The 144,179-nt window shown below is 43.4% G+C and overlaps 2 protein-coding genes across 3 annotated transcripts; one reads left to right on the top strand and one right to left on the bottom strand.

Moving 5' to 3' along the window:
• Positions 1 to 27,826: 27,826 nt before the first annotated feature.
• Positions 27,827 to 36,099, bottom strand: PEX12 (peroxisomal biogenesis factor 12). Its single transcript, XM_066575189.1, has 4 exons — positions 35,828 to 36,099; positions 33,555 to 33,751; positions 31,960 to 32,489; positions 27,827 to 28,595 (listed from the first exon to the last, which is right to left on the bottom strand). The coding sequence occupies exons 2-4, from the start codon at positions 33,678 to 33,680 to the stop codon at positions 28,208 to 28,210; spliced, it is 1,044 nt and encodes a 347-aa protein (XP_066431286.1). The 5' UTR covers positions 33,681 to 33,751; positions 35,828 to 36,099; the 3' UTR covers positions 27,827 to 28,207.
• Positions 36,100 to 36,157: 58 nt separating this feature from the next.
• On the top strand, positions 36,158 to 130,020 carry AP2B1 (adaptor related protein complex 2 subunit beta 1). 2 transcript variants are annotated; one of them, XM_066575167.1, is made up of 23 exons: positions 36,158 to 36,297; positions 49,670 to 49,729; positions 50,561 to 50,666; positions 56,547 to 56,682; positions 59,869 to 60,114; positions 80,802 to 80,992; positions 82,152 to 82,373; positions 84,501 to 84,621; positions 85,514 to 85,609; positions 85,803 to 85,918; positions 86,026 to 86,191; positions 87,526 to 87,624; positions 99,096 to 99,355; positions 101,752 to 101,944; positions 102,437 to 102,457; positions 106,825 to 106,866; positions 108,920 to 109,066; positions 111,269 to 111,414; positions 113,286 to 113,415; positions 116,259 to 116,343; positions 117,743 to 117,829; positions 125,222 to 125,376; positions 129,120 to 130,020. In XM_066575167.1, exons 2-23 carry the CDS (start codon positions 49,693 to 49,695, stop codon positions 129,192 to 129,194), a joined length of 2,877 nt encoding a protein of 958 aa, XP_066431264.1. In that variant the 5' UTR covers positions 36,158 to 36,297; positions 49,670 to 49,692; the 3' UTR covers positions 129,195 to 130,020. The 2 variants fall into 2 exon arrangements, with proteins under 2 accessions (XP_066431264.1, XP_066431273.1); XM_066575176.1 differs by lacking the exon at positions 102,437 to 102,457.
• Positions 130,021 to 144,179: the final 14,159 nt, after the last annotated feature.

Genomic DNA, 144,179 nt, shown 5'->3' with positions numbered 1-144,179 from the left:
CTTCATTAAGGGTGTCGAGTTGTGCAGTGGCTTCATCAAATGCAGCCATTGCCAGTTGACAGGCCTTTTCTGGACTATTAGGAATTGCAGAGTAGAATACAGAGAAGTTCAGTGCCAAGCCCAAGCACATGGGATCTGTTGGTTGCATCTTCTGTTTGCTGATATCAAATGCTTCTTGGTAAGCTTCTTGGGAGTCTTGTACTGTACAGGCTCTGTCTTCTGCAGCTTCTTGGGGAAGATAGACGAGGACCTGTCTGCCCACTTCTAGCTCTAGTAGAGATTGACTAAAAATGGCCACCGAGCCTTAGTAGTCCTGGTTCCGTGCTGCGCGTGTCACAATAGAACCTTGATGACAACACAAAGCAATCTCAACTGCCAGACTAGTAGTCCTGGTTCTGGGCTGCGCGTGTCACAATAGAACCTTGATGACATCACAAAGCAGCCTCCACTGCCAGACTGGTAGTCCTGGTTCTGTGCTGCGCGTGTCACAATAGAACCTTGATGACATCACAAAGCAGCTTCAACTGCCAGACTGGTAGTCCTGGTTCTGTGCTGCGCGTGTCACAATAGAACCTTGATGACATCACAAAACAGCCTCAACTGCCAGGCTGGTAGTCCTGGTTTCAGGCTGTGTGTGTTACAATAGAACTGGGATGACATCACAAGGCAGCCTCAACTGCAGACTGGTAGTCCTGGTTCTGGGCTCATGTGTCACAATAGAAATTTGATGACATCACAAAGCAGCCTCAACTGCCAGACAGCCAAGCTTATTGTAGGCTGTCTGTGTATATGCATGTGTGTGTATATATGTATCTATATAATCTATAAGCCCTCACTAACTGACTGACGTAATTCGTCACAACCTTTGTTTAGGTCCTAAATAGAAAAAGTAAAGCCATCACAACTTGATTATTCACTTCTAAGCACAAAAGTAACTAATAACACACATCTATACCGCACAAATGTGAAATTTGGCACGACTATTCTTTAGGTCCTAAATTGAAAAAGTAAAGGAGTCTCAAATTCAATATTCATTTCTAAGTGTGAAAAACTGTGCGAAAATCAGCTATACATGAGATGGTTTCTTTCTTAGAAACCATAAAGCCTAGGGAAATGATTTGTATACTGAGGAGAATCTACCTCACCTCTATGTGTATATACTGAGGAGAATCTACCTCACCTCTATGTGTATATACTGAGGAGAATCTACCTCACCTCTATGTGTATATACTGAGGAGAATCTACCTCACCTCTATGTGTATATACTGAGGAGAATCTACCTCACCTCTATGTGTATATACTGAGGAGAATCTACCTCACCTCTATGTGTATATACTGAGGAAAATCTACCACACCTCTATGTGTATATACTGAGGAGAATCTACCTCACCTCTATGTGTATATACTGAGGAGAATCTACCTCACCTCTATGTGTATGTACTGAGGAGAATCTACCTCACCTCTATGTGTATGTACTGAGGAGAATCTACCTCACCTCTATGTGTATATACTGAGGAGAATATAGCCGACCTCTATGTGTATATACTGAGGAGACTCTAAATAACCTCTATGTGCATATACTGAGGAGAATCTACCTCACCTCTATGTGTATATACTGAGGAGACTCTAAATAACCTCTGTGTGCATATACTGAGGAGAATCTATCTCACCTCTATGTGTATATACTCAGGAGAATCTACCTCACCTCTATGTGTATATACTCAGGAGAATCTACCTCACCTCTATGTGTATATACTGAGGAGAATCTAAATAACCTCTGTGTGCATATACTGAGGAGAATCTACCTCACCTTCATGTGTATATACTGAGGAGAATATAGATGACCTCTATGTCTATATAGTGAGGAGAATCTAACTGACCTCTGCATATACTGAAAGGCTGTAAAGTATATAAGGAAGCAGCCCTGGACTGCAGGAATTAAGCATGTCTTTAAGGCTAACAGGGGGCTGCAACCTCCAGTCTGGGGGTAAATTTGAATAAAAGAGGGCATCACCTTTAAGGGTAAAAAGTGAGGAGAGTGGGAGGGGTGGCACATTCTGCAGAGGGACATGGATAAATGCAGTCTAAGGTCAATCTAACGCTCCTCTATGTATATACATATTTTATTCCTCGGTTCCTCTAAAGTAACCACAACTTCATAAAATTTTACATGCAAACAGGTAAACACCTGTACCAAATTAACTCAAGTGAAGCCTGATATATCATCTAGTATAGCTATTGTTAGTGAAATGAAAAGTCAAAAGTATTGAAGAATAAAAAGGGACCTCAATGATTAGAACATTCCAAGGCTCTAGATTGAATGTCTCAGGTCATTGCACTCTGTTCTCCAATTGCTCTCTAAACAGTTTATTGTTTATACTTATTGTACTTTTGTATTCTAAGACGTTAATCACATATGGTTTACTGCGCTTCTGTGTGTCTGTGCCAAACAGATAACTTTGGATCACATCCCTAGCTGTGTGGTTTGCTGTTAATCTCCTGAGCTCAGCTTATCTGAACTAAGAATTTGGACCCCAAAAGCATATCGTATAGCAAATATAATTGTTTGCACTTACACTATATAGATATCTGAGACTGAAAAAAGACCTACTGTACGTTTAACTTCCTAGCCTATGTTAATGATGATTATCATCATTATTCTTATTATTGCTATTAATGTTAACCCAGGGAAGGCAATAAACCCCAAGACGTTGAAGCCAATTTACCTTATTTTAGTGGAAACGTTCCTTCCCAACTCCAAGTGCAGCAATTAAAATAAATCCCTTGACCGAGGAACATTGAGAGACAAGCTAGTGATTACAATGTAATCATTTGTTGAACCATCCTTCGTATGGAGGTGACGGGTGCTGCACACACAGCAAGTCTAGAATGCATGGGCATGGCAAGAGGAGCAATAGGGCGTTGTTACGTGTGCTGCTGGGATCTGTAGTTCTAAGCTTCCTGTAAGGGCTCTGCTGCTAGGAAGCTTAGAACTACAGATCCCAGCAGCACACGTAACAGGCGTATTTCACAAGGCGGTGCTATGCAGATTTTAAAGCTGCAGCACGGCATTGTAAGCGACCGCAAAAGCCTTGAAGGGCTTATCGCTTATCAGTGAAAAGTTATGATACTGAAAGACAATTTCAAGTCACAAAGCCATAGAAGAATGTGGGAATATAAATTTGTAACAACTTTTGAGACTTTCAATAGAAGGCTAAATTCTTCACGAGGATTTATGCGTGAATGGGAAGTATGAGAAATCTATAGCGCAGATAAGTCTCAAATGAAAATGCTCACCTCCATGCCAGGTTAATGCTTCCTTTTCCTTCTCCTTTGCTGTGGTTAACAATGACCCACCACGGAAGTACTTCAGTCCACTGCCACCCGATCCAGCTGGCCTTTCATTTGAGAAATACAATAATCCGAGAGAGCTTGGACTTCGTGAAAATAACTTCCATGCTTTATTATAAAATGTGCTCACAACATCATGGCTACTAGGTGATCAAGACCTTAGTTAAGATCGAAACACGTACTCCGTGAGCACCTAGTAGCCATGATGTTGTGAGCACATTTTATAATAAAGCATGGAAGTTATTTTCACGAAGTCCAAGCTCTCTGGGATTATTGTATAGCACAGATAACACTGCTGGCCCGGTGAACACCGCCACCCCCCCCCCCCCCCCCTCATCCAAACACTAATTCAGGGACCATGAAACCGTCACTCCCTTATCAGTGACTATTTTACTACTATTTAAATACTGTTTGTATTTCTTTTGTAGCATTCTTTAAAGTACAAATTATTCTCATCCATTTCTGTGCCTTGTCATAAATATGTGTGTATAAATATGTATCTATTTCATTTAGGCCAGAAGAAGAACCCTGCGTTAGCTCGAAGGTTCGCTATAACATCATGTATTTTTGTTAGCCATTAAAAGGTATCATATCTACAAGACTACATGGTTTCTCTTGCTGGGAACAATCACATTTTTCAGTGAACCTGATGTCACCTCAAGAAGTGGAAGGCATGGTTGGGAGCCTAGGGTCCAGGCGAAACCTTTTTGGGTTATCGCTTCTTGGCCTCTTAGCTAAGAACAATTGTAGTGTCTGAAAGTATCAGATTTCTGGAGGCGCTCAAATTAATAAAAGGTGGTGCTAGTGAGCAGCTACCTTTATTAGCACTCTGCAGATTGCTCCTTGGACACGGCATCTGGCATTGCACCCTGCATGAGTGTCTCCAGAGTCCAGGCAATGATCCCCTGGGAGACATCCATGGAGGGATGCTAATCGCAGCACTTTGTGGGGGAGGGCTCTGAGGCCTGCTGCAATAGTTCTGTGTCTCGTGATCTGCAGTTGGACTCTAGAACACTGCCAGGACTCGGGTCGAGGCTCCCTAATGGCAACCTCGTCAGTGCGGCACTAGGAACTGCACACCACATGGAGGGTCCTTGAGGCTGCGACTGAGCGTTTTTCAGCAATGAGCCTATGGCCATATATGGAAATTAGTTGGTTCTTTCAATTGGGACACCATAATATATACAAGGCCTAGTGACAGCAGTGTCATTAGAAAAAAACAGAGACTTTGATTGCATGTGGCAGTAAAATAACAGCTGGACTTGCGGATATCTCTTGTCCTCCTTGCTTACAGCTGTGAATCAGGCAAGTACCTGCTGCATATCTCACACATTAGATAGGTTACCCACAACTTTAGCAATCTGAACTTGTAGTGCCCTTCAAACACTAAAAACTTCACACGATTTCTGATATCTCTAATTCAAGAAAACAAAGGTTAAGACTACTCTTCTATCAATATCCCCATCATTTTATTTAATCTATATATATAAAATTGAATGTATGTCTGTCTGCGTGCGTGTCTGCGTGCGTGCGTGTCTGTTTGTCCTTTATGCGCTACTACACCATTCATCCGATCGCCATGAAACTTTGGGAAGTTGTTAAGTACACTCCTGGGAAGATTATAGGCATAGTACAAATATCCTACGATAAATGGCGCGCGAGCGTCGTCGAAAGTTACGCCCCCCCCCCCCACGTAGATCGAATAAGTAAGCCACCTGCTATTGTGATGTCATCACTGATGTCATCAACATCGGACGCCCTTGAACATGCCCCAACATGTTCTATAAAGCTGCATTGTGATGTCATTAAGGCTGTATTATGACACGTACAGCTTGGAACCACTAGAGCACGCCAGCCAATTACCATTGGAGTTGGAAGTGGGTAAACAAGTACTAGGATATCTTCCTAAGAAGCCACAGCAGCCGGATAAATTGTATGTTCCACCCAACGGCTATTTTATTCAGCCCGCAAGGGGGAAGCAGCGGCCTACAAAATCTCATTCAGGTAGGTAGGTTCAGTTCTTGGAGGTTGGGGAATGCTTATGGGCAAGGCCTTATGTCTCATCCCAACTTAATTCTCTCACTTCCCAATGTCATAGAAACTTAAAATTTGGCACGAGCATTGATTATGTCATAAATAGGAAAAGTTAATGGGTCCCAACTCGATTATTCAATTCAAAGCGCCAAAGAATTAGCGTTCAAATTTTACGTACGGAATCTAATTCTCTCATTTCCTGATGTCATAGATAGATAGATAGATAGACTGTATGCAATAACCCTGATAGATAGATAGACATGTACTAGGCTATCTTCCCAAGAAGCCACAGCAGCCGGATAAATTGGATGTTCCACACAACGGCTATTTTATTCAGCCTGCAAGGGGGAAGCAGCGGCCTACAAAACCTCAGTGGTCGCTGCTGCCGTCATCTAGATATATAAAAACGAATGTATGTATGTATGTCTGTCTTCGCAGCAACGCGCGACGGGTACGCTAGTATTATCTATATAATTGTACGCTGATCGCCTTATACCCTGCTCTAACCTAGCTACCCTGTTTCCCTGAAAATAAGACATACCCTGAAAATAAGACATAGCACGATTTTCCAGAATTTTTGAGGATGCAAAATGATTTTTCAGGCTTTTTGAGGATGCTTGAAATATAAGCCCTACTCCAAAATTAAGCCCTGCTAACAGTTAATTTAAAAAGTCAATTTAAATAGTGTCCAGGCAGCTATACATGTAAAAAAGTTAAACCTTTTTGAGCAAATATTAATATAAGACACTGTCTTATTTTCAGGGAAACACGGTAGTATCAGCACACAACCTAAGAATTTGTCTGCAGGAGAAAAACTGTGGGAATTTGCTCACATGGACACTCCTAACCCTATACCACGCTCCACACGAACCACCAAGGCCAGACATAAAGATGATGTAGAATCACATCAGGAATCTGAGCCTACCCTATGTTACATCCCCTTACAACTATTAGAGGCCATAAATACCCATAAAACCTCACTTCCAGGGAAAATTGAAGAAATCAAAATTCCCGTTAACCTACTTAGACAAGATCCACAAAACATACGGGGTCGGATACATGAAATGGAAGGTGAGCTTTCCAGTGTTGAAGTCTAACTACACTCAGGCCTCATGTCCACGGGACAATTCTGATTTAAAATTCGCAGCGTTTTTCCCGCACACGGATCCGCGCCCCATAGGGATGCATTGGACAGATGTCATTTTGCCCTTCAGGCGTAGATCCGTGTGTGGGAAAAAAAACGCAACATGCTCCATTTTAGTGCGGGTCTCCCATGGGGACGGCTCCTGCAGGCTTCTATTGAAGCCTATGGAAGCCGTCTGGATCCGCAGAACACCCACACCAGAATTAAAACTCACCTGTCCTGGACACTGCGGGTCCCCCCTCCGTCGCGGCCGGATCTTCTTTCTCCGGCCCGGCGGATGTGCTCAGCGCATGCGCGCAGCACGCTGCCGGCGTGCCAAGCACATCTGCCGGGCCGAAGAAAGAAGATCCGGCTGCGACGGAGGGGGGACCCGCAGCGTCCAGGACAGGTGAGTTTATTCTTATTTTCAGGCCTCATGTCCCCGGGAAAGAAGGGACCCGCTGCGGATTCTGCATGGAGAATCCGCGGTGGGCCTGATTTTCCCCGGGGACATGAGGCCTCACTCTTTGTTGTTCGGATGGCAATTAAAAAGGCTGAAATTTGTCAATGCAAAAATTATAGAAAATCATCTCCATATTGTTGACCTTCCCCCAAAAAGCTGAAGGGTCACAACCTGAAACTTTACTGGAACAATAGCTCAAATCCACGTTAGGTGAATATTAGAGATGAGCGAACGTACTCGTCCGAGCTTGATACTCGTTCGAGTATTAGCGTGTTCGAGATGCTTGTTACTCGTAACGAGCACCACGCGATGTTCGGGTTACTTTCACTTTCATCTCTGAGACGTTAGCGCGCTTTTCTGGCCAATTGAAAGACAGGGAAGGCATTACAACTTCCCCCTGCGACGTTCAAGCACTATACCACCCCCCTGCAGTGAGTGGCTGGCGAGATCAGGTGTCACCCGAGTATAAAAATCGGCCCCTCCCGCGGCTCGCCTCAGATGCGTTGTGACATAGCTGAGGGACAGTGCTATCGTGTTGGAGCTGCTGTAGGGAGAGTGTTAGGAGTTAGTGTAGGCTTCAAGAACCCCAACGGTCCTTCTTAGGGCCACACCTAACCGTGTGCAGTAGTGTGGAGGCTGCTTTTTGCAGTGTTGCACTTTTTTTTTTTTTTGGTATATCGGCCGTGCAGAGCATTGCGCCCTGCAGTAATACTCCAGGGACAGAAGTGTGGAGGCAGGGAGAGCGTTAGGAGTTATTGTAGGCTTCAAGAACCCCAACGGTCCTTCTTAGGGCCACATCTAACCGTGTGCAGTAGTGTGCAGGCTGCTTTTTGCAGTGTTGCACATTTTTATTTTTTTGGTATATCGGCCGTGCAGAGCATTGTGCCCTGCAGTAATACTCCAGGGACAGAATTGTGTAGGCAGGGCCAGAAGAAGACATATATTATTGATTGAATATACGCAGTGGTCCTTTTCAAAAAAATATTGGGCAAAAAATCTATTTGGCCTGCCTGTCACTGTGCTCAGTGTTCTGGGTCTGTGTGTGCTGGGTGTAGTAGTTCTACAAATAAATACGCAGCCAGCTAAGTGTTACAGCAGGCTTGCGCCAAATTATTTCCTGGCTGTGAAATCACCGCTCTGCTGCAGTTAAAGGGGTTGTCTCGCGAAATCAAGTGGGGTTATACACTTCTGTATGGCCATATTAATGCACTTTGTAATATACATCGTGCATTAAATATGAGCCATACAGAAGTTATTCACTTACCTGCTCCGTTGCTAGCGTCCTCGTCTCCATGGTTCCATCTAAATTCCCTGGCAGCTTGCTTTTTTAGACGCGCTTGCGCAGTCCGGTCTTCTCCTTTCAGCACGAGCCGCTTCAGTGTGCTCCCTGCTACAGCTCTTCTGCGCATGCGCAGACGAGCTGTCACTGCTCGGGAGCGCGCTGGAGCGGCCATTCTGTACCATCCTCTGTTAGAGGAAGGTGCAGAGCCGCCCAGCCGAGAAGCCCAGCCCAGCCCAGCAGAGAAGCCGCCCAGGTAAGTGATGGGCCGGGGGAACTGTCGCTGGGCCGGTCGGCGGCTGCGGGGCGTCTGGTTGCCATGGAGACACAGCTGGTAGCGTCTCGGGAGCGCGCACGTCGGGCTACAGCAAGCTATGTGAAAAGAGCTGGCGGCCATCTTGGGAAAATTTTTATAAGTTGCTGAAACGCTGGAACGGTAAGTAGAAACCAGCTAGGAAAGTCATTTACAGGGGTAATTAGTAATGTATGTTTAATTAGGGGGACTGGGCAAAAAAAAAAATTCACTGCTTCCTCGAGACATCTCCTTTAATAACAGTGCAACACTCTGCAGTTCTGTGACACACTCCAGGGACAGAATTGTGTAGGCAGGGCCAGAAGAAGACATATATTATTGATTGAATATACGCAGTGGTCCTTTTCAAAAAAATATTGGGCAAAAAATCTATTTGGCCTGCCTGTCACTGTGCTCAGTGTTCTGGGTCTGTGTGTGCTGGGTGTAGTAGTTCTACAACAAAATCATACGCAGCCAGCTAAGTGTTACAGCAGGCTTGCGCTAAATTATTTCCTGGCGTTCCGTAAGCGAAGTCAGCCTCCAACCACAGGCCAATAAGCGGCACATTTAATTACAGCTTTCTGTTTCTGCATTAGTGGTAATACAGCATGCTGAGGGGTAGGGGTAGGCCTAGAGGACGTGGGCGCGGCCGAGGACGCGGAGGCTCTAGTCCGGGTGTGGGCACAGGCCGAGCTCCTGATCCAGGTGTATCGCAGCCGACTGCTGCGGGATTAGGAGAGAGGCATGTTTCTGGCGTCCCCACATTCATAGCACATTTAATGGGTCCACGCGGTAGACCTTTATTAGAAAATGAGCAGTGTGAGCAGGTCCTGTCGTGGATGGCAGAAAGTGCTTCCAGCAACCTATCGTCCACCCAGAGTTCTGCGCCATCCACTGCTGCAACTCAGAATCCTCTGGCTGCTGCTCCTCCTTCCTCCCAGCCTCCTCACTCCATGAAAATGAGACATTCTGAGGAGCGGGCAGACTCCCAGGAACTGTTCTCGGGCCCCTGCTCAGATTGGGCAGCAGTGGTTCCTCTCCCACCAGAGGAGTTTATCGTGACTGATGCCCAACCATTGCAAAGTTCCCGGGGTCCGGGGGATGAGGCTGGGGACTTCCGGCAACTGTCTCAAGACCTTTCAGTGGGTGAGGAGGCCGATGACGATGAGACACAGTTGTCTATCAGTGAGGTAGTAGTAAGGGCATTAAGTCTGAGGGAGGAGCGCACCGAGGATTCTGAGGAAGAGCAGCAGGACAATGAGGTGACTGACCCCACCTGGTTTGCTACGCTTACTGAGGACAGGTCTTCAGAGGGGGAGGCAAGGGCAGCAGCAGGGCAGGTTGCAAGAGGCAGTGCGGTGTCCAGGGGTAGAGGCAGGGCCAGACCGAATAATCCACCAACTGTTTCCCAAAGCGCCCCCTCGCGCCATGCCACCCTGCAGAGGCCGAGGTGCTCAAAGGTCTGGCAGTTTTTCACTGAGAGTGCAGACGACCGACGAACAGTGGTGTGCAACCTTTGTCGCGCCAAGATCAGCTGGGGAGCCACCACCACCAGCCTCACCACCACCAGCATGCGCAGACATATGATGGCCAAGCACCCCACAAGGTGGGACGAAGGCGGTTCATCGCCTCCGGTTTGCACCGCTGCCTCTCCCCCTGTGCCCCAACCTGCCACTGAGATCCAACCCCGCTCTGAGGACACAGGCACTACCGTCTCCTGGCCTGCACCCACACCCTCACCTCCGCTGTCCTCGGCCCCATCCACCAATCTCTCCCAGCGCACCGTCCAGCCGTCGCTAGCGCAAGTGTTTGAGCGCAAGCGCAAGTACGCCGCCACGCACCCGCACGCTCAAGCGTTAAACGTGCACGTAGCCAAATTTATCAGCCTGGAGATGCTGCCGTATAGGGTTGTGGAAACGGAGTCCTTCAAAAGTATGATGGCGGCGGCCCCGCGCTACTCAGTTCTCAGTCGCCACTATTTTTCCCGATGTGCCGTCCCAGCCCTGCACGACCACGTCTCCCGCAACATTGTACGCGCCCTCACCAACGCGGTTACTGCCAAGGTCCACTTAACAATGGACACGTGGACAAGCACAGGAGAGCAGGCCCACTATATCTCCCTGACGGCACATTGGGTGAATTTAGTGGAGGCTGGGACAGAGTCAGAGCCTGGGACCGCTCACGTCCTACCCACCCACAGAATTGCGGGCCACAGCTCGGTGGTGGTATCTGCGGCAGTGTATGCTTCCTCCACTAAAGCACCCTCCTCCTCCTCCAACGCAACCTCTGTCTCTCAATCAAGATGTGTCAGCAGCAGCACGTCGCCAGCAGTCGGTGTCGCGCGGCGTGGCAGCACAGCGGTGGGCAAGCGTCAGCAGGCCGTGCTGAAACTACTCAGCTTAGGAGATAAGAGGCACACGGCCCACGAACTGCTGCAGGGTCTGACAGAGCAGACCGACCGCTGGCTTTCGCCGCTGAGCCTCCAACCGGGCATGGTAGTGTGTGACAACGGCCGTAACCTGGTGGCGGCTCTGCAGCTCGGCAGCCTCACGCACGTGCCATGCCTGGCCCACGTCTTTAATTTGGTGGTTCAGCGCTTTCTGAAAAGCTACCCACGCTTGTCAGACCTGCTCGGAAAGGTGCGCCGGCTCTGCGCACTTTTCCGCAAGTCCCACACGGACGCTGCCACCCTGCGCACCCTGCAACATCGGTTTAATCTGCCAGTGCACCGACTGCTGTGCGACGTGCCCACACGGTGGAACTCTACGCTCCACATGTTGGCCAAGCTCTATGAACAGCGTAGAGCTATAGTGGAATACCAACTCCAACATGGGCGGCGCAGTGGGAGTCAGCCTCCTCAATTATTTTCAGAAGAGTGGGCCTGGTTGGCAAACATCTGCCAGGTCCTTGGAAAGTTTGAGGAGTCTACCCAGGTGGTGAGCGGCGATGCTGCAATCATTAGTGTCACCATTCCTCTGCTATGCATCTTGAGAAGTTCCCTTCAAAGCATAAAGGCAGACGCTTTGCGTTCGGAAACAGAGCCGGGGGAAGACAGTATGTCGCTGGATAGTCAGAGTACCCTCCTGTCTATATCTCAGCGCGGTAAGGAGGAGGGGGAAGAGACAGCTTGGCCCACTGGTGAGGGTACCCATGCTGCTGGCCTGTCATCCTTTCAGCGTGTATGGCCTGAGGAGGAGGAGGAGGAGGAGGATCCTGAAAGTGATCTTCCTAGTGAGGACAGTCATGTGTTGCGTACAGGTACCCTGGCACACATGGCTGACTTCATGTTAGGATGCCTTTCTCGTGACCCTCACGTTACACGCATTCCGGCCACTACGGATTACTGGGTGTACACACTGCTCGAACCACGGTATAAGGAGAACCTTTCCACTCTCATACCCGAAGAGGAAAGGGGTTCGAGAGTGTTGCTATACCACAGGACCCTGGCGGACAAACTGATGGTAAAATTCCCATACGACAGCGCTAGTGGCCGAAGGCGCAGTTCCGAGGGCCAGGTAGCAGGGGAGGCGCGGAGATCAGGCAGCATGTACAGCACAGGCAGGGCAACACTCTTTAAGGCCCTTGACTGCTTTATGGCTCCCCAGCAAGACTGTGTCACCGCTCCCCAGTCACGGCTGAGTCGGCGGGAGCACTGTAAAAGGATGGTGAGGGAGTACGTAGCCGATCGCACGACCGTCCTCCGTGACGCCTCTGCCCCCTACAACTACTGGGTGTCGAAGCTGGACACGTGGCCTGAACTCGCGCTGTATGCCCTGGAGGTGCTTGCTTGTCCTGCGGCTAGCGTCTTGTCAGAGAGCGTGTTTAGTGCGGCTGGGGGAATCATCACAGATAAGCGTACCCGCCTGTCAACCGACAGTGCCGACAGGCTAACACTCATCAAGATGAACAAAGCCTGGATTTCCCCAGACTTCTCTTCTCCACCAGCGGACAGCAGCGATACCTAAGCAATACGTAGGCTGCACCCGCGGATGGAAGCATCGTTCTGTATCCCCATCAAAAACGAGGACCTTTTCGCTTCATCAATCTGTGTATAATATTCCTCCTCCTCCTCCTGCTCCTCCTCCTGAAACCTCACATAATCACGCCGAACGGGCAATTTGTCTTAGGCCCACAAGGCTCAGTCATATAATTTTTCTAAACAATTTTTATACGTTTCAATGCTCATTAAAGCGTTGAAACTTTCACCTCAACCAATTTTTATTTTAACTGGGCTGCCTCCTGGCCTAGTTACCAAATAAGCCACATTAACCAAAGCGATTAATGGGTTTCACCTGCCCTCTTGGTTGGGCATGGGCAATTTTTCTGATGTACATTAGTACTGTTGATACACCAATTTTTGGGGGCCCTCGCCTACAGTGTAATCAAATGAATTTTTAGCCCACCTGCATTACAGCTGACGTTACATCAGCTGTGTTGGGCACGGCAATGGGATGTATTTATGTACCGCCGGTGGGTTCCAGGGAGCCACCCATGCTGTGGGTCCACAGGAAGTTGTAAATGCATCTGTGTCCACTTCTAAAGAACCCCAGTCTGACTGGGGCATGCAGTGTGGGCCGAAGCCCACCTGCATTAAACATGACATTATTACCTCAGCTGTGATGGGCAATGCAATGGGATATTTTTATGTACCGCCGGTGGCTTCCTGGCACCCACCCATGCTGTGGGTCCACAGGGAGTTGTAAATGCATCTGTGTCCACTTCTAAAGAACCCCAGTCTGACTGGGGCATGCAGTGTGGGCCGAAGCCCACCTGCATTTCATCTGACGTTAGCTCTGCTGTCCAGGGCACTGCAATGGGATACATTTATGTACAGCGGGTGGGTTCCAGGGAGCCACCCATGCTGTGGGTGCACACGGAATTCCCATTGCGGAGTTGGGGATTCCCAGTTGTACCTGCCTGTGACTATTTATAAAAAAACGCGGTCTGACTGGGGCATGCAGACACCTTGACAGAATGAATAGTGTGTGGCACATAGGTTCCCCATTGCTATGCCCACGTGTGCAGCTCCAGATGGAGGTGGCACAGGATTGGATTTCTCATTGCTTCTGTACAGCATTGTGGGCTATCGCCCCACCCCTTTTAAAGAGGGTCGCTGCCTAGCCGTGCCAGCCCTCTGCAGTGTGTGCCTGCGGTTCCTCTGGCAGGCGCACTTATAAATAGACATGAGGGTGGCGTGGCATGAGGGCAGCTGAAGGCTGTGCAGGGACAATTTGGTGTGCGCTGTGGACACTGGGTCGTGCAGGGGGGGGTTGGGCAGCATGTAACCCAGGAGAAGTGGCAGCGGAGTGTCATGCAGGCAGTGATTGTGCTTTGTTGGAGGTAGTGTGGTGCTTAGCTAAGGTATCCATTGCTAATGAGGGCTTTTCAGAAGTAAAAGTTGTTGGGGGGGGGGCCCCACTCTTGCCGCTATTGTGGCTTAATAGTGGGACCTGTGAACTTGAGATGCAGCCCAACATGTAGCCCCTCGCCTGCCCTATCTGTTTCTGTGTCGTTCCCATCACTTTCTTGAATTGCCCAGGTTTTCACAAATGAAAACCTTAGCGAGCATCGGCGATATACAAAAATGCTCGGGTCGCCCATTGACTTCAATGGGGTTCGTTACTCGAAACGAACCCTCGAGCATCGCGAAAAGTTCGTCTCGAGTAACGAGCACCCGAGCATTTTGGTGCTCGCTCATCTCTAGTGAAGATGTCTTTTCATCCTCCTTTGTACATAGGAGACAGTATCCTAGTCACTGGTGTAACTATAGGGGATGCGGTTGCAACCAGGCCTCAGGAGCCTTAGGGGGCCCATAAGGCCTCTCTTCTCCATATTGGGAGCCCAGTAATATGAATAAAGCATTATAGTTGGGGGCTCCTTATTAAAGGTTTTGCATTGGGGCCCAGGAGCTTCAAATTACGCCTCTGCGTTAAGGGGTTAAGAGAAGTTGGGGGGCCCCGAGATAAACATTTGCACCCGGGCCTATGAGCCTTTAGTTACACCCCTGATTCTAGCAGTTATATTCTTCTACATAGGAGATAGTACTTTAGTATTTATATTATTGTACATAGGTGACAGTATTCTAGTAGTTATATTCTTGTACATAGGTGACAGTATTCTAGTAGTTATATTCTTGTACATAGGATACAGTATTCTAGTAGTTATATTCTTGTACATAGGGGGCAGTATTCTAGTAGTTAAATTCTTGCACATAGGGGACAGCACACTGTTAGTTATAATCCTGTACATTGGAGACAGCAGTATGACAGTTATATTCTTGTAGACAGTAGACAATATTCTAGTAATTGTATTCTTCTACATAGGGGACAGTATTCTGGTGGTCATATTCCTGTACATAGGTGACAGTATTCTAGTAGTTATATATATTCTTGTACATAGGTGACAGTATTCTAGTAGTTATATTCTTGTACATAGGTGATAGTATTTTAGTAGTTATATTCTTGTAGATAGAAGACAGTAATCTAGTAGTTATATCCCTTTACATAGGGGGCAATGTTGTAGTAGTTATATCTATATACCATATATATAAAGACGAAAGCTGTCACTGACTGACTTGCCACTAATTTTTTAACTTCCCGGTGTCATAGAAACCTGAAATTTGATGAGCATTCGTTAGGTCCTGCATAGAAAAAGTAATGTGTGTGTATACAATTTTTTTATTCCTCGGTTTCTCTAAAGCACACATGTCAAACACAAGGCCCACGGGCCAAATCCGGCCCGCCACCTCATTGTATGTAGCCCACCGGCTGTGTGCCGATAGCACACTGACAACTGCCGCGGAGGAGGGAAGACGTCTGCAGATAACATGATCCCTGGTGCAAGGAGAGCAGGACTGAGGAGAAGGAGCAGCTGCAGGATGAGAGCTCTCAATTACTCACCCTACTACTACTGGGGCCACAATGGAGATCAATATTACTACTGGGCCAACTATGGGACAACTATGACTTCTGGGGGCATTATGAGAGTTATTATTACTACTGGGGCCACTATAGGAGCACTATGACTACTAGAGCCATTATGGGTCACTATGGGTGACCCTATTACCACTGGGGCCACTATGGGTGACCCTATTACCACTGGGGCCACTATGGGTGACCCTATTACCACTGAAGCCACTATGTGGGACCCCATTACCACTGGCGTCACTATGGGGACCTTATAAGTACTGGGGCCAATATAGGGGACCCTATTACCAGTCAGGCCACTATGGGGTTTGCTATTACTATACAGTCTTACAATTACAATCAGTCCTTTGAAGGTAACCATGTGGCCCTCGGTGAAAATGAGTTTGACACCCCTGCTCTAAAGTAACCACCACTTCATAAAATTTTCTGTGCGAACAACACATAAACGCCTGTATCAAATTAACTCGGGCAAAGCCGGGTATATGACCTAGTTCTTGTATATAGGAGACAGTATTCCAGTAGTTATATTTTTGTACATAGGGGACAGTATTCTAGTAGTTATATTGATGTACATAGGGCAAATTATTCTAGTATTTATATTCTTATAGTTAGTAGACAACATTATAGTAATTCTGCACAATCTGCAACAGGTCCCAAAATATAATGTTTTATTCATAGTACTGGGCTCCTTATATGGGGAAGTGTCACCTTATGGGCCCCCTAAGACTCCTGGGCCTGGGTGCAACTGCATTCTCTGCATCCCCCATAGTTATGTCCATGGACTAATTATATTCCTGTACATAGAATATAGTATTCTAGTTTTTATATTTCAATTCATAGGTGGCAGTATTCTAGTAGTTATATTCTTGTACATAGGTGACAGTATTCTAGTAGTTATATTCTTGTACATAGGTGACAGTATTCTAGTAGTTATATTCTTGTACATAGGTGACAGTATTCTAGTAGTTATAATCTTGTACATAGGGGACAGTATTTTGGTAGTTATATTTTTGTACATAGGAGGCAGTATTCTAGTCGTTAGATTCCTGTACATAGGGGACAGTATTCTAGTAGTTATATTCTTGTACATAGGCGGGAGTATTCTACTACGGTAGTTATATTCTTGTACATGAGACAGTATTCTAGTAGTTATATTCTTCTACATGGGAGACAGTATTCTGGTAGTTATATTTCTGTACATAGGGGACAGTATTCTAGTAGTTCTATTCCAGTAGATAGGAGACAGTATTCTAGTAGTTATGTACTTGTACACAGGAGACAGTCCTATAGTAATCCTGTTCTTGTAGATGGGATGCAATTGTCTAGCAGTTATATTCTTACAAATAGGAGACAGTATAATAGTACTTATATTCCTGTACATAGGAGACAGTGTTCTAGTAGTTAAATTTTGATACATAGGGGACAGTATTTTAGTAGTTATATTCTTGTACATAGGAGACAGTATTCTAGTAGTTATATTTTTGTACATAGGGGACAGTATTCTAGTAGTTATATTGTTGTATATAGGGGGCAGTATTTTAGTAGATATATTCCCGTACATAGGACACAGCATTCTAGTAGATATATTCTTGTACATAGGAGACGGTGTTCTAGTACCGTAGTTTTGTTCTTTTACATGGGGGACCGTAATCTAGTAGTTATTTTCTTGTACATGGGAGACAGTATTCAAGTGGTTATATTCTTGTACATAGGGGGCAGTATTCTAGTAGTTATATTCTTGTATATAGAAGACAGTATTCTAGTAGTTATATTCTTGTAAATAGGGGACTGTATTCTAGTAGTTATATTCTTGTACATAGGGGGCTGTCCTATAGTAGGTACGGTGGTGTAATAATATATGCAAAATTAAAATTATTCACCGAGGCAGAGAAAATCAGTTATTCACTGTGTACTTCTACTGTTCTTGTAGTGGCATGAAGTCTATATATTTGGCCCCTTCATAATTGTCATACATGTCATGTCTTCTATGTAGATGCTCTGTGCAAATTGTCCTGTCATTAGTTATGTGTATTGCATAGCTGCAGCATGTAAGAGGTTAATGTCTGTGAAAGGCTGGCATATGTCTGGAAATTGTAATCAATTGTCTTGGCACGTGATGTTGTATGATATATATGTGATTGCAAGAGGTGAGAAAGGGAGATCCATTGCTTCAATGGTAGAGTGTAGAGGGAGAGTGCTGGCCACATGGGGGTACCTTCAACCCCTGTGTGGTAAAGAATGGAAGCAGAGGAAAGGTATCCTAAAGTTCGCATTCCAGGACCCCTACCTTGAGAGCGAGTGAAAGAAGGAGTTCGCCGTGCAGTGTTCAAGTGTCCTGCATGCTGATTTTTTTGGGACACCGCTACAGGGGTGAGTGGAGCTGGAACCATTGGCGGATTATAATAGAAGCGATTAGGGCAACCGCCCTGGGCCCAAGACTCCAAGGTAGCCAACGGCCATCCCAATCGCCCCAATTGTAATTCGCTATCACTACTGGGGCCACAATACAGGTCACTGTTACTACTGGGCTGCAATAGGGGTCAATATGATTACTGAAGCCATTGTGGGCAGAGGCCCACTTTGCAGGAGCTGAGGATCTTCCCTCTTCCCTGATCTGTTGGAGAAACTCTAGGGGCACAGGGAAACACCTCCGGGTTCCTTGTGTCTAAAATGGGGGAGAAGGAGAGACATCCCTACTGCATGTGAAACGAACGAGTGAGTTACTAAATTCCCCAGAGTGAGAGCAATCCCCAAACAATTCTATATATAGGGACCCACCATACCAGGTACCCATTCACATCACAGGCGTCTTTTTCCTGTGCGGCCATTCGTTAATAGGATCATCGTACAGAGGTACGTAGTTGTGACACCCACGCAGATTATATGCTGGGTGTATCTAGGCTAAGCCGTCGTCTTGAGTAATTTTGTCTGCCAGAGTGTTTGTGGAGTGACCCCTACCCTTTTTCTTCCTCCGGAGTGCTCCCAATTTTCAGGACCGGTGACATATAGATAACGTGGACTATAGGGTTATATTGTTCCTGTGTATCCTCTCTACCTCTAAGCTCTAGCCTGTAATTTTCTGCAAGTGAATGATGCCGTAACTACCTGTTCAAGTTTAATGCAAGTAAAGTTTTACCGGGTCTTAACTGTTCTTAAGGACCCGAGGTACTACACACAAGTTTCTGTGCATAGATTAAATTATATGAGGTAAAAATCATGTTGTAGTAAGCCACGCCCTAACCCCTCCCCTGACCACACCCTCCGTGGGGCTCCACAAGAAATTTTTGCTACAAAAAAGGGCTTCATGGCTGAAAAAGTTTGGGAATCTCTAATTACAGCAAGGTGTGGAGATCGTAGAGGGTCCCAACAGCGGACCCCTCACTAATCAGACAATGATGAGATGTTCTATCAATATACCATCCGTGTGAACCTGCCTCCAATTCTGTTACATAGCACTGTTAATGTGGACATTCCATGGCTGGCATTGTGCAGAGCTCTGATATTGTGAACGGGGATGCTATTGGGCTCGAACTGTTTACTGGCACATTGTGGCTAATAGTCTTTATAGGGTCACTGTCAGGTACTGGTTATGGGGCTGCTCTTTGCAGGGATGTTGTTTGGCGGACATTGTTTAAGGGGGCACACTGGTGATCTGTCTACATTATAGGGGAATTCTAACACTGTTTATGGGGGCATTCTATCTAGCACTATTTATGTAGACACTCTCTGTCTGGCACTATGCATGGGAGCATTCTCCATCTGGCACTAATGTGAGCACAGTTTAGCACTATGTATCTTGCACTATTTATGGGGATATGTAGTGGTCCGAAGTCTATATATCTGGCCCCTCCATAACTGTCTTATAATTGTAATTCATGTCATATCTTCTATGTAGATGCTCTGTGCAAATTGTCTTGTTTTTAGTTATGCGTATTGCACAGCTGCAGCATGTAAGGGGTTAATGTCTGTAAATGGCTGGGATATGTCTGTAAATTGCAACCAATTGTCTTGTCACGTGGTGCTGTATGATATATATATATATATATATATCATATATAATAATATATGTGTGTGTGTGTGTGTGTGTGATTGCAAGAGGTGAGAAAAGGGGTTCCATTGCTTCAACGGTAGAGTGTGGAGTGAGAGTGCCGGCCACATGGTGGTGCCTTCAACCCTCATGTGGTGAAGAATGGAAGCTGAGGAGAGGTATCCTGACGTCCTCATCCCGGGATCCCTACCTTAAGAGCAAGTGAAAGAAGGAGCCTGCCGTGCAATGCTCAAGCTACTAATCGCAAGTGAGTGTCAGCGGATTGTTGTGTCCACCTCTGGTGTGTGTGCCCAGGAGCGGAGTCATACAGATAACTAAGCCTGACGTTTTCTGAACTGTTCTTCCTGCACTGGTGTGTGAAGTTTGGAATTGGAGAAGTAAAGTTCCAGTCACTGTCCATTCCCTGTGATTGAGGGATTCAAATACAACTGTGTGTGGACTCTATTATTTACCTGTCGGACATCCCACGGAGTGAAGGAAGGGTGGCATCACGAGTGACAACTCTTTCAAGTCCACTACACTTCTATACAGGTAACCGCTGTCTCAGTGTTGCCTGGAAGAGGCCTAGCGGTGCCTTGGCCAAAGTTGCAAGCGTCCATCTGGGGAGGACTTTGTTAGAGCCACCGTGACAAGCGCCATCTCTACCCCACCATCTCCTCAGCGTGTGCCTTGTGTCTCGGTCGCTGCAGGGAACGCCTCTTCTTTTCGCGTCAAGAACAGTATAAAACACCTCTGTGCCGCATCAACGAGGTTGTGTTTCTACAAAAATTGTATTTTTCTGGCGTGTTAAGACGGAATTCAAATCTCTGAGCCAAGTATCTGCCATGTCTTTTTCCAATGCCCCATAGGACTCTGAAGAGTCGGGACTGATCAAAATCATCAATCAAACAAGAAAATTCCTCTGAAACTGCAGTGGCAAAAATGTGTTACGCCCTGAGAGATTATGTGATTGTGCTGTTGGACCGTGTACACTTGATGGACTTTACTACAGAGCCCCACGTGGATTCCAACATGGACACCCAAGATGGCGCTTAGCCATCTTGTTCTTCGCAAGATGTTCCTGCAATATGTTCAACGCCAAGAAACCCAGGTTTGCATCCGTTTGTCAGGGACTTTGAGGACCCTGGGGTAAAAATTTTGTTCCACTCCCGCGAGCATCTACATTTATGGAGAGAGTTACGGTGACAAGTAGCAGGACCCTCTGGACAAGGGACTAAATTGGAGCAAGTCCCCATTGGAAAATCCTGAAGCAACTTGTGGGACGTTGTCCACAAAGCTTAGTGTCTCCGAAGCAGACTATGGAGAGGCGAGTTCAGGATCTTGATAGTCCCACATATCTGGCTTCCCTAGGGATCAGCACATGGTCAAGTCTGCCCACCCGCACTGGCTGGTCTACAGACTCTGATTTGGATGAGCTTATTCCTGCCAATAGAGTGTTGAGACCCAGAAATTGCTTCAAATATTGATAACCATAGACTCTTTTCATAAGAGACATTTCTGTTTGTTTTGTTCAGTAGGCTCCTGAATCCAAGGACTGAAAAGATTTAGCATTTCCCTATGTATAGCCTAATTATGCCAATTGTTTATGCCGTGCATTATGCTGTAATGTGTTGAGATGTTATGCAACGTTAAAGTTCAAGCTTATGTGCAGGAGGAGAAACAAAACATAGTTTAAGTATAGTCATTTTCATTTACGTAAAGCTCCTGTTTGAATGTGACCGCGTGTTTTTTGTTGTATGTTTGGTGCCCAAATGATGTCATCTTTTTTCACCCTGACTTTAATGGGCTATTTTGGTTTGTGAATTCGGCCTAAAATAAAACATACGGCAGATTTTCACGCACATAAAAACACGTCTAAATGCACCAATGCAAAGTAAGGGCTTCTACTCACTAACGTTTTTTTTTAACGCTGCGCTATCGCTGTGGTTTTTCAATAGGACTTTCTAATGTTAAAATTGCACCAGACAAAAATTACAAGTTTGTGCTTTAGCGATTTTTGTGTGATACGATTTTAACATTACAGAAACAGAGCGTGCTGCCCGGATCCAGACTGTCCTGACAGTGGGTGATAATCATCACTCAGGAGGTGTGGGGGCACTATTACTATTAGGGCCAATAAGGGGGGCACTGTTACCATTGGGGCCACGAATGGTGGCACTATTACTATTAGGGCCAATAAGGGGGGCACTGTTACCATTGGGGCCACGAATGGTGGCATTATTACTATTAGGGACACAAAGAGGGGGCACTGTTACTATTGGGGACACAAAGAGGGGGACACTGTTACTACTGCAGCCACTCCAGAGGGAATGGCCAAGAATTTGCTGAATTTTGGGCCTAAACCGAGTGGCCATTCCCCCTGGAGATAACGGCTTTCAGGGTCCTGTCTCTGTATGCCTGATACATAAACAGAAGGAAGAAACTTGTTATATGGATGCACAAATTTCTCAATCTTTATGTAGGTGTCAGCTCTTGTCCAGAAAGTCAAAAAACACTTGCTGTCAGCAGATATAAATTCATACTATAGTGCATGCTATAAAATAAACCTGTCAGGTTCGTACACACACAGTGAATAGAACCCATTGATGTCCTATCTTGGTGCATGTTATGCACCCTAGGAGCCAATTGAAATGAATGCAGGAAACCTCCATTGTTGCAAATATAAGGAAGTATTAAGGACATTTCCATTGGCCAACTGCATTTTATTTTGTGTGCGCAAATAAGAATAAGGCCTCATGTCCACGGGCATAATTGAATTGCAGAATCTGCATTGGTTACCCGGGCGGATGATCCGCAACTGAATATGCCCATAGACTATTATTGGGTATTTAAATATTTGCAGATGTCATTTTCTTCCTGGCGTGCAAATCGCACGCTGGGAAAAAACGCTGCATGCTCCACTTTTCTACGGATCCCGCAGGGACAGCTTTCATTGAAGTCAATGAAAGCCGCCCAGAACGCGGCACACCCGCAGCTAACATTGCAGACGTGCCGCAAATCCGCGGGAACGCGGGAGATTAAAAAAAAAAAAGACAAAAGGCACAGCGGATGCACGCAACATGCCTGCCGAGCGCATCCACCGCGCAGAAGAAAGGAGTTCTGACCGCGACAGAGTAGACCTGCACTGTGTCTGTGAGTAAATATATTTTTTGCCTCTTGTATGCGGGCACGACAGGAATCCGCTGCTTGCCCGTGCACATGAGGCATAAGAATTTACACCAGAGAAGTGCTTCATAGCTAGTAAAGATTTCTTATGGCACATGATCAGGCCAAGTCACATGTATTAAGTGGCATACACCTCTTAACTCCTTAATGCCACAGGACGTAAAGTTACATTACTGTCTACAGTTACTAGTCTTAATAAATTAGCCCCATTGTGTGTGAACATAGAAGAAACCGTGTTCTGTCCCAGTCCAGCATGGAGAGGGTCATGGAGCTGGTTGGGGAAGAGTTGGGAAAGAGTTGGGAGGATCCCCAACTCTCATTCCATCCCATTAATTACACCTGCTGCTCTGACTAACCAGGTAAGAAGAGCTGACACTTTCTATAGGAGTACTAGTGAGTGATGGCTGTAAGACTGCAGCAGACAAGAGGGGTAAGATAGGGCATAGACTGCTGATGGGGCTGTGCTGCTAGTATGACCCTGGTGTCATGGAGGAGTACTAATAAGTGACTGGAGCAGAGAAGAGGGATAAGACCAGGTCAGAAACTGATGATGGGTCTGTGCTGCTAGTATGACCCTGGTGTCATGGAGGAGTACTAGTGAGTGATGGCTGTAAGACTGGAGCAGACAAGAGGGGTAAGACCAGGTCAGAAACTGATGATGGGTCTGTGCTGCTAGTATGACCCTGGTGTCACGGAGGAGTACTAGTGAGTGATGGCTGTAAGACTGGAGCAGACAAGAGGGGTAAGACCAGGTCAGAAACTGATGATGGGTCTTTGCTGCTAGTATGACCCTGGTGTCACGGAGGAGTACTAGTGAGTGATGCCTGTAAGACTAGAGCAGACAAGAGGTGTAAGACCAGGGCAGAGATGGCTGATGGGTCTGTGCTGCTAGTATGACCCTGCTGTCACGGAGGAGTACTAGTGAGTGATGGCTGTAAGACTGGAGCAGACAAGAGGGGTAAGAACAGTGCAGGTTGCTGATGGGTCTGTGCTGCTAGTATGACCCTGCTGTCACAGAGGAATACTAGTGAGTGATGGCTGTAAGTTTGGAGCAGACAAGAGGTGTAAGAACAGGGCAGAGACTGCTGATGGGTCTGTGCTGCTAGTATGACTCTGCTAGCATGGAGGAGTACTAGTGAGTGATGGCTGTAAGACTGGAGCAGACGAGGGGTAAGACCAGGGCAGAGATTGCTGATGGGGCTGTGCTGCTAGTATGACCCTGCTGTCACGGAGGAGGTTTTTGGGTTGCTGGGATGAGTTGGTTACTTATGTTGCTGTGAGAAATGTCCCCTCCGTACAGCCGGATAATATACTCGAACTTAGAGGAACTTCTGTTGGACTGTATAACCCCTTAGGATATGGGAACACTGTGAAAATGCTGTGGATTCCCCACTGCCGAGTTTGTTGTGAAAAGTCTGCAGCATTTCACAGTATCAGGAATATAGATGAGACTTCAGGAAATCTTGACCACACATTACATTAGAACTTTTTGGGTCATCCATACGCCAAAGATAGACTTTCTGGCATAAAGGATAGCAAATATCATGGGCTGAGAGCAGCGCCTCCTCATTCTAAGTCATGCCAAGATGTGCCAAGGTATCCGCACAAAATCCCTGCGGAAATTGAAACACTGTGCTGAATCTAAATCCACAGCCTGTCAATTTTATCGCCGTTTACATTGTGGAATTCACCTCTTCACAATGAGGGGGTGAGTTCTGCACCAAAATCCACATCAAACTTTGCACCATATGGTGACGGTTTTGTTATAAAGGGGTTAATGAAATAACCAGCATTTTAGTTTTATAATTTACAAAGATACAATTTTTACCAATATCTATGAAAGTCCCAATGACCCCGTATCTTCACTACAGGCACTTCAGTCACTGAAGAATAACATGGACTGCAGGGATGGAGCATATTGTATTCTGTTCCTTTGAAGTAACCACGACTTCATAAACTTTTCCATGCGAACAACCTGTACCAAATTAACTTGGGCGAAGCAGTGTGCATCAGCTAATATAGCTATATAGATAGTTATCTGAAGCTGAAAAAAGACCTACTTTACTTTTAACTTCTTCAGCCTATGTTGATGATGTTTATCATCATTATCATTATTGCTATTAATGTTAACCCAGGGAAAGGCAATAAACCTCAAGACATAAAAGCCAATTTTCCTTATTTTAGGGGGAAAAGGTCCTTCCCAAGTCCAAATGTGGCAGTCAGTATAAATCCCTGGACCGACGAACCTTCAGAGGCAAGTTAGTGATTACAATGTAATCATCTGTTGAACCATCCTTTGTATGGAAGTGAAGGGTGCTGCACGCACAGCAAGCCTAGAAAGCGTGGGCATGGCAAGAGGAGCGATAGGGCGCATTTCACAAGGCGGTGATATGCAGATTTTAAAGCTGCAGCACAGTATGGTAGGTGACTGCAAAAGCCTTAAAGGGCTTGTCGCTTTTCCATTAGCCGGAAGGCACAGTTGGATGCCTAGGGTCCAGGTGAAACCTTTCTTGGGTTATCGCTTCTTGGCCTTTTGTAGTATCTGAAAATATCAGATTTCTGGAGGCGCTCATATTGATAAAAGGTGGTGCTAACGAGCATCTACCTTAATTGGCTCTCTGCAGATTGCTCCTTGGACACGACACAGTACATCGCGCCCTGCATGAATGTCTCTGGAGTCCTGGCGGTGTTACAGCTCTGGGCAGTTACGACCTGGGAGGCCTTCTTGGAGGGGTGCTAATTGGGGGGCAGTATGAATTGTAATTGGGGTGCAGTGTCAGCGGTACAGGAAAAGCACAAAATTATATAGATCTCTGGAAAAAGCTCCTTGGTTTCTATAAGGGGATGTTCACACAGGGCAGATTGGCTGCAGAATTTTCGCAGAGGCATGCTGCAGCAGATCTACAGCTGAAAGTCTGCATCAAAACCGGCACCATATGGTGCAAAGTTTGATGTGGATTTTGGTGCAGAACTCACCCCCTCATTGTGAAGAGGTGAATTCCACAATGTAAACGGCGATAAAATTGACAGGCTGTGGATTTAGATTCAGCACAGTGTTTCAATTTCCGCAGGGATTTTGTGCGGATACCTTGGCACATCTTGGCATGACTTAGAATGAGGAGGCGCTGCTCTCAGCCCATGATATTTGCTATCCTTTATGCCAGAAAGTCTATCTTTGGCGTATGGACGACCCAAAAAGTTCTAATGTATTAAGAGGAGTACGCCACTGAGTACATATAGTGCAATTTGTGCCAGCACAATGTTTACTTTCTCTACTTTACGTATAAAATGCCGGTCTAAGTAAATCTTCTCCTATGTGTTTGCTGCCTCAAAAATGCCTTGCATGAGCTATAGAGAATATATGGCGGGTGCCAACAACCCCAATGCTACTAATCTTACTGTGGTGTCTAAACACTGTATTCATTGTCATGCTGGTAATATATCTACCTTTGCCTTTCTGGGTGCTGAGAGTTAATGGACTACGAAGGGCCGGTAACCATAACCAACTGCTATACAGCTGAGAAGCAAAGTGGATTTGTTTACTGCACACTCCGCTCAATGTAATTTTTATATTACGATTGAAGTATCTTTTTGTATGATAACTTGTATCAAAGTCGTGATGTTTAAGATACATGTGTTTATTCAATATTCGTACGTTTCTATCGTGTGATTTTTGGAGCGGCAGGTATTTAAATTATTCAGTTGTATATGTTTTTATGCTGTAAAGGATATTTTTCCCGAAACGCATCCCACTTTGTCTCCTGTTACTTATTTTTACTGCATGTATGCGTTTTAAACTCTTGGAATAAAGAGTTTTCACCAAAGTAACAGGCGGCGCCGGAATCTTTTATGTAAGCTGCTTGGGATTTGAACCTGCACTTGGATTGTGGTTCGTGCGTGCCTTCAGCTTGGGGTGTGGAGTTCAGGTGAGCGGTTTTGTTTTTGGATGCTAAGTGGGTTCAGCTAATGTGTATGACCAGCTCGCTTGGCCAAGCAAGCATGTGTATGTGGGAGTCGGGAGGAACAGCTGTGTGCTGACAACAATTGGAAATGTATGGCCATCCTTTGTCACCGACAAGAGCCCAAACCTGAATCATGATGACCTCAAGGCCAGATTTTAGTTCAATCTACTACAGTGTTCCCCCCAAAATAAGACCTATCCCGATAATTAGCCCTACTGTGATTTTCAGGGGGCTTGAAATATAAGCCCTCCCCTGAAAATAAGCCCTAGCTAAGCTACAAGGGGGGGAGCAATACTTAAGGGCTGTGGTGCTGCTGCAGGCTTCAGTATAGTCCTGAATGCCGAACAAGCATTTCTTCCTGGTACCGGGGGCTTGAAACCCCCCCCCCCCGCTTCTAGCAAGCGATTGCTCTGATTTGTTCATCGAGCGCTGCCTCAGCCAATTACAGCAGTTTCTTACTGGAGGCAGGGGTATTCAAGCCCCGCTATCAGGAAGAAATGCTGCGTCATCGTTCAGGTATGCACAGAAGCCTGCCCGAGCGCCACAGCCCAGCGTGCGAGTCTCAGACGCCGCCTGCTAGGTGAGTATTAAGACACCCCCTCCTTTCCCCCAAAATAAGACACTGTGCCTCTTTTGGGGCAAAAAATGCTATAAGACAGTGTCTTCTTTTGGGGGAAACACTGTAGAACGTTTTGAATATTGTTTTTCGTAGTTTATGCCAGCAAACAAATTGCTTCGAGAAATAACAATGTTACACCGAAATATTAATGGATTTAAAATGAAAGTAGTATTTTTATAACATCAGTTTGATGATAAAGAGGCAACTGGTGTCTAGAGATGAGCGAATATACTCGTTTCGAGTAATTACTTGCTCGAGCACCGCAATTTTCGAGTACTTCCGTACTTGGGTGAAAAGATTCGGGGGGCGCCGGGGGGAGGCGTGGCGGAGCGGGGGGGTAGCAGCGGGGAACTCTCTCTCTCTCCCTCTCGCCCTCCGTTGCAACCCCCCACTCACCCATGGCGCCCCCCGAATCTTTTCACCCAAGTACGGAAGTACTCGAAAATTGCGGTGCTCGAGTGAAAAAGGGGTGTGTCCGAGTACGTTCGCTCATCTCTAGTGGTGTCACATTCTGCTATTAAATATCTTGCTGGAAGTAAAACCGTGCGACTGGTGTGATTGTAAATACATTTTATCAGTTTATTATAAAGCTTTAACCAAAACTCTACATCTGCATTCTAATACAAATAATCAAGATATTTATATTGCTCATTATGTTACTTCACAGAAGTTCACAAATTAGTTTTAATTGTATTTCAGTGTCAAAAAAGATACTGTAAATTCTATTATGCCTTCATGGACCTAAACATCTACAACTCCTACTGTGGTTCAGTCTACATCTAAGCCAGTAATGGACAAATGCTTGGAGCCAAGTATTACTACTTTGTTGATTGTTCTCTATTGGTATCTTTGGAAGTTCCTATGGCCAGGCCACTAAAACTCAGCTTGGCTTCGGGGGCGGTCTATCCGGCTCCTACCGTCTACAGTGTTTTAGCCAATCTTAGTCTAAGCATCAGGTGCGTAGAGTCGTATTAGGTGCTGTAGTTCCGTTGGATAGCCGCTCACTGGACAGCGCTGGTGATTTTTCACATAGTAATAAGCACATCGGTAGCAGAAGACATAACCTGAGGTGCCAAGAGCTGTGTCATTAACTCTTACTTTACGACAAAGTGGGCAAACTGTCTTTAATTTGGGCAGGAGGGGGGAATAGGCTTCCAGTTCAAAATGAATGGGAGCAGAGGGGGCTGGCAATGAACTCAGAGATTTAACAGTCTCTTGGTTTTCAGTGGAGTACCACCATTCTAGAAACTGCAGGAAGAACACTCCCAGTGATAGGCTAGAAGATAACGTCATAGACACTCCGCCAAGAGCTTTCTTCAATATGCCGCCCATGCTGAGGAGAAAAGAACAAGAAATGATGTTATTGTTCGAAAAGTTAAAAGAAACCCTCCCAATTGGTTATTTTCCCATTTGCAAAAGCTCATGCATATAAACATATTACAGCTACATACAACTTTAAAATTGGTTTAATAAGGCACCCATGTGGGGACACCTTTGCCTCTGGTCATGGAAATTTAGGGCTCTCCCTGTTTTTCCTTTTTCGCACCACCATAACTAGAAGGGTTTGCTGCTATAATATATTGTTTTGCCCATTTGCGCATCTGGTGCCGGAAGTAGTCCACCAGTCACACTCCTCATCTTAACGGGAACCTGTCGGGGTGAACATCCTGGTCAAATTACAGGCATTATGTAATAAATTCAGGAGAAGCTGAGCAGATTCATATACCGTATCTTTCTTCATAAAACTATATCAATCTGATCGCCGCCTCCTGTTCTATAACATGATGCCTGCAGTTTATACATTCCCTTTAGACAATGTTCACGTGCGGTGGAAAAAAATCTGTACAAAACCCATGCGGAAACGGACATGCAATGCAGAATTTAAATCCTCAGCATGTCAATTTTCTTGCTTTCTCCACTGTGGAATCCACCTCTTAATAAGGGGATGAATTCTGCACCAAAAGCTATGATTTTTAGCTAACTTTTAGCTGTGGTTCTGTGCAGAATGTCCACTGCAGACATTCCGCAGCAAGTCCACCCTATGTGAACATTGACTTTAAAATAAAATTATTTGCTGCGTACCAATTCATGACCCCTACTACCCAAAAGCTTGCAATACTGTTGATGACCAAGAGAGGGAACCAGACTCCAGACTTGATACAAATAACTAGTTTAGTGCTTGCAATCAAATACACAAACTATATGGGTTTCAGAATAGACAAATCAGCAGTTAGTAGCAGTAGTGATCTTTTGGACAGATGAGGGGAATGCCATTACAGTACCAGCACCAGTGCGGCACATCATGCCCTCGGAACGCCAGGGAGATGACTACTCCAGTGAGAAAAGGACGGGGAGTGGAGAGCAGGCTAGACAGGTCCTAGTGGTGGGGGACAGATGGGGCAATCTGCCATAAAGACCGGGATTGTCGACTGGTGTGTTGTCTTCCTGGCACTCGAAGTTGACAGATTACTGGGAGGGGCTGGTGAGGATCCAGTGGTCATGGTGCACATTGGCACCAATGAACAAATTAGAGGTCAATGGAGGGCCTTCATAAAACAATTTCAGGGACCTAGGATCCAAGCTTAGGGCAAGGACCTCCAAGGTAGTTTTCTCGGAAATACTACTTGCACCGCAAACCACACTAGAAAGGCAGAAGGATCTTTGTGAGATTAACAAGTGGCTCTGGAGTTGATGTAAGAAGGAGGGGGTTCAGGTTCCTGGAGAACTGGGCTGACTTTGTTGTCAACTACAGGCTCTACCGTAGGGACGGGCTGCATCTTAATGGGGATGGTGCAGCTGTACTGGGGGGAGAAGATGGCTAGAAGGCTGGAGGAGTGTTTAAACTAGGGGACTGGGGCACTAAGAGAAATAAGGGAGTCGATGGTGTAGACAGCGACTTGGGACCAAGTAATGGGTGGGAGGTCGAGCAGGATGCGGGGTTAGTAAAGTTAGAACTGGCAGTATAGCTAATGGGACCAAAAAGTAGAACAATGACCAAGCATAACCACCACCATATAAATTATACGGCAACGATTGCAAGAAGTCTGATTGGTAAAGTGGGTGAGCTCGAAGCGAGAATGTCTGAAAAAAATTACGATATAGTGGGAATAACGGAAACATGGTTTGATGATGAGTGCGATTAGGCGGTGAACTTACAATCTCTTCAGAAGAGACCGTGGCAACCATAAAGGGGGAAGGGTGTGTCTGTATGTTAAATCGTACTAATGCTGAAGCTACGAGAAGATATAGGTGTAGGAGATGAACACGTGGAATCTCTGTGGGTAGAAATACAGGGAGGAAAAATAAAACCACAACATCCTGATAGGGGTTTTCTATAGGCCACCAGAAGAAACTGAAAACGTAATAAGACAAATAGAAGAGGTGTCAAACCGCAATGAAGTAATTATTATGGGGGATTTTGATTATCGGGATAGAATATGGGAAGACGAAACCAGTAAATCTCACAGGAGTGATAAGTGCTTGAGAATAATTAAAGATAACTACCTTTCCCAACTTGTGCAAGAGCCAACTAGAGGGAGGGCCACTCTGGACTTATTATTAACTAACAAACAGGACCGAATAACGGAGGTGCAGGTTGAGGGACACTTGGCATGGGCTCCTATGGAAGCCAATGACAGCAGCCGAAGGAGGGAGGGAGTTTAGCAGCGTGACTGCTAAAGTTCCTCCCTCTTCTCTCCTCCGGCTGGCGGAGCTAAGCTCCACCCCTCCCATTGCTGGCTGCAGACAAGGGGTAGGGGCTTCGCTCCGCCCCTGTTCCACCCACTCCCATTGCAAACAGCCGGAGGGAAGGAGAGAGGGGTAAGCCGGGGAGGCAACGGCATTGCGGCCTCTGTGTATATGCACCAGGGCTCATGCATTCTGAACGGGTGCACAAACGTTAGAGTTGTACGCCTGTTCATACGTTTTTACGGCTCCTACGGGCGCATGTAAAAACGCCTATGGCTGTGTGAATGAGTCCTTAGGATGTGGTGATGGCAAAATTGGTTGAGTTTAAGAGGATCATGTGAGCAGAACTGGCCAATCACAGAGCAGGTATAGTGAATTTGTAATAATAAAGATGAGCGAGTATACTTGCCAAAGGCAATTGCTCGAGCGAGCATTGCCTTTAGCGAGTACCTGCCCGCTCGAGACGAAAGGTTCGGGTGCCGGCGTGGGGGAGCTGTGAGTAGCGGCAGTCAGCAGGAGGGAGCGGGGAGGGGGGGGGGGGGGGGGGGGGGAGGAGAGGGAGAGAGAGCTCTCCCCCGCAGCTCCCTGCCCGCCGCCGGCACCCGAACCTTTCGGCTCGAGCGGGCAGATACTCACTAAAGGCAATGCTCGCTCGAGCAATTGCCTTTGGCGAGTATACTCGCTCATCTCTAAATATTAACACTACCAATACATTATGGGCGATTAGGCAGTCTACAGATGGCCATCTTGGCCACCCCGAAAATAAGACTAGCAATCCCATGATGCATCAGCCCAGCATCACGAGTATCTGGAGCCAGTACCATCTCTGCCTGCTGGGAGGGCAGTTTTATTACCCTCTATATGCTTCTATCTGTCCTATTCTTGCCTGAGAGAGGCCCTTTCAACCATCACAAATGTTCACTTCTGCACTGAAAACGTGTTCACAATGAGAAGATGTTTTAGCCATAAAGTAGGAGTCTATAAGTATGACTGGATCCAATCAGACTTACCTAAGAGCAGAGGGTGTAGAGGTTGTATTTTCTGAAGTAACATCCATGGCTTGTATATCTTCAAGAGTAAGCCTAGCAAGCCGCACTCCAGCTAAATGAAGCATTGGGGAGTGATGACTTGCACTCCATAGGATATACCTCAGCTGGTAAAATAGAAAGCAGCCTTCCCAGGACAGTTTCACGAATGGGTAGGATGCAAGAACTGCCTTATAGCACCTTTTACTGAAGGAAGTTGGGTTTTGTATCGAATAATCTTCTTCCTCTCCAAGTCTGTTAACGAACTTCTCCAGCTTGACTCGTAGATAAGGTACGAACACCAGCAGCGCGAGGGACCGCCAATACTCCTTCCCTTGGAGCCTGCCGCTGCTCTTTCCCATGGACACTCTCTTTAGTCCATAGAAGTTCTCTGAGAATGAGGCACTCGCCTGGGACAAGTAGTGCTGCTGGAGCAGCAGATCAAACAGGGTGTAAAGTTCATCAAACCATCTCCACAAAGGGCCGAAACGAGCCGGGTTTGATTCTGCAAGGACCTAGGAAAAATAGCAATCAAGTTAGCAGCACAAAATATCATTATCATCCACGTCCAGTTTATGATCTAGGTTGTATGTACATGCAGGTTATGTTTTTGTGCATTTTTATGGCATCATTTTGGCACTTTTTGGTGAAAATGACAAATGTATTTTCCTATCAAGTTTACAAAAACCAAAATGTTAAATGTTCCCCAAAACTTGATAAATGAAGACTAGAGTTCATCCTGCAGAAAACAATCCTGCACAGAGCTCCGTTGGAAAAAAAAAAAAAGTTTAAACTTGGTGTCACTGGAATCGTACTATTTTTGCTCCATGAAAATTAAATTCAAAACATAGTGGACCCCCCCCCCTCTAATTCTCCTAAAATAAAAAAAAATTTGTACACTTTTTTTTCCCCCGAAATGTCATTCAAAATACAACTTTTCCTGCAGAAGTCAGACCCTCATAAGGCTATTGATGGAAACATTAGTGTTATGGCTCTAGGAATGAGACTAATAATGAAAATTGAAAGGTTAATTGGTCATTAAGGTGCAAACAGGCTTGGTCACTAAGGGGTTAATTAGCTAAATAGTTTGTTAGAATAAGCAGCGTTTTTCAAAAACGTCCCAGATTTAGTGCAGAAAATTTTCACACCATGTAAAGGACATTTTAGAAATCTTCAGATCGAGTACTATAAGGGTGCCTTCCCACTTGCGATAAAAACGCGCAATTGCATCATGTCCAATCTTTGTGTTTTTTTTTTAATCTTTCATGTTTCCCTGTGGAGCCTCCTTTTTTCACATCGCAAGGCACAACTCACGATTTTCGGAAAATGCGTTAACATTAGAAATTTCCAACTGAGTTTCATGCGAGAAAATCGCGGGTGGCAGCGATGCAAGATTATTCTTAGAAAAAAGTATTGCTAACGCCTAAAAATCGCAGAAACAAAGATGTTTTTTTTTTGCGGCAAAATCGCAGTTGCCTGTGTGAAGGATCCCTAAATGTTGTGAAACCTCTGCAGCGATTCCAGCTGCGGGAATTCGGTAGTATTTCTGCCATGTGTGATGACGGCGTCTTAGCCCTTACCTTGACAACATGATGTAGCGCAGGCCTCACTGCCGCCATCAAGCTCTCCTGAGCCACAACTTCAAAAATAGAGGGCCGCTCATCACCTGGGCTGGCGGTAGTGATATGCGCCCCGTGTTCAGCCATTATTAAAACGTTTTCTTCAAATCTTCTTTAGAATTAGAAAACAGTTAAATCTGATTGTTCTCCGGAGTTTCCTAAGAAAATAAACACGTTTACTTATTTCTTTGCTTACCTCTACATACAAAACGGGGGCACATTACCAGCTTGTCACCTGCTAGTCTATATAACATGATGACATTCTGCCAGTCTCTGGGGTGTTCAGTAGCATGTGCCATGGAGCCCTGTGGGCACACACGTCTGGGTTACTCTAGGCCGTACCTGGCGATAATTACAATCAGGTGGCCACACAGAAAGGTGGTAGAAAACATTAAAGGTATGGCTTCCAATAGTGATGGTCTATCCCTAGGAGAGCAATCTGTCGTGTCCCCACTGATCGACAATGTGCCCCATTCTTCTCTTGGGCACAGAAAAAGTGAATAGTGCCAGGCTGCCTAGTTGACAGGGGCCCTGTGCCCTGGAAAACATTCTTATGATTAACATGGAGTGCCCCCAGAACACCACAATCGCATATTCATGGGCTATCCTAAGAACATATAATTATATAGACAGAAACACACACAGACATATAATAAGGATTCAAAACTTGAGTCATCACATTATTAAAGTGACCTTGTGGTCCTGGACAAACAAAGATGGCCGCACCAGCCTCTCCGACTACCTGATGTACACTCTAAATTAGTATGCATCAATAGTTTGATCAGGAGGGGTAACAACACTCCTTAAGTTGCGCACCTAATAGGTGAGTGAGGAGACTTATAAGGCCATCCATGCTCTGGGTAATATGCAAACAAGGAAGATGGAACAATACCTCTGCAGCGCCACCTATTGGATGGCTGCGTTACTGCAAATCAATGCCCGACCCTTCATACATGTCTGTAGAGCAATGAGTGGGAATTAAAAACCAAGTGAGATTCCATACACAGACAGCTGTTTTGGGGTGTTTGTCTCTCATCAGTGTGCAGTAGGATCCTCGCTTAGTTGGGCCTGTGATGTGGGTCAGAAGGGGTAACATCACTCCTTAAGGAGAGCACCAAGAAGGTAAGTGAGGAGACTTATAAGGCCATCCATGCTCCTCTGGGTAATATGCAAATAAGGAAGATGGAACAATACCTCTGCAGCGCCACCAATTGGTGGTGCTGCAGAGGTATTGTTCAATCTCCCTTACTATCAATAGCTTGAGACACTACACTTGCTTTAATTGGCTAGTGCTGCCCCCATGAGCAGTGCTGACCAGTCAGAGCAGTATGCATCAGGTAGTCAGAGAAGCAGTGCGGCCATCTTTGTCTCTCCATGCCTGTAGGAGCACTTTAAACATCTGGCACACAAATGGGAGATGTTACAATGCTCTGCAGCATCACCTATAAGAAGGCAGCTTTCCTACCAGTCCTTTCCTAACATCTGGATGTGTTCATGGTGATGAAGTCCTAACAATTGGGCAAATAAACGACAGCAGAGATTCACTGTCTTCAGAAGAGACTGTTTCATTGTGTGTCCCATTCTATGTCCTACGTTGGGCCAGAGAGGTACTACCCTGTTTCCCTGAAAATAAGACATCCCCTGAAAATAAGACATAGAATTAAGAAATAGAATTGTTGAGGATGTAAAATGATTTTTCAGGCTTTTTGAGGATGCTTGAAACATAAGCCCTACTCCAAAATTAAGCCCTGCTAACAGTTAATTTAAAAAGTCAATTTAAATAGTATCCAGGCAGCTGTACATGTAAAAAAGTTATACCTTTTTGAACAAAAATTAATATAAGACACTGTCTTATTTTCAGGGAAAACAGTATATAAAATGAGTTTTCTGATGCAAATGGACTTGCATGTTATGCGCCACATTTACTAGATATTTTATATCACTTGTTTGAAAACAGGACATAGCCTAAACTGCACCAAAAACCGGGCCAAAGTTTCAGGACAAGTTTTGGCATAAACTAAGCTAACTAGTGCGTGTGATAAAAACACTAAAAAATTGACAAATTTACCAACCAGCTATGAGGACTTTGGTGCATTTTAAGACTAGATGAAGTTTGCACTGCCTAACTTTTAACCAGTAGTATTAGCAAATGAGCCCCATTGTAACAGGACCAAATTCTTCAAGACAAGTAGCAATGTTCTAGCAGTGACCATATGGAGACAGGTGATACTTACTTAAATGAAGGGTGCCAGGTGCCTGAAGTCCACACAGCTCAGATCCCCAGATGGCGGTGCAGGGCCTGCAGTGCATGCTAGGGGTAAAGGTGAAGACACACGTGTAGCAGGTAATGCCCGCCCACAGCATGGAAACACAAACTACTTCGTGCTATGGAGGAAGATCAGCAGGGCAGTCTTCTCCTAGACGCTGACTTACAACAACATCGCTTCTACAGCCTGCCTACACTTGGCATTGCCACTGACAGCCGCAGACAGAAGACTTCCTGTGTTTGAACCGCAGACTGCACTGGCGTGAAACGCAGGAAAGGACTAAGTGACGCATTTCCGGTGTGTGAAACGCAGGTGGTCGCTCTGCGTGAGACGCTCTTGACTTCCGGAGCCTCTGTCTGCGGCTTGGTCCTGCTCCTGGGCTTGTCCGTTTCCGGCTGTGAATTACACCCGGCGTTGAGCTCTGGTTGTGGCAGCAGGTGAGTAGAGGAGTGGGAGGCCATGCTGTGTCTATAAGGGAGCAGCAGAGCCGTGCTGGAGGATGCCGGCCACCCGTGCGGTGTAGTGCTGCAGCAGCAGGGGGATGCGGGGGAATGGCAGCGCTGTCATGGAGGCGCTCTGTGTATGCAAGCTGGATGTATCTCATGTATTGCATGGGGTCCTGTTAACCAGGAGGCTGGGGGGTAGAGTGTCAGCCTTTGGTCCAGCTCAGACTGGGGCTCACAGGGCTGGTTAGAGGGGGCAGGGCTCCTGATTAAAAAAGAAAGATCTTGGAGCCATTCAGCCAAAACGTTTAGGAGCCAAATTAAATTTTTGGTTGCCAAATTAAAAAAAAAAATCTGCATAAGCGTTCACAGCTGTTAGCGCGCAGTTCAGGGTGTCCGTCTCGCTGCTTCGGTTTTCTCCCCATTGATTTCAATAGGGTTTAAAAAAAAAAAAAAAAAGGAAGACAACAGGGCTTTGCAGTTTGCTTCCATTACATTTTTTTTTTTTAGACAAATAATGCGGCAGACTGTCCAAAAATAAACGTAAACCAAACTATACAGAAGCGAACTGCGAAGCCGTTCTGTTTGCTTTCCGTTTTTTTTTTTTTGAAACCCTGTTGAAATCAATGGGGAGAAAAATGGGTCTATATATATATATATATATTTTTTTTTTTCCGTTTTAATTTTGGCTTACCTTCTCTGAAAACGGGGCAGAGACGGAAACGCTGGCCGCCAACGCCGATGTCAAAGCAGCCCTAGGGCTTATCCACACGAAAGCATTTGCGCTGCATATTATGCATGCAGAATTTTGCATATGCCATGAATAGAATCCGTTGACTTCAATTGGTTTGTGCGCGCATTTCATTCGTATATAAAAAAAAATACGCATTCAAATATGTTCTATTTTTGTGTGTTTTGTGCCCAAAGATTGCACAGATTAAACTTAATTGTTCATCAAGCATTGAGTGTCTGGCAAACATAAGGATGTAGGGCATGTGAGCGGGAGAGATACCTGTGCAAAAATGCAATGCCCATCCCGTAAATACACAGCGCAAATGTGCACGTAAATACGCCTACGCCCGTGTGAAGGTGGCCTTAATGATTTTGTTAAATTTGCTTTTCGATTTTTGTGTCCGTATTTGTGCTTTTTATTGTGAAGTACAATAAAGATTTCGTTATTATTTTGGGATGATACGCTTTTTTTTTCTTCTGATGTTTTTTGCGCAGCCATTAACTTGGGGTACTTTACAAACATTTGTCATTTAACCCAAACGAAAAAAAAGGGGTGTAAACCAGCAGAGCAATGTGTGACTGTTCTCAGTGAGAGAAACCACGTAATCTTATAGATATGATACCTTCTAATGGCTAACAAAAATACATGATGTTATAGCGAGCTTGCGAACCTCTCGGGATCCTTCATCATTAAGCCTGAGGAAGTTCCCTAAGGCCTCCCTCACACAGGGCGTTTTCAGCAGCGTTTTCAGCCCTGTTCTAAACGCTGTACAAGGCTCCCATTCATTTCAATGGGGCTGCTCACACAGGGCTGAAAACGCTGCATTGAAAAACGCTGCATGTTCTCTTCTTGGGCGTTTTCAGCTGAGTCTCCCATTGAAATGAATGGGTAGCCTCTTCAGCTGGGCTGAAAAGGCAGATGAAAACACAGCTGAAAAGGCAGCGTTTTGCAAACGCCCTGTGTGAGGGAGGCCTAAGGGCTCCTTCCCATGGACGGATTTCCGCTGCGTAATACGTGGCGGAAATCCGCTGCGTTGCCCGCAGCTATTAGGTTCTATTGAACCTAATAGCACAATGGAATTGGAATTTCGCACCGTGAAATCTCCCGACCTCACCCGCGGCATGCTCTATTTGCCGTGGGCGTACGCGCAGACGGCTTCCATTGCAGTCAATGGAAGCCGTCCGTCACGCTATCTTCCGCTGTAGCACAGCGGAAGATAGCGTGAAACCGCTTCCCCGCCTACCGCCGCCGCGTCATGAGACATTGTAAGCGTGTCATAGGACGCGGCCGGCGTGTCACGCGCTCTATTGCACATGCACGCCGAAGCATCTTGCGGGATGTAGGATGCCGGATCCGGAGGTATGTATTGGGGTCTCTGGGGGGGGGGAGGGGGGGCACCGTGACGGGGCCCATCACGGCCGTGTGAAGCCGGCCTAAGGCTGGGTTCACACGGGGTGGATTCATCGCGGATTTGCTGCTTTTTTTCCGTTGCAGATCCGCTGGAGGGACAATCCGCTGCGTTTGCAGTGCAAGCCAAAGTAAATATGTTTTGGCAAAATGTTGTTCCCACTATGCGGAATGTTTCCGCACGACCGCAGTGTTGTTGTTGCGCGTTTTTTGAATATGCAGCATGTTAATTCTTTGGACATTTTCGCGGCTGTTTTTTGGCCATAGGCCTCCATGTTAGCAGTAAAAACCGCGACTGATTCCGCAGGTGCCTTTTTATCATGCGGAAAGTATAGCAGTTCAGCTGAAAATTGTTTGTGTGAAGGAAGGCAGTAAAGTTGATTGTGAAGCACAAATCCGCACTAGAAAATGCTAGAAATAGTTTAAAAAGTGCAGCGGATTTAAGCGCACATCATTACCTGCAGCAAAAACGCACATAATACGCCACAATAAACCCAAGGACAAACTAAGTATGGCAGCGGTTTTGCAGCATAATCAGAATTTCCGCACAGAATTTCTGCAAAAACGAAGAATCTGCCCTGTATGAGCCTAAGAGGTCTGAAAGCTCGCAATAACCTCATGTATTTTTGTTAGCTATTAAAAGGTATCATATCTACAATATTACGTGGTTCCTCTTGCTGGGAACAGTCACATTTAGCTTGGACTCACACGGGCGGATTTGGATTGCATATTCTGCGATCACTGTCCGCGCGGAGGATCCGCGGTAAATGCGGTTATTGAAAGACATGCATTTTCATCTTTTTTTTTTTTCCTCTCTCGCGTACATGAATTGCGTATTCTGCAAACGGAAGAAAAATCACAGTATGCTCTATTTTGCACAGAGTCCAGACAGACGGTCACCATTGATGGCAATAGAGGCATCCAATCCGCAACACATACGCAATTGACATTGCATATGGGCGGCGGGTACCTGTGCCATTGCTTGGCAACAGCGTGGGAAATACGAATAAACCGAGCCACCATGGTCATTCGCAATATAGAAATAGCAGGGTTGCCAGCTGGGCTCTCAACCGGAATCCACTGCGGGCCTCCGACATGCAGAATCCGGTCGGCCTGTGTGAGCCCGGCCTCAGGCAGCGTTATTTACTGCGCTGTGTGATGACGTCAGGGGGTTCTATCACAGGTGCAGAAAACAGCATTGTAATGGAGCGCCGGAACGGGACCGGTCACTTGCGTTGAGACGGAGATCATGTGGGCGGTTGTTTTATCAGGTTTCTGGTGTATTTGGAGTAGAGCACTCTTAGTCCGCGCCTAATATAATGCACATACAGCCCTTAAACCGGACACCAAAGTCGTCTTCGTTTCACAATGTGAGCTAAAACAAAGCGACCAGCAGCTTCTGAGTGACCTCCTACCCCTGCCCCGTCAGTGGCTGCGTGCATGGGACGACTGTCACCAAATATCGCTGTTTCCAGCCATTGTTGGAGTGACAATTGCCCCATGTAAGGGTACTGCTATTGGGTGAGCATAGGCTTCATGCTGAACTGGCCGCCATCCCCCTCTCCTGCCATTCAAAAGCAGCAGCATTGTCATGTACTGTATGAAGAAGGGGGATCTATGGAGCAAGTAACAAACTATGGCTGCTAGGGGGCGCCTGAGCTAAAAAGTTTGCAGAACTTCCTTGCTGCACCTCATGTGCTTCTCCCTGGTAAATCGCCTAACTGGCTTTACAAAAAGTAAATAGTATCCTGAAAACCTCTTGCCACCCCGCGAGCTGTCATGAGTGCGCTCCCAAAATCCTGCTACCACCGCCCAGCTAGTAGAAGACTGTGCATTGGAATCTGCTACTGGCTACATGGTTGGGTTGCTTCTTATTGGGCATAGAGATGTCCTAGAACATGTTCCAGCACTTGGGATCTCTCGTAACCCAAATTAGAGGTCCTCTCTGAGTAAGTGGCTCCCGACATTGATGACTTGATGTGTTCTTGCATTTGCATATACCACGGTCGGCAATGGTCACCAACAAGATGGTCCTAGGTCGTATCAAACCAAAAATATTGCTAAAGGGTAATATCACCAAACAGCGGCTCTCATACTTTGGACCTATCATGCAAGCCAATTCTCTGGAAACAACATTGATGCTCGACACAGTTAGTGGGTCATGAAGAAGAGGACAGCAAAGAAGACGCTGGCTGGACGCAATCAAGGCGGATACAAACATGGAAGAACTGAAAGAAGCGGTCAAGAATAGGAAAGCATGAAGAACGGTGATCCAAAAGTCGTCCTCGACTGAACAGATCATCATCAATATATAGAGAAGTGCTCCAGTGATTCGTCAGTTGCCCAGCTAGCTTTCAAGCCAAAAAAGTATCCCACAGCCCCATTATAGCCTATATATGGGGTTATATAGACCGACGATCTGTGTGAGGGGAAAAAAAGAAAAACTGAGGCATGTTCTGCGCCTGTCCATTTCACAGATGAGCAGTTATGCCAGTGCAAGTCCAGGTATATCGGACAGCACACGGACTTGTGTCGGAGTAGTGACAATGTGAGTTGCCCCGGAGTCTCCTCGGTGCAAATTGCAGTTAAGGCTGGTGTGCACCTAGCCTTAGGCCGCCTGCACACGAGCGGAAATCCCGCCGCGGGATTTCCGCCGCTGAAAGTTTGCATAGGAGTGCATTAAAATACGCACTCCTATGCAGACGGCGCGGGTGAGTACGCGCTCGTCCCTGCAGGCGGCCTTAAATGGATATTCCTATGGTCAGGCTTATATGGCATATCCACGGTCATATAAAATAAAAATGTGATAGATGTGGGTCCAACTCTGGGAATCACACCTATGTTAAGAACTCAGCCAACCTAAACCCAACTGTACAGTGTTCGGGAATTATGGATACCGCATAGCGCAGCCTCGTACAGGTTGTATTTGGAAACCGTATGACACTGATCCTGAATATGGTTGTTATACATATCCTAGTTATCATGTATACATCCACAATGCCTTCCAGATGTTTGGTAGCAGAACTGCAAATCACTAGTCAGAAACCTCTCTGAGAGGTGTTCTACTAAGAATGGAAACGTGTCCCGAGCCAACAACGTAAGGTTGGTCCACCGCATGCTGACAGTATGCATTGTTATCATTCAGGCAGAGGCTGGATATCTCCAAGAGGGCAACATTTTAAAGTTATTTCTAAATACGAAGAATCATTTGAGGGATTGAATTTTTTTATTTTTTTTTAAGTACAGCCAAAGGCATTGAGATTTTTGACTGCCATCTCAAGATTACATTTTTCAGTGTTTCTAAACTTCTGGAGGGTTCTGTATATGGGGTCTGCATAATGAGAAAATGTCTTGGCGTTGGGTGCTGCGTATCAGATCGTGTTTTCTTTTACTTGCACCCTCTTCAGTGCTTTTTTTTTTTTTTTTCCAGAAAAAGTTGTTCCATTTTACCGCACCTTGCTCAGAACTACATAGCCCTCTATACGGAATGTATTGAGCACTGCAACGCACTATACACCCATCAATAAGGCCGCTTTCACACTAGCAATAAAATTGTGCGATTCCTTTTTTTTTTTTTCTCGTGATGCTAAAGGGCTAAATAGGCGTGTATGTGAAGCCCATGCTCTCCTGTGAGGTTTCACATTAGTGATGTTTTATCTGATGCTATGTTGCGAGAGAAAAAAATAGCAGCATGCTCTATACTGCCACAATTTGCGATGTTTTACAGCACGATTCCCTATTGAGCCTTTTTGTTTTATTGCATCACATCTCACGAACTAGAAATTTTCTTGAGATGCGATGTTTCCCTACCCCTAAAATAAGCCCTAGCTGCATTTCCAAAAAATGGAATACTTACCTACAAGGCTCGGTCCGGGTCCTCCTGCTGCTGTCCAGAGCTCCGCCGTGCGGCCTGCAGTCTTCGTTCGCCCACAGAAGATCACTTCCTGGTTGCCGGATTCAAAAATCCCGTCTCCAGAAAGCAATGTCTCTGGCTCATCCAGTGCCTCTCAGCCAATCAATGCAGCGCTCTATGTACCAATGTGTGAAGGCTGTGACTGGTTCATCCAGCTCTGCATTGATTGGCTGAGCAGAGTTTGAAAAAACCAATCATGTTGTAGAGGCGGGATTTATGAATTGGCCGAGGCGCGCCTTGACCAATACATAAATCCCACCTCCACAACGTGACTGGTTCTTCAAACTCTGCTCAGCCAATCAATGCAGAGATGGATAAACCAATCACAGCCCTCATTTTGGTTCATCCAGCACTACTCAGCCAAACAATGCAGCGCTCGATGAATCAATCGGAGCCATTGCTTCCTGGAGGCGGGATTTTTGAATCTTGCAGCCAGGAAGTGATCTTCTGAGAGCGAATGAGGACTGCAGGACACCCGGCGGAGCTCCAGAGAGCAGCAGGAGGACCCGGACCAAGCCTTGTAGGTAAGTATTCTTTTTTTTTTTTTTTTTTTCCAGGGAATTCAACTAGGGCTTATTTAGGGGGGGGCTTAACCTTGTGATGAAATTTGCTCGTGTTTTGCTGGCAGCAGCGAAGCGATGCACGATTTTTCACAAGAAAAACGCATCACTGACTACAAAATCGTGGCAACACAGCTGCGATATCGTTGTCGCCTGTGTGAAAGAGGCCCAATGCTCACACTTACACTGTACACATCACTCACAAGCTGAAGACTTGTTGCACCACCCGGTGGTAGTGACTCATACTGCGCCCTCTGGGCTGTAATGCATGATTCAAATGAATTTGGTATTTTACATGGGAAAAACTGCCAGTCATGTTCACTATATACCACCAGTCTCCGTATATTCAACAGGTCCCAATATAGCGGCCAGCTACATTACACCATATGGTTGGGGACAGTCTCAGCAAGCCACAGGCACATTTTGAACGTAGTGACTTAATGCTCCAAGGGCAATCTTATTGGAATCGGGGCTGTGTATCTTAGCCATTCTTGTACAATGAGGATCAGAGACTTACTGCTAAGGCTTGTGCAATTTCATCCAGTGGCACTTTTGGGGCACATGGCTGCATGGGGAAGGCTTTACACTTGGCAAGATCCAGCCCTGTTTGTGTCACTAAATCCTCAGCTCCTACATAGACTCATATACAGGGATGGACAAAAATATGGAAAGTCTGAGCAACAAGGTTCTATTGGTTAGGGGTTTGAGCCACTCAGCTGCTACCAGCTGGTTTCTAAAACCACCCAGAGCAGGGCATGAGGTGAAGTAAACACAAATTTGGCGGGAGAGCTTTCAGCCAAGCAGGGGTTAAAGGGCAGCTCAGTGCTAATGATTAAAATCCCAACAAATTCTGTATGGTGTTTCCATATTTTTGTCCACCTCCCTGTAATTGCTCCCCCAGCCCTTTTAGAGTTCTTTCACATGATCGTATGCTATTTCTTCCCATGAGAAATGGACTGATTTCACTGCATGTGTATTTTGAATGTCCATGTGACATTCTTGTGTCGTCTGTTTTTCATGAGCACACACAAAAAATAAAAAGCAAGAAGGCCCAACTGATGTCACTTTTTCCCCACTGACTCCTGGCACCATGCGTTACATGTAGCATCCACGGTCACTTTATTTATTGTAAGTTCCCATAGCCGATTCTACGATACAGACTGGATCAGGACATGCTATAATTATAACAGACTATTAGTACATGTGTGGAATTCTCTTTTGGCCTCCATTGGGTGAATGGGGTCGCTTAGATGAATTCAGCTAACGTAACCAAAAGACAAGATATGAATGTAGCCTTAAGGCCTTATTCGGACCGCAGTTTTGCTCCATGAAAAATGCACTATTTACACTGCGTATGAGATTTTTCGGTACATGTGTGCTTTTTCTTTTCCTCTCGTTTCATCCATGTTCACTGTATTTTTTTTTTTAATTGCACACACAAAAAAGCGCATAGGTATCATACATGGTCTGTGAGGCAGTTCTCACACAGGCAATTAAAATTATAATTTTTTTTCTCCCATTTCCCCCTCATGTTTCCCTATAGTCTCCTTTTTATTGCAACGCACAAACTTGTGATTTTCTTGCGATGTGTTTTTAACATTAGAAACTTCTATTGACTTTCACGTAAGAAAATTGCAGGTGGATGCGGCGTGCGATTACATTTATTTTTGCTTCCCACAAGAAAAGGCATCGCTGACTCAAAAATTGCCAGAGGAAAACTGTGATGATTTTTTAATTTTTTTTTTTTCTCCCCCTGCGACTTTCTTGGGACAATATCGCGATCACTCGCGTGAAACTAGCCTGACTCAGTAGTACAGAGACAGACAGTGTGCACCTCAATACAGGCTCTGCCAAGTACATAAAGCCACATAGAGGGGAGAGCAGACATTGTAATCCCTTTGGGTGATGAGCGCAGCCTCGTTACACAGATTTGCATTTATGTTCACAGCTTTGCATTCTGATGAAGTTTGGGATGGGAATAAAGGCCCGCTGTCCATAGTCCCGCTCCGACTTCTCTTTCTGGCAGCATACTGAGTGGTGTCGCCTACTAGATACTCATCTCTTGTGCTGCTTAACCCCTTCACGACCAAGGACGTAAGGGTACGTCCTGGTAGGTATGAAGAGAGGTTGTGGGACGACCTCTCTTCATACAGTGCAGGCGTCAGCTGTTTATTACAGCTGACACTCGCAGGCAATAGCTGCAATCGGCCGATCACGGCTATTAACCCTTTAAATGCTCCAAACAATGTTTGGGGGTCCCGTACGGCTTCCCTGCGGTGAGATCGGGGGAGCCGTGCAGGTGTCATGGCAGCCGGGGGCCTTCTGAAAGGCCCCAGGGCTGCCTTGGGAGACTGCCTATCAAGCCATCCCCATGGGGTGGCTTGATAGGCTGTCTGTCAGAATGCAGTATGATGTCATGCTATGGCATGACGTCATACTGCAGGAGTGATTAATGCATCGCATGTTGTAGTCCCCCAGGGGGGGCTTAAAAGAAAAGATCAATAAAGTTTTATGAATTGAAAAAAAAAAAGGAAAAGTTAAAATCACCCCCCTTTAGCCATATCTATAATTAAAAAAATATAAATCACAAAATAAAAATACATATTTGGTATTGCCGCGTCCGTAAAAGTCCGCTCTATCAAAGTAGCACATTATTTACCCCGCAGGGTGAACGTCGTCCGCAAAAAAAATAAAGAAAGCCAGAAATGCACTTTTTCAGTTACCCTATCTTCCAGAAAAAATGCAATAAAAAACTATCAAAAAGTCGTATGTATTCCAAATCAGTACTAACATAAACTACAGGACATCTCGCAAAAAATGAGCCCTCGCTCAAAAATAAAGTGATGGCAGCAGAAAATAATTGAAAAAAAAATTAAATGTCTTTGAGGGGAAAAAAAAGTAGTATAGTGGGGGAAAAAAAAGTATACAAGTTTAGTATCCTAGCAATCGTACTGACCTATAGAATAAAGCTATCATGTCGTTTTTGTTGCAGTTTGTGCGCCGTAGAAACAAGATGCACTGAAAGACGGCAGAATGTCTTTTTTTTTTTTTTTTCCATTTTACTCTACTTTAAACTTTTAAAAAGTTTTTCAGTACATTATATGGAACAGTAAATGCACCATTTAAAACACAATTCATCCCGCAAAAAACAAGCCCTCATGCAGTGACGTCAATGGACAAATAAAGGAGTTATGATTTTTTTGAAGGGGGAAGAAAAAAACGAAAATGGAATAAGAAAAAGGAGCTGCATTATTTAAGGGGTTAAATTGGGGAAACTTGGTTACTTGCTGTAGTTTATGAACAAACTGAGAAATTTAGTTTGGCTCCCCTGGGATGGTGCAGCATTTCGTCTCCTTCACAGCCAAGGTTTCGGCAGTAGAAAGGGTGAAGCTCGGCACCAGCGGCTTGAAACCAGGTCTTTATTCTATATAAAATCTAAATTTTCCATCTGGACCAAGCATTCTGGGGGACTAGATCAGGAGGGTTGGTACGCTACTATGAGGTGGGGCATCTTTAAGGCGTGTCTGAGGTTCTGTGCGTCGGGGATGGTCCGGGGTGTTTTGGGGTAGAACGTTTCAGAGGACCAGTGCTGTTCTAGAGAGATCCTGGAGGCGAGTATGAGAGGTTCGTATTAGAGGGGTGTTTAGTCTGAGTGTGTTAGAGCGGAGTGCGCGCGCGATGTATGGACGTAGACACAGCGCCATGGAGAGCTTTGTGGGGGAGGGTGATGAGTTTGAATTTAGTTCTGTAGTGGATGGGCAGCCAGGGCAGCAACTGGCATAGTGCAGAGATGGCTGGATAGGAAGATGAGTCTAGCTGCTGCATTTAGTATGGATTGGAGAGGGGAGAGTCTGGTGCAGGGAAGGGCGATGAGCAGAGAGTTACAGTAGTCGAATCAGGAGGGGATGAGGGCGACAATGAGTGTCTTTAGTGTGTCCATGGTCACCAGAAATTACAACACTGCTTCTAGGGCAAGGTTATGGGGACAGCTTGTATGAAGTGGTTCTATGTCATTGGTCAGCCATGTATACTTTTATCGCTAGCTCTGAGTATCCTCCACAGAAAGTGCATGCTTTGTATCCTTGAAACAATGGGTTAAAACAGTGGATCTATCCAGGCCAATAAATGTTCACTTAATGAGCCAATTCTGGCTACGAACAGACGCATTGGTGAAGGAAAGTAACTTTTATGTATTTTCGGAATATTTTGAAATATCAGTACGTTAGGACTTTCGACATATAGACATTGGTCTGGGATTCTGAGAAGTATCTTCTTCCAATCCAACTTTACAATAAGTGCTACTTTCTTCCACTAGTGTGCGATTGAATTGTATTTAGGAGGACTACTAGTTATTCGTATTATTTATAGTACCAGTTTTCTGGTAGCACAATAATATATAGTGAATTACCTCATTACATGTAATTCATTGAAGGACCTGTGATGACGGTTGGATGTGGTCAAAATATTGAAAGACCTGTGATGTCACCGTCATATGATCAAGGGTGGAGCATGTAACTCCATGAAGGACCTGTGATGACATCACTGTTGTGTGATCAGGGGGCGGAACACGTAACTCAGTCACTCAAGGACAAGTACTTTGACTGAGCCTTCCTTATCTACAACTATTATGATTAAGTCCTCATTGGATTTAAGTTCAGATAGTGCTTCTTACACGACTGGTTGTTATTTCACTTATGTTGTTTGACAGTGAAAATTGGTTCTTGGGGCACAAGGTCTTGGCATTTATCAACACCTGGAGTATGAGCGTGGATAGGATAAAACTTGTGGGTTTTTTTTTGTATTATCACTTCACTTTTTTACAAACTCCAGCTGTTATAAAGCACTATGCGCAAATTGATCTTCAAATACATATAATGTCATGGACCCAATTTGTTCAGTTTGATTTGCTACATCCATCAGACTTTCACATTACATTTTGTTCTTGTTCCTGAAAAAGGTGGTGGTGGTGGTGGTGGGGGGGGGGGGGGTTGTTTGTTTTTCTTTAAAACCATCAGTTCCCTCATAAATCAGTTGACATCCAATATAGTCCTGACTTTGTCGTTATTGATTCTCCTGCTTTGCATGCTGGCCCCATTTCTGTAGCGGTAAGAGCCAGAATGTTCACGTTTAGTACTGAACTTTGTGTCCCTGTGACTTTAGGAGCTTGTTCTCTGTGAATCGCATCCAGAACCCAGTAGCACGCTGGATGCTAATTACAACTAGTACAAACTTGTTGAGAAGCAACACCTTTCAGATCCGAACCCCTAACGGTCACATTAAAATTGGATAAACCCTCTCAGAAATGTCACTTTTCTTATTGTAGATCTTGAATTTGTTTCATATAGCCGAAGTACAGTACCGTGGAAAAGGTGCTGCAAAGTAAGAATTCTTTCAAAACTAGAAGCGATAATTGTTTTGTTTTTTTATTTTCAAGTGAATGAAAGAAAGTGAAATCTAAACCAAATAAATATGTCCTGTCCAAACGGCATCAGTTCTTTTAGGTACACTTGCACACCGTTTTTGAAGGAACTCAGCAGGCAGGTTGCTCCGTACATCTTGAAGAACTAACTACAGATCTTCTGTGGCTGTAGGTTGCTCAAACCTTGCTTTCTCTTCATGTAATCACAGACAGACTTGATGATGTAGAGATCAGGGCTCTGAAGGGGCCGTATCAGCACTTCCAGGACTCCGTGTTCTTTATGCTGATGATGGTTCTTAACACCTTAATGCTCCAGGATGTACATTTGTGTCATAGAGGCTTGGGATATGTATGGAGGGGGGTTGGGATTCCATCCCGCTCCATACAACGGCTGTTTCTTACGACAACTCCGATAAGCACTGCCGCTGATTGCAGTTGTTTACCCTTTAAATGCCACTGTCAATGAATGGCCGAGCGTTGGCTGTGATTGTCTGAGTGCTGTAACCAATCACAGTCAGCGCTCAGCCGTCATTCAATGAATGGCTGAGCCCTGCCTGTGATTGACTAAGCGCTCAGACAATCGGACGCAGCCCTTTTAGCAGGCGGGGATTTTACAGTGACGGGACCCAAACTGCTAGATGCCCCGGCAGTGCCGGACAGGTGAGTATAAAATTAGGTGCCTCGGCTAATACTCGAGTATATACGGTACTTGATTTTGAAAGGAAATGGGAAAATCCTTTTTACTTGAAGTTTGCTGGCAGTTGTTTTGCGGATGCTAAAATGCGGACGTTGCTAAGTAGGCGCAAAGGAGCAGAGTGTAATCCTACATGAGCCATTATTTCATTGGAAGCCAAGAAATTCAGGTTTTAATTTCCCTGTCCACAGCTCTGATTGACAGGTGTAGCTGTTCAGTGGTCGGCCTCTAGGACTGGCAATGGAGAGGGAAACCCCAACCTCATGGCACTTCCCGCTAAAGCCCATCGGGGATTATAAGTACACTTACAAAACTGCTGACCCTCCCTTGAGATTTTCCTGACTGTGACCTTGCCTTAGCAATACTCTGTAATGAAGAAGAATGCCATGATGTCAGTGTAAATAGGTCTGGTCATAGTTATCCAGATAGTGTCTAGATGGTACCCTAAAGTGACCCGATAAGCAGTGCATACATTGCCCAAGAGTGCTACACGCATGTACTTCACATGGCACATTTGTGCTAAAATATCACTTCTCATTTTCTTACGTTTTCTTAATGTTCTATGAAGTTAGCTTGCATAATTGATACTGGGACACTGTAATTATACGCCTGATATTCTGTTTGTGTCTGTTTTCACTAGGTGCTTCAAGATAACACGCAAACATGACGGATTCCAAGTATTTCACCACAAACAAGAAAGGTGTGTCCTTTTTTTTTTTATTTTATTTATATATATATATATATATATAACCATGAATTATACAATTTGTTGGGCTGATGGAAGGCAATGTATTTGTTAAATAGTTGGATGGACGTCTACTGACCTGATTGATATCCTTATACTTGAATTAACAGTAAAATTCCCTTAACTGCCAACCACAGAATTTGCTCTTGTACTCTCAGGACCATGTAAGTCAATTCACAGCACTTGCCCTTTTAACTCCCCCAATTTATGTAAGCCCCCTGTCTACCTTAGGCTACATTAACACGGGCGAGAATCTTGCACGTTGCGAGATGCACAAAATTCGCACAAATATGAACTCCATTCTTTTGATTGGAGCACGATTTATCTTTTGGCTTCTCTCGGAATGCCTCACCCACTGTTTTTAATGGGACCTGTAAAGACCTCACATGATACTCGCATGCTGTGCGATGTGATGTTTCCCATTAAAATCAAGAGGAAGCACCTGCGATCCTCTAGAGCACGGGGAACACACCTGAGGATTACAGTTTCACAAAAGTAATGACAGGCTTTTTGAATGAAAAAAGGCTTCACGTCTGCGTGAAAAATGCTCTTTGGCAAGCGCAGTATCTGGCTGAGTTTCTCACCCCGATACTGAGCTCGCCCGTGTGTGTCCGCCCTTACTATGTGTAGAAAATATATTAATTTCCTTTTATGGGTCAACTTCTGTCCCTGTGCTTTCCAAGATGCAAAATCTGCTTACTTGATTAATATAATTGTATTTGTTCAGTAGTTCCTCCTTCGTCTTTCTGTCCCTCATATACTGAATGTGTGTATGTCTGATTCTAGGAGAGATCTTCGAGCTGAAAGCAGAATTGAATAATGAGAAAAAGGAAAAGCGCAAGGAAGCGGTGAAGAAGGTTATTGCTGCCATGACTGTTGGCAAAGATGTCAGGTAACGCTTTTAACATGTATAGTGTTTAGGGGATAAAATAATGATTTTTAGTTCCTGCAATTTATTCTATCTGCATTTTAATTTTGAAAATGACTCCATCTGAGGGGCACACAGCCCTCGCTGGTCTCAGCACCTTCATCACAAGCACCCCAAGCAAAGAAAAAAGTAGCCAGAGATGTGCAGTCTATCACAGAGTCCCCAGGACTGCAGGCTTAAACATAATTGTAATAGAATCATAGAATGGTAGAGTTGGAAGGGACCTCCAGGGTCATCGAGTCCAACCCCCTGCTCAGTGCAGGATTTCTAAATCATCCCAGACAGATATCTGTCCAGCCTTTGTTTGAACATTTCAATTGAAGGAGAACTCACCACCTCCCGTGGTAACCTGTTCCACTCACTGATCACCCTCACTATTTAATATCTAATTTGTCTTCTCCCTTTCAGTTTCATCCCATTTCTTCTAGTCTTTCCTTGTACAAATGGGAATAGGGCTGATCCCTCTGCACTGTGACAGCCCCTCAGATATTTGCAGACAGCTATTAAACTATTAGCCTTTTTTTGCAAGCTAAACATTCCCAGATCCTTTAACTGTTCCTCTAAGGACTGATTTGCAGACCGCTCAGTGTCTTGGTAACTCTTCTCTGAACTTACTATACTAAAAGGCGATTTCAAATCTCAGCGTCACAGAAGAATTTGGAAGTACAAGTTTATAACCTACTTTGACACTGTCAAGACCGAAATGAACCTCAGAGGGGGCTTTTTGCATTAGTGGAGAATATGATAAATCTGGAGCAGAGATAACACGCAGGCCTGGTGACCCCCTAACAGCAATTTAGAGACCATACAACTTTCACATCCCTTATCAGTGGACTAATTAAGTATTTACTTCTCTAGTTGTTTTGTTCCAGTATTATTTTAAGTGCAAATTAATTGCACCATGTCTGTGCCTTGTCATATGTATGTTTTATGCCTGACGAAGAACCCTAAGGATGTTCGAAAGCTCACTATAACATCATGTATGTTTGTTAGCCATTAAAAGGTATCATATCTACAAGATTACTTGGTTTCTCTTGCTGGGAACAATCCCATTTTGCTCTACTGGCTAACACCGTACCAAGCTTTTTTTTAGTTTTGTAATAAACACATACATATTGTGTATCACAAATAAGAAAAGTTTAGAAGCATGAATAGTAAATGTTCAGCTTGGTGGATTCCTCAGTACCATGGACATAAAGCTTATTGTCGACTATTGTAGTGTTGGATTCTTAATAAACCTTTTGTTTAAGAACTTACGCAGATCTTGTCAGACAAATCTTGCATTGTAGTGTGCACAGTATGTCGCAGTATGGCGCTATTCTCTTGCAGAATATAATGCACATAGTTTCCTACACTTTTTAGTGCAACAGGATACAGCAAATAACGTCCCAGTCATTTGATTGGGAATCTGTGCTTTAGTTTATACAGCAGATACTTGAAATCTGCATCAAAGGAGGGAAGGAAGTAACTTGATACAGAATCCACTTTGGGTTATCTGCATGCCGATTAGCTCCATTGACTGGGGCTGACCACTGTCTGAATCTGCGGAGCTGTAAATGTGTGGCAGGGCCATCCAATATGGAAAATATCCTGTAAATTTGTCTTTAACCCCTTAACACTATAGGAGGTACAGTTACGTCCTGCAGCGTCTGGGTATGTTTCTTACAGCTGACACCCGCTGGCAACAGCTCTGATAAGCTGTGCGGCTCATCGGAGCTGTTAACCCTTTAAATGCCACTGTCAATGCTGACAGCGGCATTTAAATTCCCTGGCCGATGAGTTCGCAGGGAACCGTGCGGGTGTCAGGGCAGCCTTTTAGAAGGCCCCAGTGCTGTCATGGCAGAATGCCTATCAAGCCATGCCCGTAGGCTAGCTTGATAAAATGCCTGCCCGATCACAGTAGGATGTAATGCATCGCAAGTTGTTTGTTCCCTCTGGGGACTTGAGAAAAAAAGTAAATATTAATAAAACTATATTTTATAATAAAGGAATCGAAATAATGAAATGCATATTTGGTATCGCTGTGTTCGTAAAAGTCCGCTCTATCAAAGTAACGCATTATTTACTTTATGAACGCAGTTAAAAAAAAAAAAAAGCCAGAAATGCGGGGTTTTTTTGTCACGGTCTCCAAGAAAAAATGCAATAAGCAATCAAAAAGTCGTACGTATTCCAAAATGGTAGCAGCGCAAGGTATAGAACGTCCTGCGAAAAACGAGCCCTCGCACAACTATGGCGACAAAAAAATTAAAATGATTTAAAAAAGAATTATTTTTGAAAAAAAATACCAATAGTACAGTAAAAATGAAAACTATAGGAGTTTGGTATTGTAGTAGTCGTACTGACCCGTAGAATAAAGTTATCAGGTCATTTTTATTGCAGTCTGTGCGCCGTAAAAACAAGAGGCACCCATAGATGGCAGAATTTCGTGTTTTTTTTTTTCTTTCCCTTTTACTCCACTTAGAATTTTTTAAAAGTTTTTCAGTACATTATATGGTGCATCAAATAGCACCATTGAAGAATACAACTCGTCCATCAAAAAGCAAACCCCCGTATATCTATGTCGATGGATAAATAAGAGTTATGATTTTTTTTTAAAAGGGGAAGGAAAAAGGTCCATGTCCATACGCAGTTAAAGAAGCAGAACTTACCTGACACATTGCTACAATGCCACGGCTGCAGTCCTCTCGACCAGACTTGGTCTACGTGGCTGCAGTAGTGACCTGCCCATATACTAATGAGAGCTCTACAGCCAGTGTCATGCAAGCTGCACACAAAGAACTGGAATGTCGCCAATGACGTCCCGAGTACAGAGCATTAACTATCAGTTCCTAGCCCATGTGATCTGTATTCAGGACATCACTAGGCAAGAATGGCAAGGGGTGATGTCGCAGATCATGTGACGCATCGCCAGAGAAAGAAAGGGCACAATTTAATTAATGCGACTGATTTTCAAACTTTAACGTGAGCAGAAATCGTGGGCTTGGCAAACAAAATATCTGCCACCCTGTAACTGAGTGCCCAGTGCTTTTTGACTGTGCTTCGTGCAGAGCCCAAATAACGAGTAATTGGCTTCCACCTGCGTTTTACCGCTCTCGCTTCTAACAAACACTCCACTCCAAATGTCCACTAAGTGCTGCATACTTTATCTTAATTTTAGGGCAAGCTGCTGATATAGATAACTTACCGTGAACGTACCTGCCACCCACTCTTCAGTAATCTAATATATATAGGTTAACACTTCTGTGCAGGTTAATATCTTACATACTGTAGTACTTTTATAGCAGTCTGAAGTAGATCTCTAAATCCCCTGTGTGCCAGCTACCTGCAGCCGCCACTAGAGGGAGACAACTTGCTGTAATACATTGCATTCATAATGAGACAGTATTTTATTTTACAGACTTATATAACGCATACATATTCCACAGCTCTGTACATCATAGGATTTTGACAATTGGGAATTAATTATATTATGGCCACTATTTCCCATGTGTTCTCCAACTTGCACCTTTTATTATTCTATCAGGTCTGTTGGTCAATATGAAATAATAATGCAAAGCAAACGAAAAAGAAAGAGATAAATGTAAATCAAATCAGTATTTGGTGTGACCGCCCTTTGTTTATAAAACGGCATCAATTCTTCTAGGTACGCTTGCACACAGTTTTTGAAGGAACTCGGCAGAGAGTTTGTTCCAGACATCTTGGAGAACTAACCACAGATCTTCTGTGGATGTAGGATTGCTCAAATCTTTCTGTCTCTTCATGTAATCCCAGACTAATACCCCATTTAGACACGATTATCGCTCAAAAGCCGTCTTTTGAGTGATAATCGTTGTGTCTAAACATGCAGCTATAGTGCACTGTTCGTACACGATGAGCCTTATCAGTGCCGCGCACTGAGTTCTCAGCGGGATACCGCTGATACTATTGTATAAGCTGGTATCCCCCTCCGTAAACACACCAGGAGCATGCAGAAGACAGCGCTCCAGCTTTGTTCTTCATACTCCGCTCGGAGCGCCCTGCTCTATTCCAGCTGAGCGCTCCGTGAGCACAGAAGGAGTATGCAGAAGACAGCACTCCAGCTGTGTTCTGCATACCATGCTCAGAGAACACAGCAGTTCTCGGATCGCATAAATGAACAAAAATACTATTGCTCAAAAGATTGCTTTTGAGCGAAACTTGAGCGATTAATTGTTGTCTAAATGGGCCTTAACTTGATGATGAGATCAGGGCTCTGTGGGGGCCATATCGCCACTTCCAGGAGTCCTTCTACTTCTTTACACTGAGGATACTTTTTAATGACATTGGCTGTATGTTTGGGGTTGTTGTCCCGCTGCAGAACAAATTTGGACACCTCCCTGATGATATTGCATGATGGATAAGTATCTGCCTGGATTTCTCAGCATTGGGGACACATTACTCTTGACCAAATCCCCAACGCCATTTACTGAAATGCAGCCCTAGATTTACAAGGGACCTCCAGCATGCTTCACTTACCTGCAGACACTCATTATTGTACCGCTCTCTAGCCCTTCTAAGAACCAACTGCCTTCTGTTACAGACAATGTTTCAAGTTTTGACGCTTCAGTCCAGAGCGCCTGCTGCCATATTTCTGCACCCCAGTTACTATGTTTTCATACATACTATGTTTTTCAATGGGTAATGGGTAACATTGGAGGTAGAAATACATTTGAAATAATTCATGTTTGTCTGATGTTTTTTTTAATATGACAAAAACAGGGTATTTTATCAGGGGTGTGTAGACTTTTTTTATATCCACTGTAGTTGAGGCTTGTGTTTTCACTGCAAATCACCCGTGCGTTGCCCGGACGTGTGCTATCCGGGGAATGGAGTCAATGAAATGACATTGATGCATGTAGACATTGTGTATTGAATTGTAGCCTCCACTATTTCTCCGTGTGTATATAGCATGAGTCCTATACACTTGTATGGGCTGCATATGATATGCTGTTCATGCACAAATACATTGCGTTTACATACGCTTTAAAACCGAGTGGGAAATGAAGGAAAATTTTTTTTTTTAAAAAAAAAGCACACTACACGTCCGTTCCCATGTGATATGCAGGCATGCACAGTGCCATACGCGGTTTCTGCTGTATGTGGATGCAAAATGTGTGAAACGTTACGGGGAGACACGCAGCATTTTACGCATAACACTGTGGGCTTAGCCCTTAAGTACAGTGGCCTCGTTTCTGGCATATAGGAGGTTAACAGGGGATAGCTGTTCTTATGGATCCCTGCTGTTGCAAGCTATTAGTAACAGGCTGCGGGATGGCGTGCGCTCAGCATACTCCAAAAAATGGTTAATAAATATCTGTTTTATATTCAGAAAATGTAAAATTTTTGAAATTTTTCCAAACTTTATCTTCATTTTTTTCTTTAACCCTTTCCAATCCACTGTCTGGCATCTGAAGACATTCTGATTGAAGGCTGAAAGCACTGGAATAAGTTGGCGCTATACAAATAACAAGTCCCATTTCCCCTAAATGCACGCTGCAGATTTTTTTGCGCAGTGCGTTGATGAGCTCTCATTTACTGCTGGTACTATAATAATCTGTGGATTTTCCACATACAAATCTGTGTTAGAAGATCTGCTGCGAATACGTATGCCATGTGCCAAACTTGTTGCTGATTTTCAGCGGATTTTGGTGCAGATTTCACCGATTTGGTGGATAGGGTAAAACCTGTTGTAGATCTGCACCAGATTTTCCACTGTAGAAAATATATCCAGTGCGGATGTTCCATTAAGGAGGTTCTGTGCAAACCGTATATGAAAGACCCTGCTCTTCATTATTTATTAATTTATTGTTTTTTCCTATTCTGCAGTTCTTTGTTTCCAGATGTGGTGAATTGTATGCAAACCGACAACCTGGAGCTGAAGAAACTTGTGTACCTCTATCTGATGAACTATGCCAAGAGCCAGCCAGACATGGCTATTATGGCCGTCAACAGCTTTGTCAAGGTAGCCGCCGCCATGCTAGATTTTATGTACATAAATGTAAAATAATTGTCTTGTTAGGTAATATCTGTGGAAAGGTTTATGCCCCCAAAGGGTATACTGATGTCTTAGAGGGAGGGTCTCAAGCAAGCTGCCTCTTCATATTAGCCAAATTGCGGAGTATTTCTTACTTTTGCAAACATTTTAATGGATAATATGGAGTACCAAAATATAGTTTCTATCTTCATTATCCTAAGACATCAAAAATATATATTTGGAGCTCCAGTTATGACCATGAGATTTTTGATGTAGGTAGTGATTCAAACACCGTATAAATCCAGGTTCATGTATCCACCGATGGAAGAGAGAAATCATCCTTGATATTAAAGGGTTTGTACCACAATTGCAAGTTACCCTCCATCCTCAGCGCTCAATTCATTTACATGGGACTGATAGAAATAGCCAAGCGGCACCTGCTCATCTCCGCAGTCCCACTGAAAGTGAATGGAATGCGAGTATGCCTGTGCAACCAGTGCTCTATTAGGTCTCCTCCTCACATGGGTGCAGTAATCTCACAGTGAGGATGGTGGGGGCACATGAGACCCCTGTTCTCCAGATCTCAGTGGTGAGACACCCATTGATCAACAGGTTATCACTTGTCCTGTGGATAGGGGGAGGGATAACTCCCAATTGTGATACAACCCCTTTAAATTAATTTTTAGACATTTTTGAAGAATACAGCAATTGCCCAGATTAGGGTGGTCCTATGCATTTCTTCCCAGTGTAGTCTGGAATTCCTCAAGGAAGATAAATTTTCAGAACCACTTTGGTCCTACTGAGTTTAAATATTAATCAAGGTCTAGGGAGCGCTCTGTCTCCTTATTGAACCCCAGGTTTGTGCAGTGAGTTCAGCTCCCCCCTCCACATGAGTCTTCATAAGCACCCCTCAATCTCTGCAACTACTAGAATCAAACCCGGCCCCTTTTTTAGAACCTAGTGTTACCTATCCTTATCCCCTACTACTTCTTATGTGTCTAGGTGATATCATGAAAACAAAGGAAACCTCTGGAATTCCCTCTGACATTTTAGCAATGCCACAAATAAAGAATCCACGTACACTTTGTGGTTCAAAAGTATTAAAACTTGACAGAATTTTATCTCAAAGCGATTGACCGCTACTGAACCATTAACGACTTGTCCTCTGGATAGGTCATCAATAGTCGATCAACAGGACCTCTGGTGCTTAGCTATTCACTGGGCTGCTGCCAGTGTGTATGGAGCTGTCCGCTTTGGGCTCCTTACACACTGACAGCAGCCCAGTGAACAGTGGATTCCCACCAATCAACCAGGCTATCAATAGTTCAGAAATGGATAGCTGCTCTAACCCCTTAATTAACTGTGATTGATATATCCATCATAGAACGTGCTATAGCAGATAATAATGTAAGGGTAACAACTGCCGCAAGCATCACTGTACGCTGGCAGAAATATCTCCACTGTCTGGTAGGACCTTTTGGACCTTCACCCTTCTGGAAACTGGGGATGTGACAGGGGCGTTCCTCCTGTCAAACCCCTAGCTTCCAGTAGCGTCAAGGTGCACTAATACCCACATGCTGTGGTAATACCAATGCATTTCATACTACAATTTATAAGATCTCTGACTTTATAAATAATACCTGATCTTATAAATAATACCTGATCTCGGGCTTGAAAAATGTTTGAACTAATTAACCCATTTACATTCACACTTTACAAAGGTGACATTTATAACCTCTATTTTTCGATCTATGCACCATCCTTCTATACCTGGGGACACCAAATGTCTATGGGTTATTTTGTGTCCTATGCTACTTCCCTTTCAATGGGTTATTTGGGCCCGTGGTGTAATCACTCTGTATTATATCAGTGATGAGAGTGGAGGTTTAAAGGCAGATCAAATTTAGTTTGGATAGTTGAATCCTTATATTTAACTATTGCTTGGCTCTCTATGTCTAGCTTTATCATCATTTTATATTTCCATTGCATTTTTCTAAAAGGAGAAAAAAAAACAAACTCAAATCAGTTGGTGTTTCTACACTTGTTGAGCTTCCCCACTGCCAAACTTGTGTTTTGCATATGCCCTATGTTAAATTAATGTCCTGCTCGCCATGTGGTTGCATGCGAGGCACCTTACATTTTGCAGTAGGGTGAATGCGGATTTACACACCGCTTCACTTTGAAATAAACATTACTCTGTTATAGGCATCCAAGGGAGAACATAACCTCCAGAAAGGTTTTCCGAAAGATGGACCAGCTGTCTAATGTGAATATCTATCCACAATTACATCGTAGACCAATTAGTGTTAAAGGGCCACTCCAGTTAAAAAAAAAAATAATAATAAAAAGTTCATTATGTAACTAGTTCCCCAGTATATATGTCACCTTGTGTAATCATTTCTTTCTATCTGAAAATTTCTGGGGTCCTTCTCTTCAGCAGGGTTATATGATCTCATTTTGGCCGCCTGGCATTTACTTGGCTTTGTGCGCTCTCAAGAAGTCACTGTTTCAGATACCCTAATTCCTGTATGGTGAAACTGCATGGAGTGTGCCACGTGGGCTCTTCACAGGGAATGACAGAAACACTTACCACAATTAATGGTGATTGTGACCGCAACTTCCAATAGTTATAATGAAGATGGTAGTACGGCCTCCTGGACTGTATCCTTAGGATCTATAGCTTATTTAGGGGAATGTAGAGACTAATACTTGCTCCAATTTATCATGTGATTACTAGCATGGCACAAAAGAAATCCCAGCATCAAGATGATGCCTAATGAGCATGAGAAGCCTGCACTGCATGGAAGTAACTGCAGGATACAAAGGAGACTCCAAAGTGTGACAGGCAATCAAGTGAGGGGTGCAGCAATGGAAAAATGTGTTCTCGCTAGAGTGGCTTTTTTTTAAGTACAGAGGCCAAACCATCTGGTGCATTATGTGGCTGCATGTTCGGTTTGAAAACGTGTAGCGTGTATTATGGGATCTTTAGTACGGATATTTGCTGCAGTCTGTGTTGAATATCCACACTGTACAGTGCACATATCCATTGTTTTAATGTTCTTCCAACCTGAGCTGGTTTCCCGCTTTCCTAAAATAGTTTTGACATAGAGGGGTTAAATATTTTACAGAACAGTTCTTGTAGTGATCCAGATGCTTTTTTTCCCACCCTTTTAGGATTGTGAGGATCCTAACCCCTTGATTCGGGCTTTGGCTGTTCGTACCATGGGCTGCATCCGTGTTGATAAGATCACAGAGTACCTCTGTGAGCCATTGCGCAAGTGTCTTAAGGATGAAGATCCATATGTACGCAAGACAGCAGCTGTATGTGTTGCCAAGCTCCATGACATCAATGCGCAAATGGTGGAAGATCAGGGCTTCTTGGACTCATTGCGCGATCTTATAGCAGATTCGAACCCAATGGTAAGATATTTTTTAGAGACTTGAATTATTCTCCCTTATCTTATTTTCCATAATTTAAAGTGTAAGTGAACTTGAAAAAACTTCTGGCACATTATTATGACGTCCGAATTCTTGATCTGGTTGTCCGGGTTCTGACATTCCTATCGATCACTAAAACGAAAACGAAGCCCTCTACCTTTCTAGCTGCTATCAGCGAGCAGTGTACGGACTCCATAAGTTTTGTATGGAGCCTTTGCACAGCTCTGAGAAGGGATGGAAGCAGCCGAATGGCTACAGTGCTCAGCTGAGCGCCTCTGCCCCTTCGTTTTTAGCGATCCTTTGGGGTTTCAGCACCTGGAACCGCACTGATAAAATACGTCTGACATGAAGTTTTGGTATAGGGTGCAAACTCTATAGGGTACTTCACCCCTTAATGCTGCATCTCATGTTCACAGTATAAGTGATCCCGATTATTTGAAGAAAGATGTGTTCCACGCAAATTCACATTGGGCAGCATCACATGTCCGGTCCTGCTAAGTCTGAGAGATGTTAATCGGCTGTAGGTCTTTGATAACTTTCAGTTTTAGGTTGCAGAGCATGTCAGACAGGACAAGCTATCTTGGTGCTTAAAACTAGGCTGGCAGAATGCCCTAAAATGGTTGTTAGTTTCCCCTTTGATTAGTGTTTTTTTTATTAATAATACACTCTTTGCAAAAAACAAAAAAAAAAATCCCTTCGCTAGAAGGAGTTGTTGGAATCGAATGAAACTTTCTCTGCGTGATTGTAACATTGGTATAAGTGATTACAATATCAGAGCGAAAGGGTTATTTATTGCAAGAAAACTGAACACATGAAGGGAGGCTCTAGTACCCTGTTGTACCATCTTAGGCTTGGATACAAGATGTGTTACGGACGGGCATGGAGGCTCTAGGCCCTGTTGTACTGCCTCTAGCTTGGATGTAAGATGTGATACAGGCGGGCATGGAAGCTCTAGTACCCTGTTGTACCGCCTCTAGCTTGGATACAAGATGTGATAGTCGGGCATGGAGGCTCTAGTACCCTGTTGTACCATCTTAAGCTTGGATACAAGATGTAATACAGGGTGGGCATGGAGGCTCTAGTACCCTGTTGTACCGCCTCTAGCTTGGATACAAGATGTGATACAGGCTGGCATGGAGGCTCTAGTACCCTGTTGTACCACCTCTAGCTTGGATACAAGAGGTGATACAGGCTGGCATGGAGGCTCTAGTACCCTGTACCACCTCTATCTTGCATGTAAGATGTGATACGAGCAGGCATGAAGACTCTAGGACCCTGTTGGGCCGCCTTTAGCTTGAATACAAGATGTAATATGAGTGGGCATGGAGGCTCTAGTACCCTGTTATACCGCCTCTAGCTTGGATACAAGATGTCATTCAGATGTACATGGAGGCTCTAGTACCCTGTTGGGTCACCTCTAGCTAGAATATAAAAAGCGATACAAGCGGGCATTGAGGCATACAGGTTCTGTATGGTCTCCTGTAGCATATTGGTCCACATTTACTGTAGTTGAGCTTCTAGATTATGCAAATTTATAGGCTGTTGAAGTTGGGGACCCAGATGCCCCATGCATTCTCTGTTGGCGATAAATCTGGCGACCGAGGAGCCACGGGTGTGTGACAATGTTATGGAACCAAGTAAGGAAAAAGGATTCCACGCTCCAAGGATTGAGATGAAATGAAATAATAATCCCAGTAGTTAGATGGTTATACCAACCATATTTTAATAAGGCCCCCTGCACATGGGTGGAAATCCTGCGACGGGATTTCCTGCAGAATTGCCACCTGTGCCCGCCTGCATAGGATTGCATTACAAAACGCAATCCTATGCAGATGGCCACGATTTGTCCGCGTGAAAACACACGCGGAAAACAAATCGCAGCATGCTCTATCTCTGTGCGGGTCTCTGCGTGGCAGCCGGCAAATCACAGAGCCGGAGTCACGGGAGAAGGTGAGAGCCGCGCTGGTCCCTGCAGGAGACGCGGGTCAGGTCCCGCTGTGAGAATGAACTCCACTGTCAGTGCCCAAACTGCTTGTGCTTTTCAGAAAATCCTCTCTACTGGTGGTCGGTCGAGTGCGTCCCAAATCCGGCCACCTTGTGTGCCCTCATGCATTCACTGAACCCAACGCCTCCTACCAGTCTGGTCAGAACGTGGTAAGCAATTTGTCGATACAACCATCCAGCTTCTCGCATTCCAATAATGCGCCCCTCTCAAACTCTAACTTGCCAAATCTCTTTGATTGCGTCGTAGAGGCGTCTAGTAGTCAACAAGCTCCACACAAGCGGAAAAAGAGGTCCAATACACACAAGGAGCCTCTAGGAGCCTTTTTATAGGCCAAGGGTGGAACCACTTTTAGGGCCTCTGGTGGAAAGACAGTTCATATATTCACTTTTTTTTATCAATGCACACCCAAATGCTTTTGTAGCTTTTTCAACTTCGTGCATCCCTATAACATGTCTTCTGAACACTTCTAAAGCAGAACAGCTTTGTTAGTAACCAGGTTTTGTGCTCCCCTTAACACTATAGGACGTAAGTTTACATCCTGGCTGCCTGGTACTTAAGACTACAGGATGTAAATTTATGTCCTGTGTATGGCATGGGCTTAGATGCTGAGCCCGTGCCATTTGCAGCTGGAGCTGGTTGTCACTGTTGGTTCCCACTACATCAGGGGGTTGCGACAAAACACATCCCCACTGTTAGCTTCTTGCATAACGCAATTAATATTGATTGTGGCATGTAAATTGTTCAGAGGGAGTGTGCGACACTTTGCCTCTCTCCTGCCTTCCGGCAGTTTTTTAATGGTGGTAGGCTGGATGGGGGCGGAGCTAAGAACCCTCCCCTTGTCCACAGCCAGCAATGGGAGTGAGCGGGATAGAGCGGAGCATAGCAGTGCAGTGCACTAGCGCCCGCCTCGGCCCACCTCCTCCCCTTGCAGAGAGGGACAGCGTATATCAGACACGCGCGAAAACCAGACCGCTATACGCCTGTCTGAATAAGTCCTTAATCAGCAGGAGCCGGGCCTGTAGGAGAATGAAAGGGTGAATAGTGGTTATTTAATTTATTTGTATGTCATTTTCCTATCTTGGAGCATTCACCGTTGTGAATGTTGAAAACCCCTTTTTGACGGAGTTATCCCAGGAAAAATATTGTTTCTAGTTAAATCCAGTCCATAATTCTAAACCTTTTTGTATTTATACTTCTAAAATAAAATGTTTTTACAGCAGATGTTACAGGAGTAATGTTAGAATATCGCCTCCTGCTGTCTATTCTGTGTCCACCTCAGTAATTATTCCACCTGCTTAGTCTTGCTCTCTGCTCCAGTGCACAGAAGCAAGATTGGAACATTTGCTGAGGTGGATACATAATAGAATAGCGCCACCTGCTGTTACTAACATTAGTCCTGGAATATCTGCAGATAGAACCTTTTTTTGAATAAGGGTAAATACAAAAAATGTTCATAATTATGGGCTGCATTTAACTGTAAACCGTCCATTTAAAGGGATTGTCCCACAAAAAGTATGAAGCACCTGTGAACCTCACACTTCCAATGTCCACTCCCTAATTAAAACACTTTTGCCAGTTAGTTTTTGGAGAAGTCATTAACACAGAGTTTCACTTACTTATTCCACTGCACTTGAATGTTTTGTCAATGTGCTTCTAAGTCTCCTCACCTTCTTGATGCTTTTCCTAAGGAGTTACCCATGCTGACCCACGTCACAGGTCTCTCACTAGCCAAGCCAGGATCCTACTGCGCAGGGTGAGGTTGAAACACCCTGAAAACGGCAGTCTGTGCATGGGTTCTAATTTTGTTTTCAATCCCCAATCATCGCTCTACAGACCCGTATAAAGGGTCAGGCATAGATTTGAAGGTATACTGCCATCCAATAGGTGGCGCTGCAGAGGTATTGTTCAAGCTTTTTTTTATTTAACCCCTTGGGGACCAGGCTGGTTTGCACCTTAAGGACCAGGCACTTTTTAGGGATTTTACACATGTGGTGATTTCACTGGCCTAATTTTTTTTTTATTTTTCCTTCAGCTACCAAAATTATTTTTGCTGTTTTTTTTTTTTTTCCGTGACATTTTCACTGCCTTTTTTTTTCAGTTTTCTTTTGTTTGTTCTATTGGGAGTTAAAACCTTTTTTTTTTTTTTAACGTGTTTTTTTTTTTTTTTTTCCTTTTTTTACATTTATAGTTCTTTTTTTGTTTCAGACTTTTTGATATATATGTATGGTTTTGCAATACAGGGCGCATATGGCGACTGTTTTGTTTGGCATCGGCTTTGGGTTATTTTCTTTTTTTATGTTTTTATTCTGTAATTTATTTTACTTATTTGCGTTAATGTTTTTTTTTTTACTATCTGTCTCTCATGACGTCATGTAAGACCTCTGGGGGACATTCACTTTTTTTTTTTTATTTGACACTTTTCCGCTGTAGCTGGGGCATCCATAGGAGCCTCAGTTATATGGGGAAAACATCCCCTGTAGTGATATTACCGGCAGAGCTGATCTGGGTCTGCTAGGACCCTGCAGCTCTGCTGTGCCAGGGGATCCCAGCGGTGACGTAATCACTGGCTCGCATAGTGGAAGAAACACTTCCACTTTTTAGTACATAGCGCTCGTTGAGCGCTTTGTACTAGGGAAAGGAGAAGGCAGAAGCGATTTAAAAAAACACTTCTCCCTTCTCCTTCGGGTTCTCAGCTATGACCAACAGCTGACAACTTGAGCTTCTTCTGATTGATTGCAGAACAGGGGCTTTAATCCCACGCCGTATTTCTCCGATTGGGGCGGGATTAAAGTCTAGGACAGAGCGCCGTATATTTGCAGCGCTTGGTCCTTAAGGACATGAACAGTACAACTGTCTATTAGTTTAGTTAGATTGTGTTTGACTGTAATTGTGACTTGGATAACAATCAGGCTGCATTTCATTATTAGTGCCGAAATCAAAGTAATTCCCTTTTTCTTGCACGTGTATGGTGGACATTTTGGTAGAGACTAGATGAAGCTGTCCTTGTATAACACTGATTGCATTTATTTAATTTTTGGCTGTAATTTGTCTTTCTTGGTGATTAATTGATGTTTCCATTTGCTTCTGTGCCTCTACGTTCCTCTAGTTTTTGTTCATCTCCTGTATAAATTGGAGTAATATTTCTGTAAACGCTCTGTCCAAGATGACTTTATTGTGATACTGTTGGATTTATGATCATTCTGTTCTTCAAGCTAAGTAGACTGGAATCGGTTTTGGCACACTTGTCCTGTGGTTTCTGTTGTTTTTGCATGCATCTGCAGCTGGTTGCCTAGCAACATGTTGTCTCTACTCCAGATGACTCTGCATGAAGTGATACTCCGGGTGAGGGCACTGTTTATTGGTTGCCTGGCAACTTGACTTCTTCCCTTCAGGTCATTCCATCCTGTTAAAACTTAACCCCTTCACATCGCAGCCATTTTTAATTTTTTTATTGACTTTTTTTTTTTATCTTTTCTTCCTTTCTTTTTCATTTGACATAGCCAAATGTGGACTTGTTTTTTTGAAGAGTATTTTTTTATTGGCACTATTTAATGTACCGTATAATGTATTGAAAAAACGATTGCAGTTTTTCTATCCCACCTTACTGTAAAAAATAAGAAAAAAAGTCACCATTTGGTTTTGCGTTTTGTTTTTACATTCACTGTGCACTATAAATGTCATGCCAACTTTTTCTGCAGGTTAGTAAAACTACAGCAATTCCAAATTTATACGGCTTTTGTTTTTTTACTTTTATAAAAAATGTTAAAAAATGATCAAATTAGGAGCTCACTGCCTTTTTTATATTTCTGTCGATGGGGCTGTGTAGAGGTGTTCTGTTTTTGCATTGTGCCTTATTTGTACAGTTTTGAAGCTCAAATAATTTGATTTATTTAACATGTATTTTTATTAGAGACTTGTATAGTTCAGCCAATGAGAGAATGACCCGTTTCACAATTAGTCATCACTGTAGTATAATCAATAATGTTACCCACGAAGAACATTTTGACAGATGAGCTTTTTCGAATAAAATGTTTCCTAAAATGTTTTTTACAATTAATTCAAGATCCTCAAATTAATAAACGCTTAACCCCTTGAGTGGCAGGTTTCCTACCACCCTGTCGTGCCCACCAGGGCAGGTTTTTTAAAATGGTCTAATCATTGAATTTCAACTAGTTTTGCAGTTGCGTCTCAAGAGCCATAACTTTTTCATTTTTCCATTGACATGGCCATATAAGGGCTTGTTTTTTGCGGGACAAGTTGTGATTTTTTTAAACAGGGGGGAGGAAAAAAAGAAATGGGGAAAAAAGAAAAAAAGGGGCCATGTCATTAAGGGGTTAAATAATGTATTAACTTCCTTCTCTGGGTCATTACGACGCATACGGATACCACATGTGTGATTATATTTTGGATTTTTTACAAAGTAAAGGGAGACAAGTGTTTTTTTTATTTTTTTAATAATTTTTTTCCTTTTTTTTTTTTTTACATTTTAAAAAATTTTTTTTTTTTTGTCCCTTTAGGGGACTTCCACAGGGACCCATCAGGACCCCTGATCACATTCCGGGGGTCCGATGGTGACAGCCCTTTACATGCTGCAGTGACAACCCTTTACATGCTGCAGTCACATAGACTGCAGCATGTAAAGGGTTAACACAGCGGAGATCGGAGGTTTTCTCTGATCTCTGCTGTAAGAGCAGGTACCTAGCTGTCCTCTGACAGCTAACAACCAGCTCTCCCTGCCACAGAGACCATCGGCTTGCTTCTGACAAGCCGATGGTCTCTATGGCAACTTGTAAACAAAGCAGGACATTGCCGACATGTCGGCAATATCTTCTGCTGGTTTTTCAAAGCCCTTGCTTTGTTCTGTGTGGGTCTGTGCAGGCAGAGCACACTGTCACAGCTTGTGGCATTGTGCTCTGCAGCTCCCATAGTGATACATAGCCCGGAAATCTTCCGGGCTATGTCACTATGAGCAGTGGAGCTCGTCCCCGGAAATTTTCCGGGCGTGCCACTCAAGGGGTTAAATGAGCTGCATGAAATAATGGGGAATGTCGATTCCCTAACTCTGCTAACATTTACAAAACTATTCAACCTATAAGGTATAACCCCGGGGGAAGATCCTCCTGAAGAGGTTGGGGTAGGGAGAAAGAAGGAACGGGACAACAAATTGTTTAATTTGTAATTGCCTGCCCCACGATTCAGTTTTTGTATGGATTCAGAAAATCTGTTTTTCTTTTGTGTTGTTAATTTTATACTTTGTCTCTGTTTCCCATCGCGGTTGTCATCTCCAAGGTGCCATAGAAGAAGCTGCCAGGATATTGTGTCAGAGAATGAGGGCCGGGTTGGCCGTACTGTCCTCCTCTGTGCAGTACCACTGCTGAGCCCCGGGATGTGCGGCTCCTGCCCTACATAGATGGCGCTTGTTAGAGCAGATGTGGCAGATCCTCAGGGCTCGGCTCAGCGACTGATCGGAGCATCTATACCCTCTTTTCTGCTGCGCCGCCCCATGCTTTTTCCATGGCCAATTACTTCATGGCCAACGCCATCTCTCATATCGGGGCCATGTGAGGAAGCTGTCAGCGTCACGTGGAAAGTGATGTTTCGGAACTGGAAAATATGACTGAACAGGAAATAGTACATCGGGTGGTGTAACTGAGGTGGTGGTATGTGGGGGCTGGAAAACTGATCAGAGGGGCTGTGAGTGAGGGATAGTGGATAAGTACGCAGGCGAGCTGTGAATGAGGACCACGATGTCCCTTTTCATAGCGGTTAAGTGGGAGTTTCCTTACTAGGTAAGTGAAAGGGTGTGTAAAGGTTTAACCCCTTGAGTGGCAGGTTTCCTACCACCCTGTCGTGCCCACCAGGGCAGGTTTTTTAAAATGGTCTAATCATTGAATTTCAACTAGTTTTGCAGTTGCGTCTCAAGAGCCATAACTTTTTCATTTTTCCATTGACCAGGCCATATGAGGGCTTGTTCTTTGCGGGACAAGTTGTGATTTTTTAAACAGGGGGGAGGAAAAAAAGAAATGGGCAAAAAAGAAAAATGGGGCCATGTCATTAAGGGGTTAAATAATGTATTAACTTCCTTCTCTGGGTCATTACGACGCACACGGATACCACATGTGTGATTTGTATTTTTGATTTTTTTACAAAGTAAAGGGAGACAAGTGTTTTTTTTTTAAATTTTTTTAATTACTTTTTTTTTTTTAAATTTTTTTTTTTTTTGTCCCTTTAGGGGACTTCCACGGAGACCCATCAGGACCCCTGATCACATTCCGGGGGTCCGATGGTGACAGCCCTTTACATGCTGCAGTGACAACCCTTTACATGCTGCAGTCACATAGACTGCAGCATGTAAAGGGTTAACACAGCAGAGCTCGGAGGTTTTCTCTGATCTCTGCTTTAATAGCTGGTACCTAGCTGTCCTCTGACAGCCAAGCACCAAGCTCTCCCTGCCACAGAGACCATCGGCTTGCTTCTGACAAGCCGATGGTCTCTATGGCAACCTGTAAACAAAGCAGGACATTGCCGACATGTCGGCAATATCTTCTGCTGGTTTTTCAAAGCCCTTGCTTTGTTCTCTGTGGGTCTGTGCAGGCAGAGCACACTGTCACAGCTTGTGGCATTGTGCTCTGCAGCTCCCATAGTGATACATAGCCCGGAAATCTTCCGGGCTATGTTGCTATGAGCAGTGGAGCTCGTCCCCGGAAATTTTCCGGGTGTGCCACTCAAGGGGTTAAGGGCTCCTATCCACGACTGTGTTTTCAGTGTGTATTATGAACTTTTATCGATCCATGGACGTGTGTAGACACTGCATACCGATATGTATGCTAAATAGATCACAGCATGCTGTATTTCTGTGTACCACGCAGCGTGAGCCCTATACATTGGTATAGGCATCATATGAAGCGCTGTCCAAACAGAATACATTGCATATGGGCAGAGTTTTCATATGCAAGCCCGGTATGAAACAAAGTCAGGGAATTTAATAAAAAGTCTGACTGTGCGTGAACTTGTGCATGTGATAAGTGGACATGCGCAGTGCACTGGCAGGCATACGCGGTCTCTGCCAGCAAAGCCCTTGTCTACAAACATCAGTAAACACTGCGGGGGGCCCTGCAGTGTTTTACTGATTTAGACAAGAGTTTTTATTAAGCATCCATTCACCATAATGAGGTCGGTTGAGTTTCCAGCATGTCGCCCTTTCTTTTTCCGCACAAAATAGCACAGCATGTAATAACTTTAGATTGCTTTCTGTTGTCATATTCTGAGCCCCATAACCTAAACTTTTCATCGATTCAGCTATGTGAGGGATTGTTTGTTTTTTGCAGGGCAAGCTGTGATTTCCATTGGTACTATTCTGAGGGCATACGAGTTCTTGATCAATTTTATTCTTTTTAGTCTGACCACAAAACTGCAGTTCCGGCCTTGTATATTTTCTTTTCAGGTAGAGTGATTTATGCTGCACAATGAACGCCAACAATTGGACATAGCCATTATGCCTTGGTGTTTTGTACCTTTAAATCTCTTTGAAGTGTGTGTGTGTGTGTGTGTGTGTGTGTGTGTGTGTGTGTGTGTGTATATATATATAACACATACAGTATGTGTATTTTATATATTAGAAAATTAGTCTGGGATGATTCTGTTTGGCTATAATTTTGCCTTTTTATTGAGCGCATTAAAAAAACATCCAATAAGAAACAAGAAAAAGTAAAACTGAAGATTTTCTGAACAATAATTGTTCAGTCTAAACGCAAACGAGAGAAACTGAATTGAATTTTAAGTTCAGACAACGAAAAACAAGAATCGCGAGATTCAGTTTCCAGGTGACTACCCACTATTGTTTTTTTTTTAAATTATTTTCTTTTCTTTTTTTTTTTTGCGCTACGAATTTGGAGCGTTTTTTTTTCTTCCAACTGTCAATTAAACTTGCTAATGTTAAAATTGCAATTTACCGCTAGCGAACCCCTCCCCATTCTACATTTCTGAGAATCGTGTACTTCCTCAGTCCCCCTACGACCAAATGGCTTAGTAGATTTTGTTTTAGTTGCGAAAATACCGGAATGAGAGAAGTTTGCATCGTCAATTAAGCCTGAAAAGTTCTTGTGCTGGGTTCCCACGGGTTGGTTTCACCGTGGAAATCTCACGGTTTTGCTGCAGCCAAAAAACACGATTTTGTTCGAATAAGCGCAGCTTTACAACCAAAAGCACTTAGCCGCTGGTTTTGGAGCGGCTTCGCCACATGCTTTTCCGTTGCGGCCGGCTCTCCGATAGAGAGGAGTGGGGCCGCAACAGGGGGGAAAAAAACGCTGGATTTGCTGTGATGGATTGCCCGCCCCTTATGGACAAGATTTCTGACAAATCTCGTCCACATGGCTGGCCAATGCTGTGATTAGCGGCTGCAGTTGGATTTGCCACAGCGATACTGCGCTGCAAATCCGTCCTGTGTAAACCCAGCCTTGTAGTTCTTTATTATATAACGTTACTAAAATATAGAAATAAAAAAACTTAGAAATAATCAATTTTTAATTATAACCTGAAAATTAATAAAAACAAGTTATTGTAAACATCCAGTTTATTATTGTGAAAAAAGTCAACCGCAATGTATAGGAGACACTGAGACCCGACGTCCACAGTTAAAGGTTAAGGTCAGGACTCTGAGATGGCCAATCCAGAACTCAAAACGTTTTATCCCTTTAACCATTCCTTCCTTTGTTGTCTTGATGAGAGCACCATCTCAGACCACCGCCTCCTGATAGGACAGGGAAAACCGGTTTAAGTACAAAATCTGCTTGTAGAATTCACTCATTGCATTACAATGAATCAATTCCATTGTGAAAATCTGCGGCATTTCTGCAACAAGTACCGCTGCAGATTGTTTTCTGCTGTAAGCGCATGTGGTTTGTTAAAACCTAATTAACTACGATACAGCTTCTTCAGTCTTTGGAGTGTTTGGTGAACTGGGAAAAATCTGCACCAATACAGAAAAGATTTTTCTAGGTTTTCTCCTAGATTCAGTCAAGCAAAGCTCATTCTCACCATTAACCAAAGTGTCAGTACCTTCAGGATTTCCAAAGGACAACATCCTATTCAATCAGAACAGCAGCGGCATTGTTGGGACAGTTAACATGCATACCCGCAATTGCCTGGGCTCCGTTTCATACAAGACAATTTCAGAGACTGATTCTGTCCAGGTGGGACAGGAGACATACTTATCTGAACAAAAAAATTGAAGTGGTGTTCTGGGACACTGGATTTTTGGATTCAACGGGAGCTGCGCCTGCAATACTAACTGGGGCAGTGCTTTCTGAGTCCTCCACTGACCATACCAAGCACCAGTAACTGAACTTCAGTGATCTGTATGTGATCTGGAAGGCTCTATAAGACATTTGACAACAGACGTATTGATCTATTGAGGCATCACCACAGCAGTGGCCTTTATTCCGCACCAAAAGGGTGCCATACCTAACCACCCTCAGCAGTTTGCAGAAAAAAATGGTATTTAAATAGGAGAAATGCAAAGTCCTACATCTGGGCAAGAGAAATGAAAAAAGCACATACAGAATGGAAGGAATTGAGCTAAGCAGCAGCACATGTGAAAAAGACTTGGGTATACTAATAGATCATAGACTGAACATGAGTCAACAATGTGATGCAACAGCCAAAAAGGCAAACACAATTCTGGGATGTATAAAGAGAAGCATAGTGTCTAGATCACGTCAGGTCATTATCCCCCTCTACTCTTCCTTAGTCAGACCTCATCTGGAATACTGTGTCCAATTCTGAGCAGCCCACTTTAAAAAAAAAAAAAAGACATAGACAAACTGGAACAAGTTCAGAGAAAAGTTACCAAGATGGTAAGCAGTCTGCAAATCACGTCCTATGAAGAACTGTTAAAGCATCTGGGAATGTTTAGCTTGCAAAAAAGGAGGCTGAGAGGAGACTTAATAGCTGTTTACAAATATCTGAAGGGTTGTCGCACTGCAAAGGGATCAGCCCTATTCTCATTTGCACAGGGAAAGACTAGAAGCAATGGGATGAAACTGAAAGGGAGGAGACACAAATTAGATATTAGAAAAAACTTTCTGAGGGTGATCAATGAGTGAAACAGGTTACCACGGGAGGTGGCGAGTTCTCCTTCAATGAAAGTGTTTAAACAAAGGCTGGACAAATATCTGTCTGGGATGATGTAGTAAATTCTGTACTGAGCAGGGGGTTGGACCAGATGACCCTGGAGGTCCCTTCGAACTCTTACCATTCTATGAATTTTTCATTGGGCCCATAATTGGGTCTAGTCTTTCAGCAACCCACCTAAAAAGGATCTCTGAATCTAAAAGCCAACCTCCTAAGTCACCAGACCATAAATACAGAAAAGTGGTCCCTGATCCAAGAAGTCTTCCTGTCTCTAGTGTTCACATGGGGAAGACCAAAAATCTACTTGCCTCAAGCAAAAATCACAAGGTGAAAAGGTTCTTCTCCCTGAAACACCGAGATCTTTCCACCACAGTAGGGGCAGTAGCACAGAGCTGGAAATTCAACGTATGCATTCCAACTTATAACCCTGATTCCCAGGGTACTACGAAAATTCAGGAAGAAGAGTTGTTTGATCTTGATTAGTCATTCTGGCTGAAGGGAAACTGGTTGGTACCTCTGCAGATCCTCAGTCACCAGGACTCTGTTTTTTCAACAGTTTCCAGACCTTCTATCCCAGGGACCCATTTATTGCCAGAACACACACAACTTTCACCTATTAGCCTGGCTACTAAGAAATCCATACTCTGGTGGAAAAAAGTGTGTCGGATAAAGTGATCTAAACCTACAATACCTCTACATCTAAAATTTTATTTGAAGGGTTAAAAAAAAAAAGTACACATCCTGCTGCGGAGAATCCAAATATGTTCTACATACCCCCAATTTTCCTATTTTCTTGGACTTTCTACGGAGGGTCTTGATCTTGGTCTTGGCTCTAGAAGCCTGGGTACAGATTTCACCTCTTAGTGCACTTTCGGACACAAAACTCTCTTACATCAATTGGGTTTCTAGATGCCTTAGAGCTGCTGAGAGACTGAAACCTAGAATCTGTAATCTTGTTCCTCCATGGAATCTCAACTGGGTCCTCTCAGCATTACCTTTTTGCCATTTGAACAATTGGACACCATTTCTATCAGGGTTTTGGTCTCAAAAACTTTCTGCTTAGTTGCCATCACATCAGCTCGTAAGGTTTGAGAGCTGCAGGCTATATCTATCCAGGAGCTAGTCCAAACCAAATAAGCCCAAACAGAACTTCCATAATCTTGATGTAAGGAAACAAGTTCTTAATACATTGAAGCCATCAAACCTCGGAGAACTGGTTTGTTCAGTTTTGTGGTAAGAAGACCACCAAAAGCTCAATTTCTTGCTGGATGTCTTTAAACATTTCTGAAGCATATAAATCAATGAATAAGCTGATTCCTCCGAATATTAAAGCTCGTTCAACCCGAACAGTCTGTCTCTTGGGCTGAGAGCGCCTCTGCTTCTGTTGAACAGATCTGTAAAGCAGCCACATGGAAAAACATTCTAGCTTGGGCATTTTAGCCAATGAGGATATGGAATTTGGTTGCAAAGTCTGTCTGCTATTTTCCCTCCCTCAGTTTGTTTTTTGATATTTTGCAGGTGGTGCTGTTGTGGAGATGACTGGGGAAAAAGAGGCATTAGACTCGCCTGTAACCGGATTTCCTAGACGTCTGCATGGCAGCACCTGTATATTCCAGCCCTTTTTAGGTTTTAAATTATTATATATTTACTCTGTGATCTGGACCTTTCCTTCCTTGTGGTATGTTAAAATACACTACAGATAGAAGGAAAGGGGGGCCTTTTAAACCTGTGTTGTCTCTGTCCTGTCAGGAGGATGCAGTGTCATGGTGCTGTCTTGGAGACTTACAGGAAACCGGATTACTCTTGAGCCTATAGGTACATTCACACGTGGCTGATTTGGTGCAGATCTACAGCAGAATTCACCCTTTCAACTGAATTCAAATTGAAGAAGTGAAATCTGCTGTGCTTAAAAGCATCCTAATTAGAGATGAGCGAGTATACTCGCTAAGGGCAATTGCTCGAGCGAGCATTGCCCTTAGTGAGTACCTGCTTGCTCGGGAGCAAAGATTCGGCGGCGGGCAGGGAGCTGCGGGGGAGAGCGGGGAGGAACGGAGGGTAGATCTCTCTCTCTCTCTCCCTCTCTCCCCCCTCGCTCCCCCCTGCTGACTGTTGCAACTCATCTCTCACCCGCACCTGCAAGCGAATCTTCTCTGCCGAGCGGGGAGATACTCGCTAAGGACAATGCTCGATCGAACAATTGTCCTTAGTGAGTATGCTCGCTCATCTCTAATCCTAATACCTCTTTTAGTTGATTAACTTGTGTGATTTGGGGCAGCATTTTGATAATACATCAAGACCACTTTTCACCTTTTAGATCATAAACTGCTCTTATGTTCTTCAGTAAAATACTTTGACTCGTCTTGCATTTCACTTTTTCCTCAGTAATTCCAGAGTTCTTCAGGTAGCAAAGCAGCTTAAAACCATGGTGTTCACTCTAGCATATCTCACAGTTGGGATGAGGTGTTGGTGTGCAGTTTTTTTCCCCCCATAGCCTTGTGGGTTTGTGCTAAACGGTTCCACTTTTGTCTCATCTGTCCATACTATCCACACATAGAGCATTTTCCGAGAAGCATAGTGGAACATCCAGGTGTTTTCATGCAAACTTCTGATAGGCTGAAAATTTTTATTAAGACAGCATTGATCATCTTCAGTCCTAAATTTTCTCAGTTTGTAGATAATTTGTCTAATTGTGGACTTGATGTACGCCCAGGTCTTTAGCAGTGCTTTTGTAACCTTTTAAAGCATCATGGGACTTTATAACCCATCTTCTGAATATTATTTGTATCGAGAGGCAGTGTTTCTTGAGAAGAACTGATTTGTCAGTAACCAAGTTTTGGGTGCATTTATTTAATGGGCTAAGCACCCGTGAAACTCACACTTCTGATCTTATCTGTTAACTGAAACTATATGGCCCTCCATGTATATAGTGCTGCTGAAGATATTCTTTCTGTCTTATCTAAGAGGCCAGTAGAGTAGCGATGTAGTAGTTGAATCGCTACAACGATTAGCTGTAGTTATAAATCCCCTGGACTCCTGCTGTATATACTATGTGTGCGTGCTGTGTACAGAATGTCGGTTATATTCATATAAGATTCAGCTTCACATTACTCTCCCTGTCTCCTTGTAAGATCTTACAGAGAAACATATTGCAAGCAGGACACAAGGGAAAGCAAGATAAAGCAGCATCTCATAGTATCCACTGAAAGTCTGTAGTATGAGTTAGAGGACAGCTGTTCTGTGCCAGTGATCTATAGCTTGATGCTGTTAGGTGGACTTGAAGTAAAATAAGCACAGTGTTAGAATCTGCATGCACAAGTAGTCAGTACTATTGTACCTTGACGCCACTGGAAGCTAAGGGTTTGACAGGGCTTGCATGGAGGAACACCCCTGTCACACCCCTAGCTCCTGATTGGCTGAATTTTGTAAGGCCCTTGAATGTGCCAGGCTAAAATCACTGCAGATGGTGCTAGGATCTTCAAGGGCCTTAACAAATTCAGGCATTTAGGAGCTAGGGGCTCGACAGGAATGTTCCTCCATGCAAGCCCTGTCAAACCCCTAACTTCCGGTGGTGACAAGGTACAATAGTGCCCAAGTAGTCTGTTGGATACATTCAGTGGTGGGACGGTGAAAACAAGTATAAGGACCTCCCTGGACTTGGTATGTCAGCTCCTGTGAGCCCATTAATTTAGCTGATGGGGTTCAAAGGAGCTGACAGATTGCCTTTTAGGTATAACTGCGCTTTATAGAAACTTTTGTTATGTCATAAGGACAATTATTGATTGCTGGGAGTCTGGCTGCTGAGACCCCCACAAAATGAGCCAGCTGAAGGTCTTGTCTGATCACGGCCACTGCTTTCTTCCTGAAAATGGGCCCATAGACTTTCTATTGAACCCATCTTCAGCTAATGAGCATTGACAGCATTGTCTCATTCTAGCAATCTGAGGGGGGGCTCATCAGCTGGAACCCAACAATCAAAACTTTTGACACATACCTATGCCATAGCAAAAGTTTTTAGAAAGTGCAGTTACATTAAATTACATATGAATGTACTACACTAATTAACCACAGGGGGGCAGCATACATGCAGCAACAGTGAGCAGAATGACAAAATGGTTCTACTCCATCCCCCCCCCCCTTTTTTTGTACTAGTTAATGACACAAACTACAGAAAATCTTTTTATATTACTTTCTTTTTAATTGATTCTTGTTAATTCTCTATAGCCATATTAAATTTTGAGCCACCGTGCCCAAACCTCTTCGAGTTCACGATCTCTTTTTGGCTTAAAAAGCTTGAACTTCTACGTTCCCCTATGTTTATCTGACGGTAGCAGGAAAGCCCCCTCAACACAGTTAAGGGTTACATCTTCATCTGAAAAATTCTCTATAGCAGGTGTCCAGGTCCGACTACTGTGTGCATTTTGGTAGCCAAATGTGATATAATTAATCCCTTTTTGGTCCCCCAAATTTCCGCCATGTTGGACTCCGCCCCCCTCACAGATTTGCCCCCTTCCTCTTAGCAACATGCCGCACACAGGATGGTGTTCCCATTTACCTAGGTGTCTCCATACCTTAGGACCCCCCTGTACATAGAAGCAAAGATGATGGTGGGGCTTGCTGTACACTGTGAATGATCCCAAAAGCTTGACATTCAGTAGAACTCTAGTGTGAGACCTCTCCGGAGTTCTGCAGAACGGGGCTTAGGCTGTTAGCTGACCACAGTGATCTGATGCAAACTGACAACTTTTGCAAGCAAACGAATCTGTCTTACTATGAAATCGCCTGGGTGTAGCGGGCAGCTCGGAAGTTAACCATTGCATCACCGCATGCGCCTGTACTTTAGTTGAGCAGCATTTTGCTTACATTTTTGCCTTCATTGTTTTCTCCCGTCTTCTGTTTTTGACATCATCATTTATATTCACACTTGTTTCCAGCCTGGTTCGCTGGCCCGTGCCCACACTTGTTTTTCGCAATGTTTTAATAGGATGGTAAGTGGAAGATTCCTATTAATCAGAGGCATATTACACTTCATTAGCTGCGTTACAAACGCAGTTAATTTCCCAATTACCCTGTGACAGTAACAAAGCAGCCTGATGTCCCTGCTCTTATTCATCCTGCACTTACTTGTGCTTCACTGGTTCTGCCTGCTTCATGCCCGCAGTCTATCGGTGCAGCAGCGCTGGGTAGTGCCACGCCTTTAATAAATGGACACTGCCAAGTTAGGAAACTTTAAAGAAGCACTCTAGCAGAATGGAAAAAAATTAAATGTGCCAATCTCCTGAGCTACACACATTGGGGCAGATTTACTACCTACATGCACAAGACTTCTGGCCTGATGATACATCGCATATATAAAAGGGCAGGAAGAATAAGTCTCTACTAGATGGCTAACCAATTGGTTCAGAGGGAGAGCGGTCACTGCCGCGAGGACTTACAGACTAGGCGGGAGGGGAAAGGAGATAGTAGGTGAGGGTAGAAGCTGCTCATTGTATTGTGGTGGTGTAAGAGAAGGGGGAGCTACTCTGCTCTCCTCTTAGGCTACCTACACATGAACGGATTTACATTGCTGAATCCGCAGTGGGCTTCTGCACCGTGGATCCGCAGCAAATGCCGTTCATAGCATGCTATGGGAAAGCTCTTCTTGCAGACTCACGGAAATAAATTGCTGTTTCCGCGAGTGGAGGAAAATCGCAGCATGCTTTTTTTTCTTATTTTGTGGTCGCCGCACAAATGGCTTCCATTAGTCAATAGAAGCCTGCGGAAAGGTTGTAAGTACCTGTGTCATCGCCTTTCAACAGCGCAGAAAAAATAAACATCTTTACTGCGCATGACCAACAGTGGCTCACCGACCAGGCAGTACAGAGAAAAGAAGAGAAATGACAAGTACGCAGAGCTGCTGGCCAGGCACAGGGTCAGATTCCTCTACAGTCTCCCACACACGGAGTCTGACCCGTTCGTGTGCAGGCGGCCTTACTGTAGCGACTCCCAGCCGATCTGACGGAGGGCCGTATCAGCCGTGCTTGGCTCTTTCCCCTGTCCCCTGGAGAGTGCATTTAGGAAAGACTGGCCGTGCACCACAATCAGGCGCAAGTTAGGTGATTGTGGCGCATGAAGCGCCAAAAAGTTATGCTTGCTTGCGCCGAAGTGCAGATTACTGACACACCAGTGAAAAATTTTATATCTTGCCCGCAGAAAGCCTTGGTAGCATAAAAACATAGAAACTGTGTTGCCCAAAGCTTGGTGAGATTAAAACGAATTACTTCTGGACTATGGTGGCATCATGGATTACATATTAGTACTTTTCTTTATTTTCTGCCAGCTTGGAAAACCCCTTTAACATCAAAAACCTTTTGTAAAAACTTGGGAGTCTTCTCTGTTATGGTATTTCTGTGCAGGAAGACACATTCAAGTGTGCATATTGTATTGCATATTACGTGCTTAATGTACACGGTGAATGGTGTCAATGAAAGTACATAGATTTTCATTGTTCTACTCACACTTGCGTATATTTCCTATGTATATTACACATGTAGAAAAGAATGCAGCATGCTCTATTTTACCGCAGCTAGGGTCCGCCACATATTGTCAGCGTAGCAATAACAGAGGCCGGAGCAGAACCAGCGAAAGTCTCTGCACCGACCTCTGTGTAGTTGCCGGTGCTTGTAACTGCGGGTACAGCTCTCATTGAAATCAATGCGCCCATTCAGCTGATCGGTTGGGCTCCCGAATGATGGACCCCGCCAATCCACTATTGACGACCTATTCTGATCATAGGTCATCAATAGTATTTCACAAGAAAACCCCTTTTAAGGTGTCTTTATTTTCATGCGGTGACCTCTCGGGCACAGATGCCCGAAGGCAGCCCCAGCAATGATTGTTCCCGCGCTTTTACACAGGACTGATCACTGCTCAGTGAATGGAGATGGAGTGGACCAAGGATTATTCCGGCACACCTGCCTTCCTTCACAGTAACCAGACAATCGTTCATAGATGAATGACTGCTTATTTACACGGGCCGATCAATCATTCAGTTTTTATGCCTCAATGCCGAATGAACTTATTGCTTGTTTTGGTTGTGCATGCATTTAGACTGAACAATAATCATTCAGATTTTTGCTGATTGCGGAAATCTTGACGATTTCTCGGCCCGTGTAAAAGACCCTTATCCTATGGATAGGTCGACGGTAGTTTTCTGGAAAACCCCCTTTAATAGGTGCTAGGGTAGTAGGGCTTGTAGGGTGCCAATACATGTAACGTTTTGTACTATGCGTCTAATAAACAGCATAAGCACACCTGGTTTACTGCACAAGTTCCAAGTATTTGCATTGTAGTTTTTGGTAGACTTTTGCATGTTTATTCTTGTACAGGTGAGGGCTCATTACCTGCATGTCGTCAACGGTAAAAGCTGTACAGGCACCATGGGGACGCCACCGTGTGTGCTGCCAGTCTGGACTACGTTTCTTCCACAAGAATGTGCTGATTGGTGTGATTGAAAGTGTGTGTTCCCTGCAGCGATGGACATGCCAAAATAAATGGAAAATATTCATTAACAGGGCTTATTTTTAGTAGTGTGACCCCTGGCAGCAGTTCTCTCCGGTTAAGCTACAGTGGAAGGTTAGTCTCCAGTAGTCAGGAGAGCCGGGGACGCAGCGCTTCAGAACTATTAGGAGATGTGTACGGTTCGTTGAGGGCACTGGCCCAGTCAGACTTCCATTCACCTGAATTGTCATTCTGAAATTGGCCCCATTTCACCATTTTTACAGTAGACAGGATGAAAGTCCTAGTGAAGAGAAATGTGTTTAAAGCCCCAAGATATCGGAAATGCATGTAATTGAGTTTATAAGCATGTAGTGTTCAAAATCAGCGGTCGCTCTGCCTGGTTAATGTGTCTTTTCATTTGTCGCACTGTGAAGTCTGGAGATATACATATCGCTATCCTTCTCAGACACTCTTCCAAAAATTCTGTTTTCTGAGATAGCTGTGTCCAGACTACTGATCTATCACTTTGAGACACTTGAGTGTAGAAGTCATCCTATGAAGTCTAACTGATGGCTTTATAATGGGCTGCTTCTTTGTTAATGAAATATTCTTCTAGTTCTCATTAATTAGATGTGTGCACTTTATTCTGCAAATACTCCCTAGTATATTGGTATTAACCATTGCTGCAATCCCAGTAAGATGCTAATACAACATATACGCAGAGGGGAAGCTAGTAGTAGGAAGTGCTACTATATTGGACTTGCTGTTCATCTAAAGATGCCCTTCACATCTTAAAATCCTAGTATTGCTTTGAGCTGACAATATTCTTCAGTGATTGAGAGAACTGTATATATCAAAATGTTTATTATCCAACATCTCCCTCAAGTGGCATAAATTAAAGTTCTAATGAAGTTTGCGCTGTTGTGGAAGTTCCGGTGATACATTCTGGCCTGGGTTTGCGTAATGTTTCATTTTATTATATTCTCAGCTGCTTATATTTCATGTTATAGATCTAATTTTCTTTTTGATGCTGAATAGTTATTCTTTTATTATGTAGGTTGTAGCCAATGCCGTTGCTGCACTGTCTGAGATCAGCGAGTCCCATCCTAATAGTAACTTGCTTGACCTGAATCCGCAAAATATCAATAAGCTGCTGACTGCACTGAATGAATGCACAGAATGGGGCCAAATCTTCATTTTGGACTGTCTCTCTAACTACAATCCCAAGGATGAGAGAGAGGCACAAAGGTGAGCAACTAAACCTGTTTGTGCTGTCTTAAGCCCCCATACATATTAGACAAAAATTACCCCAAACTGTCAATTTCGGCAGAGCCGGATGGCCATTGCATGCATATGGGGCCTTCACTTTCAGCTGACAGATGATGTTGGGGGAGAGAAGGATCGGGCAAGTTGAATTTCAGTGCCCAATCCTTTTGCTTTTCCTGGAGGTAAGCTGCTACTAGAGGTGTCTAGGTGTGGCTTTCCCCATAGTACCTCTGCACTATGCCAGTCACTGCATTGGCACTACAGAACGAAATTTAAACTCCTCACCCTCACACACAAAGCTCTCCGCAGCGTACATCGCTTCCCTTCGATCTATACACTCTCATCCGCTAACACACTCAGACTAAACACCCCTCTAATACAAACCTCATATGCTCGCCTCCAGGACTTCATCAGAGCAGCACCGATCCTCTGGAACGCTCTACCCCAAGGCATCCAGACAATTCCCGATGTACGAAAATTCAGATGTGCCTTAAAAATGCACCTCTTCAGGGAGGCATACCTAGTCCCCCTGCCCCTCCCCATGGATCCCCACACGTTCCACCCTGCCTATTGCATATACCTGTACCTCCTTGTAATTCCCGTAGTGCCTGTGTTCCCCCGTCCCTAATCTCCCCCCTTCCCCTGTAAATAAAAAAAATAAAGCAAATCTTGTTATTTGTATAGCGCCAACTTATTCTGCAGTCCTTTCAGGTAATTTATTTATTACCTGCCAGCAAGCTGGGTACTCATATTACCGACCTCGGAAGGATGGAAAGCTGAGTCAACCTTGAGCCGGCTTCCTGAACCAAGCGCGGATTGAACTTACAACCTTCAGGTTGTGTGCAAGAGCTTAGGACTGCATTTCTGCTGCCTTAACACTCTTTTCAGTGTTCTCCCGTGCTTGAAAGCGCTACAGAATAAGTTGGCACTATACAAATAAAGATTATTGTTATATGCATGCATGAAAAGCACATAAATACTTGGCAGAACCTGAGCCTTCATGTGTATAGGGAAGTCCGAAAAAATGGTTGTCGGCCAAACGAGCATTTGACGACCAGCTATTGAAGGTGTATAGGCACCTTTAGCTTGATGCCTCTCTGGCTCTCGTGTCCTCTGTTGACCCAGTTCTTCTTTTATTTAGCATCTGTGAACGTGTCACTCCACGCCTGTCTCATGCCAATTCTGCAGTAGTCCTGTCTGCTGTTAAAGTCTTGATGAAGTTCCTAGAACTGCTGCCTAAAGACTCCGATTACTACACCATGCTTCTGAAGAAGTTGGCACCGCCTTTGGTTACCTTGCTTTCCGGGGAACCAGAAGTCCAGTATGTGGCTTTAAGAAATATCAACCTTATTGTCCAAAAAAGGTAAGCAACATAATTGATGACGGAGTGACAGAATTTGCGTGATTGTGTTTTCTATATAGGTTGCATTTGAATTTTATGACCTTTTTGTCAGTATCTAAGCCATTTGATCTTGTTGGAATATGTCTGAAACTGTGAAATTATATCTCTGCGATTCTGTGCGGCCTACGCACAGGCTGCTTCCATTGAAGTCAATAGAAGCCATCCGTTCTGCAGTGAGCACTGCGGAAGTATTGCCGGATTTACGTCATCGCCTAACGCCGGTGGCTACAAGCAAAGCACAATAAAGAAATTTTGTACATGAAACGCAATAATTTGGTGTACAGAAAGAGCACTTGGCACTAAGCCCCCTCAGTAAATACCACAATTGAGCAACGAGAATTAACATGGGTAATATAAATCCAGAGGATTACAAGTCTCCTCTCAAAGTAGACGAACTATCGAAAGCCCCTCTGGAGTACTGATATTGACGAAGAGATTAAGCGTGGAGCATAGCAAGTAAGAGGGGAATTGCACCACCGACCCCATTCCTTCTCAAACTTCTCAGAACATTGACATCCTTCATAGACCAAGTAGTTAAATGGCACGACTGTATTTACCAGTTTCCTTTACATAGGTTAAGAGGGGTTTTTTTCCAATCCATCCATCATAAAGCTATAGTAAGAAATATTGTTATGTGGTGTTGTCAGATCTCTTCATCAAGTACTCCAAACAGGCTAATCTCATGACCCAAAGGTGCAGGAATCCCCAAGATCTCCGAGAGGAGGCTCGTGTCCCCTCCCCACAAATCCTGAATGGCAGGGCACTTCCAGATCATATGCCAAAAATCAGCATACCCGCATGAGCAACGAATACAGTTTGTTGATGACACTCACCCCTGAAAGGCTACACAATATGGGTAAAGGTAGCATTGGTGTACAGTGTATAGTTGAATTAGGTTTTATTTGCTGCCGGAGAAAACAAAGGTGATTCCAGTACCTCTTGAAAAGTATTGTCTTAAAATGTATTTTACTTGATGCGTAAAATAGCTGTATTTTCCAATTTGTAACTGCTATACCGTACCACTATGTCTTTCAATCTCTTGTAATGAAGAAAACATGATGGTACTCCCTCAATAACTGCAAGGACATTATTTGGGCAGCTAGATCGGTCCTCAGCAGGATCCTCCTACAGCCCCTTACTTATTGGCTCCTGCATGTGTCGGTCACTCTGAAATGTTGTAAGGGGATTAAAATGTTTCAATATTTTTTTTTTTAATAGGGAAAAATATTTTTAAAATATTGTGTAATCTTTTTCCAAATTTCCTTGTCTCACCAAAGGAAAGGGCATCTTGCAAAGAGTAGCAGTAATCATTAAAGCACATACTGTATGTCGGCTGTCATATGGCATATCGATCTTCGTAAATACTTGTATTCCCCCTGAAATAACAATGCTGAAGCATCTTTTCTTACAACACTGCATTGTGCCGTTCCTCTCTTTTTCTCCCTGGAAGTGTATGAATGAATTGACAATTGGGTGTTCGTTTCCCTTCTCTGTCTCTATAGATATTGATATTGTCAGCATTGATATACTAGCGGAGACTGCATTGACAAGAGGCATGGTATCACCCATTTATCAATTTTATTCTTACATTGCCAATTTTATTTATCATATATTTCTAAGATGAATCCTAGAGAAACGACTGAGTTATAAGCATCCTTCCACATGGGACCGAAATGGCAGTGGAATTTCGGCATCAAAATCAACAACTTTCTGCCGAAAGTGCAGAATTGAAAATGGCTTAATTCTGCATTTAGACATGTGGACTTCCCCAGCATTCTAATTCTGCTGTATGTTACAAAACAATTATGTTTCTTGTGAACGGATCCTAAGAAAATACACTACAAAATTGTTATTTTGGGGGGGGGAATGCAAGTATGAATTAGAAAAAAAACCCATAAACCTGCCAGGACCGTGGAAGGGACTTCCATTTAACAACCCTAGAAAGACATTGCAGAGCAAAAAGTTTATTTTCACATTGCAGGTAAAGTTGTTGCATATGTATGCACTTATGTATGATAGAGAGTGGATAATAAAGCCTTGTGTTGGACAACTGGTTTCAAATAATTATCACTTTTTGCATTACCCCAGACCAGAGATCCTAAAGCAAGAAATTAAAGTGTTCTTTGTCAAATACAACGATCCAATTTATGTGAAATTGGAGAAACTGGATATCATGATACGACTGGCCTCTCAAGCAAACATTGCTCAGGTTCGTGGTGGTGCTCTTACCTTTGTTCTTTCATGTAACCCTTCCATTATGATGGCGACAGAGCCGTCTCTATGTATATTGAACTGTAATGCTAGCTATAAGTCATTACGTTGGCTCCACTAATTTTGATTAGTTTCCGTCAACAATTTAATGTTTGTAGATGCTGCAAAAAAAAAAAGGCCAGTTTTGTGGCATTGTAGAGAAATGAGCATCTGTCAACTTGGCAATCAAATAAGTAATGTGGACATTCCTTGCAGCCTCTTATCTCCTCGCGCTTAAGAAAAAATTTTGGATGTATTCTATTGCACAATGAATGTTTTAGTGGGAGTATGACTATTACCATTAAAATGGATACATCCCTTTATTTCGATGTCAATGCTAGGCCAGTGCTGGAGGTACAGTATGGGGGCAGATTTGCCGCAGAATTTCCGTGCGGAAATTTGCTGTGGCAAATTCGCATGTGCCTGCTAATCCCTGGATTAGCAGGCCATGTGGACGAGATTTGTCAAAAATCTCGTCCACATTAGGGCAGCGAATGCATCGCGGCAAAGCCAGCACTGCAGTGCGGATTCCCAGGACCCAGCATGTCCATTCTTTTTTTTTTTCTGCTGCGGCCTTGCTCCTCTCTATGGGAGAGCCGGCCGCAACAGATAAGTGTGCGGTGAAGCCACTCCAAAACCCGCGGCTAAGTGCCGCGGGTTTTGAAGCTCTGCTTTCCTGGCGGAAGCTTGCGTTTTTTTTTTCCGCTACGGCAAAACAGCAAGATTTCCACTGAGAATACGACCCATGGGAACCCAGCATAAGTGAGTTAGCAATAACATGTTATGTATTATAGCAATTTTGTGGCCGGTCAGAAGATTAAAGGCATGCTTTTCACTTTCCCTTACTGCAGGTGTTAGCTGAGCTGAAAGAATATGCAACTGAAGTGGATGTTGATTTTGTTAGGAAAGCTGTTCGTGCCATTGGAAGATGTGCCATCAAAGTTGAAGTAAGAAGTTATTTCCTAGTCAATTTAACCTTTTTGGCTAAAAACACATGCTACTAAATAGTCCACTTCTAATATATTTTAGTGACCGTTTTTTCTTTTTTATTTCTGGTCCTGCTGTAATAAGCAGAAGGAAACACATAGTAAATGTACAAGTAAGGTTGTGATTTGGATTTTTTTTTCTTGCTCCTGACAGCAATCTGCAGAGCGTTGTGTAAGCACCCTCCTCGACCTCATTCAGACCAAAGTCAACTATGTTGTGCAAGAAGCTATTGTTGTCATTCGAGACATCTTCCGCAAGTATCCCAACAAGTAAGTTAGTCGTCGCCCTGCATTAACAGTTGTATGATTGATTTTTTTTTTTCCTGAATCTTGTTTATGAAGCTGTAATTGTGTCTCCCTCTTTACATTTGTTACAGGTATGAGAGCATCATTGCCACATTATGTGAGAATTTGGATTCCCTGGATGAGCCTGATGCCCGGGCAGCCATGATCTGGATTGTGGGAGAGTATGCAGAGCGCATTGATAATGCTGATGAGTTGCTGGAGAGCTTTTTGGAAGGATTCCATGATGAAAGCACACAGGTAATGTCTGTTGGTATACCAACAAACTGGAAAGACTATTATAGATTAGAAAAACTGGGTGCTTCTTAGATGGCTTAAATAGACTGTCACCTAATTTTAGCAATACTAGTAATTATTAGGAAATTATAGTACCAGTGTTTCTGGTGGCACAGTGTGCCAACCAGCAGTGCTACATACATTGTTCATCTCATACAACAGGAATCAGAAGCAGCACAGCAGTGAAGATGAAGGACCTGTGATGACGTCACCGTCGTGATCACATAAGTGACGCTCATTCCGAGTGAATGACTTACATGCTCCGCCCCTGATCACATGATGGGGGCGTCATCAAAGGTCCTGCATCCTTGTGCAGATTACAGGCGGACTACAAAACCCCTGCGGCCTCAGTTGAAATGGAATACTAACGAACACCTAGCCGGATAGTAGCTGTGTGCATACAGGACCTATGATGATGTCACTGTCATGTGATAGGGGGCGGAGCATGTAACTCCCTCACTGGAGATGGACCTTTGATGACATCCCCATCATGTGATCAGGGCGGAGCATGTAAGTTACTCACAAACCCACTCACGCACAAACTGACAAGTCATTGTTGGTAGTTTGATAAGCTAAGCTTATGGGCCAAAAGTAGGTGAAGTGCAGGGATGTAAGTGTTACACTTGCCCCCCCCCCCCATTGTTTCCCTGGTGCCAGCACTGAAAGCATCCGCTGAGTTCATTGAGCAGTGCCCCAAAAAAACCACGCGTTCTAATTTAATAATCGGCAGAATACTTAGTAGTGCCCTCAATGCACTGAGTGGCGCTGTCCAGTGCTGACACCAGAGGAAAGACAGGGATGTAAGTATAACACGAACATCCCTGGACTCAGTGTTTCGCCTACTTTTGGCCATAACCTTAGCTTATAGTGCTAAAAGTAGATGACCGAGTCTCTTTAAATGTATGTATAGGGCAGGGGTAAAGACCGCAAAACGGGCAGTTGCAAAAATCAATAAAACTCTTTATTGATGTACAAGCAAGAACACACGAATATGGAAACGGTAGTGTAAAAAAAGCGTTTTTACCTCATCTTATATTCATGTGGTCTTGTTTTCTATAAAAATAGAGGCAAATTGGTTTTCTATGTAGGATATTTAGGTATGTGGGGTTTTGCTCTCTATGTATTAATATAATGTATTGTTCTAGTCTTCTTGCCCAGTGGCCACCTCTTTTGTCTCCTCTATTTAGATGGAAGGCATTGGTAGGTATTGAATTATGGTGACTGGGAATTCAGTATTGTGCCAGGAACATTTATGCATGTTTCTTTTTTTCAAGTATCCTTTTCTTTTCCCCCCTTAGGTGCAACTGACTCTTCTGACGGCCATTGTTAAGCTATTTTTGAAGAAGCCATCTGAGACCCAAGAGCTAGTACAGCAAGTCCTGAGCCTTGCTACACAGGTATAACATTCTTCATAATTAATTGATGGATGTATTTTAGCATTTTCTAAAATTGATGGTGTGTTGATTCTGCTACAGGGTTAATTTTTGAAAAGTAGGGTAAGCTTCCAATATGAGAGGCTGTGTCCTGTCGGGGGAATTCTAATGGTATTTGCAAGTCAAATAACAGTTCTCTATTAGGAGTCCGAATTAATCTTGTGCAACTAGAGCTTTTCTTTTGTAACTGTACTTTTCTCCACACTTCTACTCTTTGAGGCCGGCTGTCCATGGGCAATGCGTTATCCCGCAGCGAAGCTCCGCCGCCCGGGAGCAGGAGCCACCACCCAATCTCCGCCGGTCAGCCCTATCTAATAGGCTGACAGCGGAGAATCGGGGCAATTCGCAATTCCATAACAGCAAAAGTTACCTAAGCCTAAAGGCTCAATCACTTGACCGTATGCGTAAAAGGCAGCGTTTTACCGGTCTGCGTGAGCTGGCAGAGAAACGATGTATGGTGCAGGTCACTGTGCGTCACTGCATATCTCACGTACGCTGTCATGCAGAGTGTGACTTTTGGTTTTTTGCTATTTTTTAAATTTCACACGCTCTCATAGTGGGGTTGCGTATATATCACCGCTCATATGCAATGTATTGCTTATGGACCGTGTAGCATACGCTACACATAGAAAAGAATAGGGCTCGCGCTGTATTATACGCGGTGTAATAGAGCATGCTGCATATCGACACGCAGTGTTTACACGCAAATGTGATTGGATCACTGCAAGTCCATGTACTTTCATTGACAGCATTTGCCGCGTATCACGCTTCCATGCATCACGTGCGTGGCACACACCAAAATCATGGTCGTGTAAATGAGTCCTTAGTCTAAGGCTGGTGTCAGACGTCCAGGTTTAAATTGCGGTTTCTGCGATTGCCATCCGCGATAATATGTGGGCAATGAAAGGCATGTATTTTCAAAGTTTCCGTCACACCTGTGGGTATGAATTGTAGATTCTGCAAGAGGAAGGAAATTGCAGCATGTTTTATTTTACCATGTAATCCACAACTTTAGCGCTCATTGTAGTTGCGTATGGGCTGAGAGTATATCCACAACTTACAAAGAAGCTGTAAGGCTGGGTTCACACAGGGCGTATTCCCGTCAGAAATCTCACGGTTTGGCCGCAGCAAAAACCGCGAGATTTCCGCCAGGAGAACCGCCGCGGTTAAGCCATAGAGGAGAGCGCGACTGTGATGAAAATAAACAAAAAATGAAAGGTAAATAGACATGCTGCATCTTCTGAAACCGCGGTTTCAGCCGGACTTACCGCAGCGGATTAGCCGTCCCGTGTGGACGAGATTTCTGAGAAATCTCGTCCACATGGCTGGCTAATCCCGAGATTAGCGGCCGCTGCAAATCCGCCCTGTGTGAACCCAGCCTAATGTGCATGACTGCCTGCGTGCCTCCGCTGCCATACGCAATACAATTATGTGACGTACACAGGTTCCCTGGCCAGGCTCACAGCTGGAATCCGACCCGGTCGTGTGAGCCTGGCCTAAGTGCAGTACAGGAGTGTAAAATAGTGATAGAGATATGGGGTTGTGTAAGGCTGAATGCACGTGGGCGGGACTTCCGCGGCAAAACTTCATGCAGAATTTCCGCCATTGCACACTGCCATAGGATTGCATTGGTTTATGCAATCTTATGCAGACAGCTGTGATTTTGATCGCGGCAAAACTAGTGCGATAACAAAATTCACTGCTTGTCCTATTTCAGTGCGAGCCTCGCTGACGTGCCGGCTCTGCACTGCGCATATGCGGCTTTGCGCCAGCTGGCACATCAGCAGAGCGAAGACACCGGGCAGGTAAGGCACAGATTGCATCCCGCTGCGAGGATCTCAGTCGGAATCTGACCTGGCCGTCTGCATTCACCCTAAGGCATATATATAATGTAAAAAAGCGTGAAGATCTCCTTTATCCATATACCCACGCAACCATATTGCAGTTCCCATTGGAAATTCAGTCTGTTTCAAAATGGTTGCGAAAACCAGATTTTTTTCCTATACGTCATAGGTAAGCGCTCTGTAGGTATTTTTGTGAAAGTATTGAGACCCAAAAGCTGTTTTTTCCCTCTTTTAATTTCCATGCTCTGTAATCTTCCTGGTTGTAACCGTCCACCCCAGAAAGCCCACATGAACAACTGTTTTAATGAATCAATAGAGAACTGTAAAATAGGTATAATTTAGTTTCCTTGCTAAACAATTGAAGTCCTTGGAACTAGTTTGATCTGCATGTACAAGTCACACAGCTCCATGTGGATCATCTACTTTTACATTGCAAGCAGTGAGCAGCGTGGGCTGAGAGGCACTGCCTTTTCCAGAACTATTTGTGCCCAGCTGTTTTGTGCTTGCAGCCCCCTGCCGCAGTTAATAAGTGGTTCCAGTAATCTGAATATCAGCATTTAAACTTCGTCATCAATAAGTAGCACGCAGATTTTGACCTTTTAAACAGACCAACACTGAACAAGAACACCTCCCTATGTACCCTTGTCTGGTTCGAAAATCTGGCCTTTTTTTGTACAGTTTTTTTTTTTTTTTTTATATTGACATCATGGTAATTTTTTAGTGTGATATTCATGGTCGATCTTAATTAAAAGTTTCTGAATTAACTGGAACTGTTCTTTGCTGCATTACACCCTCAATGTGATTATATGGAGACAAACTACTCTGAGTGTAAAGGCAGATAAGTGGCTAAAAGAAATGGATGGGGGAGGGGAATGGCCTATTAAATCTTCTGCCTCCTCCTGTAGCATTCACGTTCTATTCATGTGACAATTGCAGCTACCATATATACTCTAGTATTTGCCGACCCAAGTATAAGCCGATTTCAATAAGTTTTACCACAAAAAACTGGTAAAACTTATTGACTCGAGTATAAACCCAGCTATACTCGAGTATATACTAGGTAAAAAAAAAAAAAGCAATACTCTTCTCTCAGCTGGCATCTGTGTCCCCGGCAGTGCGACAAGCTGCTTCAGTCTTCTGCCTGCTGTCATCTCCCCGGCTTGGTTTTGAAATTCCTGCCATCAGCGCTGTGTGAGGAAGCGCTGCGATTGGATCAAGCACCGGCCAATCACAGCCGGCGCTTGATAAACCAATCGCAGCCATTCAGAATGACATCACTCCATCCAATCACAGCGCTGACAGTGGGGATTTCAAAACCAGGACAGGGAGAGGACAGCGGGGAGAAGACTAAAGCAGCTTGCCGCACCACCGGGGAGGGCATCGCGACGGGGACACGGCATGCTGTATAAACGCTGATCTATAAAGCTTATCACTCATCGTGCAGTTTAAACAGCCGCTGTTTAGTAGTAAACGGAAGCTGTGTATCTTAGTGCAGGGGGGGGGGGCGCAGGGGGAGCGAGAGAAGAGAAATCTCCTGCACTGCTCCACCCCCCTGCTGGCCACTCCGTGAACCAGCCTGCTCTGCTAGCTCTCATGCAGAAGCACAGGAGCGAGGAAACACAGGGACGAGTGTCCGGCATCATTTGCCCGACATTCGTCCTGTGTAAAAGGACCTTTAGACCACTGAGCTCAGTGATTGGCTGCTGTAGTCACATAAATGATGCACTGAAGTAGTAGGACATTTAAGAGGACATTTACAATTAGCTAAATATTTAAATATCCCAGAAAACCTCTTTTTTACAGAGAACCTATAGCTAGATAATAGCTGGCTGCATGGCTCTGACTCTTTCCCCTCACTTTCCCTTGCCCATATTCACCTCTCTTGTCAGACGAGCCAACGATGCTTTTTTATGCCTATAGAAAATGGACAAACAAAAAGTGAATTATTTATTCAGTGTAAACGCAGCCAACGATCCTACACTAAACAATTGTCTTTCACTTTCGCTCATTTGAACAATTTTTTTGAACGGTGGTAGTTTAGTGTAAAAGGGCCTTTGGGTCCAGCCCCCAGCGCTCTTAATGTGTCAAGTGGACAGTACCTGCCGCTTAATCTTGATGAGTGATGTCGGACTGACCATCAAGTTATAGCCAGCTGGAGCTACACATTTCTTGTCCAGACTGGATATGAAACACTTAGTGCTAGTTATTCCTGTAGTCATTAAAGATAGTTCTGATGCATCTGGTCCCTTCATCCATTGCATTGCTGAGGTTCAGCGCTGTCACAAGGCTGTTTCTGTACTATCCTACTCACTGATTGTTTGTTTTGTACAATACAAGTAAATCCCGCAATCACTTTAAGAAACCAGCAAATATCTCATCTCCGCATGGCAATGCTGACCCTAAACACTTAGGGCAATTATGCCGTTCTTTTTCCTGTAAGATTGCTCTGTCAGAGCTCCGGAATGTAATTTGACATTTATACCCAGGTTCTTGCTGTATCTAGATTTGAGATAAACCTGTGATCCCCTAAGCAGCTGCTTTAGTGAAGCAACTCGGAATCCTTGAAATCCTCTGATATATATGGTCCTATTCTTCTTTAGTTTCAGTGGGAAGATTTGACTGAGCTTCTCTAGTGTATAGTTCTGCTGCTAGCTCATCTTACATAGTGTCTTTGGGAGCAAACATTTGGGAAACGCTGTCTAATTTCTAGAGGCAGGTTTTATTCAGATGCATACTTTATTCACCCTTCTTTTGTAATGGCTCTTCTGTAAGTTTCTTTTTAACTCTAGTGGCTTAGGTGAGGTCTGAGTCAGGAGGAAACGTACCAATTCCGGAGATCTAGATATATATATATATAGCACTCACTGACTGACTGACTCGCCACTAATTCTCTAACTTCCCGGTGTCGTACAAGCGTAAAATTTAGCAGGAGCATTCTTTAGTTCCTGAATAAAAAAAGTAAAGGCGTCACAACTCTTATTCATTGCTCAGTGCAAAAGTATTGGCGACCCTGTGTAATGTCCGAAATCTGATTCTCTAACTTCCCGGTGTTGTACAAACATAAAAATTTTGGCAGAAGCATTCTTTAGGTCATAAATAGGAAAAGTAAAGGGGTCACAACTCGATTATTCAATGCTAAGTGCAAAAGTAAGTGCACCCCTAATGTACCTAATCTAATTCTCTAACTTCCTGGTGTCGTACAAACTTGAAATTTGGCACAGCCATTCTATAGGTGCTAAATAGGAAAAGTAAAGAAGTTGCAACTTTATTATTCAATTTTAAGTGCAAAAGTAAGTGACCCCCTATGTTACGTAACTTCTTGGTGTCGTACAAGTGTGAAATTTGGCACAAGCATTTTTTATAGGAACAGTAAAGGGGTCGCAACTTAATCAATCCTTAGTGCAAAAGTATGTGACACCTTATGTTGTGTAACTAATAACACACATCTGAACCTCACAAACATAAAATTTGGCACAACCATTCTTTACATCCTAATAAGACAAGTAAAGGGGTTGCAACTTCAATAATCACTTCTAAGCGTGAAAAAAATCTGTGATACATGAGATGGTTCTATTCTCAGAAACCTTAAAGCCTAAGGAAATTACTTGTATACTGAGAAGAATTTATTTCACCTCTACGTGTATATACTGAGGACAATCTAAATGCTTCTCTATGTGTATATACTAAAAAGAATCTTAAGTCACCTCTGTGTGCATTTACTGAGCAGAAGAAAGCGGTCACGAACTGCAGGCATGCAGGATGACTTTAACCCCTTAATGACATGGCCTATTTTGGGCTTAAAGGGGTTGTCCCTCGAAACAAAGTTGGGGTATACACTTCTGTATGGCCATATTAATGCACTTTGTAATGTACATTGTGCATTAATTATGAGCCATACAGAAGTTATTCACTTACCTGTTCCGTTGCTGGCGTCCCCGTCTCCATGGTGCCGTCTAATTTTCAGCGTCTAATCGCCCAATTAGACGCGCTTGCGCAGTCCGGTCTTCTCCGTGTTGAATGGGGCTGCTCGTGCTGGAGAGCGCTCCTCGTAGCTCCGCCCCGTCACGTGTGCCGATTCCAGCCAATCAGGAGGCTGGAATCGGCAATGGACCGCACAGAAGACCTGCGGTCCACCGAGGGTGAAGATCCCGGCGGCCATCTTCGCAAGGTAAGTAAGAAGTCACCGGAGCGCGGGGATTCGGGTAAGTACTATCCGTTTTTTTTTTTCAACACATGCATCGGGTTTGTCTCGCACCGAACGGGGGGGCTATTGAAAAAAAAAAAAAACGTTTCGGCGCGGGACAACCCCTTTAAGGACGCAACGATTTTTGGCAGATTTTCTTCTCCATTTTTCAAGTCATAACTTTTTTAAATTTTTCCATTGACGCGGCTGTATGAGGGCTTGTTTTTTGCGTGGCGAACTGTAGTTTTTATCGGTGCCACTTTTGGGTACATAGACTATATTGTAAAATTTGTATAATTTTTTTTTTATGATAGCAGGGAGAGAAACCGCATACATTCTGCCATAGGTTATTATTTATTTTTTTTACAGCGTTAATCATGCAGCATAAATGACACAATGCATTTTTTCTGCGGGCCGGTACGATTATAACGATACCAAAATTCTCACTTTTTTTTTTTTTACATTTTTCCACTTTTCTGCAATAAAAACCCTTTTTTTGGAAATCTTTTATTTTTTTCTAAATCGCTGCATTCAAAGTCCTGTAACTTTTTTTTTTTTTTTTTTTTTATGTACGGAGCTCTATGAGGCCTTATTTTTTGCAAGACGAGCTGTAGTTCTTGTGGGTACCATTTTGGAGTACATACGGCTTTTTTGATCACTTTTATTGGATTTTTAGGGAGGCAAAATGCTAAAAATTAGCATTTTGCCTCAGTTTTTTAGCATTTTTTTAAACGCTTTCTTCCCTGCACAGTCAAAAGCATATGCAACTTATTGTACGCGTCGTTACGGATGCGACAATACCAAATATGTGGGGTTTTAATTTTTTTAAACTTTTTTTATTCTAATATGAGAAAAAGCATAAAAGGTTTTTTTTTTTTACTTTTTTTTTTTTTTTTTTTTTATTCATTTTTTTTACAGTGTGAGTCCCTCTGAGGGACTTGCAGCACAGCACTGATGATCGCTGGGATAAGGCATGGCAGGGCTACTGCCCTGCCATGCCTTATCGCTTATACAGCGATCACAGGCTATGGCACTACAGGACGCCAGTGTCTGGCGTCCTGTTGCCATGGCAACAGGACGCGCTCTCTGCGATTATATCGCAAGAGCCCGGCAACTTCACAGAGGGAGCGCTCCCTCTGTGAACCCTTCCCATGCCGCGATCTACCTAGATCGTGGCAGGGAAGGGGTTAACAGCGGGGGACGCATCTCCAATGCACTCCCGCTGTTGCAGCAGGAGGCCGGCTGTGACTGACAGCCGGCTCCCGCTGAGGGATAGCGCGAGATCATAAGTGATCTCGCGCTATCCCCAGGACGTAAGTTTACGCCCTGTTGCGGAAAGTACCCCGCTGCCAGGACGTAACCTTACACCCTGGAGCGGGAAGGGGTTAAGGCTAACAAGGGGCTGCAACCTCCAGTCTGGGGGTAAATTCGAATAAAAGGGCATTATCTTTAAGGGTAAAAAGTGAGGAGAGTGGGAGGGGTGGCACATTCTGGACATGGATAAATGCAGTCTAAGGACAATCTAACGCTCCTCTATGTATATACATATTTTATTCCTCAGTTCCTCTGAAGTAACTGCAACTTCATAAAATTTTCCATGCGAACAACAGATAAACACCTGTACCAAATTAACTCAGGTGAAGCCGGGTATATCAGCGTGTGTGTGTGTAGAATATAAAAATAAGAGGGTGCTGATAGGTATTAAGCCTTACCCAGAAAAAATTGAGCTAGGAAGCTGAGACTGGCACACTATTCTACATGTTCCCCCAGGATGTCAGTCACCTTGCCCACTTCTCTCCTGCAGCTTTTTAAGTCCCTGCAAATAGAATTCTTCCGACTGCTGGTCAAACCACTCATTTGCAGCATTATTTTACTCCAAAATACTCCCAAACTGTTGTCCCTTTAGGTGTTTTTGAGATTGGGGAACAAATAGTAGTCAGACAGAGCCAGGTTGGGTGAATAGGGTGGATGGGGCATTGTCATGCAACAAGATGACACCTTTAGAAAGCTTTCTTTAACGTTTTTTTCTTGATATTTTGCCTCAGCCTTGATAATAACGAACAGTGATATGTTGCATTGATGGTTGAACCCTTTGGAAGCTTGTCCACGAGCAGAACTACCTCCTTATTCCAAAAATTGGTTGCTATTTGCTTCTGCACTGACCTTTGCACACAGAACTTCTTAGGCCTGGGGGAACCACTGTGCCTCCATTGCTTAGACTGTTCCTTTGTCTCTGGATCATAACAGTAGATTCATGTCTCATCACCAGTTACCAGTTTGTCCAGGAAATCTGACTAATTTCTTGGAAAATGCTCCAAAACAGCCACCGATGTCTCTACACGTCTCCTTCTGTTTGGTTGTCATAAGTTTTGGGATCCACTTGGCTGTAAGCTTTCTCATCCCTAAGTCGTTGTGGATAATGGCACCAACTCTTTAATGTCCCCAGATATGCAGCAATATTTTTGGCTAATATTTGGCGGTCCTCCATGATCATTTCATGGATGGCTTTCACATTTGCAGGCACGGAGACCGGCCTTCCACTGGGTTTCTCACTTTCAATACCAAAATGGCCACAACCCAATGTTTAACTGTTGCATATGAAGGGCCACTGTCACCCAAAGTTTTTTACATTTCATCATGGATCTGCTTAGCACCTTTCCCTTGGAAGAACAGGAACTTGATTATGTTCCTATGCTCTTCCACACTAAACGTCTTTGGAGATGCTGCCATGTTCACTTTGGACTGGGAAAAAAAAGCTAAGTTAAAATCATGGGTAGTTGATTTTTGTATCACTGAATATAGACAAGTACACCCTGCAATTTACAGCTTCGTAACTCAATTTTTTTCTGGGTAAGGCTCAATACTTATCAGCACCCCGTGTGTGTGTGTGTGTGTGTGTGTGTGTGTGTGTGTGTTTGTAGAATTTGTCACATTTTCTCATAGGATTTTAGTGTTGTGATCTGAAATTGTATTCCAATAAATATAACATAAAATATGCTTAAGTAGCTTGATTATTTTAACATAATGGTGATGAAAAGCCTGCTATTGCTATTTTAATACAGTAAATGTATCACTTAAAAAACATGAGTCATATATGAAGGAGTCAGTGTTTGGGAAAATTGAGGAGTCACAGGTTTGATTTACCGACTCCACAGCCCTGGTTAGAACTGCTGTAAATAAACTTCAGCTTTGACTGAAGAAACAGCCCTCGACATGGAGTGTTGGATGGTAACAGACATTAGGGGTTTTGCCTCTTTAAAAATAAGAAATATCCTTGTCCTTATAAGGTCACAACAGGACAAATCAGTAGCCCCACAGCCTGGATGGTGAACATGACACTGAGATATTACAAAGAATCTACTTTGCTTACTGCTTTTATGTCCGTTTTAAGCTGAGAAATCCACTAAAACAGCAGGGAGTGGAAAAGAGGCCTCAAGAATGGGAGGAATGGGTAAAAACTAGTATAACTAAGAAAGAGATTCCCAAGCCTGAAGGTTTGACCCTGGAGGGGTAAAGGTTGTGATTAAGCCTATGGCCTTTATCAGGGGAAGGGGGAGGATATGTGGCAAGGTAGTTCACAGCAAGGTCTGCAGAGGGCGAGAAAGCAGGCCTTCTTTGTGCTAATCAGCTGGGACAGCTGTATTGGCCAAAATATTACCAAATACCTCATATTTATGGAGAATTGTTGATACATATTTTTTACATGTAGTGTAGCTTTGAACACTGGGGACACCTGGCATATCAGTGCCAGTGTGGTTCACCAATGGGGATGCACGGCAGGTAAATATGACGTCACTAATGGGTTGCGAGCCTGCATGGTGCACTACACGTACTGTGTGGCCTGACACCCTGTCTATAATTTTTACACATTGTTTACTTATGTGCAAGCATGGTACTGGACAGCAGTTCCCTCCATATAAGGAGTATCTGTGAGTGGTTGTTTATCAGTAACTTGCACCTTTGCTCCTCCTCATAGCAGTTGGGTTGTTTTTCACGCTGAGGGATATGGTGTATTACCTGCACCCCCTATGTTAACACAGTAGTAAGTATATGACCAGTTTTTTGTGTTAGCTGTGTGGGTATGTCTGGAGAAGTTAAAACGTCCAGACACATTCAGTGCCCTGCTGAAAGCTAGAGAGAGAGGCTGCAGAGGCAGGGCAAGGACCTGGGAGCCCGAGGTCTGGCGCAGACCATACCGGGCTTGTCACATGTCTGACAGGGCCGGACATCCTCTAGACACACCGGGCTCTGTTACTGAGTGAAATATCTTTGATTGCTTCATAGTGGCGTCTAGTGGTCAACAAGCTCAAAAGAAGCAAAATTAGGGTGCTGGAATGGCCAAGTTGAAGTCCTGACTTGAATCCCTTGTGAGATGCTGTGGCAAGACCTTTATGCAGGCAGTTCATGCTCGAATACCTTCCAGACTACAACAATTATGCAAAGACTAGTGGGTCAGAATTAATCAATAGCAGTGTAAAGGCTTATCACTAGAGATGAGCGAACGTACTCGGTAAAGCACTACTCGTCCGAGTAATGGGCTTTATCCGAGTACCTCCCCGCTCGTCCTGAAAGATTCGGGGAGCGCCGCGGAGCGGGGAGCTGCAGGGGAGAGCAGGGAGGAACGGAGGGGAGATCTCTCTCTCCTTCTCTCCCGCCCGCTCTCCTCTGCTCCCCGCCGCAACTCACCTGTCAGCAGCGGCGCTCACCGAATCTTTCAGGACGAGCGGGGAGGTACTCGGATAAAGCACATTACTCGGACAAGTAGTGCTTTACCGTGTACGTTCGCTCATCTCTACTTATCACGTTATTATCACCAACATTTAATTGTAGTTGTTACTGCCAACCAGTCATGTTTAGGGGGGCAGTTACTTTCTTACATTAGTAATGCAGGTTTTTCCAAAAAATGTTTACCTGCAATAACTGATCTTTTAAAAGCTGCATTTTGTGTTTCCTGTTTATCATAGCGATGGATCATCTAAAAAATTTAAATGTGACAAATTGGCAAAAAATTGAATGAGGGGGCAAATACTTATCACAGCACTGTATATAGATAGCTTGCATGTTGCCACGTACAGTACTCCAATATGTACAAGCCTTGAGAATAAACTGCTTTTCATCAAAAAAAAGGAAAAACAAATGATCATTTATTTACTTTTTTAATCTAAAGCTAAAACTTGAATGTGAAATTATAATAAAGATACGCATTTATCAAATTGAGAAGGTAACTGGTAATGAGGCTGAAGGTACATGATGAGTTTAGTCTGTATAAATTGGTCTGCCCTTTATGGTGACAACTTGTGGTAATTCATTTAATTTTAAGGCATTCAAATGTAATTATATTGTAACACGATTGATAATTGGAATTATTAAGTCTATTTATAAAGACCCACTTTTTTCTCTTTCTGTAGGATTCTGATAATCCTGATCTGCGTGACAGAGGATACATTTACTGGCGCTTGCTGTCTACTGACCCGGTCACTGCCAAGGAAGTGGTGCTTTCAGAGAAGCCTTTGATCTCTGAGGAGACGGACTTGATTGAACCCACTTTGTTGGATGAGTTGATTTGCCACATTGGTTCTCTAGCTTCAGTTTATCACAAACCACCCAATGCCTTTGTTGAAGGCAGCCATGGAGTTCATCGTAAACACCTTCCCATTCAGCATGGAAGGTGAGTGTTACGACCACTATAATATTATGTACCCACTTGTTTTCCGAAAGGTAACCATTTGCTTAATGAGGGCCTGTCAAGTCTTCAGACGTCTTCAGACTAGTACGTACTAGTATTAACAGTGCCGGAGCTGCTTTTCTTAGATCTCTGCATTATGTGCCTCTTATTCTTCCTAGACATTTATGAATAAACTGACAATTGGGTGTTCCCAGTTGGAGGTATGTACCTGCACCCTTATACCTGTCCAGTCAGTCCTGACACATCCATCATTACTCCAGAACTGTTTCATGGCGAATGCAAGTATTTACTAAGGTTGTATTTACATGGGCAAGAACAAGTTATTCCTGAGATTCTCGGGCATAACTCGCATAGCAGGCGTGTGCTGTGTGATATGCGAGACCCCCCCCCCCCCCCCACATCACACAATCTATTCTCATACAAGACTCGCACAAAAACTCGAACACTAGGTCCAAGCAAAACATTGCCCACGTACATGCACACATTCAAATGAATGAGTGCTTTCTCCATGCAAATTCTGCCCGTCTTAGACACGGACAGAACTCGTGGGAATATTGGCCGCGTAAATCCGGCCTAAAACGGATAAGGCAGGGCAGCTGGCAGATTCATTTTAATCCTTTGCTCCTTCGTAGAGTACCATACATACTTAAGAGTATTTATTTGTTTCTTTAATATTCCCCATCTGAGAGATAGAAAGCATCCTGCCCTGGAATACACCGCCGTTCTTATCATTGGTTAGCTAGTTTACAACAAATCTATAACTTTAGGATCTTGGAGCAGGATGTAAGCTAGAACAAAAACTCCAATTTACAGTAGTTCCAACACTCTTTCTTAACCCTTTCCAATCCAATTTGTATTCTGGTTTTCCTAGGGGGCTTACTCTTTCTGCTGTTTTACAAAAGCGCTATCTGCTGGCTAAAGCCAGTACTGCATGAGGTGACACCTTGGATAGGCTCCGACAGCAGAGAGGCTGGCAATATACAGTAAGAGAACCCCGATGGATGTCTTCCAACATTGGAGCTGTGTACAGCCTCAAATCGTAATGTCTCCAGACGTAAGACAGTGGATTGGAAAGGGTTAACATTGGTAGAACTAAAGTTTGTGTGTTTTCTATACAAGTTTTAATTGCCTTTTTAATTTTATCTTTGGAAATATAAATTCAGATATTCAAGTGAATATTTCTTTTAGTGGATTAACATCAACAGTTTGTGGCTCATTGGGTAATGCAGGTATACATTGAGAGCTTGTTGCTCCTATTTCTCGGACATGGACACATGCTTTATTTTGATTGATAAGACATAAGTAGCAGAAAAGCTGCTTGATGTCAGTGCGAAGCTTTTAGTAGAGTAAGCCTTGAGCGCTTAGATACTATCAAGTCTCTTATCAGAATTTGAAAATGCTATGAAGCTGTTTTGACTGCTCTAATCCTTTCTTCTGACTGGTAACTAGGACTTGGTAGGTCAGGTATGTCTTACAACTAATACACATCCATTTCTAATAGTTTAACTCCAAATGCCACATATAGAACTCCCAGGGTTTTATAGGCCTGTCAAAAATATTCTTCCTGGTGTTCCCAAAGTCTATGATGATGATGATCTGTTCTAGTAAAATGGGAATTTACTATTGAGCATTGCAAGTACAGGTGATATGCTACTGGTAGAATTGTACAACTCTGACCCCCATTATCTTTATGGTACTAAAATGATAGATTTTTTTAGCACATGTCAGAACTTCTGTTTTTAAATTGATGTAAAATACAGTATTTTAACATTCCTATTTTTTATTTTTAGTCTATTCAAATAGTATAACATTTCAGCAATATACAAAAAGAAAGCGTTTAGTGTATAGAAAAGATGCAAGGAAGTACAATTCTACAAAATATTAACAGAATGCCCCACTGCCTTCACAGTATAGCACACAGCTATTTAAAGAGCGGACACGTGTCTGATAGAAACGGTCAGTCCTTCACTGCCCACTGTAGATTGCAGACTAATATATTGAAGAACACCTGGAGTAACAAAAACTAGAGGGGAGAATAAAGGGAGGCCGAAAAAAGGAAAAAGTGGGAGCGAATTAATGCAGAAAGTAGCTCCTTATGTAATCAGGCTGTAGAAATCAGTGTTTTGTTTTTTTTAAGTGATCCAAGGTTGCCATAGGCCGCCTGCTGTGCTGGGAAATACAGTATGGTCTCATTGAAGTGAAAAATATACTAATATCAGTTTCTTAGGGGCCACATTTTTCTTTATAGCGAGCTTGACATCACTGAATAGCAGGTTTCAGTCCTGACATTTTACATGATGATGATTATGATCTCTCCCTGCAAAACCAAAAAGTTTTCCTAGCTGTGTTAAGATGTTCTTTCACTGAATGTTTTCTAGCATCGATATCGGAGACAGCCCAGTAGGACCTACTCCAACTGTCTCCCTTGAACAACCTCAGGTCATTCCCTCACAAGGAGATCTCCTTGGTGACCTTCTGAATCTAGACCTTGGACCACCCGGAAATGTCCCACAAGTATCCACAATGCAGATGGGAGCTGTGGATCTGCTTGGTGGAGGTCTAGACAGTCTGGTAAGAAATGTCATGTTTCCTAATAGTTAAAGAAATTTAGTATAAAATATAATGACTCTTTAAATAAAAAGATTTCATTTTAAAAATTATGCAGATAAGCAATCTAGTACTTCCAATTATATAGCCATTAGTGATATCCTTGAGTCTTGGTGCTGTGTGTGACCTGTTGTCCCAGTAGTAGGTTTATCATTGATTTACATATACTTTTTTTTTGGGGGGGGGGGGGGGGCTAAATTGTGATAGTGTCCTGGCAGAGACCTGATTAAGACACAACTCAGTGGACACTAGAAGTTGTCTGTTACTTTTTGGTCCATTGTGTTCTCGCAGCAGCAGTCACAGTAAGGACAGTCGCTCCACTATTCAGCTGGTAATTGTCAGGGACTCTAGATTTGCTGTTGTAGACACTGATTGTTGTTTTCTGCAGTTCATCTGTCTCTCCGCTGACAGTAACCTTTTTGCTTCTTTCCTCCTGCGTCCCGCCTACCCTTGCAGATGGGAGAGGATACGCAATGGGTAACTGGTTCTCACTCAGTAGTACTCTGATAAACTGGCATTCTCCTTCTCCCCTCCCTTCCATTGGTCGTCATTACAGACCCTTGTTCCCTCTCACCAGGCAGCTCATTTGCATGGTCATTAGTATTCGGCTGTGAACATTATGTTCAGAAGCATCCAGTTTATCAGCCGAACTAAGCACAGTCCTTTCCTCAGTAAGATGCCATACCCAACCTTTAGAAACACGATGTACATATGCCATTATATCCCCATGTTGTCTGCTTCGAGTCTGTTACTTGCCGTTTACACCATTTTTACTGCTTTGCATCTGCGGACTAAAAAGTATTTAATGACTGCATTTTTTTTAAGCAGCTTCCAAGCTTATATAACTTAAAACATAATGTGTGTTTCTTTTGGAAATCATAAGAAACCAATTAAGTAAATGAGTGTTATGGGTGCTTAGATCCTTGCTTGTGCAGATAATGAATATTCAGTATGCCAAGTATAAGCACCTTGCTTGACATACCAGGATGTCTTTCTGAGTTCTGCATTTGCATGCAGATATTTGTCAGGTATGTAGCCCAGAGAAGTGCATTACTAGCCATAACTGGGTTTTCTTTCCAATGTCTACATGTCTGCAGATCACATGAAGATAATATCTAATAGATTTGATTATTGCTGCAAGCTAACATTCTTGGGCAGATTGTATCAAAAGTCTGTATATGTAATCACAGCCTCGCAAAAACTGAGGCTCATAGGCCGCCTGCACACAGGCGGGATTTCCGCCACTGAAAGTTTGCATAGGAGTGCATTACAATACGCACTCCTATGCAGACGGCCGCGGTTTGGCCGCGCGAAATCTCGCGCGGCAAACAAACCGCGGCATGTCCTATTTTTGTGCGGGGCTCGCACCCACCCGGCCGCCGGCTCCAGTCTGCGCATGCGCCGGCTGCGCTGCAGCCGGCACATGAGAGAGCCGGGGCCGCCAGGCGCGGGCGAGTACGCGCTCGTCTCTGCAGGCTCTCGGGTCGGGTCCTGCGGCGAGAATTCTCGCCGCCGGATCCGACCCGCTCGTCTGCAGGCGGCCATAGGCAGATACTTCTAAAGTTATTTAAAATCTATCATAGTGGTGTTCAACAGGCAGCTTTAATTCTTTCATGACCGGGGCTTTTTTGGGCCCTCAGGCTCCATGTTAAATTTCACCTTTTGGATTGATGCATTGTAAAGGTCACTCTCTTTGTAAAATTTTGGTCTACTTCAATTTAATTTTAAGATTTCAATTTTGTAGATTGAATTTGGGCAAAAATAGTCAGATACAGGAATAAATAGTTGTTCCTCATTTTTGCATGGTGTTTAAGGTAGATAATTCACCTAAATAAAATTTACCAGAAAAAATAAAGGCTCTAATTTTCCAATACTCAGCGATGCCACATATATCTACATTGTGTAATGAATGACGGTGCTGTAATTGCAAGAACAAAAAAATCTGTTTTAAAATGCATCTCCTTCTCTCCCTGTAGTCGCATCATCTGTATGTGGATGATAATCAACCAAGTACAGATATTTTATTAAACCCTTAAGAATCTGCGTTTGGTCCTGGGTTTTAATCCCGTCCGATAGCAAAAATACAGCTCGGTATTAAAGCCCATGCAATTAAACAAGGTCGGGTCCTCTGCTGTCAGACACAGCCGAGGACCCGGAGGAGAAGGTATAAGTGGTTTTTAACTACTTCTGACTTCTCCTTTTCAGGATACATAGCACTCAAGAAGCGCTATGTACTAAAAAGGGAAAACTGAAGTTTTAGTTTTGCTATGCGATCACGCTGGGTGCCCTGTCTCACAGCAGAGCTACAGGGTCCTAGCAGACCCTAATCAGCTCTGTTAGTGACTATTGTCACTCTAGGGGGAAGTTTTCCCCTGTAACTGGGACCCCTATGGATGCCCCAGCTACAGTGGAAAAGTGAAAAAAAGACCCTATGAATGACTCTCAGAGGTCTTATATGAAGTCATGTGGGACATAGATGGTAAAAAAATTAGTTACAAACAGAAGTTAAAAAATAAAATAAAAATATACGCATAAAGAGAAAATGACCCACCAGTGACGCCAACCAAAACAGTCGCCATATGCTCCCTGTAATCCAAAACAATACAAATTATATATCAAATCGTTCAAAACAAATTGAGGAATTCATTGCTATACTTTATTTTTTAAATTAGCATATTTATGATAAAATAAACTAGTATATATATTTTTTTATGACTCATTTTTTAAGCTTTTTACCCCTAATAAAAGTTTAAAAAAAAAAAAAAATCAATGAAAAAGAAAATTTTTAATATAGCCCTATATGTCACGGGGAAATAAATGAAGCAAATATAATTTTGGTAGCTGAAGAATAAAAAAAATTAAGCAGTAAAATCCCTAAAGTGTCTGGTCTTTTAGGACCAGACACCCTGGTCTTTTACGGGTTAAAGGTGCAAAAAGAGATAAGTCGGGTAGAATAATCTAAAATTGGTGGCTGGTGGAATGTATGTTAGCATAAAATTACCAAGTCAAAGAAGCGTGTTAAAGGGGTTTTCTGGGCAAAAACTATTGATCAACTATCCTCAGCATAGGCCATCAATAGATAATAGGCAAGAATCCACCGCTCTGGATCCCCAGGCGATGCTTATCGTCCGGATCACTGGCAGTGCAGCAGGCCAGAGGTATTATAGAGAAGACATTCAGCATTTACTGAGGCCTGGATCAGCAGTATATTACAGAATGGATTTCCTATCATTAATATGCCTACTACCCGTTTTGCCAGGAGTATTCGGTTGCTGATATTACGATCATGAGCTAGGAATGAGGAGAATGTTTACAAGCGATCTTGATTTCATCCGGCATGATGTAAAACATTCAGCCTTTTATGTTCCATTCATGCCTGGTTTATGTACGTAAATGTCTGCATGTGTAGTCATGGCTTTGCAGCTTTCAGCCCACTCATTTTAGCTTACACAAGGCAGATTTGTTGCGACTGTTTGATACATTTGAATTGGGTTTGTAAAAATCCATTCACGTGCCGCAAACACAATCCATTCAGATGTACGGAACGGACAGGGCTTCCATGCAGCAAGCAAAGGTCTTATGCTTATGGTGGTTTGGGAATCGTAGTCCAATATTCAGAGATAGGGGCTTGTTTTAACCTTCAACCCTAATTTAGGACAAGTGCGTTATAATTTCTCTAATGTATAATATTGCGCTGTTTACAAATATAGTGAAATAACATTCCCCTTTGTGTGTCCTGTCAAGAGTATGTGAACTTTCCAACAGCGCCTCTGCTTGCTTCTTGCAGACACCTTGGTACGCTGTAAGATGCTTTTGCAGGAAAGTCGCTTGGAGTCTTATTCCCCTGACTTTGCCTTGCTCTATGGACCAGCACATATAGACAATAGCTGTGTCGTCTTCACTGTAGCACTGTCAATGCAAGGCCAGCATATTCCATCCAGATTGGAATATTGGAAGCACATATGCTTGACTTTTATGTTGATAACTTCTGCAGAGGACATATGATTCATATCGTAGTTCAGGGTTCTGACACAGCTTCTAGGCTCCCGGCCCAGAAAGAGGGAACAGGAAGACAGCTTGTGCTGAAAGGGCAACTGAAGTGAGCATTTAAAGGATGGTTGAAAGATCCAGTATTATTGTGTTGAAAGGGAATGATACTGTGCTTGCCAGGGGAAAAATACAAAGTACACTCGACTAACCTTTGGTAGAGGAGACTACTGCATAGGTAACGCAATCAGCTTGCCCAATAGTTTTTTTTTTTTTTTTTGTAAATAGCCCATTATTATGCATCTTGGAATTGCAGTTGGAGGATTAAAGGGGTTTTTCTAGACTTTCAAAAATGTGGCTGAAGGCAAGGAATGTGAAAAAAATAATAAACTAATAAGCAATATGGAATATACAAACAAAGGCTCGGCTTCTCAGACTGCTCGTGTCCAGATCAGTTGTAACAAATGTATTGCAGAAATGTCATTTCAACATTGTTAGAGGCAAAATTTACAAGGTGGGTGTGATATGTGGCCCCAGATTCCTTTTGAACTTTTTTGCCTTTTTTTGCGAAGGGGGATCAGATTGAACTCTATATTGCTGCCTTGTGTGTGTGTTCTCCTATTTCCAGAGTCCACCACAGTTTTTTCTGTACTAAACATGGTAAAAAGTTGCATTTATTTTTTTTTTTTTTTTTTTTTTTTTAGATTAGTGCTTTTTTTTTTTTTTTTTTTTTCCAGTTCTACTTTGGTTGGACTTCCTGTACCACTGTTAGGACCTCTCATGAAATCCATCATTACTTTTAAAGTTTCTTGATTGCAAACTGTACTGGAAATGTAACATGAATGTTTCTCTTACAGCTGGGAAGTGATCTTGGAGGTGGAATCGGTGGGAGTCCAGCGGTAAGATTTTGCTTCTTGAGCCGGAATAGCACCAAGCCTTTATTACCCCTTCATTATTTTCCCTTGATTTTAAGAAGTAATTTTCGAACTCCTTTAGTAGATATCATTTTACGGAGTTTTAGTATGGTATTTATATTTATAACTTTAGCCCATTGGCATACAGCACCTACATTTAACCCTTTCCAATCCACTGTCTGACGTCTAAAGACATTATGATTTAAGGCTGTACAGCTCCGATGTTGGAAGAAAATCCATCAGGGTTCTCTTACTGTATATTGCCAGCCTCTCTGCTGTCAGAGCCTATCCAAAGTGCCACCTCATGCAGTACTCACTTTAGCCAGCATATAGCGCCGTTGTATAATGGCAGAAAAAGAGTAAGCCCCCCTAGGAAAACCCGGATACAAATTGGATTGGAAAGGGTTAACTGTGTCCAAATGACTTTAACGCTGGTGTTTTCGGAGATGCTCAGTAAAGAACACACGATGACATAGTGGGGCACAGCTGTGGCTGATAAATATTGACTGGAGGGAAATAGATTCATTTGAGATGTGTTTGTTTTCCCATATACTGTGAGCACTCATTATGGATGCTCACAACAACTCTGAGAGCAAAACAATCAGCTTTTCATCCAGTATTTTAACGAGAAGAAATAAAATGAAAAAAACATTGAGGACATGCTATCGCCAAAATACAGTCACGCATAACTGGTGATATTTAGCCACTGCGCTGAGTACTCTTGTTCCTGACCTGAGGGACAGTGATGCAGACTTACAACTTATCACGTCTCTGCCTAACTTATTCAAAGGGCCTCTGAAAAATCAGAGCAAGACTCCATGGTTGCTGTAGGCAACGGCTCCACTTATACCCTGTGCTTTATTTTGATAAATCTTATATTTGCATACCAAAAACAAAATTAACCACTGAAGCCTGTGAGTCTCTGAGCGGTCACATGTGCAATGAATGCCATGTGATCGCCCGCCGCTTCTTTGGGGTTCCATGTGGCAGGCACCATGTCTGCAGCATTGCTGGATGGGCAGCTGCCGGGGAATAGGTGAGTATTCAATTTCTATTGAGTTTAATCTCTTTTATAAAGTCCCAGGAAACCCCTTGAAATAAAATTCTTATACAGTGGGAAATGACTCACTTTGCTTAATTAGGTTTTGTCATGAAAAAAAAAAAATTTCTATGCTTACCTATTCCTCCCCAGGCAGTCTACTTACTGAATTTTCTGCTCACTGATCTTCTCCTGGCTCCTGCAGTCTCCTGGATCCTCTTCTTCCATTTTTATGCATCGGCTTTCTTCTTTCTGCAGGTCAATGTAGGCTACATCACTAGTGACGCAGTGTTCACTGCCTAGTAGGGAGTGCCGGATGCTATGTCACGCTATTGCCAAGACTGCACTTGTGTGCCCTCCCACAGCGTTAGTATAGGAAGACTCGCGGCAAGACTGTGCGCATGCGCAGATTCGGCATTAGTTCAGCATAGCAGTCGACGCTTTCTGCTAGGCAGTGAATGCTATGTCACTAGTGACGTAGCCTACGTTGCCATGCAGGAAGGAGAATGCCGGCAGTGTACATGATGTCGCCAGAAGAAGAAGAATTCGGCTGGCTGGAGGTAACGTGCCTCGGGAACTGCAGGAGACAGGAGAAGATAGTCGAGGAGAAGGTACGGTAAGTAGACTGCCTGGGGAGGAATAGGTAAGTTGTTCTGTTTTTTGTTTTTTTTTAAATGATAGAATTCCTTTAAATATCACATTGTAAACAGAAGCAAAGGGATTCATACTGCATTATAGGGCGCTGTATCTTTAAAATGTATTTGACTCATTTTGTAAAAAACTCTTCCTAAATGCAGACATTTCTTAACTAAAACATATGATCACGGTCTTTTTAGCACTTTTGTACTTTCGCAATTCTGAGTAATGACTTGTGAATGTTTTCGTTCTACTTGATGAGACTACAGCAGCACAGCCACACCAAATTGCTAGATTGTGTGCTGAAATGATGGTCCCCACCACAATATTGAAATATCTCTATATCACGGTTTTGTCTCACAGGTTGGGCAAACCTTCATTCCTTCTTCTGTTCCCGCTACCTTTGCTCCATCTCCTACTCCAGCTGTAGTCAGTAGTGGACTCAATGATTTGTTTGAACTTTCTACTGGTATCGGCATGGCTCCAGGAGGATTTGTATCACCCAAAGCTGTAAGTATCGCAGGGGCCGTATTCTTGCTGTGGCAGTAATGTAGAACATGCCTTTCATAGTAGTCAGCGTCCTCCATGTATCTGTTCCCCTAAAAACAAAGTATACTGTGATTTATAAGAAGAGCTTTTACCTTCATAGCTCATTGATCTAAGGTACACCAAGTAGTTAGGGAGTGTCCTGTAATGCATATTGTTGGTGGCTCATTAAATTATAACACAATGTACCTAACCTTTCTTGTATGAAGCACAGCCAGTATTTCATTTGCAGACAATTAGCTGTTCGTCCCCCGCAGTGAAATTTAGTAAAATAGACTCATTTCAATAGTCAATTACCTGCAGTTCTTAGCAGTGCTGCAAAAGAATTGGCTATCATCAGAAGGGCTACTTCCTACAGAGAGTTTAGAAATGTGTTTGCTATTCGGGGAATGCACTGGGAGACGGTTCGAACCATAACTCAACTTTTACTGAGCCTTGAATGTTAAAAAAACAAGGAATACAAAGGATGAGACAGTTGCCCCAGCTCCATGCCAGATAACTCCTATTATTTCCTACCCTGCAATGGAAAAATGGAATCTTGACCCTGACTGGTTGCTAGAGATAACATCTCTCTGTGACTAGCAGGTATTAATGGCCTATTTACACGTAACAATTATGGCGATAATCATTACACGTAAACATGGGGATCGTGCACTTTTCGCTTGAACGATGATTTTAAGGTGAACTTAAAATCCATTCGGCCAGTGAGAGATAAAGTATCTTCCAACAGAACACAGGCTGTTATCTTTACGGGAGTCAGCAGATAACACTGTAACCTGCTGGCAGCTGTGAAGAGAACAATGCAGCTTGTGTGCACAGCTGGGTGTGTGATTAATCAAATGCTGGGCTCTACAAACAGCTCCTGGAGGCCCTATTGCAACCCCCCACACAAAGAACTCCTGCAGTTTACCTCTTTCCTTGCACAGAGCTCCTGACAGTCTGTGTTTCTTGCCTACCTCCTTCCCCTCTAAGAGCGCCTGTTACCTTATGCCCCATCAGCTCTCCTCACAAAGCCCCTCTCTCCTTTAATCCACAGAACCTCTGTTCCCCCAGCCTCCGCCCATGCTCTAAACCTAATTATATCCCTTTATTAATAGTGCCAGCAGAGCCCCACCCCCATTAATAATAGTGCCACTAGAGACCCACACCCATTATTAAGCCCCACCCCCATTAATAGTGCCAGCAGAGCCCGATAACCACTATTAAAAGTGCCAGCAGAGCCCTGCTCCCATTAAGCCCCCTTATTGCTAGTGCCAGCAGAGCCTCGCCCCCCTTATTGTTAGTGCCAGCAGAGCCTCGCCCCCCCCCTTATTGTTAGTGCCAGCAGAGCCTCGCCCCCCTTATTGTTAGTGCCAGCAGAGTGTTAGAACAATGCAGATTTTATTGCAGCCCCTTTATATAGCACAATCTCTCAGACCAAAATACAGTATGTTAGGCTTTGAAAGATTTTTCTATCTATAAGGAGTAATTCCACTCTAAAGCTGGGGTCACATGGGACCAAAATCCTACAGAAATCTTGTGGAATGACTGCACGGAAAAACCACAAGATAAGCGCAGCTTCAAAATCCGCGTCCTTTGGAGCAGCTTTGCTGCCTGCATTCCACTGCGGCCATCTCTCTCCATAGAGAGGAGAGAAGCCACTGTGGAAACGGAGAAAGAATTGACATGCTGCGTCTTTGATTTCCGAGCCGCATGTCAATTTCAGTGCGGCTTGGCTGCAACGGATCGACCGCAGTGTGTGGGCAATATTTTTGCAAACCTCATCCACTTTGCTGGCTAATCTGGGATTAAAAATGCGGGCGGAATTTCCGTGTAGGAAGTCCGCACGGACATTCCACAGCAATTCGGCCCTGTGTGAACGCAGCCTTAAAGGGGTTTTTCCACAAATGACATTTCTCATCTACCCACAAAGTCTAGTGATTGGTGGGATCACTAGTGGTTGGACATGTAATCACCTATTCTCTGGATAGATGATAAACATCCACAAAAGTATCAAAATGCGTCCTGTAGATCAACCGTTTCCCCCATTTAACAAGCCTGGGTCCTGTCTACAGTAGGAGATCCGGAGCTCTTAGCTGTACCTCTAAGCTGTAAGTTTTTGAATAGGGATCTAGATTTTTATGTACTTAATGTAACAGTAATTTCTTATGTGTGCCCCTTTACTAGGTGTGGCTGCCTGCTGTGAAAGCAAAGGGACTGGAGATCTCGGGCACATTTTCGCATAGACAGGGGCACATTTACATGGACATGAATTTCACCAACAAGGCCCTACAGCATATGACTGATTTTGCCATCCAGTTTAACAAGAATAGGTAAGACCAGACGTCCGAATAATTCTATACATTGAAATGCATAAAATAATTTTTTTGTGTTTTTACTTAGGTTTTACTATACTGAATTGATTACTTTTGGATGTCCTGTTTTTAGTCAGTAGTCATCCTACTTTATGTTCCTTTCTATATCTCACAATTGTAGCTAGCTTACATATACTGCATCTGTGCAGATGCAGTCTTACTATATAGATTTTGACATCTGATCATTATGTATAGGGTCTAACTTGACCTTGCTGGTGGTGGTAATCGACACATTCATTACCTTGGGAAAAGCATGTAACACCTAAAATAGCCAACCATTAAGTTATTTCCATAACGTGTTCACTGTCTTTCCTGGTTGAATTAATTTCAGTCCTGCAGATCTGTCAGTATTATTTTTGCTGTGAGGTAAGATACTTGTGATGACAGAATGACAATAGAGTGTTACATACTGTTTCACTAGCCCCCAGGTATAAGTGCAGCATAGCTATAGACCGTCTAGACCATTGGAAGTCAGTGCTCTTTTTAAATAGACAGTGAGGCAGGTTTACCATTGCAAACATGCCAGTTTGCTATGCCAAAAAACTGCCTTGCATGCTTTGCATCACATATATTATGTGTTTAAATATGACATTGTGCCACAAAATCCTGGTGAAGGGCCTTTTTTCATGGGATGATCGTCATTCAGATTATTGCTGGATCATGCAAATCTGAACTATAATCGTTAAGTGTAAATGCTGCCAACAACTGAATGATAGTTCACTTATCGTTCACTTTAGGCAGGCATAAAAATCAAGCGACTATCGACATGTGTGAACAGGCAGTCACTCATTGAACGACTGCCTGTTTACTGAGAATGGAGGCGGGTAGCCAGAAGCTATATCTGGCCCTCTCCCCCCTCAATCCACTGAGCTCTTATTGCTCCCGTGTAAAGGCACAGGAGCGATAATCGCTTAAGCGCCCGACACTCATCCCATGTAAAAGGTCCTTAAGCCAACTAATGAGTGGTATAAAGTTAGACAGAAGTGTTTAAAGATGCACTAGATTTATCATGAGTCACTTTAATAAACCTGCCCCACTCCATGATTGACTAGTCTAAGCTTGCACTGTCTGTTAGGCAGTATTATTAAATTTGCAATAATGTTAAGGTTTTTGTTGTTACAAGTACAGAAGATAGTATTATTTTCACAACCTTGCCACATGGCATAATGACTATGCATTATTAATATTAGACTCTTCTGTTGAAGTGCGTCATCGGAAAAGCTGCTTATTGGTGGCAGTTGTACGTTGGTATTTGTACGGTGGCTCAGTGGTTAGCGCTGTAGTCCCGGGTTCAGATCCCACCAAAGACCACATCTGCGCGGCGTTTGTATGTTATTCCTGTGTTTTCATGGGTTTCCTCCAGGCACTCCAGTTTCCTCCCACACTCCAAAACTTTACAGATAGGTGACTACAGATTGTGAGCCCCAATGTGGACAAAACCTAATATCAAGTGATTTAAAGTGTTGCACTAAATAAAGGTGAAGAAACATGGCAATAGATCCAGTTGAAAATCTTATGTCTACAAGGGATGGTAGAATCTACACCAAGATCTCAACTTGTGGGGGAAAGTAGAAGAGGTTTGTGTAGCTTGTATACTAGGTTTCTCCAAAGTTGAGTAGTTTGGCAGCTGATCCTTTTCCATCAATTGAAATTGGTAAGCTGCATCTAATAATTCTAGGTGCATACATATATCTCCACGTGAGGCAAATCGGGGCAAGAGTTTCCTTTTTGTATATGAAAAATCCATTTTAGATAATATAATGTAGATCTGTTTCCATTGACATACGCTCCATCAAGTGTAAAATAATGCTTCTCCTCTTTTATTTCAGCTTTGGAGTTATTCCTAGTGCCCCGCTAGCTATACATACACCGCTCATGCCAAACCAAAGCATTGACATCTCTCTTCCACTCAACACTTTGGGACCGGTCATGAAAATGGAGCCACTTAACAACCTCCAGGTAAGCTACATCGTTTTTACTATTGATATGTATTTAGTTATGGCATATCACGGCAAACGTTGCAAGCCTAGACAACAATAAGAAAGTGCTGTATGAATCCAAAGATGTGGCTCCTACCCATTAAAGCATATTTGCTGTATGAAATAGCAGTTTAGCTGGGAGTGTTGGTTCATGTATTCCCATGGAGCCATCTGCTCACCCTATTCATTCCTATCAATTATATCTACACAAATCGGTTAGTATGTGTTATCTATCCATGCCAGACATGTCATTACTGACTGTCATCTCCTACATGACTGTTCTGCTCCCTTTTCCCTTGTGGCAACATTCCAGATTGGTGGCACAAATGCAGGTGGCAATATGCCGTATTATCATATTGCAATCTGTGACATGAATACATTTTTTCTAATAATTGTAATTGTCGAATGCATATTTGAAGAACTTTGCGGTGTATAATAGCGGTACAATAAAAAGGTGCATGTTCCATATGCGGTGTACTTGATCTATGGCCATACAGAACTGCTTGTGACTGGATTATATTTTGTTATACTGTCTGTCTTTTTCATAGAGGGTCCTGTACACTACAGGGACCCCACTTAACTATAGCTTTACTAACTATGCTGGATCTGACACTATTCCTTGCTTTTCATAAAGCAGATCAGTTCTCACAGAAGCTGTATGGCTATTTTGTTGTAAGAAAACACTCAGCTTTTCTAGAAAGTCAGCCCCACATGTCAGGATCTCATCCGTTCTCTGTTCGCCATTGAACAATCTTGCAGTGTAATAACTCAGTCTTATTCATTTTGAGGCACAGTCTGAGTGTTGGGCCAGTCTATGCTTTGTTCATCAACGGGACACATGCTTAATATAAAAGACCTACGTACTTTTTCATTAAATATATGTATTTTGGACAAAACGTGGAGCAGGGATTTCGTAAACATGACGTTTGTGCCCAACCTCCTTTTTCAATGTATTTATATTAATTTATTAGAGCAAATGTAACTATTTATTTGACTTGGGGTGGGTTTAGATTGGCAATACTCCGTCATCAGAGCAGAACATTGAAATGAATATAAATGCTGGACCTGTAATTAACTGGCCTGAGCACCGCCCAATGGACCTGATTCACATTGGCATTTTGCTGGACAAAATAGCAGAGTATTCTATACTATATTATCTGGGATTTTGTGGCAGGCTCCAATGCACCTAGTAGGTTTAATAGCCACCCTACCAAAAAGCTACCTATGCGGTATATGCTAAGATTTGAACAGTACAGCCGTAAAAGTTCCTGATGCTATGGTAGGTATGTGTTGTGTACAAGGGTTACAAGACCTGTTTAATTATATCCCCTGTGTCTTAGCTGTGATTAAAGCATACTTTCAGTCTAGTGATTAAGGTTTCTAATCTATAGTATAAAACAAGTGCCCTATGCAGTGTTTTGTTCACTTGCCAAAGACTCGCATGCATCCTTTTCAATAGGAGGTGTAGTAGGAGACTTGACTTGCTGCAGCCCTATTTCCGTAGTTCCACTTTACTGAGAGATAAAAGCCCTGACTGTGTTCTTTACTTTAACAAGAACTTACAAGCAGTTTATAAGCATCGGCATGATTTCAAGCAAGTGGTTTCTGCAGTATGAGCGGGTCGAGGGGAGTGTAAAATGGGTATGGAACGGCAAGTGTAACGTGAGCTAGCAGGCTTGTATAAAGCGGGATTCCACCATATCTGTAACATGGCCAGCAGGAAGAGAGGCTTGCAGAACATACTTTATTTCATCCTGCCGTCTCATGAACCGGAACCTGTTCATATAGGAATACAATTAGATTGAGTTTTCCCTGGACCAGAATAGCATGGAGTAAACGGGATTTTACAGAAGTAGAATGGCGGTTTCTCTGTGCTGCTTTGCCATAGCATAGAACTACTGTTTTGTGTCCAGTAGATAGCAATAATGTTTAGTAGTCACAGCACTGAGCTCCATTGTGTTCTGCAAAATTTGCTTATGGAACATGTCATTTCATCACAGTAGGCTAAATTACAGACACTGATATGATCACATCACTAAGTCAGCTGAATGAAAGCCCTTCTTACAACCTCATGAGAAACCCACCCAGTCGTTTGGTTGTATTTGTTAGATTTAGCTTTGGCAGCCCAGCGATGACATGGGGGCATTCAGCGCACCAGGACATGCTCATTAATGTGACAGTGGTGCAGATAGCAGTACCACATCCTCCACCCACAGAGCAGTAGCTGTAGGACATGTCCTTCCACCAGGACATTGGTTTTGCATACACGAATATCAATAATTGTACGCGCTTCTAACTCCTTGTGACATAATATAAGCGTTTGTTGAATTATATGACAATCTTCTATCTCAAAATAGCAATGCCGGTCTTCAGGAATGAAAGGAGGGGGATAGATGGAGACAGAGAGATAGATATGTGTTTATGAAAAGCAATAGGATACAATGTATTTACGGTTGAAAACAATACAAAGTATATAACTATTGTACACTTATTGTTATACTTTGTATGTTTTTCAACTGTAAATACATTGTATCCTATTGCTTTTCATAAGCAAATAAATAATTCTGTCCCAATGCTGCTAATCCACGCCTGTCAGTAATAACCCGCAAGGGCCTTCATTTATTTATAGAGCCGTGTAGAAGTACAGATGTCACTTCTGTTCAAGCGCTGCAGAGAAGGATTTAGAAATAGCCAGGCAGAGATGAAGGGTTAATGGATGTTGTGAACCCTTCAGATCAGCTGTGGGATCTCAGATGCCAGGGTCACGACTGGAGTTGTAAATCTAGCAAGTTAATTCTTGGTTCTCGCTCTTGTGTGTGATAGGTGGCTGTGAAAAACAACATTGATGTTTTCTACTTCAGCTGTCTCATCCCTCTACACGTACTGTTTGTGGAAGATGGCAAAATGGGTAAGAGACTGGTTTACATGCTGGGCGTACTGGGGACCCTTTTATACACCATGAGCCTCATGCGCATGCAGGTACAATGAATGCAGTTGTTCTTCTGCTTCCTGGGACTTACAATTGACATTTCTATCCTTTTGTGATGCAGAATGAATCCGTACGACGCCTATATACTATTGATTGTCCTGATAACATAATTTGCAACCGTCCTGCTGACTACACAGCCTGTACAGTCCAATTTGGATAGGACAGGCATCACATATTTTAGTTCTCATTCACTGTGCCATTCTATACAAAGGACAATATACACTGATATATCACAGAATAAATGAAAGTAGGGGGAGCTTTTGAGGACTCATTGCTTCAACTCATTGACCTGGTGGTGGAAAATTGTTTTTCATTGATGTGCAAACTGTCCAGCTTTACATTGTAAATGCTACAGAACCGCTGCTTGAAAAGACAAGACGAATAGAAGACATGGATACTTGGCTTCATACTTAAGGCCTCATGTTCACTAGCAAAATTGAATTGCGGATTTCTGCTGTGGAATCCACATTCAATTTTGCCCATAGGGAATCATTGGCCATCCGCAGTAAATTTAAATTGAATTTTGCACCCGCGGATGGCATTTTAATAGATTTACGTTTTTCAAGCGCAGGAGAAAAAACGCGGCACGCTCCATTTTACCGCAGATCGGCCACATTGCTGTCACATTGTTAGCAATAGGTGCAGATATCTGCATGAAAAAAAAAACATTTAAAGCAAATCCGCGCGGAATCTGCTGTGGAAATCCGCAGCAGATTCTGCGCGGATTGTATTTTTCTAGTGGACATGAGGCCTAACTGTTCTGCTCTTCTTCCATTAACTGCAGCAATCCAGGCTTCAAGTCATGACTGTTCTTTGCGGAAACAGCTGAGCACCCTGTGCTTAGTGGTTGCTGTAACTCCCATAGATGTGATTGGGAGTTACAGAAACAGTGTACCACACTATGCTGTTTCCATAACGTCTTAGATCCCAAAATCATATATCTGTGTTATGTTTGCATAACTGACTGCCATTCGTTTTATGAGAGCTACGGCAGCAGTGTAGAATGGTGCACCCTGCTGTTTCTGGAAAACCTGGCTGTCCAGAGCAACTTGGATATGCCAGAGTGCAGAGGAGGAGGTGAGCCTAGATTTGGGGAGGGTGTTTATCAGGATAGAGTCCCGCACCCTGGAGCTGCATCTATCTAGTACATATGCCATAAATGTGTGAGGTGGGTAATTCCCCCTTTTAAGCTTCATGGAAGTTTCTCGTTGTACACCAGTTACATTGACATGGTTCATAACCATTGAATATGATATTTTGTTTGACAATTTTGTGTGTAATAATAATCTATTATGTTTATTCTTTCAAATTTTTTTAGAGAGGCAAGTCTTCCTGGCCACATGGAAAGATATACCTAATGAGAATGAATTGCAGTTCCAAATCAAAGAGTGTCACCTGAATGCAGGTTAGTTGTAAAAATCCGTTTTGTGTTTATGTGCAGAGTTGTTAATTGCGTGTCTACCCACATTTAAGACCTTGACTTTTTAGCTAGAGCAGAGTAAAGGCCCATATACATGCAACGATTATCGCTCAAAATTCGGTCAAACGACTGCAAATGAGCGATAATCGTTGCGTGTAAATGCTAAAGTCGTGCACTTTTCGGCTGAACAGTGATTTTAAGGGGAGCTTAAAGTCCATATTTCCCACGCAGACAGATAACACAGACTGCACGCTGTGTGCTCAGCGGGTGCCGGGAGTTTACATTGTATTCTTCCGACAACAGTGCAGCTGGGTGCAGAGCCCAGCCCATGTGCTGGGCTCTGCAAATAGCTCCCAGAGGCCCCTTTACACGCAAATGAAGATGATAAAATGTTAAAGGACATTAGTGTCCATTAACACTTTATGCAAAATGATTGCATAAACTTTCAATTTTTTAATCGTTTGAAAGATTGTCTTTGTATGTAAATGGGCCTTTACAACAAAGAGCTTCTCTTGCTCTATTGGGCCCAGAATGTCCTCCAGACAGCTCATTGATTACAATGAGGATCATGCAGTATTTCATTTTCCCTGGAATGGCGCAACAGACAAATGGCACACTCGTGGCTGTTTTTTTTCACATGTTACAGTTGATCGCTATGGTTCCAAAGAGGGAACCTCTTTAAGGATAAGCATGTGCAACCTTTCTTGTTTGTTGTTGCACTTCATCAGCATTTAAGAAGATGCTAATACTAGAATACTGGTGCTGCAAAAGAAAATGTGATTGTTCCCAGCAAGAGAAACCAAGTAATCTTGTAGATATGCCACTTTTTTATGGCTAACAAAAATACATGATGTTATAGCGAGCTTGCGAACCTCTGAGGTTCTTCTTCAGGCTGAAAAAAAAATGCCTTTTTTGAGCCTGACGAAGAGCCCAAGAGGTTCGCAAGCTCGATATAACATCATGTATTTTTGTTAGCCATTAAAAGGTACAATATCTAGAAGATTACTGGGTTTCTCTTGCTGGGAACAATCACATTATGAAATACAAAGACCTCAGTAATAATACATTGCTCTTTCTAACCTAGCTGCTTGATATAAAATTCAACACCATACTAGATAATATTTCTTGTACTCCTATTTGATTCCATTAATACAGTGTCATGGTTCACATCTCCACTGTGCCTGGTGAGTAGAATAGTGTAGTCTGTTGAACTGGTCTACACTGTAAAGCCTGACCTGACGAACTTATAACAAGTGAATGGCGTTCTGTTAATTTCATCCATTTGTTAATGGATCATATAAGCTTCCACCAGGGATCATTTAAAAATGAAAACTATGATGTCAGCGGGATTTGCTCAGTGATCAAGTCTTTTTTTGTGAGCGTTTTTGCTCACATTGCTGTAATTTTTGTGCTGGTTGGGCCATTTCACGTGTGTGGGGGACACAGCTGCAACCCGAGTTAAGTGACTATTTAGCCTAACTAGTTCCCGATGTGTTCTGTTCCCCATGGAATTGTGCAGCGTATTGTGCAATTACAGAAGTATTGGGTGCGCCTTTGCACACCCCCATAGACTCCTATGGGGTTTTTGGTATGCAAACTCACACTGAAATAGAGCAATGGCTTATATTCTCTGCGTAATACGCACACAAATATGCACGCAAACACACTTGTGTGGGTCTGCCCTAAAGCTAACATTTTGTTGTGGTTGAAATTGGCATATTGTATGTTGATATTCTAGCATTATGACCTGTATTGTTCAGATATGAAACATGAATGCACTTCCATAAAAAATGTAAGTAAGCAAGGATTCATTCCTAGGAAATTAAAAACGGTCTCTAGATGCTCTTTTTATATATGTTCACCATGGCTCCAAATGTATACAGCTTCTAGCTTTGACTTTCAAATACTAGCCTATTGGAGTGCCTCCTAGGGAAATATTGCCAAGATATTAAATTGGGTTTCCGTCCGGGAGATCTGCACATCTAGTTAGCCAGCCTTTGGTGATATCATAAGGGGGGCGGCAGAGGTGCAACACAGAGGGACTTTATAACTAAAGGGGGACCTCCCCAGGAGTTGCATCTAAATCCAGGACTGTCCACCTTTCCCTATGCTCAGCGTCCCAGGAGTATATGAAACAACTGGTGTTTTATTCTTCAATACTGCTTTGTGTGTATTTGTAGCTCCTTACCCTTTTGTGAATATATCCTTTTGTCTGTTTACCGAAGCACTGCTAACTCTCTTTATTCTAAAGTCTAACACCTTAGTCAGTTTCCTTGACGCTTTAAACGATCCATAACCCCGAATTGTGTTAATTATGTGTCAGCTGATGGAAACAGAGGTGGCTGACCTACCTGTCAGAAATTGTCAGTGGTGGCAGCAGAGTGTGTTAGGGGCATTCTAAGCCATGCAGGCTGCGATTTGGGCTCAGTCTTGCCCAAGTGCATGATTCAGGGAGCTGGAAATTAGTCTAACCTGCGGTTTGCCCCTGGATGCCATACATCACAGGCTGGTGACTGCAGACCCCTAAACCCCGTTACTGGGACAATCAGGACCACAATCTCTACAATTTTTTTTTTTCAACTTTTTAAAATACTTCATCAACATCTCACTTTGGAGTGAATGGAGATATTCTTGTTCCCATTGAGATGTCTCACAAGCACTAGGTCAGGCTAGGTTGTGAGGTGATGCATGAAAACATTGTTTCCATTTACTCCCAGCAAGCTGGGATCTTGAAAACCGCAAAGAATTGCCAAATGAACAGAATAAACAATACCAGTGTGCCCTAATAGTCAGGGACACGATGGATCAGGAAGCATCGACAGAAACCCCCCAAAAAGTACTGTAAAGTGAAGATGTAATGGCTAATAAAAGGGGTGCTGCTCACGTACTAGAAAGCAAACACCACAGACGCCGAGATAAATCCCCTCCGTCACGTCCTGTAACTGGAAGAGACAAAGAAAACGCACGCGGGCTCCTCCAGAACAGGACGCGCAGCACCATGTCTATCGCCTGATTGAGGACAACGAAACGTTGCAGAACTTTAAATGGGAAGATGGAGAATATTAACCTAAATCAGTAACTGCTATTTAATGATTTTGTTACGATTTCCGTTTTCTGCCATTTGAACTCTCAGCACTGTTGATTATATGGATCCTATGTCTCATTTGGGGGGTTTATAGTATGACCTAAAACATGGCTCTTAAATTAGATGTTTTCTCGGTCGCCAACATTATGTTTGCCGTCCTATCCTATTCTGTTAGTAACCCCATAATTTCCATTTTCCCAACCATATCCGTCCCCCTTCCTGCATCCTCACATGTGTTTCAGTCTGAAGCATCGTCTATGATTCCAGTTCAGCGGCTCTAAGAGAGAAGGAGCGCGATGCCGGCTAAAAATAGTCCAGGTCATGTGACAATCTACTGGCATTATATCGGAGAGGAGTTATTAACCCATGGACTCCTAGGGAATTCTCTGCAGTTTTGCGAGAGCCTGCAGGACTTTTCTCGGTAGAACAAAGCCTTGCACAGCGGTGCAGTGTACATGATGATGTGGGGCTGTTGGCATACAGGCTAGCACAATGACTTGCTCTTTACAGGAAACATTTCTGAGACTGCAAACCTATGAATGAAAGGTTATTCTCTTCGTAGCGTCTCTTGGCCTGTGGCGTGGGCACGACATGGCCTTTGAAACAAGTCCTTGGCGTCGGAGATGCGATTTATATGTGCACAATAAAACCAACCTGGCCTAGATGGTCGTGTGCTAATGGCACTGCAGATTGCGGTCAGCTATCACTATATGGCTACACTGATTTCCATTGCCTATAGCATAATGACCGATGACTTAGGGGAGTGGGGTTAGGGTGGCCTTAGATATAGGCCACTATAACCTTGTCAGCCCTCTGTTCATTTAGAGCAGGCCTTTCACTGTGGATCTGCTTTGAGGATCATGTTAAATATTAATTTATACATGGATTTCATTGGCTTTCTGAGCCTAACTGACTTGCACATGGCATCTTAAGGGCTTCATTATTTAGGCTGATTCTTCTACTGCCCCTATCCACAGCTATTTGTGTGTGTATTTTTAAGTGGGTCATCATTTCAGAAAACCCTACAATATAATAGGCTTAAATGTGAGTGTATTTAGTTGGAAGCCGCTATTATATAAACCACAAATTAGTGCAAACCGAGCCGTAGCGCTTCGTCAATTTGTATTTTTACGAAGGGCCTCTGGCTGAGATAGTTTCCTGCTAAACAATTTTTTTTACATTTTGACCAAGATATGGACACACAACTGTAGACTGGAATTTGGCCGTATACGGAAATAAGTATTTCTACCATTTTTGGGGGGAATTTTTCATTCTCTCCCAGAAAAGAGGAGAATCAAAATCCATCTATACCACCATATTGCCAAATGGGCTGAGTTATGGCAGCCGCTTTATTTTATTCCATTCCGTACCCAGTGTTCAGATGGCCTGGAAATCACATGCTCAGAAGGCTCCATATCCTATGCATGGGAAGACTTGTACCTGCTTAAATACTTTTATTTTCAAGTGAATATTTGACTAGATCCTTAAGCAAAAATGTTTCCTATGACAGATGGCTTATTACTTAAAAAAAAAAAATAGTCGTTTCATATTTGGTAGCCTTTGTACATCTACTGGGAGGAGAATGGAAGATCTTTTGAGTAGCATGGATGATGGGTTTCAATACAGGAGCAGGGAAGGAGTAGATGATGGTAAGGGCTCATACACACTGCCATATGCGTAAAACACTGTTTATTGCACAGCGTTGTACCACTGTATGAGCCAGCTATCGCTGCGTAGGGTAGGGATTGTGTAATGCGTATGATACTGTATCTCACGTATACTGTCATGCGCAGTGTGACTAGTTTCTTTTCTTTTTTTTTTTTAAGTTCCCCCTCTGTCTCTTAGCGGCATTGCATATTAAATGCCACGCATACGCTATGTATTGCGTATGTACAGCGTTTTTTTTTATGCACCCATAGAGAACAATAAAGCTGTATGTGCGTAATACGCATATCATACATAATTAAAAGATGCTAGTGTGAGCGGGACATGCAAAAATCAATGTATTTGAATTTGTGCAATGTACCGCATATTAATATGCAATTCAAAAACGTTTGTGTGAATGAGCCCTTAGACTATTTTAATTCTAAATGGGGTAATGGTACACCCTCACATGTGAGCTGTTGTGATAGGCTCAGCCCATTCTTGTATTGCATGAAGGACATTCACATAAATGGCTTTCATGTAATACTACTGCAGCTGCTGGAGAAATGTTTAGCTGGCTGCAACCTAACTTGGGAAGAACAGTTGATCGCTGGGACTTTCAGAAGCCGGACAATCGGCAGTTGTCATGGTAAGCCAAGGGTGATACTGCGTCCTGGTTGTGACTAGCTCTGAGCAAGCAGATGATATAGGTTAAAAGAAGTTACTCAAGCAATTCTTCAGCCATGTGCATACCTTGTCCCTGCATCTGAAGCTTTCATACACAGCTGTGGTGTAGTACAGTATGAAATGCTTCTGGAAAATGTAGGTATCACATCGGCTGCATAACCAACATCTAGATTTGCACTTACCGCCTCACAGATACCAAGCACATTGTTTAGGCACAACCATTCATAGTGGTTTTTTTACCACTATATCCTAGAAGGCCTTCAAATATTTGACATTCTACAAATGTCAAACTTACAAGGCTGTAGTTGCACGGCTTTTCACCTTTTCACCCTTCTTTAATTATTGCTACAAGATCTGGCATCCTCCAATCCTGTGACACTTACCTGTTGCAAGAGACTGTAAGAAGAGGAGATACAACGATCTATCAATTTCCTTAATACCCATGGATGAATCTGGTCTGAGGACTCTATCGCTATTTGCTCAGACGTATCTGTACTACTTGAGTTAAGTTAGTAATATTGCGTAGAGAGATGTGATTGCTGTCCCCCTTAATATCTGGCACTCTCAGCTCACTGGTGAACACAGATAAAAAGTACATGTTCAATTTCTCAGCCTTCCCTTTTGCGCTCTACAATTATATTCCCACTGTTATCTCTTGTGGGAAGGGGGAGTTTAATTTTTACCTTCTATATTCACCTAAATAAGCGACAGACTAGAAGTATATAGTCAGGAGGTTGAGTTGTGATCTCCTCTTATATAACTGTATAATAGTAGCCTCTAATCACCATTGGTCACTGTGGCATCACACAGACTGAGAAACTGACTTAAGCCTCATTTCCACGGGTGGATTTTTGATGTGGAATCCAGAGCAGGCATCCGCCTCCTGATTCCGCAGCAATAACCCTCCATAGCATGCTGTGGAAAAACAATTCTTCATGCACACAAGCAGAAACCAATTGCGGCTTCCGCTTGCGGATGAAAAATTGCAGCATGCTCCATTTTCCTGTGGTTCCCACATGGGCGACTTCCATTGAAGTCTATGGAAGCCATCCGAACCACAGACTGCAGATGGGCCGCGGGAAGAGCAGAAGATTTAAAAAAATAAAAAAATCACACATCCACAGTACAGAAGAAAGAACACAGGGACAGGTACACAGGATCGCCAGCTGCAGGCAGATTTAGTGCAGGATTCCCCATGCGGAATCGGCACATGCCGTGGACATGAGGCCTAAATCTGATAAGACACAAACCTAAGAAAATCTGAGCTGATCAAAACTGAAATCACATGACCAGCTGAGGAAAAAGATTCCAATATAGAGAAATGACTAACCAAGGTACTACTAACCCACTTATGGGGCGATAGTTACATCACAAAGGAATAAATCAATTACTGGAGTGGCCCTTTAATGTTGGTGATTTTGCTATTCTGTGGCTGACGCTGCTCACTTGACTTCATTTTTCCATTTCCCGCTGAGATCTTTGTAAGCCTGTATAAGTCGTCATCACTACACCTATCCGCATAACATTGCATACAACAGCCTCTGCTTTCAACCAGGTCCCTCAGATCCAAAATTAGAACAAATTGTCTAATTTAGACAAAAGTTAGGAACCCATTTTCAAGGGTGAAGTTCAGCTTTGCTAAACTAATGGAAGTTGTTTTGTATAGATTTTTCCTCCAGTTGGTTCTTGGTGACGGCATGCATTAATGTTCTGAAGCGCTTGCCTCTTTCATTTCATGATGGCACTACAATCTTTATACACCTGTCGCTGCTCTGCACGTTTTCTTGTAACCGCTTAGTACAGTTTTATTCTATAGTGCTTTGAAGATGAATCATGGGCAATTGCATCAATTTGGAATGACATCGTTCACAGTGCTCCTTTTGTATAGAACATGTAGGCTGATCAGACATATTCTTATTATATAGCTAAAAAAAACATTGACTTTTTTCCTCCCTTTTTAGACACCGTTTCCAGCAAGTTACAGAATAATAATGTTTACACTATTGCAAAGAGGAATGTGGAAGGGCAGGACATGTTGTACCAGTCTCTGAAACTTACCAATGGCATCTGGATTTTGGCAGAGCTGAGGATCCAGCCTGGAAACCCTAATTACACGGTAAGTATAGAATAATATTTTTGTTAGGGGTTTGAACTTAAAGTATTGCTAATATTGGAGATATGTATGCTGCACATATACAGCAGTAGGGATGTTCATACTATGTTGGCTTCCTGTCACCCCAGCCATTCCTTTGGAAGATCATATGTTTAGGCCAAATCCACCGAACACCTTTTTTTTTTTTTTTTTTTTTTTTTTGCCAAAGCTGGGAATGGATCAAAAAGGAAGGAAAATTTCAAAGGAAGGTCTTCCATTTTCCTCTCTTTTGGATCCATTGCTTTAACTTATATAGAAAAAAAAGGTTCAAGAAGTGAATGTGTTCTGGTACACCTGGAAAAAAATCATATTAAAGCTACTTGGTTTTGTTTTTATTTCCCTTTATCAGAATTATATACTGCTTTGTATATTGTAGTATTTGATGTGAAAGATAGTGAATTGTCCTGACTCCGAGATATTCCCATCTCGCACACTTACGGAGTATCTAGAAGGTATGCCGTAAATATCTAATAGATGTGGGTCTCCCCTTTTAGGACCTACACTTGTCTCTAAAGTGAAGGTCCCCACAGCCCCGCCATGGCTCACCTCTGCAGACGCCAGTGGCCAGGACTATGGAAATAGCTGAGCTGGCAATTCTACATTGTTTCCTTAATTCTGTTACTAGTAGATGGAAGTTAAGACTACATGGCAAAGCAGCTGGTAGCCATGACAGACACACTGATATTCCCATCTCAGCCATGTTTGGCTAAGATGGGAATATCCCTTTAACCCCTCCTCTGACATTGTAAAAATACATCTAGTGAAAAGAAAAAAAAAGTTTGCTACCGTATTAGCCAGTAAAAAAAAAGTCTTGCTGCTCTCCATAAAAGTAAAAAAAATAAATTGTCTTGCTGCTACGTTCTTAATGGCCAACTGAAATTAAAAGAATTGCGTTCAACAGCTAGCTTCATTAGACATAATGTAAAGCAGTATCTAAAAACAAAGTGAGCTTGGACCGCTTTTAGGGTATGTTCAGATGTTGTGGAGATGCTGGACTTTTGGCAGCAGAATTGGTTTTTAGACAATGTTGACCTTTTTACAGTTCCAGCAGTGGGGATGAGACTCGAATAAATCGCATCCACACAGTGTGGTAATAAATCCATAGAGAAAAATTGACCAGCGCCGTAGATGTTAAATCCGTAGCATGTCAACTTGTTTTTCAGTGCAAATTTTAGCTCCTCACATGTGAGGATGAAATCCACATCAAAATCTGCATGTTCCATGAGCTTTACTGAAACAAGTGACTGATATCCTTAACGGTTGGTCTAAATATGCACTGGCACAACGGGAAAGAAGTTCTGATTAGACATAAAGCGCATGGAATGGCATTTCCAGGTTTTATATAGAATTGTTAGTCCCACTTGGCCGAGAACGCTGGGTGTAATTTAGTTACTGTATTAATGTAATGATTAATGTGAAGCTCCTGATGTGTGCCGCCTTCATTCTAAGAACAAGAATAGGCAATGACATTATTTTCCTAATATATCCCTATTAAAAAGCAGGAAGGTTAGAGGGATAAGACAGTCCGGTCTGGCGGCACTATTTAAGGGGGCCTGTATTTTCTCAATGAGGATTGTAAAGCCTCTGCCCATATTGTACAGCTTCTCTGAGCACTCCAAGGAGAATAGTCTGTTCTACACGCTGCCTGCAGCATAGCGATGGTGACCTTGAATTCCCAGAAGCCCTGCGGAGCTACTTTGAGGTTTTTTTTCACTAAAGAGAGCAATTCATTTCATTACACTTTATTGGGGGAACTGCTGATGGTACACTTTGGAGTTTTAAATGCTTTCTAGTGATATTGTAAGTGACCACATTTATCATGTAAGCAGTTTAAAATGACACTTGCACTTTGTATTTATCTTACATTGCATATATATATTCCATACTCCACATACTACATTCATTTTATTGCTGCTTAGTTGTTTTCTTATCCGAAATTGACATTATTAACCCCTTAGTAACGACCAACATACCTTTTTACTGACTTCACTAATGGGCTTTAAACCTGCACATACATCTTTTTAAGGCTGTGGTCTCGCTGACTACTGACAGCCAGGCCCCTGCGCTAACCACCAAGAGCAGATTAGCAGTTTAACCTCTTACATGCCACAATCTATAGCAACTGCAGCATGTAAGCAGATGACAGGGGGAGGAGGTTCCTTTTGTTCCCCATTGGAACCCAGCAGTGTGATCACAAGGTTTCAGTGGGGTTCCATGGCAGCTGGAAGCTTGACAAAGGCCTCCATGTCTGACATGTAACTCAGCCTATGTAGCCCCGCCTCCCACAGAGTTTAATAGCTGCTGTCAAAGCTTTATAGAATGCACTACATAAGTATTGCAGTGTACTATTCTAGTGATCGAATGGTCACATTTCCTAGTCCCCTCCAGTGACTAAAATATAGTGTAAAAAAAAGTTAGTTTAATTTAAAGAAAAAAAAAAATCTACCGTATATACCGGCGTATAAGACGACTTTTGAACCCCGAAAAATCTGCTCTGAAGTCAGGGGTCGTCTTATACGCCGGTAATACCAAAAAAAAGTGTAAAAAAAAAAAATCATTATTCACCTCCCCCGGCGTGATGTCGCTCGCTCCTCGTCACCGGCGCAGCATTGCTTTCTGAATGCGGGGCTTGAATTCCCCGCCTCCAGAAAGCTAATACACACGCCGTCAGCCAGTTACAGCCATTCAATGACAGCATTGAATGGCTGTGATTGGCTGAAGGCGCACGTGGCTTCAGCCAATCACACTATTCAATGACATCATGTTTTTGTCAGTATGGCTTCTCAAGGGAATTTTTAAATTAATTGGCTACAACCCCTTCAAGACTGAACGTAAATTATCATTCAAGAAAGATCATCAATAGTTGATCTGCTGGGGTCTGACACTCGGGAGCCCACTAACAGTCCCGGAAATATGCAAGGGTCAAAGCAGAAGCTCCAACCCCTGTATAATGACCAGTACTTGTAACTGCAAACTGGCGTCTCATTGAAATCTATGAGCTGCGTTTGCTGTTACTAGTACTGGCCACTACATAGGGGTCGGAGCAGTGGCTTTCACTCTAACCCCTGTGCATATGTGGCACTGTCAATGGGCGCATGAACAGCTGATCAACTACTTATGACCTAGGTCATCAATAGTTTTTTTCTTTCCCCCCCCCCCCCCTGGAAAAACACCTTCTATCACCAAAAGTATTTTTTTTTCCTTGCCACAATTTGAGCTGTAAGTTTCTATTTTTCCGTCATTGTAGCTTGTTTGGGTGCTTGCTTTTGTGGGCTGCATTGTATTTTTCAGTGGAACCATTTTTGGGGTGCATAAAAATTTTTTATTGCTTTTTTGGGGGGAAACGAAAAACTGAGCGAGTCCCACAGCTGCCATTTCAACCTCTCAGCATCTTTGTGAGGTGAGAAAGGGGGACCTCCTTCCTTCACTGTTGTCTGTGGCTCTTAAGGGGTTAAACAGTCAGGATTAGAGTCCTCTCCAGTCCTGGCCACTGCAGTTGGATGCCAGTAATACTCGCTGCAGGCGCAGTCCTTACACCCATACCATCCAATAGACGTGACACTACATCTATTTTCAGGAAAGCGTTAAAGAAAATGAAAGTACATTCTTTCTGTCGTCGTCTCATTCATTAGATGTGCTTTAACTTTGTACAAGTAAATACATGAGGCATTCACTTTTACTATGTGTGTCTCTTGTCTCTCCTGCAGCTTTCCCTGAAGTGCCGCGCTCCAGAGGTGTGTAATTATGTGTACCAGGTGTACGACTCGATCTTGAAGAACTAAATGTGATCTTTCAGAGGCCGACTTCTCCTAGATGAATACTAACTATTTCTTATGTAACACGTCAGTCTACCCTCCTATTGTTACAGTGTACTGGGCTGTACATTCCTACACCTGAAGGCTCTGGTGGCGACAAAGTCTCTCTAAGGGAGCAAATAGGAGATTAGCGGAAAGCTCTTGGTAAGGATAGAGATCAGAAAAAACATCCACCGAGGTGGCAACCACCTTTTTACAAGGTACTGAGCACATCTGGTTGCACAGTTTCTTCTACTACATGAGTACACAGCAATATACATATAGACCAATATCTAATTAACTTACAGCAAATATGTTTTCTTCACCAATATGATGCGCTTGTCACATTAATCCAGTGCAGTTACATATTTATCATTCTGCATTGTGTAGATGTTCCTTGCCAATGTTGATCATTATCACTATTGTGAATTAGAAAAAATAGTTGGTGTAAACCTAGGTTGGAAATCTTGTGTATGTCTGTGTACCCAAGCTCTGCCTGCTTCCTGTGAGCCACCCCAAATGCATCTCATATCCACAAAATCTATATCGGCCCACGTTCCACATGACTAGCCTATAATTTAACAACTTCTGCTAAAAATGATCTGATGAGTGTCTACATTAGTGCCACTTGTGTCCCTATTCTTGTGAGAATACCATGTGATTAATCCCCAATACATGTACATTCCGTGCCAATGGTCAGTGCATTGCAGCCTAGGAGAGCATGTTGCTTGTCAGTTGTAAAATCCAATTTCCTATGTTGCTATGAAATCTCCACAACATTAGCTGTATAAATAAAATGTATTTCAGAAAATCATGCTGAGTTGTGTGTTATTCCGGAGGTACATTTATACACGGTACAGTGTATGACTAGATCAGATGCCTCCGATTATACCTCCAAGGTAAGAGAACGTCTATAGGCCAACCGAACTTCAAAGTATGGAATTTGAAGAATCTACGGAAGTTCTTTTGCAGTACAACTATTCAAAAGGGAAACTCCAGACAAACTTTTAATATTAGTAATGTGTTTCCCTGAAAATGAGCACTACCCCGATTTTTGGGGGAGGCTTGAAATAGAAGCCCTCACTCAAAAGTAAGCCTTAGCTAAACTACGTGGAAAAAAAACCATCAATACTTACCTAGCCCATGGCGTGTGAGTCCCTCGCGATGGTCTTCGGCGCTGCGGCAGGCTTCCGTGCCCTCTGTGCTGACATATCACGCTCTTTCTTGTGACGGGGCTTTGAATACCGAGGCTTGCCATCTCCAGCAAGCGTGTGCTGTGATTGGATCGAGCGCCAGCCAATCAGAGCCAGCCCTTGATCATTCAGTGAATGAAATGACTGGCTGTGATTGGTTCGTCAAGCGTGGCTCTGATTGGCTGAGCCAGCGGCACTCATGATCCAATCACAGCACTCGCTTGCTGAAGGCGGGGTATTCAAAGCCCCATTACCAGAAAGAGAGTGATATGTCAGCGCAGAGGACACAGAATTCTGCCGCAGTGACGGAGACCAGCACAAGGGACTCAGACGCCGCAGGCCAGGTGAATATAAGACACCCCCGAAAATAAGACCTGGTGCCTCTTTTGGGACAAAAATTAATGACCGTGTCTTATTTTCGGGGAAACATGGTAAAATGAGGCTCCTTTACCACAGCTGTGTCAATAATTCTGGCAATCTAGTCCCCAAAGTTCAAGTTTCCAAAGTGCTATGTAGACTATAGAGCCTTAATTTTACAAGAAATAACACAGCTGCTACATGTTAAAGGGAACTTGTTACGTCCCCACAGCACTATAAACTAAGTTATGGTACTGTTAGCAGACGTGACGGGGAGCCGGGTATGTTCTATACTCCTATACTTTCCTCCCACTATCCAGTGCTGTCACCTGGTGAAGATCACACAGCATTTTAAAATCTGACTCTCTTCAGATACCCGCATAAGCGCTGGAGAACAGGAGCATTAGAAAGTCCTATTGACTTTCGTGATAAGAAATTGTACATTTTTTTGTTTTATTGTGGGTGGTAGCGATGCAAGATTATTCTCGGGCATCGTTGACACTCAAAAATTGCAGGAACAAAAATGCAGTTTTCTTGCGGAAAAGTCGCGATCGGGTGAAACTAGCCTTAGGGTTGACGATTTAGCTACTCAATTAGGACACAACTATGACTTGGCTTAGCTGTTTTGTCTTAAGAGTCTGAAGTTTGAAATCATCCTCATGTCTCCTCATAGGCTTGGGATGCTGCTCTGTACCTTTCCCATACTTTGCACTGCAACTCTGTCTATTTAGAAGTCACTCCATTGATATTTTTTTTCCATTCATTATGTAAGTAGACCCCTGTATAGATGTCAGTTTACTAGTATTACCTTGGTTAAAGGGGTTGTCCCGCGCCGAAACGTTTTTTGTTTTTTTTTCAATAGCCCCCCCGTTCGGCGCGAGACAAACCCGATGCAGGAATAATAAAAAAAAAAAAACGGCCAGTACTTACCCGAATCTCCGCGCTCCGGCGACTTCTTACTTACCTAAGTAAGATGGCCGCCGGGATCTTTACCCACGGTGCACCATGCGGTCCATTGCCGATTCCAGCCTCCTGATTGGCTGGAATCGGCACACGTGATGGGGCGGAGCTACGAGGAGCCGCTCTCCGGCACGAGCGGCCCCATTCAGAAAGGAAGAAGACCGGACTGCGCAAGCGCGTCTAATCGGGCAATTAGACGCTGAAAATTAGACGGCACCATGGAGACGAGGACGCTAGCAACGGAACAGGTAAGTGAATAACTTCTGTATGGCTCATAATTAATGCACAATGTACATTACAAAGTGCATTAATATGGCCATACAGAAGTGTATACCCCCACTTTGTTTCGCGGGACAACCCCTTTAATTATCCCTTTCTATCTGAAACTCCTGGCCTTTCTCCTCAGCTGATTATGTGATCTCAATTTTGACCAACTCAGATTTACTTAGGTTTATGTGTTCAGTTTGTAGTCAGTTTCTCAGTCTATTACATAGAGTGTACCTCTGAAACATCTTAAAAGAGGACACAGACACTGTCAGTTACCGCTGATGATCACACAGCTATAGTGGAGGAGATCACAGCTCCTCCTCCTGACTGTATACTTATGGTCTGTAGCTTATTTAGAAGAATATAGAAGATAAGGATAATTGAGATGTCCACTCAGCAGGCAGAAATTGTACATCTTCTAGCTAATGCTGTGCTGACTCGTCACAGGATTGATGTGAAAGCAAAAATCTCAAAATCAAGATGGCAGCTGGTAAACATCACACTGGAGGTGCGGCAATCTGGTGAGGTGGACAGGGTTGGACAAATGTGCTTTTGCTGGAAGGGCCCTTTTAAATAGATTATTGTGTAAAAACTTAACCCCAGCAGGAAGTCAGTGAATGGAGAGACAATGTGAGAGACGTAGTGAGGGAAATAAAATTGGCAGCTGCAAAAAGCATAATGAAGTGAGTCTGGAGAACCCATATCATTGCTCAAGTTCCCTTCATGGAGAAAATGTAATTTAATTGGTTGAAAATGTTTCATTTTATGTTTTGTGTCATGTGTTTTACCTTCAAAGTCCCTATTATGTAGATTTGAGAGCTGCATGGACTATATTTACCAATGAGTAATTGGCAACTTAGTGCTTGATGGGAATAAAGCCCAACCACCGCAAATAGAATGTCCTTGCGAAGGAGCATACATTTTCTTAAATGGTGCACTATATAAGGCTAAACATTGGCAGACGGTTGAGACGGGCTTTATAATGAAAGCAGCGGCACTCACTATTTTGTCCCTGTGTATAATGATTTTTCCTGTAAGAATAAATGGGGCCTTTTGTGTTCTTCTGTTAGATTGTTACTTTCTACTATTTATTCCATCATGTACCAGGCCGCTTTCACACAGTTTTTATTCTTTCCACATTTTGCATCAGTATTTGTAAGTAAGGGGGAGGAAAGAAAAAAAAAAACGGGAGTAGGTCCAAAATACAAAAGGGGTGTATAAATCTTTTTTTTTGTTTTTTTTTGCTTTCTCTGTTTCACTCCTGGTTTTGGCTCATAAATACTGCCAAGTGAAAGCGGTTTTGAACAATAAAATAAAGCTTTTTGTTTGGTTAGTCTGAATCTATACCAAAAGAAGTCAGATACTTTATTGTGGTTAATCTTTCATACAAATGTACTATCATATTTTAATCTTAAAGGGGTTGTCCAAGTAACTTTATTTTTACTAACACGTAGAAATGGCAGCATCCAGGTTGTCAATATAAAAACGTCTTATTTCCCCATGACACAAAACCGACAGCAACGTTTCAACCTTAATGGTCTTTATCAAGCTAAATAAAGACCATTAAGGTTGAAACGTTGCTGTCGGTTTCGTGTCATGGGGAAATAAAAGACTTTTTTATATTGACAACCTAGATGCTGCCATTTTTACATGTTAGTGGATCCTATGTCTGGAAAGTGTTCAGTTTCCTGAATGGCTGTTGCATCATACAAGTCCTGCCACAAGCTTGGAATAAAGTGATGCTGCTGGTAACCTGGTAACCTATCTTCTTTGATTAGAACTTTATTTTTGTGGCTTCCTTGAACCAAACTGTTTAATATTCTTACCATGACGGCGGAGCACCAAAATGCCACGGCATCTGACAGGTAACGGCCCGGTAATGTCCCGGAAATGTGTCACATGGCCTTCTAATGTAGAAGACCCGGACTGTTTATGGGACATCACTGATGACATCTGTGCCAGGCCTCCTGAACAACCATGTGACCACTGTAAAGTATAAGCTAACCACCTGAGAATCAGCACAAACGCATATATGTATTTTTCCACCCCACTGCCACCAGTGATGTCCTACATCGGAAAGCTCCAATAACGTGTGATTATGTAGTTTGTCTACAGTCACGTGGCTGTATTGTGACTGTAAGGTATGTACATTTATCGGAATCTATTCCATGGGAATGCTGTAAAACCACACAGCTATATGCCTATCTGAATGCAAACGAACAATGTATTCAGCAAATAAGATTTCTGCTGAAACCGGATGGATGGTAGTTGTACACAATTTACTCTGACAAAAGTGTATCTTGCCGTTTTTGGAGATACTTAGAACCCCCAAAAATAGACTTTAGCCTGTTTTTTGGGGGTTCTTATTAAAGCCACAACATCCAGCCCCCCAAGAGGGTTCTACTCACTCCAACATGGATCATAAATCGCTAACCTGATGTGAACTGTAATTATCAATAATTAATAGGTTTGAGAGGTTGCACTGTTTAACAACTGGGGGTTTCATCCAATTGTAATGCAGTGTGTCATGTGTGCGCCATGTATTTAAAGTTAAAACTGCAGATTGGAACCATTATTGAGGATTTGTCCTGGTAATGCAATGCTCACAGAGGTGCACGGCTCGGTACAAGGGAGAACTCTGATAACGGCAGTGTGACTGTAATAAGCTGCTCCCATGGGGGTGATCATCACATAACAATACATTTGTACTGAAGCTGAAATATCTTTTTAAAACGCCTGTCATGAATCAAAAGCACTTTTAAACAAAGGCATCTCATTATGTCCATGAAGGGTTACACTAATAAGTACGATGTGTTCCCGCTATATAGCGACCCAGACCCAGTTTGCTGAGCTGTACACTGTGCCTGACATTTAGCTGAAAAGTACATTTGGTTACAATTGTGTCTTTTGATGTGTTATCAACTTCGTTCTTTGGCAGAATAGTACTTTTTATAAATGCTGTCTCTTCAATTTATGCTATGTTCTAAAGGCCACCATATATAAAAAGTCAGTCAAATCCAGCACAACTGACCAACAATAAATAAAAATAAAGTGGTTGCATAAATATGCACACCCTAAAACTCTTTGTTGATGTACCCTTTGACTTTTTATAACAGCATTCACTCTTTTTCGGTAGGTGTCCATCAGTATGGCGCATCTTGACTTGGCAATCTTTGCCAACTCTTTCTTGCAAAAGCGCTTTGAATCTGTCAGATTGCGAGGGCATCTTGTTTGTACTGCCCTCTTCAGGTGAGCCACAGATCTTCAATGGGGTTCAGATCTGGGCTCTGGCTGGGCCACTCCAAAACATTATCTTCCTCTGGTCAAGCCATTCTTTTGCTGTTTTGCAGAATGCTTTGCGTCATTGTTGTGCTGAAACCCTTTTTAGAAGAGGCCTGAAGGATTCATGCCAGAAGTGACTGATGTTTGAGACAGGCTTTTACTCCCACCACCTTGACTAAAGCCCCAGTTCCAGCAGCAGAAAAACTGCCCCAAAGCATAATGCTGCCTCCATCATGCTTCACTGTGGCTATGGTGGTCTTTTGGTGTTGGCTTTGCATCAAATATACCTTTTGAAATGATTACCAAGGGGCTCCACCTTGGTGTCATCAGAACATAACATGTTCTCCCACATACTTTTGGCAGACTTGATGTAGTTTTTGGCAAAACGTAGCCAGGCTTGGATGTTTTTCTCTGTTAGAAAAGGCTCCCGTCTTGCCCCCTCCCCCACAGCCTAGACATATGAAGAATACAGGAGATGGTTGTCACATGCACTACACAACCAGTACTTGTCAGAAATTTCTGCAGCTCCTTTAAGCCACTTTCACGCGGACAACAAAACCGTGCGATTTTTCTAGTGATGTGACAGTGCTACAAATTACATGTATGTGAAGCCCATGCTTTCCAATTGGTTCCTTCACATTAGTGATGTTTTGTAGACTGGTACATTGCGATTAAAAAAAAATCACGTGTTGCTAAATATTGCCTCAATTTGCTGTTTTATAGCCAATGTTTTCCTATGGAGCCTTCCTTTCTGTTGCATCGCACGAAAATCGGTTTTCATGTGGTGTGATGCAACTTTTACAGTAAATAGGGCTGAGTTTAGGAACAAACAGGACTATCTGCATTAAAGAAAATACACAATACATCACCCAAGAGCCGCTGTGAGCTTCGCCGCACTTCTCCTTAAATTGAATGGCTGTGATTGGCTGAGCCGTGGCGCTCAGGGAACCAATCAGCCAGTGCTTCCTGGAGGTGGGGTTTTTGAACCTCCAATCCAGGAAATGCTGACAGAAGACTGCAAACAAGTGACGGGGACCTGTGAGGAGAAGTGTGCGGAGCAGACTGCGGCCGTTAGGTGATGTATGTTTTTGTTTTTTTTTAATGCAGCCAGGGCTTATATTCAGGGTAGGGCTTATATTTCAACCCCCTCCCTCTCCCCACTCCCTGTGCCGGGGAGGCAGAAGAGCGCTACAAAGTGGCGCGAGTTTGTAGCAAAACAAAATTGCGATATCGCCGCGAGAAAAGGCATTGATATTGCACAGAACAAAGACGCGATATCACTGGCACACGTGAAGAAGGCCTTAATGTTGCTGTAGGCCTCTTGACAGCCTCCTGGACCAATTTTCTTCTGGTCTTTTTATCAATTTTTGTGGAACATCCAGCTCTTAATAATGTGACCGTTGTGCCAAATATAATCCACTTCTTGATGACGTCTTCAGTGTGTTCCAGGGTACATGTAATGCCTTGGAAATGTTTGGTCTTCTTCTGACTGATACCTTTTAACAATGGGATCTGATTTTTTTTCCCGTGGAAATAAATCTGAAATAATTTAGCTTTGTCGGAATTTTTAACATGACAAAGACATGGCATTTTAACGGGTGTGTGATGTTTTATATCCACTGTAATTGCTTAAATAGGCAGAGCTGAGCCTGATGTTTGGCCTTTTGTGCTGTGGTCTTGCACAATGAGTCCTCAATGTAGAGTTTAACTTGACACCATGTGATGGGACCTGACAATATGTTGTTATGACAGTTAAAGCTACTGAGTTATATTTTTCCAAAAAAAACTTTAAATGGTTTTCACACTACTAATGTTTATGCCCTATCCACAAGGAAAATGTCTTTATCATGGAAGGGGTCTGACTTCGGGGCCCCAGAAATCTGTGGGTATTAGGGTATCTTGATGCCACCAGGAAGCTAAGGGGTTTGACAGCGGGAACGCCCCTCTCACACCCCTAGCTCCCTATTGGGTAACGTCAGAAAGGTCCTACCACCACAGTGCTGGCTGCCGTCGACTGTTACGGATTGGGAGCGTAGCGCCGAAAAGCAAACTGCTGAAGCGGTGATTACAGCGGCACCCATGACAGGCCAGCCACGGGGAGCTGGTTTAGGAGCTTGGACGCCACATACTATGCGGGGGAGTAGTATTACCAGCTGGGAAACTCCCGCGGGGACCACAATTCACAGCAGTGGAGCCGGGAGCAGTGAGCTGTATGGACAGGTGGGTAGCCAGCAGGGGACAACAGCAGCGGAGGGTCAGCATGGGAGCACTAAAAACAGCCGGGAAGGCAGTAGAGAAAGGGAGACCTGCAGTGCCAATTAGATGCCCGGGGCTGACACAGGGGACAGGATAATTTAACTTGGCTGCCAGGACCTGATGCTGAGCCTTCTTTCCAGCCAATTACTCTCTGGGGCGTTCCTAGGCTGTCTGTCTTGTCTCCACTAGGACTTCCTGGTGGCGTCAAGATACACTAATAACATAACTGTGTACTTCAAGCTCCCCATGTGAATGCAGTGCGCATGCATGACTACTGCTCCATTTACTTCTATGGGATGGAGGGATATCGATGCGCTCGGCCATCTTCCTCCATGAAGAAACCGTATCCAGCATCAAAGGGTAAAATTAAACTTCAAATGTATTGAATAATGTTAAAAACCGCAGCCCGTGTGCACACAGGTACCTCAAAATTGCTGACACGTTTCAGCAGAACGTCTGCCTTAGTCATTAGACAAATGTACAACATGTCTGTATATGAGCACAGGAAATGACATCATCCATGCAAATGACTCCCAGCAGGTGTGGATGTAACCCCCTATATATCATTCACAAAAGGAACATTTAATCAGTGAATGTGAAGCAAAACATTGTTGTGTGTATTCAACTTATAGGAAAGCAAGCGTCTTGATATATAAAAATAACTCGCATAGGTATGAGTCCACCCCATGTGTGTCCTGAAAAGTGCAATAGGGAATTAGTATATATGAAGCAAAACACTGTTAAAATATAAGTCCCTATATTCAACTTGGGGCTTATTCACACAAGCGTATATTGGCCACTGTTTTCATGGTCGGCCGATATACGCTACCCTCTGATGCATTGGATTCTAATGCATCAGATCACACAGACGTATTCCCGCGGCATAAAGGCAACCATCTGGCCAATATAGCATCGGACGCTTTTACGCCGGACAGAAAAGATAGTCCTTGAACTATCTGCCCGGAATATGTTGGCTGCTGCATGGGCTCCTATGGGGGCCAATGACAGCAGCTGAAGAAGGGAGGTGGAAGGGAGTTTAGCAGCGTGACTGCTAAACTCCCTCCCCTTCTCTCTCCTCCCCTCTGTTTTTTTGCAATGGGAGGGGGCGGGACGAAGGCCTAGAGCTAAGCCATTGCTGGCTGCAGACAAGGGAATGAGGCAAGAGCTTAGCTCTGCCCCGTCCCCTCCGATTGCAAACAGACGGAGGGGGGGAGGGAAGAGGGAGACAGCTTAACAGAGCTAAACTGTGTCTCCTCGCCCAACGGCGTTGCGGCCTTGGCGTATGTGCGCCGGTTAGATTTGTGTGCCCATGCGTTTTTACAGCGACACCGGACGTGCATAAAAACGTATGCGGCTGTGTGAAAGGGGCCGTAGAGTGAGGAAAATGTCATAATACATAAATGGCTCCCATCATGTATGAATTAAACCCCCTGTACATCCTACATAGGCACAAATAGGTAATCATTATACATGAAGCACGTCACCTCCGTGACATGGGTACTCAGGAGTCCCCATACCGATCCCAGAACAAGGGAAAAACATCCTGCATGCAAAAAAAACTCCTATGTAATAAATATGAATGCAACACGTAGTCAGTATATGTAGAGTAAATCATTCCTGTAATTCAAACCCCTAGGAGCCCTTGTGTTCAACTTGGTAGAAGTTTTTTTTTGCCAGTCACCTCCTCTTGTGGGTTTGAACACCCTTTCCATGCGGATTACCTGTAAGTCTGTAATATCACCAGCATGATGCACAGCAAAGTAGAATTTAATCAGTGAAAGAGTGGAGACCAAGCTGTTTAGAAAACTCATTTTAAGCAACTCTGGAAATCACGTGTTTGTTACATGCCAGAAGCTGTCATCCATCTACCAACTGGGGAATTCATTTGAGCTAGAAGGGCCTGTTCACAACAAGCTGATCACCAACAGGTTCCTACAACAGTTACCCAGCTCACACCATTCAAAATGCACATTCCAGGGTGGGCAACAAGTCCAGGGATTTGTATCTATCACACAATAGAACTGCATTGAGGGATAATGCAGGATAATTCCTGGTCTTCTCCACCCCTTAGGCTGGGTTCACACGGGGCGGATTTGCCGCGGAAATTCCATGCGGAATTTCGCCGCGGCAAATCCATATGCGGCCGCCATGTGGACGAGGTTTCTCAGAAATCTCGTCCACACGGGACGGCAAATCCACTGCGGCTAAGCCACTCTTCCGCTGCGGCCGGCGCTCCCATAGAGGAGAGTGCGGCCGCAGCGTAAAATAAAAAAATGAACACGCTGCAGCCGCACTCTCCTCTATGGGAGCGCCGGCCGCAGCGGAAGAGTGAGCGGCCGGGCCGCTTCAAAATAGCCGCGGGTTTTGAAGCAGCGGTTCTCCCGGCGGAAATCTCATGTTTTTTCGCTGCGGCCAAACCGCGGGATTTCCGTCGGGAATCCGCCCCGTGTGAACCCAGCCTCTCTCTAGCAGTTTTTCTGCTATCGTTTAGATAGTACATAATGATCTGCCCACTCTGAGACTAATTATTCCCCTGCACACATCCTAGATAGCAGCATTACATTTGTGGCAAAGTAGGCACCCAAAATCAACACTAAACTAATACATAGTGCTCTAAACATATCGAATTTCAATAAATTAATTTTAATGGGCCGATTTCATTGTGGAAATAGAGGATGTAGCCTGTGCAAAAAGATCATACAAACAAAAAGATTTTTGATGACAAATCCCAAATATGACATACAGTTGTTCATCAACTGCAATTCCACCATGTAATTTACCTGCTTCTTTGCAATTTATGTCAGTTACATTATGTGGGGTGCACTTCCAGGAAACTCAAAATGAGAATTGCAGAACACATTTCCTCCGCAACCACTGGAAGTTAAAATAGAGGAGCCTGCATGATACTTTGCTGTGGATCATGCTAGCAATATTACACACTTACAGGTAATTGACATTGAAAGGGTGTTCAAACCCACAAGAGGAGGCAACTGTCAAAAAAAAGCTACTAGCAAGAGACTTTTTGAATCCAAGTTGAACACAAGGGCTCCTAGGGGTTTGAATTACAGGAATAATAACTCTACATATTCTGACTATGTGTTGCATTCATATTTATTACATAGGGGGTTAAAACTTGCACCTGATGGCGCTCTTTTGCATGTGGAATGTTTTTCCCTTGTACTGGGATCGGCATGGGGGCTTCCGAGAACCTGTGTCAATGCTTGTACCTATACAGAATGTACAGTGTGTTTAATTCATACCTGATAGAAACCATTTATATGTTATGACATTTTCCATACTCTAAAGCCCCATTTATACGCAACGATTGTCACTCAAAATTCGTTCAAACAATTGCTTTTCAGTGATAATTGTTTCGCATAAATGCTTACATCTTTCACTCTTCGGCCAACCATGATTTTTAACTCCTTAACGACTGCCGCATCGGGAAACTACGTCCTCAGCAAGTGGGCTTTAATCCTAGAGGACGTAGTTTTATGCGTCCTCTTTGGATTAATGCCCACTTGCCTGAGGACGTGACAGCTCCATGCTGTCGGTGCCCGCAGGTAGCCGACAGCATGGAGCTGTCATCCCAGGATGCGGGCAGTCCCCCGGCATTGCGATCGGCACTATCCAATGGATAGCATCGATCGCAAAAAAGTAAATAAAAGTGGTTAAAAAGTAAGATATTCAGGTGCCCTGATGGATCGGATCAAACTGCTTTCCATCAAACTGGAAAGCAGTTTTTAAAATGATTGAATTGCCAAAAAAATGAAAGTCACATTTTTTTCCCTTTGCTTTGCTTGAATTCATTCAAAAACTGTGGGGTCAAAATGGGCAGTACACCCCTATATAAATTTGTTAAGGGGTCTAGTTTTCAAAATGGGGTCACTTGTGGGGGTTCTCTCTGGTTTTGGCCGCTCAAGAGGTCTACAAATGTGCTACGGGGCCTAAAACGCCTTCAAGGAAAATTTCAGTTCTGAAAGCCACCGACTACTCCTTTCATTTTAGGCCCAGTTGTGCACTCAGATATAAGATTAGGGCCACAATGGGTATGTCTCTGAACACGGGAGAAAAGGGGGTATCCATTTTGGGGTGTCAATCCTCATTTTCATGTGCACTACAGGAAAAAAATATGTCTTTAAAATGACATATTTGCAAAAATATGAAATTTTATTTTTTCTCCTCTAAATTTAATTAATTCCTGAAAAAAAACGGTGGGGTCAAAATACTCATGACACCCCTAAGTGGATACATTAAGGGGTGTAGTTTTTAAATGGGGTCATTTGGGGGGGGGGTATCTATTATTCTGACACTCATGAGCCTTTGCAAACTTGGCTTGGTGCAGGAAAACAAAGTGTTCCCCAAAATGCTGAAAAGTAATGTTAAATTTGTACGTCATCTAAATGGTTAAAAAACACACAAGTTTTTCAAATGTGCATTCAGAATAAAGTAAACAGATGGAAATATATATCTTATCAAAAATTTATACAGTATGTTTGGACATATTTGAGATATTACAGTTGAAAATGTGAAAAAATGACAATTTTTTTCAAAATTTTCCCAATTTTGGCGCTTGTAATAAATATACACAAATTATATCGGTCTCTTTTTACAACCAAAATGAAGTACAACATGTGGCGAAAAAACAATGTCAGAATCACTTGGATATGTAAAGCCTTTATGGAGTTATGCTACGTTGAACGACGCATGTCAGGTTTCCAAAATTTGGCTCTGTCACTAAGGCGTAAGCAGGCTTCGTCACTAAGGGGTTAATATAAAATCCATGGTTCAGCGGGAGAGAGATAGCAGAGATGGCCTGCTGTGTTCTCCACTGGACGAGCTGATTACATTGTATTCGGCTGACAGCCCCCCATAGCCCGAGCAAGGACAATGCTGCTGAGTGCAAAGTCCAGACCGCATGCTGGGATTTGCAAACAGCTGCTGCAGGCTCATTTGCATGCAAATGAAGATAATAAACTACTAATGGACATTAGTGTCCATTAGCAATTTCTGCAAAACGATTGCTAAAACTGTCAATCTTTAGATCGCTTGAAAGATTGTCTTTGCATGTAAATGGGTCTTAAGTTGAATGTAGAGACTTAACAGTGTTTTGCTTTATATATATATATATATATATATATATATATATATAGATTCCCTATTGCATTTATCAGGATGAACGGGGTGTGACTCATACCTATGGGAATCATTTTCATACTTCAAGATGTTTTCTTTTGCTATAAGTTGAATACAAGAGCTTCCAAGGGCGTTTACCACAACAATGTTTTGCTTCACATTCACGGATTACCTGTACCTTTTGGTGAATGATATATAGGAGGTTACATGATCCAAACCTGATGGGAAACGTGCATGCGTGATGTCATTTTCTGTGTTAATATATAGACATGATGTACAGTTGTCTAATATGCTATGACTAAAGGCCCATTTACACACAAAGGCAATCTTTCAAACGATTGAAAGATTGACAGTTCTAGCGATCATTTTGCATAAAGTGCTAATGGACACTAATGCCCATTAGCACTTTATTATCATCATGTGCTTGTAAATGATCCTCCAGGAGCTGCTTGCAGAACACAGCATGGGGTCTGAGCTCTGCAACCAGCTCCTTTGTTCTCACAGGAGCTGTCAGCTGCTCCCGTGGAGAACACAGCGTGCGGTCTGTGTTATCTACTCTCCGGCTGAATGATGGATTTTAAGCTCACCTAAAATCATTGTTATTCCGAAGAGTGAATGATGGTAGCATTTACACACAGCAATTATCGAATAGATGCCATCCTTTGAACGAATTTTGAGCAATAATCGTTGCATGTAAATGGGGCTTACGGCAGATGTTCTGCTGAAACGCGGCAGAGATTTTGAGGTACCTGTGTGCACACGGGCTGCGGTTCCTAACATGATTCAATAAATTTAAAGTTGTACTTTACTCTTGGATGCGGAATACAATTTTTTTCATTGGCATATTTGGAGTCCAGGGCTTCAGTTTGCTCCATGTATCCTTTTTTAATATACCTGTCCATTTTTAAACATATACATGAAGTGAGCTGAATTCTTTCTTTTGTGTTTCATCTCCATCTATGCCACAGAAGTGAATGAAGCCGTAATCATGCAAGCACACCACGGTTCTATTCACATGGGACATTTGAGGTACACAGATCTCGGGACTGCTAGGGTCCACATGACATAAATGTCATTAGTAGGAAAACCCCTTTATGTAAACAACTCTGCTCTGATACATCTGTTAATACAGCACTGATGTGACCAGGACTAATTTCTCTGAAATTAAACCTAATATTGATTTATCTTTCTTTTCGCCGTGTCCTGTGACACTGCATCCTACAATCATGGGAATGAAAGAAATGGTCTATTACAAACTCTCTGCCTGCCACATAGCATGAGCAGCGGGCAATCTCACCACATTTATAACGTCTTTCTATTTTTATACATGCTGCGAACGGCTACATCCTAACAAGCTGTCTTTGCCATGTGCCTCATACTAAGACTTCCCATGGGCATGGCCTCCGAGAAGCAGCTGCTGAGCTTAAATGAACGTAGCACAATATTCGTTGATTAAAGTCACCACTTCTCATGACGTGCCTTTTTACTGCAGACATAATGAAAAGAAATATTCTTTCTTCAA

This window comes from Eleutherodactylus coqui, chromosome 1 (assembly GCF_035609145.1).
Source record: "Eleutherodactylus coqui strain aEleCoq1 chromosome 1, aEleCoq1.hap1, whole genome shotgun sequence".
Lineage (NCBI taxonomy): Eukaryota > Metazoa > Chordata > Amphibia > Anura > Eleutherodactylidae > Eleutherodactylus > Eleutherodactylus coqui.
This window is presented reverse-complemented; position numbering and strand designations above follow the sequence as displayed.

What these genes read in the sequence shown, in the direction of transcription:
- AP2B1 (XM_066575167.1), top strand. Translation starts at nt 49,693, where the DNA reads ATGACGGATTCCAAGTATTTCACCACAAACAAGAAAG. An exon ending in ACTGTTGGCAAAGATGTCAG is followed by an intron (nt 50,667 to 56,546) that starts GTAACGCTTTTA and finishes CCTATTCTGCAG; the next exon opens with TTCTTTGTTTCCAGATGTGG. An exon ending in TTCCGCAAGTATCCCAACAA is followed by an intron (nt 85,919 to 86,025) that starts GTAAGTTAGTCG and finishes CATTTGTTACAG; the next exon opens with GTATGAGAGCATCATTGCCA.
- PEX12 (XM_066575189.1), bottom strand. Translation starts at nt 33,680, where the DNA reads ATGGCTGAACACGGGGCGCATATCACTACCGCCAGCCCAGGTGATGAG. An exon ending in CGCTACATCATGTTGTCAAG is followed by an intron (nt 32,490 to 33,554) that starts GTAAGGGCTAAG and finishes TATTTTTCCTAG; the next exon opens with GTCCTTGCAGAATCAAACCC. An exon ending in TCTACACCCTCTGCTCTTAG is followed by an intron (nt 28,596 to 31,959) that starts GTAAGTCTGATT and finishes TTTTCTCCTCAG; the next exon opens with CATGGGCGGCATATTGAAGA.